The sequence below is a fragment of the Hippopotamus amphibius genome, chromosome 12 (genome assembly GCF_030028045.1).
Source record: "Hippopotamus amphibius kiboko isolate mHipAmp2 chromosome 12, mHipAmp2.hap2, whole genome shotgun sequence".
NCBI lineage: Eukaryota > Metazoa > Chordata > Mammalia > Artiodactyla > Hippopotamidae > Hippopotamus > Hippopotamus amphibius.
The window spans coordinates 62,715,381-62,859,559 of NC_080197.1; the positions used below are offsets into that span (position 1 = coordinate 62,715,381).

General features: G+C 37.6%; 3 protein-coding genes and 2 pseudogenes across 4 annotated transcripts; 1 reads left to right on the forward strand and 4 right to left on the reverse strand.

The window, feature by feature from the left end:
• Nucleotides 1-897: 897 nt before the first annotated feature.
• GOLT1B (golgi transport 1B) lies at nucleotides 898-12,370 on the reverse strand. Its single transcript, XM_057702652.1, has 5 exons — nucleotides 12,218-12,370; nucleotides 6,736-6,827; nucleotides 5,143-5,321; nucleotides 4,281-4,362; nucleotides 898-2,128 (listed from the first exon to the last, which is right to left on the reverse strand). Exons 1-5 carry the CDS (start codon nucleotides 12,240-12,242, stop codon nucleotides 2,090-2,092), a joined length of 417 nt encoding a protein of 138 aa, XP_057558635.1. The 5' UTR covers nucleotides 12,243-12,370; the 3' UTR covers nucleotides 898-2,089.
• Nucleotides 12,371-12,507: 137 nt separating this feature from the next.
• On the forward strand, nucleotides 12,508-48,949 carry RECQL (RecQ like helicase). Of its 2 annotated transcripts, none has more exons than XR_009048376.1 (15): nucleotides 12,508-12,590; nucleotides 17,309-17,356; nucleotides 24,676-24,873; nucleotides 26,113-26,292; nucleotides 29,621-29,727; nucleotides 32,984-33,182; nucleotides 39,756-39,922; nucleotides 40,671-40,752; nucleotides 41,805-41,953; nucleotides 42,038-42,155; nucleotides 42,673-42,811; nucleotides 45,482-45,573; nucleotides 46,653-46,872; nucleotides 47,254-47,333; nucleotides 47,956-48,092. XR_009048376.1 is itself a non-coding variant. In XM_057701692.1 (15 exons), exons 2-15 carry the CDS (start codon nucleotides 17,341-17,343, stop codon nucleotides 48,106-48,108), a joined length of 1,950 nt encoding a protein of 649 aa, XP_057557675.1. In that variant the 5' UTR covers nucleotides 12,508-12,590; nucleotides 17,309-17,340; the 3' UTR covers nucleotides 48,109-48,949. The 2 variants fall into 2 exon arrangements, 1 of the variants encoding a protein (XP_057557675.1); XM_057701692.1 differs by having other exon boundaries at nucleotides 47,204-47,333; nucleotides 47,956-48,949.
• Nucleotides 48,857-73,339, reverse strand: PYROXD1 (pyridine nucleotide-disulphide oxidoreductase domain 1). The gene is made up of 12 exons (XM_057701693.1): nucleotides 73,120-73,339; nucleotides 70,060-70,140; nucleotides 64,787-64,906; nucleotides 62,086-62,214; nucleotides 60,047-60,120; nucleotides 56,907-57,067; nucleotides 56,041-56,141; nucleotides 53,691-53,826; nucleotides 52,626-52,738; nucleotides 51,863-51,985; nucleotides 50,016-50,153; nucleotides 48,857-49,256 (listed from the first exon to the last, which is right to left on the reverse strand). Exons 1-12 carry the CDS (start codon nucleotides 73,201-73,203, stop codon nucleotides 49,008-49,010), a joined length of 1,509 nt encoding a protein of 502 aa, XP_057557676.1. The 5' UTR covers nucleotides 73,204-73,339; the 3' UTR covers nucleotides 48,857-49,007.
• A 53,497-nt stretch (nucleotides 73,340-126,836) lies between these two features.
• LOC130834005 (small nuclear ribonucleoprotein-associated protein N-like) lies at nucleotides 126,837-127,466 on the reverse strand (annotated as a pseudogene).
• Nucleotides 127,467-128,299: 833 nt separating this feature from the next.
• LOC130832900 (SNRPN upstream reading frame protein-like) lies at nucleotides 128,300-128,516 on the reverse strand (annotated as a pseudogene).
• Nucleotides 128,517-144,179: the final 15,663 nt, after the last annotated feature.

A 144,179-nucleotide genomic window follows, 5' to 3' on the forward strand; every position in this document is an offset into this window, starting at 1 on the left:
TCCCAAACTCACATTTGAGATAAACTGTGGACTCATTTAAAACTGAAAACTGCTCCAAGCCTCTCACTCTTACTAAGGACTGGGAGATTATCACATCTTTTTCACACTTCTGTCTAATAATGCTTTCTGAAATAAGATTGTTGAAAAAAGAGATCTCTGTTACAGTGCAAAGAACATTTTGATAGAAATTCATGTCTACAAAGGAGCTACATAATACGGAAGTTCCACACGTTAGCAGATACTGTTCTTGCTCTAAAAAGGTACGATTATCTAGCCACTGTAAATAAAACAGGTCAAAAATATGTATAACAGAGTCCTACAGGGCAACTTGTGTAAGTCAGTCCCCCAAATATGTATATATTTGACACTCTTCAAGTGAGGATATTACTTTTTTGAAGAACATTAGACACAACACTAGGTTTCTTATTATTCCATGAACTATTGAGGTAGGAGTCTCATTTTGTCAATATTATCCGTTTTCACAGATTATGTCGTAAGTCAAATGCCAGTACCGAAAAGACAGTAATCCACAAGGCTGAACCGCTAGACTATCTACCAAGTCTTTCCTTCTTTAGACGAGCAAGGTGGGGACTTCCCTGTGCGTCAAGAGATTTAACATATATTTAACAAATAACATAGACTGTAATATATTTTGTAGACACATTTGTAAATAAAAACCACAAATTTTAATGATGATTTTATGCATTAAAAAGCTTTGCAACTGTTAAAAAAAAAAGAGTACAATCATTAGTGGTAAAACAAATAGTATATGACTCTTGAAATGTCTTCCTACATCTACCAAAAGGGTGCCACCTTGGAAAACTACTAATGAAGAAACCACCAGTTTCCTACTGCCTGTCAAGCAGCAACAGTAGAGAAAAAAACACATCATTTTGTAGTGTCATGTTTTTCAGAACTATAGTTAGTTTGATTACAGTAAAATAACTTCAGCATGTGAACTCAGATATTCTCTCCATGAACTTAAGATGAAGAGCAATTGTATTTAACACACATTATGCATATTGATTTTTGTTATGAAAAAGCTGAAAATAAAGGGAAAACCTGGTTTATGTGAATAGCCCTTAAAAACAGCTGTAAGTTTAACCTTTTAACATGTTACACCTTAAAGTAAACATTACCAGTAGTTATTTTAATGTATGAAAAGCAAAGTAATAAACCACTGTTAAAATTTAAAAAAATAAAATAAAAACTGGATCATGACATGAAAAAATCCATGGGCTGCATCACTTAGTATCTTAAATAACGGGCTATTCAGTGAAACAAGCTATGTAACAGACTCCTTCACAGCCAAGGATACTCTCTGTTAACTGTTCATGTCATGAAAGATACAGATGCTCAGGTGAGAGTCCCAGGAAGTAGGATTCCAGAGTGTGCTGCTTGAAGGAAAAAGTGCTGAATGAGCTATAACTGAGATACTACAACCTAGTAAAGAATGACCTCTGCATATTCCAACAAAGAATATCTAGTTTAGATTTGCATCTGGCTTTAAAATATTAAGATTCAGAAGAACCACAAAAGTTTTACTTTAACCATGTTTACCAAAAAAAAAAATAAATAAAATAAAGGTGATTCATACATTGACACTGGGTTTTCCTGGTTTTAATACATTAAAATGACATAATCCAATCCAACTCATGCATCACTTTCGGAGACAGTACAACTGGAAATATTTTTGCCATCGCAGAGAACATTTCTAAAAAGCAAATGCCTATGGGTGCGTTTGCATCTTCAAAATAAAAATAAAAGAAACAGGCACTACAGTTCTCTAAAGATGGCTGTCTTTCACACACTGTGGAAAAACAATGAAAATCGCCTTCAAGAGTCTCAATATGCATTGTAACATAGATTTCATCTCCTTCAGTTTGCTTGCTGACTTCTTAGATGACTTGGTTAGAAGCCTGTTTTCATTGCTTCTTTGTTAACCGCTGTTGGTACTTTGTAGGCTATACGTTTTAACTTCTGTAAAGAACGTTACAAGCTATTTCATGTAATTTAATTTTGTGCTGAATATTCTTCAAAGGTTTTTATAAATAATACAATATTTTAAATGTCTTCAATTCACTTGTTGTTATACCATATTGTTGCTTTCTCCGACTTTATCTACAAACTGCAAGGAGAAGAAAAACAGATAATTAAAAGAAAGCCTAGAGCACTATAAAATGTTACATCAACACTTTAAATGTTGGTTAAAAAACTCAGCTTTATAAGATTTGTGGAAATTTAAGGTATGACTGACAATGATTAATCCAGTACTACTCACCACCATCTTCTGACACATAAATGTGTATAAAAAATTTTTTTTCTGTAAGTCGTTTCTGCATGACATGTTATACACATGACTTTAAGGGTGCAACACGAGAAATGCAACACAATGAATAAAAAAATCGGATAAAATGAAGTTAACGCTGCTAGCTCAACAAAAAAATAAAAAAAATAAAAAGCTGAAATGTCAGCCATTCATGCATTAATGAACCCAATAAGATATTTCAACTGACCATTACTGCGGATCTCTTCTGGGCCTATGTAGTCTTTGAACAAACAGATTTAGCTCCATTAAGTTCAATAATTAACAACAGCTATTTGACTAAAAATACTTTAAATGTGTATTCTGGACTTCAGACTGAAAGTGGCAATGACATTAAAAAGAGACTTAACGATGCAAGCATAAATCGATAATTACGGAACATAAGTTTTAACACACATTAATGTAAGTGGTTATTTACTTTGGTCACTCCACCCCAAATATAAAGCAATTGGGCTTTCTTCAGCATTCCAGATGGTGATGCAAACAGATGTTGAAACAAAGTAATTAGTGAAGATATTAAAAGTTACATAACCCAAGTGGCTATACTACTATCAAAATCTAGCACTCACCTAACCCTTTCTTTCCTTTCACTACTCACATTTTTACTTAAGCATTCATTATAAAGAAGTAATAATAATACGAAACATAATTTATAGTATTGGATATCCATTTATGCAAATACTGAAGAATCCTTAAATAAGGACATGATTAATGATTACAACTGTATAACTAGAAGTTTTAGTACATTCAAAAGACATTCTAAGTATAAACAACATTGACTACTATATGAGTTTGCAGATTAATGCAAATGAAATCAGGATATACCCCTATAAGCCTAGGCTCCAACATTTTATATTATCACAAATAGGTCACTGGCACACTGAAACTAAAAGTTGCTCTCAAAGCCCTCATGGATTCATTAGAATTTTGTGGTAAATTTAGGTGGAGAGAAAGCACAACATTGTCTCTTCAAGGTAATTACAAATATCTAGGTTACCTTGGCTATAAGGTTCTGATTTGAGGATGGAAATGAGATTAGGCTTATAGTGGCACCTATTCTTTCGTGGGTAAGCTGTCCTTTAGCTCTTTGAGAATTCAATAAATGCTATGGACTACCTCTCCAGAAGCATCTATAAAAATCTGCAAACAATTTTAAGAGGTTGATGGTTGGCCCAGATTGGACAGGACTGTTCTAACTGTGGACAGAGCTATGAACAGAAGTTTATCATCTGACTCCAGTATCACAGTGCTTTATTGAATTCTCCTGATATATTCCATTTGGTGATACAGTCTAAGGGAGAAAATATTTGTAAGAAATAATGGTGTCCTTTTATATTACTGCTTTTAAAATTAGAGATCACAAAAAAGTTAACTGAAAAGTGCCTTGAACTCTCAAAGAGAAAGGTAGCACAGCATATCAATCCAAGTTACACAAAAAAAGAGAGAACATTAAAAATGGACACAGTGAAACCAAATTTCAGGTTCTATAGGTTTAGCAATGATTATTTCCTCTGGTATTCACGATAATTGTGATCTAGGTGACGCAACCATTTATATCATAATAAAAAACTTATCAATGATGTATCAATTCCTCAAATTTCTAAAAAGAGCATCAGAGAACATTTATCTTTAAAAAATTTATTTTATTTTATTAAAAAAATTTAAATTATTGAAGTATAGTTGATTTACAATGTTGTATTAAATTCTGCTGTACAGCAAAGTGAGTCACATATTCATTAGAGAATGTGTATATATATATGTACATTCTTTTTTATATTCTTTTCCATTATGGTTTACCACAGGATATTGAATACAGTTCCCTGTGCTATACAGTCCATTCTATATATATAATAGTTTACATCTGCTAACCCCAAACTCCCAATCCATCCTTCCTCCCAGAGAGCATTTATTTTAATGGTTTAAAAAATATATTGCTAAATATATGATTACTTACTGATCTAATTCCAGGTAAATTCAAGAGTGATCCAAGGACTGGCACTCTTCTAATAAAGCCAACAACCACAGGAAAGAAGCCCCTAGGAGAGGGAAAAACAGTTCTCAGAACGAACACATTCTCTATTACCAAAATCAACTGTTAGCCATGTAGAAAGAAAGGATGCTTTTAAAATTCTGAATGCTTTAAGAGACATCAAAATTCAGTTAATATTTCTTACCTCTCCCCGGATTTGATCCCTGCTTCAGTTGTGCTCAAAACATTCTGCATAAATGTCTATAATGGCATTACTATTACATCCTACTGGTATCTATTTCCCATATTAGAAATGAGAGATTCTCTAAAGCAGATTTGGCACTTAATTTTCATGTTTCCTGTGGGTAATACAGTGCTTGGCAGATAGAAGACAAATGATATACTTTTCTTGAATAAATAATTAAACCAACTTACTTAAAAGTCTTTTCTCACATTGGACACTATTATTTACTTGGTTAAGTGCCATTTGTAAAATATTCATTGATCAAAACCTCCCATAATGTATTTGGTCCAAAATTTTCTAATATCTACATGCACTAAAGAAAGTGTCATCAAGTGGCAGTAACTGTGCAGTATCAGGTTCTACATATTAAAATGCTGGATCGATCAATCGATCACTATTTGGTTGATGAAAATAACAAACATAATGAGAGTGCCTTAAAATGCCAACAAAATAAATTTTGTTGCATCGAAAATAATACAAAATAATTTACACCCTGACATAAGCAATCATCTGCATCTGATAAACACATCTGCGTTTCTGGAACAATTATCTGACCTAATGGTTTACTGAAAGAGAAAGAATAAAATAAAATGGTTGCCTTACCTGAACAAGAGAAAGAATCCATATATTTCGAAGATCATGCCTATCAAAGGCCAACCAATCAGGACTACAAACACACCACCCAGGAAAAATCCCGTAGCTTTCATTTTATGTTTTTGGAAGAAGAATCTGAATGTTCTTTCTAAACCAATTACAAAAGCCAAGCCAGCCACAAATAAAACCTAGAAGAGGAGGAAAACGCAACACAGAAAAAGCAGTTAAACACACTGCATGCGTTTGAAAAGTAAGGTCAAAGCTAAATATGATAAAAAAGTTGGACGTGTGGCTTTTAATGTGGGCAACTGGCCAGAGAAGACTACAATGCACACGAAGAGCAGAACCACGTTAAAGCTGTAGCTGTGTCTCACTCTGTTCAGTCCTCTCTGTCTTGATTAGTTGAAGAAAAGGGAAACCAAGAAAGATTCAGTGTTACCCACGGGTATCTGCATCTGCAGTGGTTTCCCCAGGTTGAGCAGGATGGCCGTGGCTTAGTCAGCAGATGAGCGGCAAGAGAAAAGAGGGAAGATGCCCGTAAAAACGGCAACCAGAGGTACTCCTGGTTCGGAAAACTTTATCATGGGCGACAGGAGATCCTATGGGTGGGACAAAACCTGACACGGCCCAGCTGGTAGTAGAAGAAACCACTCAAAGCCAGCAAAAAGATCCCAGTTTTATTAATTCCAGAAATATAGGAGCAGCAGATATGAAGTACAGCCACGCGTTCTCAAATATACTTATATTTTGTATGTTTTCAGACAATGAACAAGAGATGGTGATCAACTAAAAGCTTGCATTTTCCCAGGTTTTATTCCCAAACACGTGCCGTTCTTCATTACTGTTCTTTAGTGAAAAATATTTCAAACAAATATTTATTAAGTCTAATGGTTAAGCTTCACATTGAGATACCAATGCTGTTTAAATTATTGTTTATTAAAACATTAATTTTGAACAATTGTTATCCTTTATATTTTCCAGTGTCCAATTAAAAGCCCAATGTTAACATATACCTCAAAAATATTTCATCGTTATTCAGTGAATTTATTGCCCTCTTAGAAGGGTTATTATTTATTTCTAGAACTCTTGCACAGCCTTCATACATGGACAACAGAGTACACATTCCAAATAAACAATATACACACCTTTCTAAGCAGGACAATTATAGCAGGTCAATTATTAACAAAGATATATTTTTTAAAGGTTTAAGTGCTTTTTAAAAATCTGTTCATTTTATGCTATTAAAGCAAATGTTAAATCTCAGATGTTTAAAGTCAAAACATATTAACAAATTTACCAAGACATGGGGCTTTCAAGTCATCTATTTTGAATTATTTGACGCAGTCTTGATTTAACCTATTGTAAATCACATACCAAACACTTAATAGAGCAGCTATGGAATTAGAAAACTTCATTAAGTGTTTACCTTTTATTTAAACAGAAAGCTGACAAGTTTCATCCCTGATGAAAAAAGAGAATGTAACAAGAGTCTTTACATGAGTAATAGTGAATTATTTTCCCCCAATTTCATAGCAGGCAAGAATTCATTCGTAGTTAAAATTTCCTAATGAATCTAATTAAAATATATATTGAAACACTCACATTTCCAATAGCCAGTAGTGCTTTGTCAAAAAAGAGAATCATTCCAAAGAACAGGAAAAACACTCCAAATCCTGTTAATCCCATTCCAATTTCTGCAATGTAAGTTATATGGTTAAGGGTAGAGCAAAAGTAACATTACATTAAGATTCTTGTAAACTAGGTAAGAAAAAATTTTCAGTTCTTCTTTTCACTGATATAAGCAAATAGGACCCCCAACACTGCAGGTTAACTTATAATGACATTCGTTAAGATGTATAACAAATTAAATTAACATCAGCAAATTACTCCCAAGTTTAAAATGTGAATGGGAATTTCTAATCCTTATATGAGAGCATTTCCAACAAACATACTCATAATAGAGAAAGATGAATCAGGATTCTAAACATTTGGTTATATTGTTTTTTCCCTTCCAAGAACCCTTCTGGCATCAGACATAAGTATGTAGGTTTACTTTTACTGTCTCCTTTTCTCCTTTCATTTTCCATGATTAGTATCTACATGCACAATATCTGCAGTTCCTTCTTTCCCTTCTTAAAATGAATTCCTTCCTTTAACCCACTAGAAATGCTATGGCAGAGCAGCACAGTGGCAACAGGAGAGATTTTGGGTCAAGTAGCTGTCTCTTTCAAAGTGATTTTTCAAAAGATGAAGCATCACTTTTAACTTCTTTATGGCTTATTATGGATTTGTCTTCCACAAGTTGCTCCCAGCTACACATCCATTCACATATTTAGTCTAAGAGTTCTAAAATCACCTCTCCAACATTTCAAAGAACACTGTTTTACCTAATATTAATATTATGGGTTTTTACTTTTTCATTCAAAAACAAAGCATTGTTGATCAACTCCTAGATGCCAGCAATTGTTCTAGGTACAGAATATAGAGTGATGGACAAAATATAAGCTTTTAAGTCTATAGTTACTCTTTATACAAAACTAATATTTTATTGCCTTTACACTCTCTAGACTTATCTTTAGGTCTGAAGAGTCTTAACTTTCTAAGGTTACAGTTGTACTATTCTGCTAATGTTACAAAGCACAATCCACGATATTAGTTCCTTGATCACTTTAGTTGTGTTTTCAGGAAACAGTCACCAATCCTTATATTACCTAGCAGCAATACCTGCATAAAATCTTGAAACTGCCATATTTTGGCAAATACAATTTTAAATACACAATAGTGATTTCCGATCTGTTACTTAACTTTTTTGTCTCAGCTCCAGAAAACTAAAATCAAAGTCAGAGCTACTCAAAAATTTAAGCCATGTAAAATGTTCTGATGAGTTGAAAATTTATATCATGTGCCTTTTTCAACATCCTTCATCTCCTCCATTCACAATTAACTTCCAGCTACCTTTTCCTCCAAAAGTTAGTCTAAAAGAATTCAGGCACCTGCCCATAAATACAGGTAAGTGTATTCCATAGACACAAACTCTCATGAAAATTGGAGGCTGATACTTTCATGCTTAAAATGCTTTAGGAGAATTTATCAAAATAACTGTTTAGGTGTCAGACATAATTTCCTAGAGGAAAATATGGACAAAAGAGCAAGTAAAATTCCATTAAGGAACTATTTAGTAGTTAGGATTTAATCACTGGCAGCCGAGTTATTTAAATACCACTCACTTCTATCTTTTCACAAATTGTCCTAATGATTACATAAACATTTCGAGATGTTTGTTCATCAGAAAGAAAAATTATATGGCAATATATCTACTACGTATTGAGAATTTACCATGAATTGCTTATTATGAGGTGCTTTACATATCTTACAAAACTTAATCCTCCCAATACTACTGCAAGGTGGGTATCATTACATCATTCTAGAGATGGAGGAAATTGAGGTTTAGAGAATTGATTTAATTTGCCTAAAGTCACACTTCTACTTAAGCATTTGAACTCAGTTTCTGTGCTTAACCATCATGCCATACTGCTTCCCAAAGGAGTCTACCCCCCCACTGTCCTGCTCCCCCCAAGTTAAATATGTTTAAGTAAATGAAACTCAGGGGCATTGGAGTATGCTGAACTTCTGGGAGAAGCATCTTTAGGTGACTCAAGTTTAATATAATTAGCTTGTTACTAACCTAAGTAGACATCAGTAGAACTACTGAATATTAAAAATTGACCACAGAGAAAAAGGACAATGTCTCTATGTGGTTTTATATTTAATGTTTATACAAATATGTCATAATTCCTTTGGCAAAACTGGGAGGTTAAAAAGCACCAGCCCATGTTTCATGTGGGCAACTGAAGACTCATTAATAATTCACCCTTGATAACAGAATCAGTAAATGTGTGTGTGGAGGGAGACAGGTGTAGGGAGGGAGGGAAGTGTGGTATGGAGTCCAGCTAGAATGCAAATCCAGTCTTCAGGTTCCACAGCTTACAACTTTAACATGGGAACCGAAACACTCCCACTACGTTACCCACTGTAGTCCAGAAAGAGAGGGCTGCCTGTAACATTTTTGCCAAAACTGACACTAGCATGTTATTGCCAAATAGTCCCTGATCTGAATGGGTCAAAAGTCTCAAACTGGCCTCGCTGTGTTCTTTCTTCCCCTCCAGAATTCCATTCTCGCCTATGCCTGTGTATTCACAGCCCTCTGGTTATCAAAGCCCCACTTGGGGCTGCTTTCTCACCACCAGAATCGCACCCACTAAAATAAACTCATCTTCCCCTTGTGCACTATCAAATCTTCACTCCCCTTAAAAGTGTGTGCATGTGCACACACATGCGTGATTTTAAAGCATAATCTGATGAAAGCAGTCTAATAGAACAAATTTGCCTAAAATCAAAAGCTTTTTGTAGAAATCTGATAAGGAGGGATATTCTTAATTCAATGACAATCACCGACAGCCTTTTGGTATCTTACTTAAGACATTTTAAGGCAGCAGTGTCTTTCTTACTATGCCCTTTTCTTTCAAAACTAGAAAATGTCATAATAAAGAATTCAACTGAACATCATGTGACATCATGTGACAGAATGAAGTAACGATTTAGAGGCAGCACAGGAACTGCCCCACTCCAGCCCCCTCACTAAATCTTGCGGGTTTTTTTTGGGGGGGGGGCTGAGGTGGGGGGTGCGATTATAGAATTCCTTAAAACAATCATGAAATTGCTATTTACTGTGATCAGTACTTGGTCACCCTCGCCCAGAATCAGGATTCCAGAATAATTTTGGCATGTCACTTGACTGGTGGCCGATTCCTACAGTTACATACATACACAAACACCATCTGAAATCTAAAGAGCTTTTGGTTCACTAATCATTTTGTGTTCTGATCCACTGTCCTACATAAAACATTTGGCAAATGAGCAGCAAAGAGTATAATTTCATCCTCCTCATCAATTAAATGAAGTGAGGAGAATGCTTCCTATTCTGCCCACATTCCAACCCAACTATCCTTGTTCTGGTTTTTGGAAGGATGTAAATCAGGCACTTGTCCCTATAAGACTTCTGTAGATGGGGGGGACTCGAGGGGGGGGGAGTCAAGGAAGGGAGGGAATACGGGGATATGTGTATAAAAACAGATGATTGAACCTGGTTTACCCCCCCCCCCCCAAAAAAAAAAAAAAAGACTTCTGTAGAAGAGAATCTCTGTGCACAGGATAAGTAATTCATATATTTATCTATGTAATAATCATAGACTAAGATAGGAAAGTAAGATAGGAAAACTACATAGAGATTAAGTACTTCCTCTGAGTAATTAACAGTATTAGAAATGAATCTTAGCAATTTATGTATACAATTCTGTTAAACTCTGCATTTCAATTGAGAGGAACAGAGCACGGGATCATAAAGAAAATAGGCTCTGAATATTCTACACAATCTCTCAAAAAAATCAATGCACAATTCTAAAGGATAAATATGTTTATTTTTGCTGTGGAAGAATTTCATCATTCTAAGATAGATTTCAAATAAACTTTATATCAAGTCTTCTTAGATGCTAGCAGGTTACAGTGAAGAGAGCAAAGGTTTCTGAGCCAGCAGACCTGGGATCAAGTCTTGTTTCTGTCACTTTCCTCATGATTATACACTGAATTTCTTTTGAGCCTCCTTTAATTTATAAGAGACATATTCCTCTTTGCCCTACAGGTCTCTTATAAGAATTAAGGATAACGATTTATATAAAAGCACACAGTAAAATGAAATAAGATGCTTTTATACAATTTTATACAATTGCTAGTTTTATTTTAACAGTAAACCAAAACATCCCACAAAAAAGCAAACAAAAAACCACACACAAAAAACTCCCAAACAAAAAAGGACTATACTTATTTTTCTCTGATCAGAACGGATAGACCAAAATGGGTACCCAAGGTGCAGACCCAGTCCAGTGTGAGGAAGGCAGGGAGCCTGACTGGGGTGGTAGTGTGCGCAGGAGTTATTAGCAGCTCAGTGAAGTTCAAGTTAGCCGTGACTTGAATCCAAACCTTACCACTCCACTTCAAAACAGGGCATTTTTAAAGGAAGTTCTATTTTTATTTCAACAGACTGTTTAATTCTTAAAATCCTTAAAATTCAAGTAAGTTATACAGAATAAGGAAAAGAAAGGTGTGGTAGATAAAACAAAGTGAGATAAAAAGACTATCACGAAAAAAAAAAGAAAGACTACCACGACCATCAAAGGATAGGAAGCACAGGGTTGGCAGGAATGTAAATACAAAATTATTAAGAATGACAAAAAAGGGTAGAAAAGTGGAAATTTTATATTCATAGAAAAAGAAAACAGATAACAATGTTAATCTTAGAGAAAAGACAGGCTTGGAGAACTCTGTGGCAGGCAGAAAGATGCTAAAATAATAAAACGTTCCACAAAGTACAATATACAACATTAACGAAAGAAATCGTTTAACTGACACAAAGTTTACTACTGGGGAGACAGTAGCCGGTAGAAAAGGGAAGTTGTTTCAATGGATTTTTAAAAGGTTGCTTCCAGTGGTGGCAAAAGGCAACTACTCAAAATATTTAAGCATAAACACATTTTCAAAAAGAGCCTATCATAGGTGACATTTAAAGGAGGACACTGAGGCCTCCCAAACAACCAGCAGTAACCTGTAGAGGACCTTAAGGAGGCCATGTGCACAAATGTCCTGGAGAGTGGGCCGCGGGCACAGCGCATCAAACTTTCTCTCGTGGCCGCCGGCGGAAACAAAGCGCCCAGCCCCCTGGGAGTGAGAGCGCGCGACCCCGGCGCGAGACGCACGCTGGGCGAAAGCTCCCCCTCCCCAGCCCGGGCGTCTCCCTGGACCCCGCGGACTCTCCGCTCCGGGCCAGGTCCGCCACCGCAGGTCCAGCCCCCGGCTCCTCCAGGCAGCCCTCCCGTCGCCCGCAGCCCTAGCTGGGTCTCGCAGGCCGCCGCCCCCACCTCGGAGCTTCATTCATTGACCCGGGCGGGCAGGCAGAGGGGAGGGCGGGCGAGACCCAGCCCGAAGAAGGGGTGAGTGGGGCTCGAGGCGGGGCCTCGGGGCAGATGCTTACTCTGGGTGTCCGTTAAGGAGATCATGGCTGCAGCGGTGAGGGCGGCGGCGACAGCACCTCGGAGCGCCCAGGGTGTGAAGCGAAGTCAAGAGAACGAAGCGGGGAAGCAACCCAGGCGACAGCCGCCACGTCTTCCGGAAACACGCAGCCACCCCCACCCCAGGTTCAAGGATGCTTCCCATTGGCTAAAGATCAATCAATAACCCTTGGTCTTGTTCAGTGACGCAAATGGTGGCCACACCCCTTGACCAATAAGGGAAGGGTATTCCTTGTAATTGGCTGAAGGGACCGACCCGGAAGGGTGGATGCTCCTGGCTGGAGAGAAAGGAAAGGCAGGTGGCGGGAAGTTTTTATTGGAGCGCGGCTGAAAGCGGTGCGTAGCGGAGCTGAGTCGGGGGCGTTTTGGGGTCGGAGATCCGGGAGGGGAGGGTGTTCCTTAATGCTTTAAGGAGAGGTTCTGGGGTAACTCCTGTTAGCGCTTGGAAAGAGCTGATACTCCTTTTCCTGGCTGATGGGAAGGCCGGCTCACTTCCTTCCACCAATGCATTGGCTAGGGAGAAACAGGCGTCCACACCCCTCTAACGGAACTCACATCCTCGCCCGGCTCTAATGGAACTCGGGCCTTTAGGAGCACGTTCCACTGCAGACCGGTCTCTCTTTATCACCAGGCTTTTCCATGCAGGAGGCTTGGGCACCAAAGCCTGCTTATTTGCAACCACTGTTTATTGGGCGACGCCTAAGCCTAAAGGAGGGTATTGTTAAATTGCTGTTGAGTCGAAACGCAGGTGGTGGGGAGAGGAGGATGTGAGAGAGAGAGAGAGGGAGAGAGAGATTTAGCCTCTGGTGCTTGGTGTCAAGTATGCATGACTGCCCGAGACCCTGTGAAATATTTCCTGAGGATGCTGCCAAAAGTTCAGATGTAGCAGAAGTAAAGCCACTGAATCATGGAAGTAGTGATTAGTAGTAGTTCATTGTGTACACCAAAAAGACAGTTTGCCAACCGGGAGCACTCAAATCGAAACATGAAATGAAGCTGAGGGCTACATTTTTGTAAAGCAGCTTGTTTCGTAAGAGAATAGCGATTATTTATTCTTCACACTGATTGGTTATGTTATTAACATTTTCTTAAACTATAGGGAATTGGTTAGTGGTTACCTCATAGCAACCTTGGGAAACATTTGAAGTTTTGTTTCTGATTTCCAAAGGCATAAACAAGAAATGCCCCAGGTCAAGTTAGTCTTTCAAAATAAGCGAAATTAAGCTTTGTTTGTATGGCTATACTGCTTTTGTCTCCCCAGGGAATTTTCAAGGCTGGTTTCCCTTTGTTTTGGATTTTAGCGGTGGCTAGGTATACTTCTGACAGACCTGCTATGCATAGCTTATTAATTTTTGAACTATTTTATGTTCAGATAGCTTTTGCTATTAAATCACATCATTTGGGGAAGGAGTTCATGAGCAGTTTTTTTTAACAGTGTAATCAAAGGAGTTGTTTAAAATAGTGTGGGAAAATGGTTATGGATTACATGCTTTCATAGAGGTAGAGAGAGCCTCTGCTTTCAATCTCAGCAGACCTGAGCCTGCACTATATGCAAGGGACTTTGCTAGGCTGTGTGGATACAGAGGTGAAGGGAGAACCCTACAGTCCAGAGAATTATACTTCCACAAAATGGTGAAGGCATGTTCATATAGATAAAGAATTAGAAGTCCTTGGTTTACTCCCTTACTTCAGTGTGTTTTAACGGTGTGACTATTTCAAACTTTTTAGCGAGGTGAAGAAGCCCCTACCTATTTTATTTAGCAGCCTAGTGGTGGCTTCAGAATTCTACATGAGGAAGGGCGTAAGGTCAGCAGTTTGAGTAAGGGTAAGGTGATGCTGAAGCTTTGGAAAACATTCTAAGTTAGTTTTGGAAAATATTGGTTTCCATATCAGAGTTAGGGGAGGTGTTCCTGGAGATCATGGACAGTCTAAGTGAAGTCCCTACCCTCCAGCCTCACCTCCTTCCACTTGCTCACGTGTATTCTTTTTTTTTAAAGAACTTTTATTGAGATACAGTTAACAGACAATAAACAGCATATATTTAGAGTGTACAATTTGGTATCCCAATCTCCCAATTCATTCCCCCCCAACCCTCCCTGCTTTACCCACTTGGTGTCCATGTGTTTGTTCTCTACACCTGTGTCTCTATTTCTGCCTTGCATTTCCTTTTTCATAGTTGTTAGCATTTGCCTTATGTATTGAGGTGCTCCTATATTGGGTGCATATATATTTATAATTGTTATCTCCTCTTCTTGGATTGGTTCCTTGATCTTTATGTAATGTTCTTTTTTGTCTCTTGTAACATTTTTTATTTTAAAGTCTATTTTATCTGATATGAGTATTGCTACTCCAGCTTTCTTTTGATTTTCATTTGCATGGAATATATTTTTCCATTCCCTCACTTTCAGTCTGTATGTGTCCCTAGGTCTGAAGTGGGTCTCTTGTAGACAGCATATATATGGGTCTTGTTTTTGTACCCGTTCAGCCAGTCTGTGTCTTTTGGTTGGGGCATTTAGTCCATTTACATTCAAGGTAATAATCGATATGTATGTTCCTATTACCATTTTCTTAATTGTTTTGTTTTTGTTTCTGTAGGTCCTTTTTTTCTCTTATGTTTCCCTCTTAGAGAAGTTCCTGTAGCATTTGTTGTAGGGCTGGTTTCATGGTGCTGAATTCTCTTAGCTGTTACTTGTCTGTAAAGCTTTTGATTTCTCTTTCAAATCTGAATGAGATCCTTGCTGGGTAGAGTATTCTTGGTTGTAGGTTCTTCCCTTTCATCACTTGAAATATATCATGCCACTCCCTTCTGGCTTGCAGAGTTTCTGCTGAGAAATCAGCTGTTAACCTTGTGGGAGTTCCCTTGTATGTTGCCATTTTTCCCTTGTTGCTTTTAATAACTTTGCTCTGTCTTTAATTTTTGTCAATTTGACTACTGTATGTCTTGGCATGTTTCTCCTTGGGTTTATCCTGCCTGGGACTCTCTGTGCTTCCTGGACTTGGGTAGCTATTTCCTTTCCCATGTTAGAGAAGTTTTCAACTATAATCTCTTCCAATATTTTCTCAGGTCCTTTCTCTCTCTCTTCTCCTTCTGGGACCCCTATAATGCGAATATTGGTGCGTTTAACATTGTCCCAGAGGTATCTTAGGCTGTCTTCAGTTCTTTTCATTCTTTTTTCATTATTCTTTCCCGCATCAGTGATTATCACCGTCCTGTCTTCCAGGTCACTTATTTGCCCTTCTGTGACAGTTACTCTGCTATTGGTTCCTTCTAGTGTATTTTTCATTTCAGTTATTGTGTTGTATATCTCTGTTTGCTCTTTACTTCTTCTAGGTCTTTGGTAAACTTTTCCATCTTTGCATCCAGTCTTTTCTCAAAGTCCTGGATCATCTTCACCATCATTGTTCTGAATTCTTTTTCTGGGAGGGTGCCTATCTCCTCTTCATTTAGTTGTTTTTCTGGGGTTTTATCTTGTCCCTTCATCTGGTACAAAGTCTTTTGCCTTTTCATTTTCTCTATCTTTCTGTGGCTGTGGTTTTCAGTTCCACAAGATGAAATACTGCTGATACTGCTTGATACTGCTGTCTGCCCTCTTGTGGAGGAAACTCTCTAGGAGGCTGGTGGGTGCTTCCTGATGGGAGGGACTGATGATGGGTAGGGCTGGGTGGGCAGAGCTCAGTAAGACTTTAATCTGCTTGTCTGCCAGTGGGTGGGGCTGTGTTCCCACCCTGTTGATCGTTTGGCCTGAGGCTACCTAGCACTGGAGCCCACAGGCTCTTTGGTGGGGCTAATGGCAGACTCTGGGAGGGCTCACGCCAATGAGCACTCCCCAGAACCCCTGCCACCAGTGCCCCTGTCTCCTTGGTAAGCCACAGCTGGCCCCCCACCTCTGCAGGCAACCCTCCAACACCAGCAGGTAGATCTGCTTCAGTCTCCTATGGGGTCACTGCTCCTTCCCCCTGGGTCCTGGTGAGCACACTTTTTTGTGTGCCCTCCAAGAGTGGAGTCTCCATTTCCCCCAGTCCTGTGGAGGTCCTGCAATCAAATCCCGCTGGCTTTCAAAGTCTGATTCTCTGGGGATTCCTCCCCCCATCGCTGGACTCCCAGGTTGGGAAGCCTGACGGGTGGCCCAGAACCTTCACTTTAGTGGGTGGACTTCTGCAGTATAACTGTTTTTCAGTTTGTGAGTCACCCACCCAGCATTTATGGGATTTGATTTTAATGTGATTGCGCCCCTCCTACCGTCTCATTGCGGCTTCTCCTTTGTCTCTGGATGTGGGGTGTCTTTTTTGGTGAGTTCCAGTGTCTTTCTGTTGATGATTGTTCAGCATTTAGTTGTAAATTCCGGTGCTCTTGTGAGAGGCAGTGAGCGCACATCCTCCTACTCCACCATCTTGATCCTATCTCACGTGTACTCTTAAGTTATAGTCATTCAGAAATATTTTGAGTTCCTCAATACAAGCCAGGTTTTTTCCCCACTTCTAACCGTTCCGTGTTCTCTCCCTCTGGAATCTCACCCCTCAGCGTGAATTGTAACCCTTTTATGCAAATATTCAGCAAAGTGTTAAATGATTAATTTGAGTATTATGTTGATGGGTTTTGCTTCATCTGGGATGTTTGAATCTATCCAACTTGTTATTTGTAAAGTAGGTTCCACCATTCCACTTTTACAGACAAGGAAAGGGGCTGAGAGGAACAGGTTGTTTAACTTTGCTAAAATCACTCAGTAATTTACTGGGAAAGCTGTTTAACCTCAAAGCTTTGCTTTTTTTTTTTTTTTTTTTGTGACATCAATTTGTATCTGGTAGATGTTTGTTAAATGTTCCTGACATCATTCTTGTTATTAAATGTTTATGTGACTTTGGACCCTTCTCTGAAATCTAGACAATTTTCCATAAAAAGTAGAATGGGAAGAACCATGTAGTCCTTATTGAAAGGTCACTGCAGTATATAATTTACTAATATTTTCGTGCTTAGTAGTGACAAATTATCATTGAGCATTATCAACAGTACTGTTTTAAAAAAATTGTTGCTCTGATTTTTCTTTTACTTTTAGAGAGAAATTTGGCTCTTCCATTCAACTCCAGAATGGCATCCATCTCAGGTTAGTGGAAATGATTACATTTTGTAGTTCATTCTGCTCTCTTTTGAATTGTATGTTTTTCTCTGTACCTTCCCCTCAATTTTGCTGTGAACCTTAAACTGCTCTAAAAAAGTCTTAGAAATAAATAAAAATAATTTTTAAAATACTTGTTTTAAAAATTATTATAGAAATGGTGTTTTTCCAGATTTTTTTTATTGTGGTAAAATGTACTTAATGAAATTTACCATTGTAACTACTTTTAAGCATACAGTTCAATGGCATTGCATGTATGACGTTACGTGCATTTGCAGTGTTGTGCAATCATCACCAATATCCACCTCCAGAACTTTTTCATCGCTCCAAACTGAAACTTGGTACCAGTTAAACAATAACTCCCATTATTCCCTTCCCTGCAGCCTCTGGTAACACTGTTCTGCTTTCTGTCTCTGTAAATTTGACCATTCTGGGTACCTCACATTAGTGGAATCATAAAATATTTGTCCTTTTTGTGTCTGGCTTATTTCACTTAAGCATGTCTTTGCGGTTCATCTGTTTTATAACATGTATCGTTTTAAGGCTGAATAATATTCCATTCTACGTATATATCACCTTCTCTTTGTTCACTTGTCTGTCAGTGGACATTAGATTATTTCACTTTTTGGCTTTGTGAATAATGCTACGAACATTGTGTACAAATATCCATTTGAGCCCCTGCTTCCAGTTTTTTGGGGGTATATGCCTACAAGTGGAATTGCTGGGTCACATGGTATTTCTGTGTTTAATTTTTGAGGAAGCTACCGTACTGTTTTCCACAGTGGCTACACCATTTTACATTCCCACCAAGCAATACATAAGGGTTCCAAGGAATGATATGTTTTTTGATAGCATTCTGGGAACCTAAGAAATTATAAAGTAGACAATATAAATCACTTATAATCTCACTAGTCAGATTAATACTGTAACATTTAGATGTATTATTTGTCAATAAAATTTTTAACATTTTGTGCATAATGCTTGGTAATGTGATTTTTAAAAACATAGAGTAGATATAGGATGTAAACATATTGTTAAGTAGATTCTGTGTTGTGAATATTCTGTTTTTAATACTGTTCTGTATTTTGTTGTTTTGCAATGACGTTAAATAATTGACACTTCTAGTGTTGGTGTTAAAGTTTTAGACTGTCTCCATGTTTTAAATGTAAAAATGGTTGCATTGAACATCTTTGAATCAAAAGCTTTGTGTGCTTCTCTGATTATTTCTTTAAGATAAGTTCCTATAAGTGGAGTTATTTGAAACATTTTTAAAGTGTAAAAGAAAAACATTCACTTTACCTTTTCCAGGCAGCTACTCTTGGTATTTTGGTATATTTCCATCCCTTGTTTGTTTTTATAAACTTGACCAGGTTCTATAGAGCTTATTAGCAAGGTCTTGCTGTCTATTCAGTTAAGAGGTGGGTGGCAAAGAGTGAGAAACTTATTTTCCTGTCCTTTGTAGGATATAGTGAATATGGCCTTTGCTACATACTAGCACAAACAGTGGGGTAACAAGTTTAGGTTCGTTTCAAACTTTAAAGAAATAGTTTTCCTAGGTATGGAATCCTTCTATCCACCCCCCAAAACTTTACAATTTATTTAAATATAAATATAAAAAAAATAATGACATAGATTTTGCCTTCATCTCATGACTCATTCTCACAGCCTAAGGGTTAATAATAAATGGTAACAATTTAAGTTATATTAAATGCTAACCCAAGTGTTCTTTACTAAGAGACGGAAGTGAGGGTTTCAGAGATGTTACCGAACCTTGTCTCAGTTCAGTATAGTTATTTTTGGGTTGCTCACTGAGTTATTCTACTTAATAAGACTTTCAGCTTTCTCAGTAGGATATGATTTTAAAGTAACTGAGTAGTAGCATAGATAAATTTTATTTAAGAAGAAATGCTTATTTGAATCACTGCCTTTACAATATTGTGCCCCTCTCAAATAACGCACTCTTCTATTGTTCTACCTACTTGTCGAACTATATTTGAAATGCCTCTGAAATTGCCTTCAGACAGTTTGTTGATTTGGATTTGATGGCTTCCCTGATGGCCAGTCACTTTCCTTTCATTGTTAAGTTCATTATGGGAGATTGCTAGAAACTGCTGTTTCTGAAGAGTGGTGCCTCCCTTGCATCAGCTGTAAGCTTAGGAGCTCTGGAGTACGATCCCTGCTCTATGCCGGGTGCTCTTAAGATACATTGATATTATAGTAATAAGTCCTCATCGTTATGGATTATTGAAATCATTCACTTTTCAATCTCATCTCCAATAATAAAAGTTATGTGTTGTCCATGCTGGCATTAGCGACGGATAATTTTTTTTAAGCTCTTTATTAGAATATAATTGCTTTACACTGTTGTGCCAGTTTTTGCTGTACAACAAAGTGAATCAGCTGTATTTATACATATATCCCCAGCGATGGCATAACTTTGAACAAGAACATTAAAAGACCCTGATTTATTACAACCAGCTCTACTTTCTTATATTCTTAGTCAGTCAGGACTTTATCAAAGGTACAGTGATAGTGACTTTGTAGCATAGGTTGACGTTAACATCTCTGTTACCTAGGATTTGATCAGAGAAGCAGAGGCACTATGAGTGATGTAAGGGATTGACCATAGGGATTCTGCTTGGTGTGATTATGGGAAGTGGTTAAGCTCTTTCTCTGTGTCTGTCACCTGCGTGTCTGGCACTGGGCCTGAAGTCCGCGGAACCAGCAGTCGGGAAGAGAAGATGCATATGCGGTGGGAAATGCCCAAACTGCTCCCCGCGAAGGTGAATCTTACCAGAACCTGGATCAGTCTCTTATTGTCTCTAAGCCTCCAGTGTAGGGGTTGCAGGACCTGTCAAAATGCTGGTGTCCTTCCCCGTGGAGTTGCACATCACCTGGCTGAGTGTTCAGAGAAGCTGAAGGAGGAGAACCAATAGGATCTGGAGGAGCTGTAGGCCCTGCTGTTTCCCCAAACGTATCCAGCAGGAGCTGGAATCGTGGACCCAGCTCTTGTCCCATGCCAGTGAGGTCACCAGGCCTGACCTTGAATTGACTTTCTTAAATATGGAAAATACGGCTACGGCTTCACTTCCACCTTCTAAATCTCCGGCTCCCCAAAATGATACAACTGTCCCTCGTCCAGCCAAATACACACTGATTCTCTCCCCTGAAGAGGACAGGAATTCTCTTTATTTATCTTTGGGTGATGCTCATTCTTCTTCTTGCTGAATCACATCCTCCTTGATAGTCTTGTAACTTAAATCATGAGATATGAGGTCAGTAACTATTAACACATCTTATTTTAGAATTTAGGGGAATGGGAGCAGGGACATCAATTAACCCATCTATCCATCAGTCAACCAACCAGCCAATCACCAAAAAGGAAAACCTAAACTTGGCTTATATAGGAATATCAAAATAAGGGAGAAATGCCTATATCTATTACAGCTCTTGGTTGTTACCTGATCTTGTGGTCATAGCTGCTATTTTATAACTGTCTTTTCAACTTCCCATTCCATATCCTTTTGTTCTTAGCAAGCACCTCATCTGGTCACAGGGTCTTGCCTGGTAGCAGTTTGCTTGTAATGGGTTTTTGTAGTTTTCTATTAACTCTAATCAGAGGACATGGGAATACCAAAAGGCACCCCAGAGGATCCCCTCCATTCCAAACACACTTCCCCTCACTTCTGCAGTGTCATAGCAATCCAGCTCCCTTTAATAGGATCACTCGCCCCCGCCAGTCCAGTAACCCCCTCTTTACCTGTTGATTTCCTGGCACGAGGAACCCAGACTGGGCAAGTGGTAGTGAGCTTCCAATTGAATGGAGCCATTGCATTTTCTCCTGGTAGAAGCAGTTCTTTTTTGCTATCACAGCAGAGTCCAGAGCTTCAGGGATGGGAAGCAAACATTTCACTAGCGGATTGCTAGAGGATAATAGTAAGAGGAGCCATATTTCTACGCCTGTTTCCCAGGCCCCGTGAATCCTGGCTGTGGGAGGAACAGCACTAGTCACTGTTTTGGTAGGTAAGCACACTTTCACTGCCTTCCACTTGGTCTTTCATGCAATAATAGTCCTTACTTACTCTTGGGTCAGGAGACCACTGTGTGAACTTGGCCAGCTGCTGAATGTATCTGTTCTAATTACACCTGCTGGAACTGGGGAAGCGACCACAGAGTAGATTAGAGGACCTCCTAGCCCACTGTATGATGCACCTGAGCAAAGCTGCATTGATCATCTGCTTTGCCTGAGTCCAGTCCGTACTCTGACTGGTGCCTCACTGTGGCATTTTAGTTCTCCAGGAATTATCAGTTTAGAGTTGATGTCCAGTAATTTCTGAGAAGTTACTTTCCTTTTCCCAGCACACAATTACCTTGATAAGTTTCTCTGGAGCAGGATAGTGGAAAGTCTTACTACATAAACTTTTAGCTGTGTAGGAGAGTCCTTTTTCAAAGGGTCCCAACATCTACTTTATACAAGGGGCTCTGGGTCTATAAATTGGCTCATTTCTGGGAACTGGTTGAAGGACTGTGACTGTTGTGGAGATTCAAATCAGACATGTGTTTACCAGAATCAGGTCTTTGTATTCTGCCTGTACAGATCAAATAATCTGTTTCCATTTCAGACATCGTGATCAGCTAGCTAGTCCCAAAGATCTCTGTGGGTCAGACTGTTCTAATTACTGCTTCTGCTCTATTGCTTGTTACGGCAATCACATCTACCTTTCCTTTGGTCATGAATTGAGCTAACACTTAGCCCCCATGTCTTAGAATCCATCATTCTCGTTGATTCAGGTAGTCTAGTGCAAAGGCAGTACTTCCCATGGTCGTTCGTAGCCACTCCAGACCTCTTCAGGGATGTTGGGGCTCCCCTCATGTAAGAATGCATTTCTTACAGGCTTGGTGACGGGAGGGTCCTCTGGATTCTCCTGGGAGATTCGACCGCAAGACTGCAGATGATCAACCCTCCTGTGAATCCACTCTAGCACTCCCGTCTCCCTAAGCCTCGGGGTCCCCTCCTTTAGAGTACAGCCAGGACGTTCTAGCCTTTCCACTTCATTGGCACCTACACCTGCACCTGTGTCATTCCTTGCCAACTTTCTGATATTCACCTTTGGGGCCAGCTAAGTAAATTATTAGAGCCACCCCTGGCCACTATAGTGCACTAAATCCAGAATTTCTTGAGTCCACACCAAGAAATTTGGTTTCATACAATATTGTGTGCTGTCCACCTTGATTTAGTAGCCTTAAGATCTATTCCCATGTATACGGTCTAGTTTCGGGTGATAGATATTGGCAAATGCAACTCTTTCGGTGTGTTTCATTTCTTCTCACGGGTCACATTTTTATACCTCATCCTCTGGGGCTTGCTGGGTGTTATAGTGCTGAGGGGCAGTGGGGGCAGATCCCTCCGCTGACGAGCCCTTTTGCAGGGCATCTACCTCAGGAAAGACCATTCCAGGCAGGAGGGGGCTGTTTCAGAAGGGGAGGAAGGGCGAAAGAGACTGGGCAGAACTTGGAGGTTCAAGGTCCCCTGCTTGGTTGGAATCTGTCTGGATGTTCCCATCCCAATTTCAGGGTCTCACTCCTTCCAAATCAGTGTCCTAACTTTAACAGAAAAATCCTTGTGAGGTTGGGAATTCAGTTTGTATCATAATTCAGCCACCTGCAGAATTTAGACTTGCTAGTATTCAGTAATCTCAGCCCTATAGCTGCAGGAGATAAGGGTTTCTTTTAGGACAGTCATAGAAACCTCGAGGTCCCTTTATGCAGCCCCTACATTTCTCTCATCAAATGCTCCAGCATACTCGGAAGCAAACAACCAACCCCATTATTCTTATGAAAATGTTCTATGACAGCAAACACTTGGTCACCCAGAGCATTGTCTTCTCTGGATACTTAATTACTGGTATCTATAGATGATAATTCAGCTTTGTCTGCTGCATGCTGTGGGATAGCATTGTTCCTTTACCACTGCTAAGAAGGGTCATTAATGCCCTTAAACCTAATCAGATCAGAGACTCAATTCCAGGTGGCCCAGAAGCAATTCAGAGAACCCATCTTTAAGTTTCTGTTATTCTGGAACAACATCTGGCATTGGTTAGGGTTCCATCAGAGAAGCTGAATCATTATGAGTCATATAAGGGGTTTATTACAGGGATTAGTCTCTACGTGATCTTGGGACCTGGTGAAGAAGTCTGCTGCTGGTCTGGAAGTCACAAGTGCCAGCAGTAGGGACAGGGAGATGGTGGTGTGTGGGAGGGTAAGGATGACCTGAAACCCATGAGGACAAAGTGGAACCCATCTGCCATTGGAACTCATGTCGATGTGTCGCCGCCCCCAAGGCTCTGACCTCCAGGATGCTGGTGCCCTGTGGAAGAGCTGGTACACCTGCCGCAGAAAGTTTCACATGAACCCGGCCAAGGATTCAAAGAAGCTGAAGAAGCTGTGGGTAAACCTGCCCCTCCAAAGAGATTTAGCTGGAGGTGGAGGAACTGGCTTATGCCCCCTATCAGCAAGGTGAGCCAGCAGATCCCACGGTGTTGCTGACCTTAGGCCAACCTCCTGACTGTAAACCTGGCTGCTGTTTCACTTCCACCTTCCAAATATCATGCAGACTTCACTGGTGGCCAGCCCTAAACCTGAATCATACAGGCAAGTGATACAATACAAAGCCACCAGAGGATCCTATTTTAAATTGTAACCGTAAGATTTTATCTCATGAAAACGAATTAACACTGGACACTTATTAATGCAGGCAGATGTTTTAGAAATCACCGACTCCTTACCATGCCACCATGTGAACCCAAAGATGAATGTTTTCATGACATAATAGCTAAGTAGCTAGGGGATTACTTTTAAATAACTTCCTCATGCTTCAAAGTCTGGTCACTTTACTGAAATGATTTAGGAGATGGTTTTATTTAAAATTTAATTTTAAATAAAGTTATTATTATTTATTAAATGCTTAACTGTGTCCCAGGTATTGTGTTAAGAACTTACAGTATGTTATCTCATTTAATATTTTTATAGCAATACTATGAAAGCTAGATATTATCCCCATTTTACAGATGGGGAAATTGAGGCTCAGTTAAGTACCTTAGCCTGAGGTCACCCTGGAGGGAAGAGGAAGACCTAAGATTTAGCTCAGGTCTTTGTGGCTCCAAAACACATGCTGTTAACCACTCTGCTATACTATTGTAAATTTGTCTGTAATTTCAACAGTGAGGAATGTCCAAAAATCAATAATAGGGAAACCTAAAGTTGTCTTAACTCTGTCTAGTCATTGTTTCTCTTTTCCTCCCTCACAGATCTAAATGAGGAACTGGATTCTATAACCAGTGAGCTACATGCAGTAGACATTCAAATTCAAGAACTTCTGGAAAGGCAACAGGAGCTTATTCAGAAAAAAAATGTCCTAACAAAGAGAATAAAGCAGTGTTTAGAGGATTCTGATGCTGGGGAAAGCAGTGAATATGATTCTTCACCTGCCTCTTGGAATAAAGAAGGTTTGCTCTCTCTTTTTTTTTTTTAATCTTTTGATTTCTGCTAGTTTTGTTTCTTCTCAGTTCTTTAAATTGGAGTTAAATCATTGTGCCTGGGTCAGCACTTTCTAGTAGCTTAAGAGTTGAAACTGGCCATTCCTTAAGTGGCAGGGGAACTTGGAGGCAGACCATTCTTTACCCATGTTCTTTTTAAATGAAGCCTTTATTGTTCAGACTTTGTTATATTGTCCAAATATGGTTCCAGCAACATTAATCAGTGCTTGGAAAAATAAGATATTTATTTAACTCAGTTTTCTAGGTTTTAACTAGAAAAAATCAAACAATTAAGAAAAAAATTCAAACTCCTTGTTAAAGTATAGTTCATTCTGCCCTAGTGAGCAAACCTTTTGTGATTTAGGATCTTGCAAAGCATCTTGATTATCTTTTCTTTTTTCAGTTTTTTATTTTTAAAAAAATTTTATTTATTTATTTTTGGTTGGCTCTTTATTGTTTCTTGCGGGCTTTCTCTAGTTGTGGAGAACAGGGGCTACTCTTCATTACTGTGCACGGGCTTCTCATTGCGGTGGCTTCTCTTGTTGTGGAGCACAGGCTCTAGGTGTGCGGGCTTCAGTAGTTGTGGCTTGCAGCCTCTAGAGCGCAGGATCAGTAGTTTTGGCGCATAGGCTTAGTTGCTCCACGGCATGTGGAATCTTCCCAGATCAGGGCTTGAACCTGTGTCCTCCTCATTGGCAGGTAGATTCTTAACCATTGCGCCACCAGGAAAGTCCTTATTTATCGTTGATTATGGAGTACTATAACTCTCAACAGAGTTGCAGTGCTTTGTGGACCTTTTTTTCCAGTGTTCATTTTTAAATAAGATATTTACACCAAAAATTCCAGGTCATTGTTAACTTTGTTCATGATATTTGAGTTTTCTTAGTACTATGAATTTCCTGATGGACATGCAGAATGTTTTTCAAATACCTGACCAAGCACCTTTCTCCTCTGTGTAGGTTATTTCTCACTGGCAAATATTGTCATTTGTTTCTGATGTTTTTTCTTATGCAAAATTGGATTTTGCTTAGCATCGTGAATTAAACTGATCTCAGAATTATTATTACAAAAATTAAATTGTCCACAATATTAAAAGTCTTATATATATTGATCTGATTCTTCTCTGTTATAAAAATAGCCATTCACATTTGTGCCTTGTTGATAATCCTAAGTAGTTCTACTCTATCTGGCTTGTTTTTCTCTTTCTAGATTTTCCATGGTCTGGTAAAGTTAAAGATGTTCTACAAAATGTCTTTAAGCTGCAGAAGTTCAGGCCACTTCAGCTCGAAACTATTAATGTAACAATGTCTGGAAAGGAGATATTTCTCGTTATGCCTACAGGAGGGGGAAAGAGCTTATGCTACCAGTTACCAGCATTATGTTCAGATGGTGGGTATTAATAAACACTGATTTTAAGGTGAAGAAACATTGTTTCTCTGAATATATTTTTAAGTCTTTAAAAAGGTTCTAGCCGTATATTTGCTAAAATCAAGTGCATTTTTGTTTGATTTATCTCTCCACTAAGAGACATTTAAAGGATTCACCTACAGAGGGAATGTTAAAGACTGTGAGAGTAATTCATTCTTTTATCTGGTTCCTGAAACATCATTAAAAAACATGTTGTAGGAGAAAAAGCACTAGAAAGGGAATGAATAGGCCTGGAATCGAGTCCCAGGTCTTTGTGGAGTGTCTGCTGTGGTGTTAGGCCCTGGAGATACTGGGGTCAGCAAATGTACACAGTCCTCGTTTTCAGAGCTCACAGTGTCCAGCGGTGCTTTCTCAGACTTTAATGTGCATAAGAATCAGCTGGTGATCTGATCAACGTGCAGATTCTGATTTAGTGTGAGACCCAAGAGCTTGCATTTCTAACAGGCTCCCTGGTGGCACTGATGCTGCTGTTTGGGAACTACCAAGGGTATGGAGCAGGGTCAGCAAACTTTTCCTTGAAGAGCCAGTCAATAAATGTGATAGGCTCTGCAATCCATGAGGTCTTTGCCAACTACTGAGCTACCATTGTAGCAGGAAAACAGCCATAGGTCAAGGAATGGCTGTGGCTGTGTTCCAGTAAAACCCTACTTACAAAAATAAGCAGCCAGCCCTTAGTTTGTTGACCCCTGGTCTAGAGAATACAGGTAATTGCAAGCAATTGCATTAAGGATTTTGTGATAAAGATTTTAATAGGGAATTAAGTCAGCTCAAAGATCTGGTCTAGGGGCTGTTAGGGAAGGCTGTCCTGAGGAGGTAGCTTTTTTTTTTTAATTTATTATTATTTTTTCATTGAAGTATAGTTGATTTACAATGTTGTGTTAGTTCCAGGTAAACAACAGAGTGATTCAGTTATACATATACACGAGGGTGAGTCAACAATTATCTGCACTCCGGCTGTAGAATTTACAGAAGTTTTAATATAACTGGAGTGCAGGTAATTGTTGACTCACCCTCATATGTTTATATTCTTTTCCAGATTCTTTTCCCTTATAGGTTATTACAAAATATTGAGTATAGTTCCCTGTGCTATACAGTAGGTCCTTGTTGGTTATCAATTTTATGTATAATAAAGTGTATATGTTAATCCCAAACTCCTAATTTATCCCTCCCCTCCCCTTTCCCCTTTGGGGAAAACTATAAATTTGCTTTCTATGTCTGTGGGCCTATTTCTGTTTTGTAAATAAGTTCATTTGTGTCTTTTTTTTTTAAGTTTCCACATAGACGTGATATCATATGATATTTGTCTTTGTCTGACTTACTTCACTTAGTTTGATAGTCTCTAGGTCCATCCATGTGGCTGCAGATGGTGTTACTGCATTGTTTTTTATGGCTGAGTAATATTCCAGTGTGTGGAACGTATAATATATATATATTATATGTATATATATGGAAGTAGCATTTGAGCTGAGAGCTAAAGGATAAGTAGGCAGAAAAAGCACGGGGGAGGAAGGAAGAATGTTCACGGAGGGAAGCAGAGTTTGTGAGTGCCCAAAAGGAAGAGAGAACACGCACAGTGTGGTATATTCAGTAACCTGGAAGCTTTTTAGTGCGGCAGGCAGTGAAGGGCAAGACATGCGGAAAGAGTCTTTAAAGATATTTTTAAAACTTCATCTCTTAGATTGGTGGAAAGCTATTGAAGGGTCTTAAACAGGTAAGAGACTTGCCAGATTTGTGCTGTAGAGGGATAATTCCAGCAGATGGAGGAATTCCAGAAATATTTAGGAGGTAGGTTCAGCAGGACTTGGTATTCACTGGATATAGGGCTAGGAGAAGGGATAGTTTAGCTGTCCAGATTTCAGGCTGCGCAGACGGTGAAGTTGTTCACCGAAATAGGGTACATTGGGGAAAGAACTTACTTGGGAATGCAGAGCGAGGGAAGGCGATGGATTTAATTTGGGGCCTGTTGAATTTATGATGCCTGCCAGACATCCAAGTAGAATTGTCTTACGAGTAGGAGGATGTTTGAGTGGAAAGCTGGGGTCTGAGAGATCTGATGTTGCTGAGTTGGAGGCTGTTGGTGTGGAGATGGCCATTGAAGCGAATTGTATCATGAGAGCAGTGTGAGAAGAGAAGAGGGCCCACAACACCAAGAGCTTAGGGCCTTGCAGAGAAGGCTGACAGAGTAGCAGAGTGTCAGAGGATAGTGAGGAGAGTATGGTGTTACTAGAAGCCCAGAGAAGGGAGTATTTTAGGGAGGGAGTGGTTAAATAGTGATGACTGTTGGCAAAAAATCAAATAAAATAAGGACATGGACGTTCCAGTGGATTTAGTGACAAGGGACTCATCTGTGACCTTGGCTAAAGCAACTTCAGCAAAGTGCTTGGGTGGAAACCAAATAGCAATTGTTCGGGAGTGAGAAGGAGTGAGGAGGTGGAATCAGTGAAAGGGACATTTTTGGGAAAGAATTGCTATGAAAGGAAAATGATAGGGAGCCCTGAATTGTGTCCAGGGTTTCCTCAAGTTTGAGGAAGACTTGACCATGTTTAACTGTAATGAAAAGGTGCCAGTAATGAGGGAGGAAGTGAAAATAGAGGAGAGAGGACTAATTGAGAAAGTGAAAAACTTGATAAAATCTTAATCTGAGTGTATTTTTTAAACTGGTCTGCTTTCTGCCCCAGGTTCTTTTAAGGAACAAACTGCACAAACTTAAGGTTGTGTGATTTTAACAATGTAGAAGAGCTCTTTGTAGCTGTGAAAAATTTCAGTTCTCAGAGAAAGGGGTTATATTACCAGAATTTGAGTCAGTCAATAAACCGTTCACTGATTTCTGCTCAGACTGAATTAATCTGGTGCAGTTAAGTGGATCAGTACTCATGTAACTGTCTTTCTCGGTTACATAAACTGCTGTGTTTTCTTGGAAAACTTTGGAATAACTTTTTCTTGTTGTAACTGTATACTGTTTGACTTGATTTATATCATTTTACTGATATTGAGATTACCAATATTGATTGTTAAAAATGATAGTTAATTCAAAATGATATCTATATTTTTACAGGACTGGGTAAGGTGAGAGATTTCTGTTTAATCTTAAATCTGCTTATTTGCTTATCACTGTTTATTTGTATCTACCTCCTTTTAATGAGGGTAAGAAAGGTGGTATATTGCTAAGGCTGCACTGAAAATCAGTCTGAATTGATGGGTGGGGCCACAGTTACAGTAAAGAAGGTAAATGGTTGAAACTCATTCTGGTGGTGGTGTGAAACTTAAAGCAGCTTTCTTTTTCTTTTAGGTTTTACACTCGTGATTTGCCCATTGATCTCCCTTATGGAAGACCAATTAATGGTTTTGAAACAATTGGGAATTTCAGCTACCATGTTAAATGCTTCTAGTTCTAAGGTATGCTTCTGTGGCTTTTACTGTATTTTATTTTTAATTTACACTCTTCACCGAAATAGGAACTTTAGCGACAATTGAGTTGCTTATAAAATTAAAGATAAGTGTTTGTTGGAGTCAAAAACTCCTGCTCATAGGTCAGTTCTAGCCCACTGCCTAGTTTTGTATGTTTCCGTGAGCTGAATGTAACCATTTTATATTTTTAAATGGTTAAAAAACATCAAAAGAAGAATAATATTTTGTGAAGTGTGAAAATTATATGAAATTCAAATTTCAGTGTCCATAAAGAAAGTTTTATTGGAACAGAACCAGGCTGGTTCTTTTATGTGTGGTCTGTGACTGTTTTCATGCTGTGACGGCAGGGTTGAGTAGTTGTGAGGTGGACCACAACACCTAATATTTACTGTCTAGCACTTTACAGGAAACATTTGCTGACTTGTTTTATAGTATCCATTCTAAAATAATGAGCAAGAATTTCTGATTATGCAATATAATTAAATACAAAAAATGAATTAGTAACAAGATACCCAACCCCCATGGAATTTCTTCTGTTTGGGAATGGACTCTCTTACTTTTATCTATAGAATATAGCATTTACAAGGTGTTCTTTTTTTAGAAGCATGTTATTGAAAATTTTAAAAATATACAAAAGTAGAGAGAATAGTATATAAACTGACATGTATCCGTTAAGTACCTTTAACAGTTATTAACATGACCACTTTTTTTCATCTGTATGCCCCCAGTTTCGCTCCCTACCTGCCCTTGGTTTATTTGAGACAAGTCCCAGTTATCATATCATTTCAGTTGTAATTTCTTCTTCAGTGTGTATCTCTAACATTTTAAAAAAGAAAACTACAATGCCATTATTACATCTAAAAAATTTAGTATTAGTTTCTTAAAACCATCAAATAAAAATATTCAGATTTCTGCCTCACCAAACTTTTTTTTTTTAAATCATGGTCCAGATAAGATTGATGCATTATGTTGTATTGGTTGATATATCCATAGGTTCCCCATTATTTCTTGTTTATTTCCAATGCAAATTATTATTTAGGGTTTTTTTTTTTTCTTTTGTCCTATAGTCTCCTGTATTCTGTCTCTTCCTGATTGCATCCTTGTGTTGTTGTTTCACTTGTTCCTTTTAGTTAGCTCTAATAGCATGACTGTATTTGGGCTTTTTTTCTATCCCTTTTCCTTTCTTTTCTTTCTTTTCTTTTTTCTTTTCTTTTTTTTTTTCTTTCTTCTTTTTGGCAACAATATACTTTCCCCTGGTTTCACTCGGGAGGTATAGTATACCCAGTTATTTTTTCGTAATGTTAGCTTGATCAGTGAGTTCAGCTTATGTCTGCCTGCTCTATAATTATCGAGTCCTCTGTCAGCTTTTCATCTGATGGCTTTTAGGAGCCACCAATGATTATTGCCCCCCTTAGAGTGTTATTTAATTAGGGGGTTACAAAATGATGCTTTCTAATTCTCACTTCTTATATTAGCGAGACTTTTTCTATAAAAAAGAACATTTTCCTTATTAACTCTTTGCAGTTTGAAAGTTCTTTCTCTTTCTTTACCAGTTTTCAGAAAGAGTTGGTTTTCCAGCATTATCCAAAGGTGGTCAATAAGTTCTTTTTTTTTTTTAAGTCTCATTATGAACTTATGGATTTTTAACATGTTTGATGCTTTTTGATCCATAGTTATTATTCTTTTTTTTTTTTTTTTTATGCTGAAACAGCCCCATCTTTGGGTAGTGAGAGTCTATTTAAGTTGGCTCCTGAATCTAACTCATTTGCTTTCTTTTGTAGGATATTCCATGCTCATTTTGTGTATTTCCTCCTAGACCTGAAATCAGCGATGTCTTCAAGAAGCCCTGGTTCTCTTAGTTTTTCCCATATATGTTTGTTTTGTTATAACTGCTTTCTCATTCACCAAAATGAATCTATGGAGAACTTTGCCTTCTCATATTACACTTCTTGAAAACTGAAAAAAAGAGTAATAATAATGGAAAGTACAATTGACCCTTGAACAGCGTGAGGGTTGGGGGCCCTAACCGTCCCTGCAGTCAAAAATCTGCGCATGACTTATAGTCGGCCCTCCGCATTCAGGGATTCGGCCAACTGCAGACTGTGTAGTACAGTAGTATTTACTATTGAAAAAAATCTACATGTAAATGGACGTGTGCAGTTCAGATTTGAGTTGTTCCAGGGTCGACTGTAGTTGGAAAGGTGCAGATAGTTATAAGTTCTTGCCATATCTCTACTGCTTGAAAAGTTGGAGAAAGAGAAAGGATAAGTCCAATTTTCTGGTTGCTTTTACTGATAGTTCATAGGATGTGAATACAACCTTTTCCCCCTTGCTTCTCCACTTACTCTGCCAGAAGTTCTAGTATTTTTTGGCAACTGCCCCTTTCTGAGGAAATAGCCTTATGTTTGCTTCTCTAAGATTTCTGGGACATTCAGGACCAGTTGAAATATTTAATACCCTTTGGCCATTTCTTAACAAAACTAGGAATAGCTTGAGGAGTTAGTAAACTGCTTTACTAGGACGATGAAAGTATTTTGACTTTCTGTTTCTATCACATTCACCACTTCTTTTGGTCTTAATTAGGTTAGAAGGAAAAATACAGCATCCAATGTTTCTAAATATTACAGAAAATAACAACAGCATGAAGAACCTAATAGCTCCTACCTCTTAAGATTTATTCTTATTATAGATATAATATATAAATATATGTATTTCATGTTATAAAATTTTAATTTAATGAATAAGATACTTCATGAAACCTAAATAGATTATGAGTAGATTTGATAACATCATTAAAGTAGCTAACCAAGAATAAATTTTGTTCACATATCCATGAAATGATTTCAAATATAATGTTAAAATTAATAAAACTCACCTTTATCACCATACCTATTGCAGTTAGCTTACATTTTGGCATTTATTGTGAAAAATTTAGAATTATGCCTTCATGGAGTAAATGCTTATTGGAGTGTGTTCACATTCATGTTTTTGTTCTGTTTTTTTGTCACGTGAGATTATTCTTTTATCAACAGTCTGGATGTAAGTAAGTAACTAAAATGCTATTTGCATAGCTGCCATGAAATTTAGTACTGGGACATCGTTTTAATTTTAATGAAGTGAACATCTGCTGCTAAAACAGCCCGAGGCTGCTGCTTCTGAGTAATGAATGTCTTCATTTACCATTGAGTATTGCAGTCTGCTAGCTTAGCTCTCCTATCATTGTGTCTGTGTTTCCTTTCAATAGGAGCATGTGAAATGGGTTCATGCTGAAATGGTAAATAAAAGCTCCACACTAAAGCTAATTTATGTGACTCCAGAGAAAATTGCAAAAAGCAAAATGTTTATGTCAAGACTAGAAAAAGCATATGAAGCAAGGAGATTTACCCGAATTGCTGTAGACGAAGTTCATTGCTGTAGTCAATGGGGACATGATTTCAGACCTGGTATGTATGCTGTATCTAGAAAACCCCTTGATGCTAGGGACTGTTTTCTTACTCAACTTTACATGATGGAAATCCCTGCTTCCATTAAAATTATCTTCTTAGGTAGTTATTACTCATTTTTTCTTGCCTTAATATAAGGGGAGTCAAGAGGCAGAATCTTACATCTCTTTCCCCCTCACCCCCATGGTAGTGTTTATTAGTCCAATTGCCTTTATCTTTTGAAATATGTGTTTATTAGCAAATATTATACCTTCCCATCTTTAACCATAAAGGTCTACTGACCTCCAGATTCTCCCGCACATCTGTTACGGAATTTGCATCTGCTTCAAAGGTGTCTCTTTTAGTTGTAATTCTGGGTGTCTTCAGCACCCGTTTCAGGATGTACACCCAGCTGACTCCTCAGTGTTATAGTTTTATGGTATATTTTAGTAAACTTATTCTTTGCCCCTCTAACATAATCCTACAGTCATAGCCTGAATCAGATTACTCAGACCTGTTCTGTGCAAAAAAATCTGAAAATTAATCAAATTATAATTTTTTTTTTTGCTATTGAGTTGTATGAGCTCTTTATATATTTTGTATATTAACTAACCTCTTACCAGATATATGATTTGCAGATATTTTCTCCCATTCCATAGATTGTCTTTGATTATGTTAATGGTTTCCTTTGCTATACAGAAGCTTTTTAATTTGAGGCAACCCCACTTGTTTTTGTTTTTTTTTGTGGGGCTTTGTTTTGTTTTGTTTTGTTTTGTTTTGCTTTTGTTGCTATTGCTTTTGGACTCAGATTCAAAAAAATCATTACCGAGACTGATGTCAAACAGCTTATCTCATATGTTTTCATCTAGAAGTTCTGTGGTTCCAGATATTACGTTCGAGTCTTTAATTCATCTTGAGTTGGCTTTTGAGTGTGGTGTAAGATAAGGGTCTAGTTTTATTCTTTTGCACGTGGCTGTCCAGTGTTCCCAACACCATTTACTGAAGCAACTATCGTTTCCCCATTACATGTTCTTGGCTCCTTTGTAATAAATTTATTGACTGTATATGGGTGGTTTATTTCTGGGCTCTCTATTCTATTCTGTTATTTCAGCTGTAGCATTTATTTGTATGTTCTTATATTTTTATTACTGTAACTTTGTAATATAAATTGAAATCAGGAAGCATAATACCTCCAGCTTTGTTCTTTCTCAGGATTGCTTTGGCTATTTGGGGTCTTTGTGGTCCATTTAACTTTTAGGGTGTTTTTTTTTTTCATTTCTGTGAAAAATGCCATTGGAATTTTAATAGGAATCGCATTGAATCTGTAGATTGATTTGGGTAGTATGGACATTTTAACAATATTAATTTTTCCAGTCTATGAACACAGAATATCTTTCCATTTGTTTGAGTCTTCTTCAATTTCATTCATCAATGTCTTATAGTTTTCTGTATATAGGCATTTCACCTTCGTTAAATTTATTCCTAGGTATTTTATTCTTTTTGATCTAGTCGTAAATGGGATTATTTTCTTAATTTCTCTTTCTGATAGTTGTTATTAGTGTATAGAAACACAACTGATTTTTGTATTTTGATTTTGTGTCCTGCAACTTCACTGAATTTGTTTATAAGTTCTACAGGTTTTTGGTGGGTTTTCTATCATAATATTATGTCATCAGCAAGTAGTGAGTTTTACTTCTTTCTTTCTGATTTGGATGGCTTTTATTTCATTTTCTTACCTAGTTGTTCGAAGACTTCCAGTACTATGTTGAATAAAAGTGATGAGAGGGGCATCCTTGTCTTCTTCCTGAACTTAGACGAATAGCTTTCAGCTTTTCACCATTGAGTATGATGTTAGCTGTAGGCTTGTCACATATGGCCTTTATTGGGAGATTCATTCCCTCTAAACCTACTTTGTTGAGAGTTTTTATCCTGAATGCATGTTGAATTTTGCTAAATGCTGTTTCTGCATCTATTGAGATAATTATGTGATTTTTAGCTTTCATTATGTTAATGGAATAACAGTGTATCATTTGTTAATGATATAAACATTTGTTTATATCATGATGATTGATTTGCAGATGTTGAACCATCCTTGCAATCCTGGAATAAATCTCACTTCATCATGGTGTATGATCCTTTTAATGTATTGCTGAATTTAGTTTGTTAATATTTTGTTGAGGACTTTTGTATCTGTTTGTCATGGATATTGGCCCATAACTTCTTTTCTTGTAGTATTTTTTCCTGGATTTGGCATCAGGATAATGCTAGCCTCATAGAGTGAGTTTGGAAGTATTCTCTTCTCTTCTATGTTTTGTAAGAGTTTGAGAAAGACTAGTGTTAATTGTTCTTTAAATTTTTGGTAGAACTCACCAGTGTAGCCATCTGGTCCTGGACTTTTGTTTGTTGGGAGGTTTTTAATTACTGATTCAATCTCCTTACTAGTGGTTTGTTCAGATTTTCTATTTCTTTATGATTTAGTTTTGATAGGTTTTATGTTTCTAGGAATGTATCTGTTTCTTCTGAGTTGTCCAGTTTATTGGTGTACAATTGTTTACAATAGTATCTCCTAATTGTTTGTATTTTCATAATATCAGTTGTTATGTCTCCTTTTTCATTTCTGACTTTATGTGAGTCTTCTCTCTTTTTTTCTTGTTGAGTATGGCTAACAGTTGGTCTATTTGGTTTACCTTTTTGAAAAACCAGCTCTTAATTTCATTGATCTTTTCTATTCTCTTTTTAGTCTCTCTTTTCTTTTTATAAATTTATTTTATTTTATTTATTTTATTGGCTGTGTTAGGTCTTTTTTGCTATGTGCGGCCTTTCTTTTAGTTGTGATGAGTGGGGGCTACTCTTTGTTGTGGCGCGCGGGCTCCTCATTGCCGTGGCTTCTCTTGTTGCGGAGCACAGGCTCTAGGCGCGTGGGCTTCAGTAGTTGCAGCACATGGGCTCAATAGTTGTGGCTCACGGGCTCTAAAGCACAGGCTCAATAGTTGTGGCACACAGGCTTAGTTGCTCTGCGGCATGTGGGATCTTCCTGGAGTAGGGATCGAACCCATGTCCCCTGCATTGGCAGGCAGATTCTTAACCACTGTGCCACCTAGGAAGCCCAAGTCTCTATTTCTTTTATTTCTGCTCTGGTCTTTGTTATTTCCTTTCTTCTGCTAACTTTGGTCCTAGTTTGTTCATCCTTTTATAGTTCCTTGAGGTATAAAGCTAGATTGTTTATTTGAGATCTTTCTTGTTTCTTAATGTAGATGATCTTTGCTATGAACTTCCCTCTTAGAACTGCTTTTGCTGCTTCCTGTAAGTGTTGGTATGTTGTATTTCCATTTTCATTTGTCTCAAGACATTATGAAATTTCTCTTTCTTCATGTGTATCTAAATTAGCATAAATACAACTAAATGCCTCTCAAAAGAACTGCTCTTTTTCCTTCTGTCTTGTAACTGGGAATCACTATCTGCCCTATTACTCTACTAGAGATTTTGATCAAGAACTTTTGATTTGCTTCCCCTCTTCATATCTTTCCCTCATCCTCCTCCTTCTCCCAAGCAATTTCCCCTTCAGTCTTCCCTATCTTAGAAAATCATTTAACCACTCACACATTTGCTCAAGCCAAAGTCCTAGCAGTTATCTGTTTCCATCAGGGTCTAGTCAGGAGACAGAAGCCATACCAGTTCATGTAGAGAATTGTTAACTAAAAGTGATTATAAGCAGCTAACTGAAAAAAGAAAACTCTATCATGGAGGTAAAAGCTGGAAGAAGCAACTACCATCCCTATGGCTGGGGGAACAGGAAAAGAAAGGTTGGAATTAATGAGATTTGGAAACCTAGAGGCAGGGTCTTGTGGAGCTGATGCTCAGACCTATGGGAGACCCAGCTGCCTGGTGCTGGTGTCTGTTTGTGGAGGCAGAGGTGGGTTGGACCTGTGATGAAGCTGGTTCTCCAAAGCCTGGAAAACTGCCAACTGTATTTAGCTGCTACTAAGGGGTGCATAAGCCTTGCTGAGGTGACATTCTCGAGAACACGAGCAAGCACACAGGAAGCAAACAGGAAGAAGCAGCACCCTTCTGCCTCCCCTGGCCTTGTAGTCCATCCTTTTAGGGCCAGCTGGCAAAGCAGAGATGTAGCATACAGATTCTCCACTCCAGTACTGAAGGGGTGGGGTTGGGATGAGAACAAATAACTTAGTGGTGGCACATCATCCCTAATTTATCCTACCTCTGCAGATCCAGTCCACCACCCAGTCCTGTCAGCTCCACCTCTAAGGTGAATCTCCAGTTTGTCCACCTCTCTTGGTCTGTACTGCTATTTCCTAAGTCCAACTGGGCTCCTTTCCACCAGTCTACTACAGTAGCTCCCTAACTGGTCTGTATTCCAGTCTTACCCTTTTATAGTTCATTCTCCACCCAGCAACCAAATCAAATCATGTTACTTGCCTCCCTAAACTACCTAGCAGATCCTCTGTACTTAGAATAAAATCCATATTCTTAACTGTGGTCCCTAAAATCATATGTGATCTGTCCCCTGTTGGTCTCTGCCGAATTTCCTCTTCTTCCTTCCTCACTCATTATACTCCAGCTACAATTTATCACTATGACTACTTACCACACTCTGATAATAAGATACATATTGGTTCACTCATTGCACTGTTTGGTGTCTTTGCTTGAATTATACCATTTGCATAGCATCTTTGTCTTGTTCTCCACTTTATCGCCAGTGCCTAGAGATGTGCTTGGCGCATAATAAAAAGTGTTCAATGTATGCCTGTTGATGAATGGATGAATCTTGGATTTTTTCCCTCCCCTACTGCCTCCCCTATATCCCAATAGTCACAAGGACCTATGGGGTTCTAGTTCATGTATTTCTATTCAGTCTTTTCTTTCTGGTTTATACTCAGTGTCCTGCCTTATTTCATATTCTTTGTTATTTTTTTCCAGTCTGTCGCTGCCACCTTTTAACTGGTCTCCCTTCAGTCTTTTTCCTACTCCAGCCCATCCTTCACACGGCCACCAAAAGATGATTTCTGAAACATAAATAGACTGTGTCCCTTCTCTGCTTGAAAAATCACATGCCTCCTCATTTCTTATAGGACAGAGTTCTAGCTCCTTAGAATCAACAGACTGTTCAGTTCATAGTCTTACTTAAACTGACCCTTCTATACCCTTCGGTAACAGTATCAGTTGGGCTTCAGGCGGGGAAGCCAGGCTATTACAAATGTTAAGGAATAAGGGATTTATTTTAGGAAGCTGACCTTGCACAGTTGTGGGAGGAAGGGAAGGTCTGGAGGGGGAGTTGGAGGATCAGAGAAAAGTGACTGACTAGTCCTAGAGCACTGGTATGGGAAGACCAACTGGAGCTTGTAGGGAAATCTGCAACCAGCATGGCCCACTGCCAAAGGGGCTGCACTGGGGGAGCTTGGGCAAGGTCTCTTGTTAGTTTCCTCTGAGTAGCTGTTACCTCCGTGGGTCTGCTGCCAGGCATATGGGGCGGGGGGTGAGGGGAGGTGGCAGTGTTGATCAGCAAAGCCTACAGTTGGGCAGAAGAGCTGAAGGAGGAGTGGGTAAGAACTGGGACAGGCTAGCACTGGCTGGGCCTCTGTCCACCACCCTGTCTGCCTGGAAGGCCCTTCAGAGAGTGTGGCAGCTGTTTCCCCGCTGCCTAACAGGCCTTACACGAGTTCCGCTTCTGGTCTCGCTCTAACTTGAAACTATCCAGGGAATAGAGTTCCCAGCCGGTGGGAGTTGACAGTAGGTGCGTCCAGCGCAGCACCGTGTCATCTAGCCCCTCTGAACTGCTTGCTGATACCAGAACCTGCCGAGTGATTTCATGCCCGTGTATTTGCCGCACGTGTGTATTGCCGTCTCCTCTGCCTGATGTTTTCTTCTGCTTCCTGAACTTCTGCTCGATTCTTCAAGACCCAACTCAGATATTCTCTCTCTTGAAACTTTCACAACTTCCCAAGCAGTTACTTTCTCCTCCCTGTTTTCATAGGCATCTTCTACCTTAGCATTGAGCCATTTCTCCCACATTTCTTTTTCGCTTTTCTCCAAATAGCTTAAGTACTTAAGGGTGTACTCAAGGACAACTCATCTAGTGATTAGGTGTATATGATAAATATGAGCCCAGGATGGTTTCCCTGAAGTGGGTTACATATATACCAGTGCCCTCACCAAGCGTTTTCTGGTCTGTGTTTGCCACTCTTGGATGATACCTGTGGTAGAAGGGTTTTGACTGAAGCCCTTTTTATTTCTTGCCAGTTGCTATAGATCCAAACACTATGGCTCCTCCCACTGCCTCTTGAATCCACTGTTTAGCGGGTGTAGACCAGTGCTCAGCTTATTGGAAATGGTTTGGTATTCCCTGTTGAAGATACCTATGGCCAAGAGCAGTGTTTCTGAAGAACCAGTTAACAGAGTAAAGCCTGTCTATCACCAAGGGTAGGCAGCAACTGCAGATTAGATATAGGTGGCTGTGGAAGTAAAACGGTAGTCATTTTGATGATCTGCAGAATTTAAAAGATGTAATTTACTCCTTAAAGAATAGGAAGAGAGCTACTCTGTATTTTTTGGTTTTTTTTTTTTTTTTTTTTTCAGATTATAAGGCTCTTGGTATCTTGAAGCGGCAGTTCCCTAACGCATCACTAATTGGGCTGACCGCAACTGCGACCAGTCATGTTTTGAAGGATGCTCAGAAAATATTATGTGTTGAAAAGTGTTTTACTTTTACAGCTTCTTTTAATCGGCCAAATCTCTATTATGAGGTATGTAACTTTTATGTCAGTTTATTTCGTGAAGGATTTTGGTAGAGAGTTTACTTTTTCATTCTGTCTGTTTACATAAATCACAGTTAATTATGTTTAAAAGGTTCAAAAAAAATCAAGTATGAGCAGATTTATTAATGAATGCTTTCTTCATGTATCTCTTGTGCTATTTAATCCTTTGCTCGGTTAAGTAAAAAACACTGCCTCATTAAATTTGTGTACATGCTTTCTTGTGCAAGGATGGAAAGAAAACACTCACTGATACTAAGGACCCTAATGACATCTCTAGAGAAATTAATTATGAAATAATGCAAAATTAATACACCATTAAAGATTTGCTAATACTCCCTATTTAGATCTTATTTGATATATAATCTTGAAAGTTAAATAACCTCACAGCTGTTTTTACTTTCCAATCCTTTCAAGGATAGACTTAATATTTTTCTGAACTCTTACTATTTATGCCATGGTTTATATTTTTACAAAAGTAGCATCAGAAAATTTAAAAAGTCTCTGTCTTTACAAGTAATTCACTGCTTCTGTGCCTCTTCATCTCTGGTAAATTCCAAAAATAAGGATCAAGAAGAGTCTGAGAGGTGACAGGGTCAGATGAGGTGAGTGAAAGAGTAATAGAAAAAAACACTATGCCCAAGAAAGAATGGCGCCTTGCAGGTTGTAAGTAAATGACCGCATGGGTGCTACTCATTAATTTACTTTTTACACTAAGTTAGCTGTTTTTTTTTTTTAGGTTCGGCAGAAGCCCTCAAACACTGAAGATTTTATCGAGGATATTGTGAAACTCATTAATGGACGATACAAGGGGCAATCAGGTAATACAGAAACAAACCAACTTTGAAGACTGAGAGAGAACTTCCAAAAGTCATGAATATTATTTACACTAATACACTGAAAAAAAGATTAGCACTGAAAAATTATGAATGTATGGCAGAAGACACTTGAAAATATCACGATAAAATTACTTTGCTTGGTGATCTTAGAAATCGGATGTGGCATTTGCTAATGACATGGATTATGGGTCATAAAACTGATTTATTTTTGTTTATTTACACGTAATTGCATTAGAGTGGACCTAATGCCATAATGTTAGTTATCAACAGCACATATTTAGTAAGTATCCACTGTGTATAAGATTGAAAGTTTAGCAGTGATGTTCTAAAGGGATATAAAATATAGTTCCTTACAGTAAAGGACACATTAAAGAAATAGTACATACTGAATGAGTTAAAGGTGGATGGAGTTGAGAGTGTGTATAACGTGTTCCAGGGTTCATGCACAGACAGGTGTTACTGAAGCAGAGTTGGTGTAAAAGTAACATTTCAAAACTATTCTATAGATTTTCAGGAGATATTAATGGGTGCCCTGGGTAAAAGGAGTTCTGGGGTCAAATAAGTTGGAGAATGGCTACAGCTATTTATTCCTCCTAGAGAGTCACAGGGTGTATCAGCACCTTAGAAGTTCTGACCAGCCCTGCAAATAGAGACACACGTTTGTTTAACTTTGTTCAGTGCAGTGTTTCCCAAACTCATTTGCACACAAAACTCTTATTTCACAGCACATTTGTTAACATCTTGTGGAGCTGTGGGGCATCAGTTTGAGAAATACTATGTAGTGGGAGATAAAGTTGAAGAACTGAAACAATGGGAACCCAAACTGGTGGCTCCAGGCTCATTTCTCTTCTAGAGCAAGTTGGTGATCAAATCTTGACTTACACTGAAAAGTCAGTGTGTGTTCAGGGACTTGGAATTTTTCATAATTTTTTCCCCTCTATGTCTTGTTATCAGTATCTTGAGTGTGTGAGTTAAAAATTATCTTCCAGGAATGTTACTATATGTATCTAACCATTAGACATCTTTTACTACAGGAATCATATATTGCTTTTCTCAGAAAGACTCAGAGCAAGTTACAGTTAGTTTACAGAAACTGGGGATTCCTGCAGGGGCATACCATGCCAATTTGGAGCCAGAAGATAAGACCAGCGTTCATAGAAGATGGTCAGCCAATGAAATTCAGGTTAATAGATCTTGAATAGAAGTCTAATTCACCTTTAAATGTGTTTTAACTTGACTTAATATATAATGTGTTAACACATTTTAGGTAGTAGTGGCAACGGTTGCATTTGGTATGGGAATTGATAAGCCAGATGTGAGGTTTGTTATTCATCATTCAATGAGTAAATCTATGGAAAATTATTACCAAGAGAGTGGACGTGCAGGTATGTGTAACTCACATCCAGAAATAATTTTTAAAGAGCTTTAAAAACACTATAAATGATGTTTAATAATACTGTATTTTTAATCTTTATTGGCTACAATTTTTATAACAAATAATGAAGTCTTTTTCACAGTTTTGTATTTGCTGATGGAGAAATTTTACTTATGTTCTTTTGGAGTGTCATGAATTATTTCTTCTTATATTTGCTAAGTAAGATAAGCTGATGTCCATCATTGCCTCCTGAGTTTTTCATTAGTGGTTTCAAGTCTATAATTTAAATAACTGATTACTTATGGACACATTTTTAAGCTAATAAAGCTGATTGTTTATAGATCTCTTTAGTCATTTTTTAAAAAATTTGAGGGCAGCTGTTAGATATTAACTTTCCCAGCTGTCTGAAATTTCTAGATATGATATATTTAGACTATGAAATATTGCCAGCAAATTTTATGTATATTATTTTTGCGTGTTTGACTTTTTAAAGTAATTATGCAATCTCAGGATTCTTCCCACTGCAGGTCGAGATGACATGAAAGCAGACTGTATTTTGTATTATGGCTTTGGAGATATATTCAGGATAAGTTCAATGGTGGTGATGGAAAATGTGGGACAACAGAAGCTTTATGAGATGGTGTCATACTGCCAAAACATAAGCAAGTAAGCCACATGCCTTTTTATCACTTTTGTCAATTAAAGACAAGCACAATATGAAAGCATATGACCTTGAGTCCTTACTCAAGTGAGTAAGTACATTGGTGAAACATCAAGTGCAAACCAGTAGAAGCAGATGTCTGAAGGGTGGAAACCAGTACACAAACCTGAAGGAAGCCTGAATCTAAGAAAATCTACTCTCAGATATAGGGAACAAACTAGTGGTTACCAGCAGGGAGAGCGGGGGGAGGAGCAATATTGGGGTGGGGGTGTGGGAGGTACAAACTGTCGGGTATAAGATAGGGTCAAGGATGTATTGTATAACAGGGGGGATATAGCTAATATTTTGTAATAACTATAAACGGAGAGTAACCTTTAAAAATTGTATAAAAATTAAAAAACAGTATTTTAAGGCTAGAAAAAAGAAAAGTTATTCTCTCTCTGACAACAGCTGTTAACTTTTTTCTAAATGTTTGGCAGAATTCATCTGTGAAGCCATCTAGTCCTGGACTTTTGTTTCTTGGGAGTTCTTAAATTACTGATTCAGTTTCATTACTGGTAATTGGTCTGTTCATATTTTTAATTTCTTCCTCATTCAGTATTGGGAGATTGCACATTTCTAGGAATTTGTCCATTTCATCTAGGTTGTCCATTTTATTGGCAAATAGTTGTTCACAGTAGTCTCTTTTACATTTCTGTGGTGTTGGCTGGAACTTGTTTTTCATTTCTGATTTTATTGACATGGGCTTCCTTTTTTTCTTAATGAGTCTGGCTAAAGGTTATCAATTCTGTTTATCTTTGAAACAACCAGTTCTTAGTTTCATTGATCTTTTCCATTGTTTTTTTAGTCTCTATTTCATTCATTTCTGCTCTGATCGTCATGATTTCTTTTCTTCTGCTAACTTTGGGGGTTTTTTTGTTTGTTCTTCTTTTTCTGGTTCCTTTAAGTGTAAGGTTAGGTTATTTGATATTTTTATTTCCTGAGGTAAGCTTGTATTGCTATAAATTTCCCTTTTAGAATGCTTTTGCTGTATTCCATAGATTATGAATCGTGTTTTCATTTTTATTTCTCTCCAGGTATTTTTGCATTTCTTTGATTTCTAATGTTATTCATTGGTTGTTTAGTAGTATATTGTTTAGCCTCTGCATTTTTTTTTTTGCAGTTTTTTTCTTGTAGTTCATTTCTCGTTTTATAGTGTTGTGGTTGGCAAAGATGCTTGAAATTATTTCCTTTTCTTAAATTTACCAAGACTTGTTTTATGGCTTAGCATGTGATCTCTCCTGGAGAATATTCCATGTGCACTGGAAAAAGAATGCGTATTCTGCTGCCTTTGGATAGAATTGTTTTATATATATCTCTTGAGTCCGTCTGGTCTAATGTGTTTCTCTCTATATATATGATTGTTTTTTAAGTTGCTGCTCTCTTAATTTCAAATGCATTTTAACAATCCTGCATTTGTACTTTTCTCCCCTCACAATTACTGTTTTTAGTCTCAGTCATCTTTGTAGTCTTATTGCCCATGGACTCAAAATTTTTGAAATAAGCAGTAATTAGTGATAGAAAAATGGTATTTCTTTCCTGTGCATGCTACAATAATCTAGTTTAAAAGATGAGAAAATGAAAATTTCCTTGGATATCCAATAAGCCCCCATGAAGCATATTTTGGGGTTTAGATTCAAATTGATACTGTAAAATACAAGAAACTGCTTTGTTATCAGGAAGATTCTCTTAATACAAGTGTACCTTGGAGATATTGCAGTTTCAGTTTGAGACCACTGCAGTCAAGTGAATATTGCAATAAAGCAAGTCACATGAATCTTTTGGTTTCTCAGTGCAGATAAGTTATTTTTACACATAATCTGTTAAATGTGCAGTAGGGTTGTGTCACAAAAAACAAGGTACATAGCTTAATTTAAAAATTCTTTATTACTAATAAATGCCAACCATTATCTGACCTTCAGTGAGTTGTAATAACAAACCTTCAATTTTAAAAAACACAGTATCTGCAGAGCACGGTAAAGCAAACTGCAGTGAAATGAGATATTCCCGTAGTTGTGAAATAGTGAATCTCAGATAACTTTTTAAAACCAATGTTTATAAACAACATGTGGAAAAAATTATTATGTGGTAGGCAGAATAATGGTCACCTACAGATGTCCACATCCAAATCCCTGGAACTGTGAGTATGCTACTTTACCTGGCAAAAGGGAATGAAGGTTACAGTCAGCTGATCTTAAAACGGAGATAATCCTGAATTATTTGGGTGGCCCCACCATAGTCACAAGGGTTCTTAAATGTGGAAGGAGGCATAACATGTCAGTTATGTGAAGACTTAGCTCGTTGTTGGCTTTGAAGATAGAGGAAAGGGGGCCATGAGCCAAGGAATGCAGGCCATCTTTAGAGTCTGGAAAGGGCAGGGAAACAGATTCTCCTCAAGAGCCTCCAGGAGAAATCCAGACCTGCCCACACTTCATCTTAACCCAGTGAGACCCATGTCAGCCTTCTAACCTACAAAAATGTTAAGATGAATCTGTGTTGTTTTAAGCCACCAAGTTTGTGGTAATGTCATGGCAGCAATAGGACACTTATACAGTATATAACCCTGTATTTTAAAATAGGGATTCTTAAAACTCTATTAGATCATTTGATAATTTGTATCTCTAATGTGTTTGCAGATGTCGTCGTGTATTGATAGCTCAACATTTTGATGAAGTATGGAGCCCAGCAGCATGTAACAAAATGTGTGATAATTGCTGTAAAGAGATTTGTGAGTTGTTTTTTAAATCTTTATAGACTAATATTTATAGCTAGGACTACATGAGGGCAGTATTAGACATCCAAAATGGATTTAAAAGAATAAGCAAGGTGTAAATAGAATTTCCCAGATTCAACAGTAACAACACGAACTTTTGTAACAAAGGCAAATAAAATAAAATTAAAAGCCATATGTGTATGCATATAGTTTATATTGCTATACTGAGGATGTTAAATTTTTAAGAAATGAAGGCAAAAGTTTGATTTTAAACTCTGAATAGAAATAATATTTATAAAAGAGAATGCTAACCTCTTGTGATAATCCCTGATGCTTTATAACCACTGATTAGAAAGAGCAATTTAGTACAAGATTGAGATTACAGTATTTCATTTTTGATCCAGATAATGGCTAATCACTCCTAAGACACTAATTTAGCAGTGTGTTGGTGCTGTATTTTCACTTTTTAAAATCCTGTGTGTATGTGTAATATTCAAAGAGCTGGACTAACCCTTTCCACAGTGAGTTCTGATGCTTTGGTGGGTGAGGGTCACAACAATTTTAACTTTTGCAGCTAGAGAAAATTATTTGTGTTTATTAAACTATTTTCTACTGACCAAATTAACAAGTCAGAGTGCTAGTACCAGCAACTGGGAATAACTGTCCAGGGTATTCTTGTCATGAAATTAGAGTCCCTAGGAAGCCACAATGGTTGTCAGCATATTGCTTCATGAGCACATACCAGGTAAATATGAAGACTAGACTTGACTCTTCTATATCTCTAAGTATTTGTCACAGTCATGTTTGGCTGACACTCTCTGGTTCCTAGAGCATATCCGAAGATCTTTTGATAACCAGATTATTTTCTTTACAACACTTAAATCCCACAGTGTCTTACAGAGACTATAGCTTAATTCAGTGATAAGAGACTTGACCAGTAGTCTTAGTTCAGAACATAGTGACAAATCAATGTTTAGGGTGGCTCACTTTGGGTGACAACTAATTTTTTAAACCAGTCTAACCACTTAGGACAGCCTATCTTTGTCCTAATTCTGCAATCCCACACACTTGTAACCACGTCTCTTTCATTATAGCATTTGAAAGAAAGAATATAACAGAGTACTGCAGGGATCTAGTCAAGATCCTGAAGCAGGCAGAGGAACTGAATGAAAAGCTCACTCCACTGAAGCTGATCGACTCTTGGATGGGAAAGGGTGCAGCAAAACTGAGAGTAGCAGGCCTTGCTCCTCCCACACTTCCTCGTGAAGACCTGGAGAAAATTATTGCGCACTTTCTTATACAGCAGTATCTCAAGTATACACAGACCCCTTTCTTGCCCTTTCATGTTGTCTTTATGTTTCTCATTTTTAAAATTGCAACAGAACAAATGGTTTTGCAGTTGTTTCATAAGAACTTTTAAACGCTATACAAAATTTACCTAGTAAACAAATTCAAACTTTGATTACTGTGTCAAAAAAGCACAAAACTAAAATACTTTCTATAAAGATAATTTGCATTTTCATACTGAAAATTTTATTTCATATCAATGTTACTTAAAATTATTGCACTTTGTTATTTTTTAATAAATTTCAGTTTGTTGTCTGCAACTTCTCAAAACCTGATTGTTGACCTTTATCTTCTGTAGGGAAGACTACAGTTTTACAGCTTATGCTACCATTTCATATTTGAAAATAGGACCCAAAGCTAATCTTCTGAACAATGAGGCACACATTATTACCATGCAAGTAAAGAAGCCCATGCAGAACTGTTCCAGGGTAATTATTAATTTTTATATATTTGAAAAAGACATTAAAGCCTACGGGATGCTTTTCTTTAACTAGTACTCTCCTGGGTGCAGTGGAGCATAAGAAGAGATTCAGTCAATTTTCTTCTTGGAATCTGGGTATAGAAGAGAGAACACCTACTTCTGTGTTCTGTAGAGGTATTAAGTATAAGAATTTAGACTAGCTTTTTAATAGACTGGGGGTTTCCAACCTTTTGGAATGTGAAAACTCCATCTTAATGTCTGATGTGATATACCCTGCCCTCACGATCTTACTTGTGGTCTCTACTGGCTGAGAGGTTGGCCTGTGCAGCAGAGGCTGAAAACCACTGCCACAAAGTAACTGCTCTCACGCCTGCAGGAGCACGCCAGGCCGCAGTGTCTAAGGACACATCAGGTGTTCTTTACGGTCCTGACAGCACAGTCCCTTCTATTCAAGATGGGGCTCATACTGGAAGAAATTTGAGGATAAAAAACAAAAAAATTTGAAGATAAAAAACAAACTGGACACTTAATTAAAGAGCTTATATAGACAGACCATTGAGATTATTAATCTCCTGAGAAAATGGAATAGTTGAATTTTTACCAGTGTTTGTCTTGCTATTGTTTTGTAGACTGAATCACCTCAAAGTTGTCATTCTGAAGGAGCTGATAAAAAGAGGGAAGAAAAATCTCCAAGTAACTTCCAGAAGAAGTCTGTGAACATGCTTCAACAATCTGATTGTAAGATTACAGGGGCTAAGAAAAGAAAAATAGATAATGCATGAGATGAGTGTTTCTGAATTTTCCAAGAAACTAGTTTATACACTTATACACCATTAGTTTTGTAGCTAATCAACAGTTTAGTTTTAAGACAGTTTCATTAAGAGTTTATACATATGGGGCTCTATTTTCAGAATTTATCTCTAAAGTATTAAAGACTTAAGAATCTGACACCTTGAAATTTTGAGATCACAAATTGTATAAATTTACAGTATGAAACAAGGGAAAAGTAATTTTATTGTAAAACCCTTTAAATGTAAAATACTTAAGAGAATAAGTTCATATAACTATCTTAAGCTCTTTATGCCTTGCCATAACTAGTTCTATTTTTTTTGTTTTGTCACAACTGTCTTTTGATAAGTGTTATTATTATACTGGATATTTTACATAAGCTTATCACAGAAAATGAGTGATTTCATGTTATAACAGCTGTAGAATCCAAATAAAAAAGGCATAAGGTATCAATACAAATAATATTAAGATATTGCTACACCTCTAGTTAAGTAAAATAAAACTGTACGCTTCTTGAAACCACAGCCCTACTTTGACATTTCAGTCAAAAGAATGTCTGGTATATTAACCAGACCACACTGTCAACTAAGTAGATAACACCTAGTTAAATTTGCTCCAAAGCTAAATCACAAGTGAATGTGTCTAAGTTTAAAACACAGAAATGAATACTTAAGACTTATCTTTACATAATAAGTGGTCAATTTTGTGTTAAGAAAAAAATATATAAATTATTTGGACTGATTTCATCTTTGGAATTGTATTTATTTTTTAAATCATCATATTTCTGTATTTTTAACTTCAGATGCTTGTCATTAAAATCAGTGCAGTCATTTACTGACGTGTGACTCTTTTGTCTCATTTGGAACTTGATGTAGCTCTTGAGATGCCCTTTTTAGTCAAAATAATCTTCAATATCAATATTTGGATCTAGTAGATCTTCTCCATATGCTGAAAGATTCATCTGGTTTAAAATTAAGTTTTCAAATGTTTCTTCTAAATCAGTTTCACCAATTAAGACAGCTCCCATCATTCGCCCATCCTGCAGGACGGCTTTGATGTACTCTTGTCCTTTGGTACACCTCAGTATTAATTCATGATCTGAACCTAAGCCTTGTGCATTGTATTTTCCCAGCAATACAACCTATATAGAGAAAGATAAAAAATTTATTTTAGTGAGTACAAAAAAGGGAAGCAATATGCAATTATTTTGTGTTTTGATAGAATGGTGAAATTTTTATAGCTAAAAGTGCCATTCGGAGGGACCCAAAGAAAACATTTGTATGGAATGCATTTACTCTACAGATGACACTACCATACAGTCTATACGAACATTAAGGATACCTAGTGAGTATACAAATATGTGGGATGTGGACTCCATCAGCCTTGAGTCACGATTTAAAGATTTAATAAGAAACTAATTCGATCTTTCACGGGCAAATTGTTTAATCTCTGTGAACATTATGTATATATTTGTATGTGTGTTTCTCCTTATTAGTAAATTAGGAGGAAAAAACCTGCCTCAGAGTGCTGTAAAGAGAATTAAATAAGTTAATATGTAGGGGAAAGTACCTGCTTATTCTTGAGTGTGAACAGCTGTTAGTTACCTTCATAAAGAAGTGAATCTCAAATAAAACTCAGAAATGCACCACTAGGGAGCAAATCTGGAAGAGATCCCCCCCACCCCGAACTACAAAATAATATAGTGAGAAGGTAAGGAATGCTTATCAGATGACTGGGGTTTAAGCCCAGCAATAATACCAGATATGAATTTACAAAAAATGAGGAAGTTGGTCATTTTTTGTAAAGTGATTAAACCTATAAGTTCTTATTCATGTGAGAAAATTAGATGATCATAATTAGTTATAAGACTAACAAGCAGAAACGGCACTAATTTGCTTACCTTATAGTTAAAAAATTTTGTTACATGAGCGAAAAGTTCAAAGCTGAAATCCATGTCAATGGACTCCTCCACACTAGCCGCAGCCATGCACTTCGCCGCATACCATCCCATCTGTCTCGCCTGGGTCCACAGCCTCATCTGAAATAAAAAAGATGTGATTTAATTTTTTATTATCATTATTAGAAAAATCTTATCACCTTAACCTAATAAAATTCCTTAAAGGGGTTCAGTGCTTGACAGTCCCTGAGAAAGTTAGATCTAGCTAGTTAGGTAACTGACTGGACCATCTCTGTCATAGAAGCAACCACCAATCCACACTAACAAACTGATTCTGGTATTTGATAATGCTTATACTTCATGTGTGGTAACTAATGTCTTTTTGTGTGCAAAAAATAATAACCATAATCATGGATATAAGCTTTAAGCATTTATGGTAGAGTGATTTTTTTTTAAAAATTCAGTTTTCTCTCTAAACAAGGCAGGTTGGATGAAGTAAGAGGCAGCCTACGGTATGGGAGCAGAGCAAACTGAGCACAGGAACAACTAGAGAATGGCCAATAGATGTGGCCTGAGATATTACAATGCTGCACCATTACCTAATGTATTCTAGCCTCAAAGTCCCTTTGGTGTGTGTCTTGGACTACATAAAACAAATTAATTAGTGTACTTACTGCTTCTGCAGATTAAGAGATAAGTTTATCAGATTCACTCAAGCCAAGAAACACCTGTTTATTTTTGGACATTTCTTTCCTATATGAGACTATGAGGCACATGAAGGATATAATTTACATATTCCCTAGATTCAACCTGTAGAGGGTTGAAATGTTAAAAAAAAATTCCACAGTTGGGGTAGATATGCCATAAAAACGACATAGGATGTCACTGTAGAGAAAACTGAAAACAAGCTAGTTTGAAGCATTTTAGAAATATGACTGAAAGCACTCTCTTATTGATGCTATCTCTGATATACGTAAAAACATACAAAATAATAAAGCTGCTTCTTAAAATACATCTAGTTCTTCCACTACCTCACACTCCACAGTTCATGTGAATGAATAATATCCCTACCTGTGGAGCTGGTCTTTAACCAAGATAGGTGTTGACTGGTTCTTTTATCTGTAACATCTACCTCTGTCTCTACTCCTCCTAAAACAACCCCACCTCTGGTTGCTGTCTGAGTGTCTTCCTCTAGTACTTCGCTCCACCACTACAAGGCAGGCAACACTGTGAGGGCAGGAGGACGTCTAAATCCAGTTGGAAGGGGTTGTTAGGCTGAGGAAGGCTGTTTACTGTGGGAACATGCTTTCAGTAATAATTCCCATAGGGAATAGGATCGTCAGAAACAGAATGTATAGTTTATAATCTCAGTTTGCTATTTTTTAACCTAAAGTGTGCTGTCCCAAATTGTAGCCACATAGGTATTTAAATTAATTAAAAGTAAAAGTAAAATTCAGTTCCTCAGTTACATTAGCCACATTTCAAGAGCTTAGTAGACGCATGGCTAGTGGCTACCTGACTGGACACTGCAGAAGTACAGAGCACTTCTGTCATGAGAGAAAGTTCCACTGGACACCACTGATGAGCATCTGAGCATGAAAAACAAAGTAACAGTCACAATTCTTTTTAAATTAAACAGCATCCCAGTTTATCACATCACTATATAATAACTTAGCAAAAGGGAAAAATCCTAGTGTTCTTTTTGTTTGTTTTTGTGACAAAAAAACTATGATAGCTTCCCAGTTAAAGTAGAAACATTTGAAAACCAGAAGGCTGGATTTGCTGGTAGCAGCTCCTTTATTTCCAGATGGAACCTCTGATAAAACCTGTGATCACGTATGCTGGCTTACCTGCTGCCAGACTGGGCTAGGCTGCCAGGAGGCCGTGCAGATGTCACCTGCAGCGTAGATGTCAGGAAGGGAGGTGTGCATGTGATCATCCACCTTCAGGCCACCATCTTCTCCTATATCAAACTAAACAATGTTCCTCATAAGCATATGAGGTAAGAAAAAGGAAACATGACTTTTTCATTCTAAAGTAAAAGAACAAATCAGATTTCTATATGTTGATATGCTGATCTTTAATGAGAGAAATGAAAAAGAGCTGCAAAGTTTAGACAACTAAGCTGAATTTCCAGGCACTCAAATTCCTACTACAACGAACCCAAGAAATTCTTAGAACTTCAAATTCTTAAAATTCTTAGAACATCAAAAATTGCCAATAACCATGACTACCCTACCCCACTCATAGTTACAAAAATATTCCTTAGTTTTTATAAACTTCAGTTAAAAAGCAAAAATACATGCTGGTTTCTCTAAAAGAATCACTTTTAAGAATTCATAGGAGGTATCAGTCTCTTACAAACATTTAGGTAAATTGTGCATTATATCCCCTTAATAATGACACATCCTGGGATGTTAACTGCTTAAGGACCTGAAGCAGTAAAAAATACTGCAAATCAAGACATGAATATAAACTAAACTGTTTTCAGCCATCTTAAATTACAATTCTGTGCCAAAACAATGAACATATTCATGGTTGAGAATTAGAGATCTTCATAAATAATACTTTACTTTAAAAATGTTTATAGTGGGACAAGAATTTTCACCTTACATTGTTGCCACAGAGAAAAGGTTCTGTATTTGGTGTTACTCCTGTAGCACTGACAATGAAATCGCAGCCATATATCCTTTCATTGGTCAATTCCACATATACAGGCCATATCTCTTAAAATAAAAAAAAATTTATCCTCAAGTGTAATCACCAACTGTCTACAGCATTATGTGAGTATAATGACTACAACAAAGAAAGAGAAAGGCAGGAGATGGCTTTAATACAACCTCTTAATATTTAGAAGGTACATTTGCTGAAACAATTTTTAATGTAATCAATGCCATCTTCTTATTTTGGGTATAATCGCAAAAACATGGCAGGGATTCCAAACATTCTTCCTCCAAATTTAGACATAGAAATTCTAACAAAGTAAATTTAAATTCACAATCACTCTATAAATTATTTCTTTAAAAACATTTATTAATAGATTATATTCCATTGAGAGTTTTAGTCCAACTAGGTTACCCACTTTTCAATAGTAAGTGAAATAATAATATTTCACTTATTATTCACATTCAAACTCTAAGACTTCCTTTTCCTATGAAAAAATTCAAAGAATTCAGAGCAGTGGGATACCTCATACAGGAGGTTTGGGTGAGTGTATTTCTGAGTAGTTCTCACAAGAGTGTAGAATAGGAATTTTAGGAGATCTGTGCCTTAGTTTCAATCTGTTTGATTTTGAGGGTGTCACTTCACTTCTGAGAGCATCAGATTTTTTTTAGTTTTTATGTTTTGTATTGATCTGCAAGATATTCTGATTCACTCACCAGGTTATGATGGTCAAAATATACTGAGCAAAAAAAAAAAAAAAAAAAAAAAATATATATATATATATATATAATGAGCCCTACATAAAATATTAAGCTTTCTACAATTTATTAGAGAATATAAAGAGTAAGTAGTGAAAACGAAACGATTTATGTTATTAAATTATGGTTTTATTTTTTACTTTTCAAGTTTAAATTTTATATGGAAATATGAAGTTGTTTTCTTAATATAAAAGTAATGCGAGATTAAGTTGTCTTCTTTTAAAATAAGTGGTTATTTTTTAATTTCATCACTTACCTTTGTCAGCTGTAACTGACTGATTATGATGGTCTCTTGGAAAAGTCAAGGACTTTTTCTTAGAAATTCTAAATTCTTCCTGAAGATAGATTTTCTTTACTTCACACATTGTTTCGATGTGAATCTTATGAGAAAACTAAAATAAAGAAGTATTGGTCACCATAATACTTCCAGAAAGAATGATCTGGGCTACTGATGATGACGAAGAAATGTATAATACATTTATCAAAACATACAAAAACAATCCTTATAGTATAAGAGAAAACACACTGCATGTCCCCATACACACCTGTCATTTCTGAGTTTGAAACGAGTGAGCAGAAACTCAGTCAGTACTTAAAAGATATCTAGTAGTTGAATTGACAGGTAGCACCAAGGGCATACTTTTTAGTATAAGCCTCACTGATCATTGCATGTATATTTTTTAAAAAATTACAACTGTTATAGACTAAAACAATAAGTTGATATATCCCAGACTGTTATATTCCAGAATCTTAGAAAGTGCCAGTTAGGTAGGAGATATTCAATAAACGTTCACTGAACTAAACTGAAGTTCTCAGGTTAAAAATACTATTAATCTTAGGACCTGAAGGTGCAGGAATAAATGATTTTGTGTAATTTCCATCACAAAAATTAGATATACTGTAAAGTCAGCCTCCCTCCAACCTACTGAGGCTGAAAGATATCATTCACAGTAATAAGGACTGCATATGTTTCTTACAATACTTAAATATCACAGCCTTTTAACAACTGTTAAAAAACTAAAGTATCTAGTAAATAAAACGAGTAAAAGCAAGTCATCTGCTTATGTAATTAGGATATTAAATGTGTACTTTATTTTGAATCTATCTAATAACCTTTAAAATATTATACTACATGTAAAGTGGCCTTTGAGAAAAGATTAATTTAAAATAGGACAGGTGTATTCACTGAAGTCTCTGTATGGAGATCTCTATCTCTGGAGAGTTCAGCTGGGCCAAGCGGCACTGAAGTCCATTCCCAGCACCATGGATTTTTTTTTTTTTTTTTTTTTATTATTATTTTATTTTATTTTTTTGGGGGGTACACCAGGTTCAATCAACTGTTTTTATACACATATCCCCATATTCCCTCCCTTCCTTGACGCCCCCCCCCTCGATTCCCCCCCACCCTCCCTGCCCCAGTCCTCTAAGGCATCTTCCATCCTCGAGTTGGACTCCCTTTGTTATACAACAACTTCCCACTGACTATTTTACAGTTGGTAGTATATATATGTCTGTACTACTCTCCCGCTTCTTCTCAGTTTCCCCTTCACCCCCCGCCCCCTCCCATACCTCGAGTTCTCCAGTCCATTCCCTGTATCTGCTTCCCTGTTCTTGTCACTGAGTTCATCAGTACCATTTTTAGATTCCGTATATGTGAGTTAGCATACAATATTTGTCTTTCTCTTTCTGACTTACTTCACTCTGTATGACAGATTGTAGTTCTATCCACCTCATTACATATAGCTCCATCTCATCCCTTTTTATAGCTGAGTAATATTCCATTGTATATATATGCCACATCTTCTGTATCCATTCATTTGTTGATGGGCATTTAGGTTGCTTCCATGTCCTGGCTATTGTAAAGAGTGCTGCAATAAACATGATGGTACAAGTTTCTTTTGGGATTATGGTTTTCTTTGGGTATATGCCCAGGAGTGGGATGACTGGATCATATGGTAGTTCTATTTGTAGTTTTTTAAGGAACCTCCAAATTGTTTTCCATAGTGGCTGTACCACCAACAGTGCAGGAGAGTTCCCTTTTCTCCACACCCTCTCCAACATTTGTTGTTTCCAGACTTTGTGATGATGGCCATTCTGATTGGTGTGAGGTGATACCTCATTGTGGCTTTGACTTGCATTTCTCTGATGATGAGTGATGTTGAGCATCTTTCCATGTGTTTGTTGGCCATCTGTATGTCTTCTTTGGAGAAATGTCTATTGAGGTCTTCTGCCCATTTGTGGATTGGGTTATTTGCTTTTTTGGTATGAAGCTGCACGAGCTGCTTGTATATTTTGGAGGTTAATCCTTTGTCCGTTGTTTCATAGGCAATTATTTTTTCCCATTCTGAGGGTTGCCTTTTAGTCTTGTTTATGGTTTCTTTTGCTGTGCAAAAGCTTTTAAGTTTCATGAGGTCCCATTCGTTTATTCTTGATTTTATTTCCATGATTCTAGGAGGTGGGTCAAAAAGGATGTTGCTTTGCAGCACCATGGATTTTTAAGTAAAGTGACCTAGCAACTCTTCAACTATAAACTTATAACCAGTCTTTAACAGTTCAAAAATTTTAAACTGCATTTAGATATGTTTAAACAGTATATGAAAACCTACCTCTTTTGTTCCTTTAAGATCCAACCCTTCATGCCAATCAGGTCCCAAGGCACTGCCTATATTACCAGCATTAGCTTTGGTTTGTGCTTCCTTTTTCCTTCCTGAAGAGATAAACTCAATTCAAAATCCAAATGATATAAAAACTGCCAGGCAGACAATTATGTTTGTGTTCAGAAGTTTTTAGGCAATGTAATAATTTTCACACATATGTTCATACCAGAACTAAACTTATCTATATTATGCATTTTAATCATTATTTTAATATTCTGTGATGTACAGCTATAATATGGGTAATCTTTGAATCAAGCATTGTGTATAAACACATTCAAACTGTTTTATGGATGTTATATACACTGGTTAATATAAAAGGTAAGAAAATTAGACATCAAATTTTGAAAATTTTGTCAATTTTTAGTATTCCCAAAACTTACAAAATTCTTGCTCAATGTTATAAGCCAAAGTTTAAAAAAATAAAAAAGCTCTTTTAAATTAAAAAACTGTATTTGTTTTTTAAACTCATTACATTTTTTATAAAATTACCTTAGGTACTGTCCAACTGTAGGATCTGTCTGCAAAAATGCAGATGGGCTGGTTTATTTAATTCCCTTTAAATTTCCAGTTTTAGTCATACATATTTTTCATAAAAAATACATCATATATATACACATATATAAAAATATATTTATCTTATAAAATTTTATACATATATAAAATCTTAAACATCACATAGGAAGCAGAAATAAATATTACTGATATTCCTACCCCCAAATAAAATGTTTTTGCTAAATTTTCTTATACACTTTTTCTATATGGTTAAAAAAACAAAGTTTCATCTGTGAATGAATTGGATTAGATGTTATATTTACCTTCAGTTGTATATCTGGCTCTTTTTTGTGCGATTTTAGCTTCTGGTTTTTCAGCAATGAGCTTTGAAGTCAAGAATTCAGCTGCTCCTGCATCGAAGAAAGTATTCCCAATAGCTTTATCTTTAATGGCCCAAATTACTTCACAGCCTTCAATTTCATACCTAAAAGGAATATGAAAGTTACCTGGAAGAAAAAAATCTCTGTATCTACAAATAACAATTATTTCTTAAGGAAAATGTAAAGAAAATATTTTAATGCAAACTGAGAATGATTATAAAGAGGAAAGTAACTTTTTCAGAATAAGTGCTAAGTAGAATAAATATTACAAGAAATTAAACCAGTTTACTGAAAAAACATGTGTGACAAATACATGTACTGAATAGCAAGTAAAATTTCATTACAAAGAACATCACTTGAAAGTGTTCAATTTCTACAGGATAGAATGTCCCCCAGGGTTCGCAGGAGTGAGCAGTGCCTCGTTTGTCTAGTTACAGTGTAATCAGTAGTGAATAGATAGATATTATAGATTTTATGTACCTACAATATTGAGAACAATTGACTTTGCTAACAAATATTTTATGTATTCAAAGCACATTATGGAAGGTCACAGAAAAAGGAGCAAATGAGAGATACAAACTAAAATCTTAACTTTGTTATAAAAGAACAATTACCCTGCAATGAATTCCCTTCATCTCAGAAATTTCCAAGCCATCTAGCCAAAGAAAGATCCAGTTCACAGAAGAATGAAGGACTGTAGAGGAAGAAAGGAATGGCCAAGGAAGCCACCTTCCTTTACCGTTCATGAGGCAGCCAGAGCTACTGGGCACCTGCAGTTTGATCTCTAGGTTTGGACATGGAGAGTGTAGTTTTCATAAATATTCATTCCACAAAGTCCCTGAAGTTCATTATAAGTTATCTGCTATTAATACTTGTTTTGGTACAAGTGAATTGGGACAAATTCTGGATACATGGTCATTCTAACTGCACTAGGATTTTATTTGAAATTGCAACAGTAATAAAAGATTGTGTGTTAATGTTATTAATTTTAACATTTACTTATGGTAAAAAGTACTGCCATCTTTATTTCTCAGACTGATAGGTTTTTTGGCTTTTCGAGGCTAATTGATAAGCAGATGATAGAAGAAAGAAGGTTTAGTACATCTGACTCCATGTCACCTGATGTTCATGCTTTCTGGCACATGGTAAAGGAGTCCCTTGCTTTCTCCAACGGGCCTTTATTTTCCCTCCTCTCCTATGTCAGTAAAGAGTATTTATAGTTACTAAATGTCAGATTATCTGGAGAACATTTTATCTTACACTGCTCAGGTCATACAGCATTGCTGATGAGCAGAAGGCAGAATACACATACATTTGGTAATAAATTTTATATGTCGATTTACATAAAGGCACGCAGTTACCATGAAATGCTTTCCTTAATTTTTATAAATTGAAAATTTCTCTCTTTTTTTTTTGTATTTCAAAGTAATACAGCAACATAACACGTATCAGAATAGCTTAAAATGCTGATGCTAGACTAGCAGGCCATAGTTACTATAAGGAGTCACCACAAGTAACTTGTGGATATGCTGTACCTCATACGACACCCTCTAATCCTCTTACCCTGTGAACTTGTCCTCAGAAAGATGCATAAGCATGAAGATATCATCACACATGGGGAAATACTGCTTTCATTTCTAAAACCACTCTTAAAAAACAGACAACAGTGTGTTGAATTTTGTGAAATTATGAAAAACTATGTCCGTTTGAAAAAGAAAGGATTAACTTACACTTGGAAAGAAGAGATAATAACTGAAATAAAATTATACTGAAGAAAAGCGGTATTAGCCTTGGTGGGAGACAGGGGCTATTAAAAAGCAGGAAGGGTTTGGATATGCCATTTTCATCAAGAGAAGACAAAGGCCGAATCATTCAGTAAACCTAAACCGAGAGATCAGCACTATATGGCAGCTTTCTTAAAAACTACCAGCGTTTGCTGAATATAAAATTATGTGCTTTATATCCAAGTATATGGTCTTCAATCTCCAAGCGAAATAAAGTGAAGAATAGGATTAAATATTGTGAGCCTTTGAACATTTCTGAATGCGAGAAAGTTTTTCAATGTAAATAATGATAATAGTATTAAGTTATGCTTTTGGTGATAACTGATGGAGAAAATCTGTCATGTGTACATAAGGATTTGAAGCCCCTCTTAAAATAAATCTATGCCTCCCTCCTCTTGGCCCAGTTTGGTCTTGACTCTCTAGTTTTTTCTCTGCACTTTTCCATACAATGCCACAAACTTCATAATTAAGACAATGACTGCCACTCCTAGAGTTCAGGCAATCCAAGAACTCTTAGAGCTTCCACTGGGACTCACCACCCTCTAAAAAGGAGGGGCAAAAATCTAGTCTCAGAGTTCGAATGAATGAAAGTGAGAAAACACAGGTCTTTGGCAGACTCCTTATTTTGATATAGATTTGTCCTCTTTGTAGTTGGACCCAACTTTCTGGCCTGAAAAATATCTAGACTAGTCCATGTCAGGCATCTGCTGAAAGGTAAAATCACCAAGAAAGTGCATCAACACTCTGTAGGCCACAGCAGGTCCTCGATGTTCTCCAAACTTGAAATATCATCTCAAGAGATAATATTTCATATTAAGGTGTTCACAATCCCCAACTTCCAAAAACCAAGAGCTAGGAGTACCACATATCCTGAAACAGAACTCACACACACTGTGGGTTTCCTGGGCCAGACAGGTAACATAAGTGAAGCAGGAGGGCTATAAGCGATAGAAAGTAGTGGGACTATGACTAGGAATCTCTGCAGGCGCACACGTTTAAACTGGTTTTCAATATAGCACATGCTCATAAGAACACATGTATGGGTCAAATCTAGCCACTCATCAGTGTCTGACCCTTTGAGACCTAAAGGATTCCTGAAACTCCTGTTTTAGAAGGTCAATTCTGCAACTATGAACTCCATGAAAGCTAAGAAAATCAAGTGGACGTTTCCCCTCAAAAATATATGAAAAACAATCATATTTGTCTTTGATTTCAGAATAATAAGATGTTTTCTAGTCTGTCAATAATCACATGAATCACAGAGCAATTCTTAGATAATATTCAAGAATATGTACTTACACTAATTCAAGTGCAATACCACCATTCCCTATGATCATTATTCTCTTAGCTTTAGTAAGCTGTTTCTGAAATTCCTGTATCAAAAAGAAAATGACAAGTGTTTTGTATTAGTGGGCAATGCCTGAAGCAAGAAGCTTCATAATAATAAATCTCACTGATAATAAATCTCACTTTCCCACTCTGCCGGGATGCACCCTCCCAATTAATACAATAAATGTTCCCTCTGTGTTTCACCCTAAAACGCCTTTACCGCAATGCTTCTTCCTGACTTTCCTTCTCTTTCATGTCATTACATTCAGAATTGCAGCAAGAGGCTCTGTCTTTAGTTTACCACATTCCCAACTATTCGACCAAATCAATGACCAACATCACATTGATCTAGACCCTGGAAACAGGATTCTTCCTTTCCTTCTAGTCTCTCAGTTGACTCCTTGCAGTTACTCAGCGCTCACAACTTGCAGGAAGGAGAAGCACAGCCGCACAGACTCTAGAATCCCTGGCTCTAGCAGTTGCTAACTGGGTGACCTCGGGCAAGCTGCTTAACCTCTCTGCACCTCAGGTTCTCCAACTATAAATGGAAATAAGAAGTGACTATATCCCAAGGTTTCTGTATGTATTAAGTAAGATGACAGAGATAAAGCTGTTGGGAGCAGCAGGAACATAATGTCTAATCTTTATTTTGAAATGTTATTACCGTTACAAGACGGCTAATTGATGCCTCCACCTCCCATCCCTCCCTCCCCCCAAAAAAAGATCACCATGAGCTTGGAGAGAAAAAAAGACGAGTGGTCATTCTTACGGTACTTTCTAAAGTAGCAAATAGTCCCACTGCTTCAGGATGACACCTGAATAGCTACATTCCACCTCCTACTATGTCAGGTCACCATTTCTATTAAATCGACCCCCAAACTTATTGTAATATACAATAAATAACCACTGAAAATTTTCTTTAAAATTCTACAAGAAATATAACCTGAAGTTAATTTTAGTTTGTCCTTCATTGAAGACAGTAGATCATTTAAGAAAGACCTGTAAAAAGCACTAGACATGGAGATGAATGTCAAGAGTTTAGATTATACTTCTGATAAACTCAATAACTACTTCAGTACAGCTAAATTTCTTTCTCTTCATCTGTTTCCTCTTTGTAGAGTGGGAGTAATGACTGTTACACAGGATTATCACAAGGATTCACTGAGTTCATGTATGTAGAGGACCTTGCTGTAACATAGTTAACAACTCAATCTTTGATAATCTGAATCTAAAATGTTTACAAGAACATAATCCAGTTCTTCTAGTAGTCTCTAAATTCCTAATTATTTAAGAATAAGCTGAAAAAAATACTATGAATTTTCAAGACTATAACATCTTACTATGTAAATGTAAAATTACCACCTCATGGGACAGAACAACGAGCTTGAGATGAGACAAGAGTATTGTGAGTGGAAACCAAGAAGAGGTTCTCAGCAATCAGGGTCAATGAACCCTGAAATAAATTACCAAAAGAAATTGTATAAGGTTCTGAAGACAGAATTTCACCTTGTTGGGATAGTTTATCATTGTTCTTGAGCAAAACAATAAACCAAGTGTCTTTTCAGTTTTAGGATTCTGTCATGATTCTATATCACAAAGATCTTCTGAATATTACTTTCCTTGCTGAGAAGTAAGTTTTGGACATGCTTTATCTTTTGAGAAAACGATTATTACATCATTTAGGTTGCAAAAAAACATATTCCTCATCAGAGTAGAATAATGAATGTGTGTACAATATAAGTTGTAAATCTTCAGCATAGACATTATACCTGGGATGTCACACAAGGGAAAGAACATGAATTAAAAAACAAGATAAATTACTGACTAAAATTAAACTCAAACTGGCAATAATAAAACATTATAACTACTTTCTGGTTTATGAGTCATGAAACCTTTCTTCTGCTGCTACAGTTTAGGAGTTAACACTATAAGTGGAACCCTTCGATTCAAATGTAAAAGTCTAAGAAATCTTCCTATTTCTTTCCCATGACCCAATGTGAAAATGTTACCTGAGCACTGTCTGTATCACGGATTCCTAGCACATAAGGATTTCCTTCACATATCAACTTTGGTTTAGCTCCAGCACACAAACAGAGCTTCTTATAAATATGCTGATTCCCATCTTCAGTTAAAATGCACTGTAAAACCATAGAGCAAGGAAGAGGAGAGGGGATACATTTATACACAGGTACAAGGGAAACATTCAATAAGACAAAAGCAAAAAATATATTAAGGCTGCCTCTTGGGGGCACTCGATACTCTGTTACAGCAATGTATCAAAGCTAACTAAGCATGAGAATACATTCTCCAGACCACTGATTCCCAAACACATTAGAACCAGGAGCCATTTAAAAAATCTCATGAAAACTAGTCCTTCTCCCATGGAAAAAAAGGTACATTCCCACAAAATTTTGGATAAAACTTAGGGAACCTCATGTTTGGAAAGGTATGCCGGCCTTAGATTAAAAGCTAAACACTTAGAAATGTGTGACTTGAGCTTTCTGATGAACATTTCCTTGGTGAACATTCTCATTTCAGTGACAGTTACTATAAGGAGATCTAGGGATTCAGACCTTAATGTCTGTTATGGGTACAGGCAGGGGGTAGTGGATGGTAGAAGAGGTGACAATACATCTTAATCTAAAAAATCAGAAGTGATTAAAAAACAGTATTTATATTCTTAAGTACAAATAATAATCACTTTACCAGCAAACTCCATGCTCTTTGGGGATTACATTTTCATATGAGTGAAAAACATGTTAACCTTAAATCCTAGCATGTACTGGCTTTAAAGTTAATTTATATTAATTTTTAATTAATGAATTGAGATGAGTCTAAAAATACATATCAGAGATTCACTGTTTTTGTTCCTTAGTAATGCATGAGTATATACACATAAGTAGTAGCATTTAGAAAGCAGATACACACAAGCATGGGCTACTATGAGAGACGTCAGACTTTGCTGGAATGTTTTCGGGGTTAATGTTTGTGCCATGTGTTTGATTTATAAAACTTGGCAAACAGCACTTACATTCCCACTGAAATATTTGTTACCCACTTTAACTCTTCAGCTACATAACAAATACTTAAAACCAATAAACCAACACAGTATCATCATACGAAATGTTATACAAGTCTTCCTTTAGATAATCTGGTTAGAATTTTAACTAACAGTTGTTAGTTACAGGCACTGACCAAATTTAAAAAATTATTCGCATTTAGCTACTATATTATAAAAGTAAACACAAAAACTCTTCACTGGCTACTGTTAAATTTTTCGAAGTAGACATGAACATAAAACACATCATTTCTAATTCACTAAGGAATATGAAGGATGGATAACAGAATGCAGACATGTATATTACGCAAGACATTTTGCAAATGAAACCTGTGGCACTCTGATTCATTCAAAGGCCCTAATATACAGGTTCCCTCACTATTAGTGAGGGAATTAGTTCACAATTAGTTCATTGTGAACTAAAATTCATTAGTATGCTTTCGAGCCTACCTCAATGTGCAGATTCACTGACATGGTGACATGGGTGTTTTATGGAACAAGTACTACCATTACAAGTATTAGGAACCAAATGTGGTGTCTGGATTCAGATTTGTACTATTTTTCTCATAAAACTCAGTACTTTCTCTCTCTTTTTTATTTTCCTGTCAAGTTATTTGTTTCAAATGTGACATGTATGCTTTCTCCCTAAGGGAGAAGTCAAATGTGAGCTGCTTTAGAGAAACAACCACAAACCCTACTTCCCATCTTGCCTATAATTCATCTGAAGAAACTGTTAATCATGTGACACTGAGACTTCCTGACATGTGAGACTGAGCCTGTCTTAGTTTGGGCCTTTTATCTTTTTGGACTATTACAACCACCTTCTAATTTGGTTGTTGGCTACTAGCCACTTGCTCTACCCCAGTTCATCCTTGACACTGCTGTCAGATACATCCTCCTAAAGGAATATTTTATCTCTGCCGCCACTTAAGACTCTCTTTACTATTTCTCCACTGATTATAAAATAAACTCAATTTCTTAGCATGACATAAAGAGCTCTTCACAATTATTATTTTCTGCCTAGTTTATTATTATTATTCTCTGGCCTAGCCGGCCAATCTCCTTTACTTATCCACACCCTAACCCCTTTGACAGCCTCACTGTTTCACATGCCCTCTTTCCTTTCTTCGGGTCTCTAAACATACAATCTCTTCTTCCTGGAATGTCCTTTTCTACATGCACAACTCAATTCAACTATCATAGCTCAAATATTACTCAATCTGGGAGGTCCTCCTAAATACCTACCATCAGAGCTTTGATAATATTGCAACAACTGTTTTTTTCCCCACGTGCATACATTAAACATATGCATGTCTGTACTCCCAATGGCACTGAGAGCTGGGAGCAAGTTCCTGCTATTACTGCTACTGTATCCCAGTGCGTAATGCAGTGCCCAGAACACAGTGAACACCACATAAATGTTAATGCTAATTTAAAATGTAAAACCTAAAATGCCAAGCTAAACTAATTATGTAACCCCAATAAACGCACAAAAAGTATAAGTTTTTCTAATACTAATGGAAATCAATGTCACTGAAATTTACATGCTAGGGACTTGGGTGGTGGTGGAACAGGTGGGGTCAAAGGAAGGCAGGCGAAACCTCACCAAGATGTAACAGTGGCAAACATCATTAAGAAAAAAACTCTCTTACATGTTCTTCACTCTTCAGTTGCTTTACTCCAGATTCTATAACCTTAATGTTAGGAAAGCGACTTTCTAACATGGTATTCGGTTGTTCTTCAACATCAAATTCTTCCAACACTTTAGAAACCTGTATTAGATAAAAGAAATAAAAATGTACACTTAAAATTTTTTTCTTTCAAGAACTTTAAATAATAAAAACCCTTTCATTTCTTTTTATACGCCATTTATTTCATATTCATAAAACAAGAAAGTCTGCCAACGGTACTATATACAGTGGAAAGAGGGCTAGACTCCACATTTAAATTCAAATACTAGCCCTTCCACTCTTGGGCACGTCAGAAAGTCACCAAGTCTCAGTCTCCTGGGCTATAAAATTAGGGCTAACACTACTTACTTCTGTATAGCTTAATCAAACAGCTTACCTATGTCTTTATCTCTGTAGCTTTTTCTTTCCATTTACTAGCTAACCTTATTGTGATCTAGTCTTTGGACTCTTCTTTCCTGTTCTCCAAAATCATCAGTATCCTCTTGGACTCTCCTTAGTCCTATCCCACTAAGACTCCATCATGGATCATTTCATCTTTTTCCCAAATCCTTTACTTCCTTGTTCTCTTATCCTAAACCATTAATTACCCTGAAAACCACAGACCAAATTGCTTGCTTTTTCTAGTCCTATACCCAGTCTGCTATAGAAGAACCACACACCCTGCAGACTGGTATCTGACCTTAAACACTGCATGGAAATCCTACTGCATGGCTATAGCAGCTCTCAAACCCTTTAATCTCAAGATTCCTTTACATTCTTACCAATGATTGAGGACCCCAATGAGCTTTTGTTTTTTTGAGTTACACCTAGCAATATTTGCTGCATTAGAAACTGAAACAGAAAACAATTAAGTATTTCTTATTCACTTAAAAGTAACAATAATGAATCCAATATATGTTACACTGATATAACATATGTTTAATGAGAAATATTTTTTCCAAAACAAAACAAATTAAGTAAGAAAAGCCCTGTTTTACGTTTTTGCAAATTTCCTTACTGTGGCTTAACAGAAGATAGCTGCATATCTGCTTCTGCATTCAAACTTCTTCTACCTTTAAATCACTGCAACGTTGTTTTGGTTGAATTAATACATGAAGAGAGTTCAGCCTCACACAGATAGGCAGCCCTGTTGGATAACTGCACATTCCTCTCGATGTTACAGTAAAACTCAACAAGTGATGGTTTCTTAGAGATTAGATGAAATGTAGAATTTGAAACCATATCAAGAACTTTTCATGCTGCGACTATGAAATCCATTAGTCTATCCTGCACTTTGAATGGATCTTGTGACATCACACATCAGTCGTCTGGACAATACTGGTTCACTAAGTTACAGAGATCTTCCAGATACTGACACACTTCATATCAATAAACATAAAAATTCATATTCATCATCACCAATTTCATGAGAAAAGTTTAAGTACTAGAAGTCTCACAGTGAAGAATAAGTTTTCCAAAAACCTAATTTTTGCTTGAAAGCTCTAATTTTTTCATATTGGCAACAAGTACCATCTGTTGTTTTCTTGAAGTGACAGGCTCACTTCATTCACTTTCCAAACATGAAGAGTCAGCCTATAAAGTAAAAAAAAAGAAAAAAAACAAAACAAAACAGAGCCACAGTCTGTCAGTTGTCCTTTCAAGTAAAATTGATGTTCCATGAAAATAGCAGCTAGTTTATCTTGCAACTCAACTGCACAACTGCTTTTCCTTACAACAATGTGGTACTTGTCATACACAGAAGAGCTTTACGCATCCATCGCATTGCATCACATAGAATATTAAAAAGATGTGCACTCAAGAGTCAAGATTTAATAAAACTAACATTTTTTTTTTACTGGCTTTTATTTTTTTCACTAACTGTGTGGCAGTGAAGAACACAATAGCTACCAGTGTAAGCAGCCACCATTACTTTTATCCCATCAGTGCAAATGTCAATACAGTGAGAAGAGCAATAACGTCTTAGTAACATACTCCACTCCATCAGTGACTTTTTTCAAACTTCCAGCATTGTAATGTTCCCCGAACTTATTCCATCCTCTTTATTCTCAGTAAATCACCTAACTTCCAGGCATAAAGAGACTACTAAGAACTGATTACTCCTTTCCCACCATCCAGACGTCTCTCTGCTCACATCCACCTTCCCTGACCCACTCCCACCTTTCCAAAGTCAACCCACTGCTCTGTGCTCCAGATCTGATCGCCTCTCACCTCCTCAGGACTCCTTCCTTATCATGTGTTCCTTGCTTTCCTTCATCTTCAGGCTTCCCCACTGGTTTCTTAATCTCAACAGGTGAACATGCTCAAGTGTTTCCCACCTTAAAAGAATAAAACTCAACTTAATGCTAGACCTCATGTCCTCTTTTTGCTGCCATTCTATCTTTTCTACCGTTTCAGCCAAATTTTTCAAGAGAGAAAAGTTTACGTTAACAGTCATTTTAGAATTTCCTCCCATTAATTTCTCAAAATACTATAAACTGTCTCAGTCACCAATGATTTATACTAGAAATAGCTACTTTTGAGCCATCATCTTACCCGACCATTCCATAGCATCTGACGTGACTGACCACTCCTCTTAATTGAAACTTTTGCCTTCCTTGGCTTCGGGAATACTGCTCTTTCACAGTTTTCCTCTTAGATCTAAGACTAAGAAGAAGGATGGCCATTTTTAAGTTCTCCTTTCTCTCTGACCTCCCCTTAGTGTTCCAAGGACACCACCACTGGGCCCGTCTTCTGCTCACTGCATGTGTCCTTCCTGGGAAAGTGTAAGCCATGCCCGTAGCTTCAGCTGACACTGAGACAATGGTGAATACCAACTAAATTACCATCACCAGCTCAGTCTTCTCACTTGCTCTAAATGCTCCAGCAGTTTGGCATCATCTAGATTTAGATAAAATGCAATTCTACATCATGGGATACAAGCCCGGCATGATCTGGGCCCTGCCTACTGGCTCAGCCTCACACTTTACACTCCAGTGAACTGGTGGTCCCTGTTGGGGCATATTACATAGTCACACACTTTCACGCACCTTGGCACGTGCCTACCTCCACTCAATCTCTTACAGACACGGTAAAACCTTCTTATTCTTTAAGTCTCAGTTTCAATGCAACTTCCTGTTGCAGGCGGGAGCTACTTCCTGCCAAAGGCAGGCTTTAGCACTCCTTCACAATGTTTTATATGTATAAAAATAGATATGCATATATTGGAATATGATCTCAATTTTTTTACCTCTATCAGGATAATGATCATATTGTATGATAACTACTTCTTGCGTATCTGTTGCTCCAAAAGAAAATAATCATCCTGAGAAACTGACCATGAGGGCTCTACAGCCCAATTGCCTGGATTCAAAACCTGACTATATGTACCTTGGAAATCTACCTAACCTCACTGTGACTCATTTACCTCACCTGTAACATGGGGATAATATTTAACAACCTGCTTCACAGGCTTAAGAATTAAATACATTAATAAATTTAAAACATTTAGAAATATAGCATAAGTATTCCATAAATGTCAATTATTATTAATCCTTTTTCTCTTTTACAAATTACACAAGTCACGAACATGTGCTCTAACACTAAACAATACATAATAAAAAATTAAAGTCCCTCTTTACCACTCTTTAAATCTCATTTTCCCCATCTCACCCCAGCAATAATCGCTAGTGACTTTTTTTTTCTTTTTTTTTATTTCAACACCTTCATTTTATTTTTATTTTTTTTATTTTTTATTTTTTTTATTTTTTGGGGGGTACACCAGGTTCAATCATCTGTTTTTATACACATATCCCCGTATTCCCTCCCTTCCTTGACTTCCCCCCCTCGAGTGCTAGTGACTTTCTGATGTGTATTCTATACTTTTAATCTCTATAGCCTGGGTGCCTAGCACATTGGTTGGTAAATAATCTAGATGCTCAATAAATGATAAATAAAGAATGCAATTTCCAACTTCTAAACACTAAGAATAACTGATATTTGCAATGATATTTATTTCAATTCACTTTCACATGGATTACTATGTCTCAAGCTCATAACCTTAATAAGCAAGGAAGATATCCTAATGAGGCAACTCCGGTGCAGAGATCTGCCAAGGCTACACAGCCAGCAAGTAACAGGGCTGGAACCCAAGTCTTTTTCTTCTACTGTATGGCACTTAAAAAAAAAATTGGCAAAAACTAAATAAACTCAAGTCTTATAACTCTGGGAACATTACACCAAAGTGTCTTCTATAAAGACACTTAGAAGACTCAGCTATACATATCTCTCTTATGTATGTACTCTTAGCCGCAATTGAATATATAATTTTTTCTTTTAGAAATTAATAGCCATAATTTGTTCTCTAGTTCTCCCAATCCCATAGTTAACTTTTGACTGTACATAGGTTCTAAGATTGGGTAGGGAGAAGGTTGCTTTTCCTCCTTAATATCAAGTCTTTAAACTTTATATGAATAAATAATAAATCTTAGACAAAATGCCAAAAGAAAAAAAAGATACATTCTATTATCAGAGTATTATAAGGGAAAACTATTGAATCAAAGACTATGTTAGTAATCTTCATTGCAGTGTGGGAAGAAATGATTTATGTTTTTCATCTTTTTATTCATTTATATTTTGCATAGGCATAGTAGTCATACTTGTAGCACTGAAGTATATGTATGTAATTTATAAATATAATATTAAGATATGAGCTCAAAAGTTTTTAACAGGTGAGCTACAGGATCAAAAATATTTGGAGACCACTTTTCTATAATACTATGATCCAAATGCTCTTAGACTCCCATTATAATGTTATAACGTAAAATAAACTCACGGAACTACAAAGTGTTCTGAAATGCTTATTACACATCTGAAACATTATTTATCTGCAAGTGTAAACTTGGCTCAGAAGCACTTTTCTTCTGACTTCTAAACACACATAGACACACACATTTATAATAAAGATACACGTGTATATGCACGTAACATCTTTCCTCAAAAGATAAATTTTGCTGAAAAGTAATTTTGAGTGGGGAGGAAAAGATGGGAGAGAAAAAGAGGAAACTAGAAATTCAATACCATTCTGGGCGCTTTTGGTGTTCAATCTGAACAATTCTAAACTTTGAGCTATGATTTTAAAATGAGAATCAAAAGAACATTTGTTATTTTAAACAATTAAAATACTACAATTACACTGCTATTTGAGTTATTACAGTTTTTAAAAAGTAATACTGAGAAAGTTATATAAAGGTTCTTACCTGCTTGAAATTTGTAACTGCTTTAATAACAGGAGAAGCTGTTATCAGGAGAATATCTTCTGATGGAAAGTGGATCGCCAACTTATTAAAAAAAGAGTAGGAAAACATGATAAATAAGTATTAGTACATATGGCATGGGGGGGTGAGAGAGGGATAATGCAATTTTAATAATGTTATTAACCTAGGGAATTAAAAACAGTGTTCTTCCTCTAAAAGTCTCCATTATCCTGGGTCTTGGTCATATTTATGGGGTAGTGGTGAGTAATGTTCAACTCTGATATTGATTAAAATGAAAAATACATTTACACGAAACTCTAACAATCATTATGCAGATGATGAGAAGAAACTATCTTCCTAATTAACAGTTAAACCAACTTCTATTTACTGTAAAATAATAATTTCATTTGTCTTTAGTAGAATGAAATTACAGCAAACCTTCAATAAAATACTTAAAACCTTAGCACCTTTCCCAAGTACTCTGGAACTCCTGCTCTTCCAAATGCCCAACCAGTATAGATTCTGAGAAGACAAAGCCATTTTAATATTAGCCTTATCAAAAGTCAGAGATTTAACTTGCTAATGTTTCATCATTTTCCTCTAGCTACAACCTCTCTCTTCCTCACTTTAAATTTCTTGAAAGCATTTTCTTAACACCCTACAGCTCCTTAACTCCACCAATCTCTATTTCTATCTCCACTACACCATTAAAACTGAGCATGTTCAGAGAATGGACTGGAGAACTCGAGGTTTGGGAGGGGGCAGGGGGTGAAGGGGAAGCTGAGGCAAAGCGAGAGAGTAGCACAGACATATATATACTACCAACTGTAAAATAGATAGTCAGTGGGAAGTTGTATAACAAAGGGAGTCCAACTCGAGGATGGAAGATGCCCTAGAGGACTGGGGGGTGGAGGGTGGGGGGGACTCGAGGGGGGGGAGTCAAGGAAGGCAGGGAATATGGGGATATGTGTATAAAAACAGATGATTGAACTTGGTGTACCCCCCCAAAAATAATAAATAAATAAATAAAATTTAAAAAAAAATTTAAAAAAACAAAAAACAAAAAAAACTGAGCATGTTCAATTCACCTATACATCCTTTAAAGCCATCAGATTCTTTTTAGTACCACCTTATTTACACTTGCTATAATATTTGACAATATTATCACTCTCTCCATCTTCTTTTCCTTTGTACATTCTGTAATTTATTTCCCCACTTTGTTCCATTATTATACAACTAAAATCACCTTTTAGTCGGCCTCCAGTCTCATATCAATCAGCTTCCCCTGTCCCAAACACATTGTAACTAACCATCTTTCAAAATTTTTCATTTGACCATATTACTCCACTGTCCAAAATCATTTGACTACTTATATGTTTTGGTTAAATTCTTAGCATGACTTATAAAATCCTTTATGATCAGGTGTCTGCCAGCCTTCCTGGCTTCATCTCTGGTCATCTTCCCCAAGCACCATATTCTTTAAGCTTTGCCGCTTCCAGATGGTACCACTCTTTTCCACCTGAGATTACACTATTGCCTCCCTTTGGAATCTCTGCCTTTTCTTGTACAGCTGGTACACTTTTACTCATTCCTCTACACAGGCATAACTCAGAGATATTGTGGGTTCGGTTCCAGTACACTACAATAAAGTGAGTAACACAATAAAGTGAGTAACACAATAAAGCGAGTCACATGAAATGTCTGGTTTCCAAGTGCATATATATAAAAGTTCTATTCACACTACACTGCTGTCAATATTAAATGTGCAAAAAGTGTTCTTAAAAACATGTACATGCCTTAATTAAAAAATACTTTATTGCTAAAAATGCTAACCATCATCTGAGCCTGCAGCAAGTAGTAACCTTTTTGCAAAAGTGACATCAAAGATCACTGATCACAGGTCACCATGACAAATGGAATAATTTAAAAGTTTGAAATATTGCAAGAATTATCAAAATAGGACACAGAGACACTAACTGAGCAAACGCTGTTGGAAAAATGGCACCAATAAGGCTTGCTTGAAAGGGTTGCCGCAAACCTTCAATCTGTAAACAATGCAATATATTCAAACTACAATAAATCCAAGGGCAACAAAATGAGGTATGCCTATTAAGACAACAGGATACCTCCTTTGAGAAAGGATATTTCTTCCCTAATTCACTCCTTACAAACTCCACAAGTACCCCTAAGGTAGTTAACACACTGATGAGATGATTTACTTACATTTATTTATTTATTTACATGACTCACTAGGCTGTGAGTCTCTAAAAAGGAGGTACCATGCTCTGTTTGTATTAGTCTGATCAGCCCTTAGTACAGAGCCTGGATTACGGGTGTTTACTTGGTGAATAAATGAAAACTATACATCCAAAGATTAAAAATTAAGGAAAAGAAAACTTCAATTTCTTATGACATAAGTGATTGCTTACGTTTACTTTTTACCAACAGAATAATCCAGTCCTTTTTATAATACATGCATATGTATATATGTGATCTGATTACTCACTATAAATCAGAAAAGCATACCCTCGCTGTATTTAATCCCTTGCTGGTTGTTTTACAAAACATTACTAGAGAGGACATCTCTTCTATCTTGGGAGTCCAAAGTACAGGAGACTTACGTAAGGGTGTATCATTCAGTAACGAAGCTCTCTAGACTTGGGCACCTATGCGGAAGCGGGATTCGATCAGCTAATTAACAAAAGGGGCTGAATTTTCTAACCAAGTACTTCCTAGTCGTAAACCCGCTTTCTTCGCCATCTGCTTTGGCATTACCAGCACCAGAGCCGGCTCAGTCCGCTTTGGATTTCCCGTAACAATTTGCTCGCCATCCCTCCTCCCTGGGCCGCAGACGAAGCCTGCGAGGCACTAGGGACATCATCTGCGGGCCACGACAGTCTCTAACATCTGGGGGCAAGAAAGAGCGGGGGGGGGGGGGGGGCAGTTAAGGAAGCTGCTTAAGAGCGACCTGGAAAAAGACTCGGAAAGGGGGCGGGAGGGAGCCTCGAGCGCCACTGCCTCCGCGGTGGAGGAGAGGCGGAGCCGCCTGTACGCCCTCCTTACCTGCTCCGCACAGGTGACACCCGCGATGCCACCGCCGACCACCACGAACTTCCCCGCCGTCGGGGGCGAGCACGCCACCTCCATGCTGTCGGACTTCCAGCGGTTTTAGGATTACAGTGGGGACACCGGAAAAGTTAGCATTCCGGGAGAGAGAGCGGCGGACGCAGCCACTTCCGGCGCAGCCACTTCCGGCGCCTGCTCCTGAGAATCCGAGCTACGGATGCCCGGGAGCTCATACTTAGTCTCTTCGCGTTCCTGAGAATCCGAGCTACGGGTGCCCGGGAACTCACATTTAGTTTCTTCTCATGTAGGCCGGGGCTGTTTCCCAAAGCGCCGAGGCGGCTTGTCAGTTCCAGGGCTTTGCGTTACTATCGCCACAGCTGAATGTAGTGTTTCCACGAAGATTTGGTAAAGATAAGACAAAAACCAAAGTAAAGTAGATGGGTTGTCCAAAGAGGCTTGGCAGGTTGTCTAAAGACAGACCCGTGTTCTCACGGGGCGGAGCGTTCTTAGAATCAGTGAAGTTCTCTCTCTGCGTTCCGGCGGGAAGTTAAACAGCCTCAGCTCTTAAACTCTTACGGGTAGAAGGAACATCTCCTTCCCTACCCTTCACCTAGCAAGCTAAGATTTTATGTTTTGGAAGCACATTCTTGATAGACACATGAATCAAGACAAAAGTGATACTACTGAGTTGTTCTCTAAGAAGTTGTCATTTCCATTTACAATTTTGACCTCAGCGAAAATTTCCCATAGTATCAGTATTGCCATTTTGTCAAAATATAAAAGAACATTCTATCCAGGTTTTCAGTAAATGGCAGCATGTGTAAAGCCTGAGTTAAATATTCCCAGTCTAATTTTTAAGAACTGTTTTTACTGTATTCACGTTATTACAGTATCCACTATTTAATTGTTCTGTTTACTATTACTTTGCTGTCTCATAGAATACTTCCCCTGGGGGTTGTGTTAAAGTATTAAGAGGTACTGTTTCTGTAAAAACTGGCAATTATCAATCCCCCTTTAATTCTTTACAACTCTGGAAATAACCAGCCTATATAAATGGGAAAACCTAACACATCTAATTACAGGTATTTACTGATAGCTCTAATAATTATTGTGCTTTAATAAGTTAAATAGTAGGCAGTTTAATAAGTGATTCTAAGACCAATTACCAGCTTAGGTAACCAAACAAAGCATTTCTAGGAGGAGGAGGAGATTGTACTTCAAACCCATATAGATTTAGTCTTGTTTACTCTCTTGCTGCTTTATTTTCACACCATCACTCTTCTCACTGTGTTCTAGCTAGACTGAATCACACTTGCAGCTTCCGGGATATGGCATGTTCTTCCTTTCCTGAGCATTTGCGTGTAACTCTTTCCGTAAGGCTCTTTCCCAGTAATTTTCCCTAGCTAAATCCTCGCTGACCTTTGGTTTAACCAACCATCACCTCCCCTAAGAAGCTTTATCTAATGTGCTCAAGACTGAGCTGGGTACCTCTAGGCTTAAAACACTTTATTTTACCTATTACGTGTCTGAATCCCCCTCCCCACACCCCAGTCATAAACTCCTTCATCTCAGGGATTACTTGTCTCTCTTTGAATCTTCAATTTTCAGTTATTCACGAGTGTCCATGTAGATATGCTGAAAGAGTTAGTAAGTGGGTAGAGCACGAGACTGCCCTGAAGTCCCTTAAAAACTTAGTAGATCCTTGGGTGTATTATGACAGCTGTTTCCTTTTTGTGGAGGGCAAAGAGAAGAACAGACTGGAGCTCAAGCTCCCTAAGCCCAGGTGTAGGTGGGAGGGAAGGTGGCCCTGGGAGAGGAAGTAAAGCAGTGGGGCGGCTCCTCTCACAAGATGGAGTGGTGACTCTACATTTCTGCTTTTGAAAGCTGGCCTGTGTCAGGGAAGGAGAGTGAGAAGACCTAGCTGCCTCCTTCACTGGCCTGAATATTTAACTTTTAGAGATTCCTAATGGTTAAGGAAGAGCACTAACAAAGGGCTAGCAATGCATCCCACCTTATAGTGTTTTAGGTAAAAATGCACTCTGGGTATGGAATGGGTTAAACGTAAGGTAACTTTGAAACAGGGATTCCTCAGGGAGGGCAAGAACAGGTAGGGGTTGGAGAAGAGGTGACTGCAGAGAAAACTGGTCTAGAAATGAGGGAAGCTTAATGCCGTGGGGTAGGAGAGAAGCAGAGAAGCCAGAATGTCAGCTCCATTTTAACTCTTTTTGGGAAGCTTAGGAGTGAGTGGCACACCAACTTGATGGCTGTTTTGGAGGAGTGAAAGAAAGATCAGTTTGTTGCTAAATATTATAGTGTATGCTTAGAGGTAGAAAAGATTAGTGGGCCCTGGAGTAGCCAAGGACAGCTTCATAGAGGAGGTAGGGTTTATACTGAACCTCAAAGGCCCAGAGGCATTTGGATGGGTTGAAAGGAACTATCTGGCAACCCAAGTAGGAAATATCTCAAGTACCAAATATTTCATGGCAGAATTGATCATAGGAGATATAGGAGATGGTAAAAAGAAAGGGGAAAAAAAGGAGATAAAACACTCATTATCTTACAATTTCTACTCCCTTAACATTTCTTAAAGGTCATCTCTAACTTTTAAAGTATTAAGTGAAAACCTAGCTTCCCATTCTTCACCATGCTGATTCTAAAAGAAAAATATATAAAATAAGAGGGTTTGGATTAATTTATTGAGTGGCTGATTGAAAATTGGGAAAGAACAATGCAGTTTCATGTAATGATTAGTTAATGATTAATGGCTTTTGAATCAGATAGCCTGGGATCAAATATGACTCTAGCATTTTCTTAATCATGGAGTCTTTAGTGAGTTACTTCCCCACCTAAACCTTAGTTTCCTTGTTGGCAAAGTGGGTATAAGTTCTACTTTGGAGAGTTGTTTTTCTCTCCCTTCCTTCCATCCTTCCTTCCTTCCTTCCTTCCTTCCTTCCTTCCTTCCTTCCTTCCTTCCTTCCTTCCTTTTCTTTCTTTCTGTATATTCTAGCCCTTTACTGGAATGTAATTGCTTTACACTGTTGTGCCAGTTTTTGCTGTACAACAAAGTGAATCAGCTGCATCTACACATATATCCCCATATCCCCTCCCTCCCATGACTCCCTCCCACCCACCCTATCCCAGCCCTCTAAGTCATCACCCATCATTGAGTTGATCTCCCTGTGTTATGCAGCAACTTCCCACTAGCTATTTTACATTTGGTAGTGTATGTATGTCAATACTACTCTCTCACTTCATCCCAGCTTCCCCTTTGCGCCCCCCACCACCCGCCCTGTGTCCTCAAGTCCGTTCTCTACATCTTCATCTTTATTCTTGTCCTGTCGCTGGGTTCATCGGTACCAATTTTTTAGATTCCATATATATGAGTTAGCATACGGTATTTGTTTTTTTCTTTCTGGCTTACTTCCCTCTGTGTGACACACTCTAGGTCCATCCACCTTACTACAAATAACTCAATTTCATTCCTTTTTATGGCTGAGTAATAATATTCCATTGTATATATATCATTTCTTCTTTTTCCATTCATCTGTTGTTGGGCATTTAGGTGGCTTCTATGTCCTGGCTATTGTAAATAGTGCTGCAGTGAACATTGTGGTACTTGTTTCTTTTTGGATTATGGTTTTCTCAGGGTATATGCCCAGGAGTGGGATTGCTGGGTCATATGGTAGTTCTATTTTTAGTTTTTTAAGGAATCTCCATGCTGTTTTCCATAGTGGCTGTACCAATTTACATTCCCATCAACAGTGCAGGGGCGTTCCCTTTTCTCTGCACCCTCTCCAACATTTATTGTTTCTAGATTTTTTGATGATGGCCATTCTGAAGAGTGTGAGGTGATACCTCATTGTGGCTTTGACTTGCATTTCTCTAATGATTAGTGATGTTGAGCATCTTTTCATGTGTCTCTTAGTCATCTGTATGTCTTCTTTGGAGAAATGTCTATTTAGATCTTCCGCCCATTTGTGGATTGGGTTATTTGCTTTTTTGGTATTAAGCTGCATGAGCTGCTTGTATATTTTGGAGAATAATTCTTTGTCCATTGCTTCATTGGCGAATATTTTCTCCCATTCTGAGGGTTGTCTTCTAGTCTTGTTTATGGTTTCTTTTGCTGTGCAAAACCTTTTAAATTCCATTAGGTCCCATTTGTTTATTTTTTATTTTATTTCCATGATTCTAGGAGGTGGGTCAAAAAGGATCTTGCTTTGATGTATGTCCTAGAGTGTTCTGCCTATGTTTTCCTCTAAGAGTTTTATAGTGTCTGGACTTATGTTTAGGTCTTTAAACCATTTTGAGTTTATTTTTGTGTACAGTGTTAGGAAATGTTCTAAATTCATTCTTTTACATGTAGCTGTCCAATTTTCCCAGCACCATTGAAGAGGCTGTCTTTTCTCCATTGTATATTCTTGCTTCCTTTGTCAAAGATAAGATGCCCATATGTCCATGGGTTTATCTCTGGACACTCTATTCTGTTCCACTGATCTATATTTCTGTTTTTGTGCCAGTACCACACTGTCTTGATCACTGTGGCCTTGTAGTGTAGTTTGAAGTCAGGGAGCCTGATTCCACCACCTCTGTCTTTCCTTCTCAAGATTGCTTTGGCATTTGGCATCTTTTGCGTTTCCATACGAAGCATAAAATTTCTTGTTCTAGTTCTGTGAAAAATGCCATTGGTAATTTGATAGGGATTGCATTGAATCTGTAAATTGCTTTGGGTAGGATAGTCATTTGCACAATGTTGATTCTTCCAATCCAAGAACATGGTATGTCCCTCCATCTGTTTGTATTGTCTTTGATTTCTTTCATCAGTGTCTTATAGTTTTCTGCATACAGGTCTTTTACCTCCCTAGGCAGGTTTATTCCTAGGTATTGTATTCTTTTTGTTGCAATGGTAAATGGGAGTGTTTCCTTAATTTCTCTTTCTGCACTTTCATTGTTAGTGTATAGGAATGCTAGAGATTTCTGTGCATTAATTTTGTATCCTGCTATTTTACTAAATTCATTGATTACAGCTAGCAGTTTTCTGGTAGCATCTTTAAGATTTTCTATTTATAATATGTCACCTGTAAAGAGTGACAGTTTTACTTCTTCTTTTCCAATTTGGATTCCTTTTATTTCTTTTTCTTCTCTGATTGCTGTGGCTAACACTTCCAAAACTATGTTGAATAATAATGGTGAGAGTGGACACCCTTGTCTTGTTCCTGTTCTTAGAGGGAATTCTTTCAGTTTTTCTCCATTTAGAATGATGTTGGCTGTTGGTTTGTCATATATGGCTTTTATCATGTTGAGGTACTTTCCTTCTATGCCCATTTTCTGGAGAGCTTTTATCATAAATGGATGTTGAATTTTGTCAAAAGCTTTTTCTGCTTCTGTTGAGATGATCATATGGTTTTTATCCTTCAATTTGTTAATATGGTGTATCACGTTGATTGATTTGTGTATATTGAAGGATCCTTGCATTCCAGGGATAAACCCCACTTGATTATGGTGTATGATTTTTTTAATGTGCTGTTGAATTCTGTTAGCTAGTGTTTTGTTGAGAATTTTTGCATCTATATTCATCAGTGATTTTGACCTGTAGTGTTCTTTTTTTGTGACATCTTTGCCTGGTTTTGGTATGAGGGTGATGGTGGCCTCATAGAATGAGTTTGGGAGTGTTCCTCCTTCTGCTATATTTTGGAAGAGTTTGAGAAGGATAGGTGTTAGCTCTTCTCTAAATGTTTGATAGAATTCACCTGTGAAGCCATCTGGCCCTGGGCTTTTGTGTGTTAGGAGATTTTTAATCACAGTCTCAATTTCATTACTTGTGATTGGTCTGTTCACATTTTCTACTGTTCCTGGTTCAGTCTTGGGAGATTGTACTTTTCTAAGAATTTATCCATTTCTTCCTGGTTATCCAATCTATTGGCATATAGTTGCTTGTAGTAGTCTCTCATGATCTTTTGTATTTCTGCGGTGTCGATTGTTACTTCTCCTTTTTCATTTCTAATTCTGTTGATTTGCGTCTTCTCCCTTTTTTTCCTGATGAGTCTGGCTAATGGTTTATCAATTTTGTTTATCTTCTCAAAGAACCAGCTTTTAGTTTCATTGATCTTTTCTATTGCTTCCTTCCTTTCTTTTTCATTTATTTCTGATCTGATCTTTATGATTTCTTTCCTTCTGCTCACTTTGGGGTTTTTTTTTTGCTCTTCTTTCTCTAATTGTTTTAGGTGTGAGGTTAAGTTGTTTATTTGAGATTTTTCTTGTTTCTTGAGATAAGATTGTATTGCTGTAAACATCCTTCTTAGAACTCCTTTTGCTGCATCCCATAGGTTTTGGGTCATTGTGTTTTCATTGTATTTGTTTCTAGGTATTTTTTGATTTCCTCTTTGATATTCAGTCATTTCTTGGTTGTTTAATAGCACATTGTTTAGGCTCCATGTGTTTGTATTTTTTACAGTTTTTTTTTCCTGTAATTGATATCTAGTCTCATGGCGTTGTGGTTGGAGAAGATGCTTGATACAATTTCAATTTTCTTGAATTTACTGAGGCTTGATTTGTGACCCAAGATGCGATCTGTCCTGGAGAATGTTCCATGTGCACTTGAGAAGAAAGTGTATTCTGTAGTTTTGGGATGGAATGTCATATAAATATGAATTAAGTCCAGATGGTCTCATGTGTCATTTAAGGCTTGTGTTTTCTTATTTATTTTCTGTTTGGATGATCTGTCCATTGTTGTAAGTGGGGTGTTAAAGTCTCCTACTATTAGTGTGTTACCGTCGATTTCCCCTTTTATGGCTGTTAGCATTTGCCTTATGTATTGAGGTGCTCCTATGTTGGGTACATAGATTTTTACAATTGTTATATCTTTTTCTTGGATTGATCCCTTGATTATTATGTAGTGTCCTTCCTTGTCTCTTGTAATAGTCTTTAAAGTCTAATTTGTCAGATACGAGTATTGCTACTTCAGCTTTCTTTTGACATCCTTTTGCATGGAATATTTTTTTTCATCCCCTTACTTTCAGTCTGTATGTGTTGCCAGGTCTGAAGTGGGTTTCTTGTAGACAGCATATTTATAAGGGTCTTGTTTTTGTATCCATTCAGCCAGTCTGTGTTTTTTGGTTGGAGCATTTAATCCATTTACATTTAAGATAATTATTGCCATGTATGTTCTTATTACCATTTTCTTAATTGTTTTGGATTTGTTTTTGTAAGTCTTTCCCTTCTCTTGTGTTTCTTCCCTAGAGAAGTTCCTTTAGCAATTGTTGCAAGTCCGGTTTGGTGGTGCTGAATTCTCTTAACTTTTGTTTGTCTGTAAAGCTTTGGATTTCTCCATTGAATCTGAATGAGATTTTTGCTGGGTAGAATATTCTTAGCTGTAGGTTTTTCTCTTTCAAAACTTTAAGTATATCCTGCCACTCCCTTCTGGCCTGCAGAGTTTCTGCAGAAAGATCAGCTGTTATCCTTATGAGTTTTCCCTTATATATTATTTGTTGATTTTCTCTTGCTGCTTTTAATACTTTTTCTTGATCTTGTGTTTAATTTTCATTAGTTTGATTAACGTGTGCCTTGGTGTGTTTCTCCTTGGGTTTATTCTGTATGGGATTCTCTGCGCTTCTTGAACTGGATTAACTATTTCCTTTCCCATATTGGTTAAATTTTCCACTATAACCTCTTCAAATATTTTCTCAGACCCTTTCTTTTTTTCTTCTTCTTCTGGGACACCTATAATTTGAATGTTGGTGCACTTAATGTCACTGTGGTCTCTGAGACTGTCTTTCATTCTTTTTATTCTTTTTTCTTTTTCTTGCTCCGTGGCAGTTATTTCCCTCATTCTATCTTCCAACTCACTTACTCGTCCTTCTGACTCAGTTATTCTGCTGTCTATACCATCTAGAGTATTTTTAATTTTGGTTATTGTGTGGTTCATTACTGTTTGTTTGCTCTTGAGTTCTTCTAGGTCCTTATTAAATGTTTCTTATATTTTCTCTATTTTGTTTTCGAGATTTTGGATCCTCTTTACTATCATTACTCTGAATTCTTGTTCAGGCAATATTCCTATTCCCTCTTTATTTATTTGGTCTCATGGGTTTTTATCTTGCTCCTTTGCCTGCAAGGTGTTTCTTTATTTTCTCCTTTTCTCTAATTTATAGTATTTGCTGTTTCCTTTCCCTATGCTGCCTGGTAGTAATGTTCTTTAATGTTGTTTCTGTTCTCTGCCCCCTGTGGTGGGATTGGTCCAGTGTCTTGAGTAGGCTTCCTGGTGGGAGGGTCTGGTTCCTGTTTTCTGGTGTGTGGTTCTGAGTCTTTTCTGTCTAATGAGCAGGGCCGTGTCAGTTGGTGTGTTTTAGGATATCTGTCAGCTTAATATGGCTTTAGGTAGTCTGTGTGTGATGATAAGTGGGTTTGTGTTTCTGTCTTCTTTGTAGTTTGGTGTGAGGTACCCAGCACTGGCAGTTGCAGGCAGCTGAGCAAAGCCGGGTCTTAGACTCTGTTAGAGGCCTCTGTGAGAATTCTCTATGGTTAATCTTCCCTGTGGCTGAGGACTCTCTAGTAGTCTAACATCCTGGACTCAGTGCTTCTTCCCCAGAGCCTCCAACTTGACTTCTGGTCGAAGAATCCAGACTCCAGAGGTTGCTTGTCCTGGCAATGAAGGGGATTAAAAAAGACTACCCAAGCCCCAGACTAATGGTAAAAGGCTAAGTTGAACAAATAAACACTGAGTCAAGCAAACACGTACACCCAGAAGAAACACAAAAACAGAACCCAATAGAACATAAAGCACTAGAACAACCTGAAAGAAGAACCCCAGAATGCAATCAGAGAATTAAAGAGAAAACCAACATAAATTCATAACAAAACAAACAACCAAAAAACAAACAAACAAAAAAAACAGGGAAATTGTGTAAACGAGGGCCAAATATAATAGGGACCAAACAGAAACAGGGAGCAAATATAATAAAGAGCAAGAGAACAACCAGATAGACTGAAGATCCCCAAAACAAAATCAGACAATTATAATTAGAACTAAGATAAAGGCAAAACCTATTAAGAAAACCAAAACAGTGTGTCATCTGAAGAATAAAGCAAGGAAACTGAGCAGACTAATAATTTTGTTTAAAAGTATAATAAAATAATATAAAATAAAATAAGGGATAGAACATAGAGCAACAGAAGTGTGTAGTATGACTGGAAATATAAAAGGAGAAGAAAAAAGTAAAATAAAAGAAATTAAAATAGAAATGTATTAAAGATAAAGAAGAAAAGATGATAAGGGAGATAAACTCAGCACTACAAAAAAGCTAGCTAGAAATAGAAATATATAAAAAGGCTAAAAGTAAAAATAAAAGTAAAAAATAGAATAAAAAATGTTATAAAATGTAAAGATCCTTTAAGACTAAGATCATAAATTTAAAAAAATTGAAAAAAAAAAAAGCTAACTGACCACAGAATGGATCAGATCAATAGAAATAATAATAATAATTCTGTTTCCTTGGGGTCTCAGCTCTAAATGTCCTTGTACACCCCTTGAGCCTCAGGCCCCCTTCACCTCCCCAGGAGGCCCTCTTCTGCCTCTGAGTTGGACTCTGTACCGGCTGTGTGTCCTATGGGGTCCACTTAGGCTCTGATCTGGCCCAATTCCTGTGTGTGCTTGCTCCCGCAGTCCACAGCTGCCAGAGCTAGACCTTTTTCATTTGTGGGAACATTCATTGTCTACTCATTCCAAGGACGTAGGGTCTACCTAGCTGATCATGGGGATTTAGTCTGCAGCGTATATAACTGATGGAAAGATTTTAGAACCTCTTCCTTAGTCCCCCTGTCCCTGGTGTTCAGCTTTGGTTTTGGCCCTGCTTCTGCATGTGGTCTGACCACCAGAGTCTGGTCCTGAGGCTGCCTTGGAGCTCTTTGCATCTGCCTCAGTGAGGGTTTCCTTCATTGTTCATCTGCAGATGCAGGTGTGTGGGAAGAGAGAGGCATTGGGAGTGGCTCCTCTCCCTGTGTGTGACTCAACAGTAGTGGCCTGTTTGGATCGTGGGAACTGGTTGACACCGAATGCGCAGGGATGCCAGTGGCTGCTGGTATAGGAAATCTGGCCTTAGTGTGGTTCTTTACTGGTGCCTGGTGCAAGGTACCCAATGGGCTGCCCTCAGGGGCTTTTTGTAATACTCTGCGACCAGCAGAGCTTCCTTTATTGTTCGTCTGTAGGTGCCTGTGTGTGTGGAGAGATAGGATGCAATAGTGGCTCCTTCCCCTGCGTGTGAATCAGCAGTAGTCCCCTGCTTGGCTCACGGGAGCTCTGGTGGCGGCAGTGCCAATTGCAGAGGGATGCCAGCGGTCTCAGGTATAAGTGAAATGTCTCCAGAGATGTCCTTCTCTGCAGACTTCTGGCTCTCAGCAGCAGGCACACCAGGCCAGCCCTATTAGGGGGCTTGTTCTATCCCTTGTCAATTGCGACAGCCAGGCCCAGACGGGGCCTCCCTTTGTTCCTTGCAGGTGCCGAAAGAGAGGCTACAACAGTGGCTCCTCCCCCCTGCTTGTGAGTCAGCAGTAGCAAGTCGCCACCATGGCTGCCCAGCTTTCCCCAGTAGGCAATCCCCTCTGCGGATTCTTCCCTTCTGTCCCCTCAGTCCGTCTCCCCATGGCCAGCAATGTTTCTCACCCTGAACCAGTTCTCTGGTTCCCACATTCCAGCACCCAGACCCCCTGTTCAGCTGTGAACCCAGGTCTCTCTCTGGGACACACAGAGCCGTGGCACGGACCCTCTGTGTGTCTCCCTCTTTCCCGTCTGCCGCAGATCAGCTGCTTCACCCTCTTTGGACCGTCCCACATGCCTCCCTTCTGACCCAGGGAAATTCCCCGTTGGAGTGGGGGTTTCCAAACGCCCCTTTCAGATAAGGGGCATTTCCCCTAATTCGGCACTCTCTCCTCTGCTTCATCTCCCCCCACCCCTGGGTGTAGGACCTGTCCCTTTCCTTTCTTCTCCTCCTTTCTCTCTTTTTTTCCCCTCTGTCCTACCCAGTTATGTTGGGATCTTTGCAGTACTCTCCCGTGTCCAAGGTCTTCAGCTAGTGTTCAGGTGGTTTTCTGTGGGAATTATTGCATCTTTTGATGTATTCCTGATGCATCTGTGGAGAGAGATGCACTCCATGTCCTTCTACTTCACTGCCATCTTTTCCCCCCAAGTTGTTTTGAGGTATAGATGAGATAACATATTTAAACTTTGTAGTGCAGTAGGATCAATGGTTAAGTTGCCTGCCTTTGGGAGGTTGAACAGTCTATATCTCTGATCAAAAGATTTTATTAACATTCTTTAGTTCAATGAGCTTAAAATGCTTTTAACTCTCAAATATCTGTCTCTCATATCATTAGTCTGAATATTCAAACTTGAAATTTCTAAAGTCTCCTGGAAAACTTCTCAAGGTTACCCCAGTGTCCTCAAGTCCAGCATGAGTCTAAACCGAATTCATCTTCCTCTCAGAATCTCTTCTTTGTTTTTGTTTTATTGAACAAGCTGAACTTTCTAGGGGACAAGCACAGGAAAAGTCTGCTTTCTCACCACTTTTCCTGTGAATGTATTTTTCTCATCCTCTAACGTAAATCCTTGTTTGGCCTCAGAGTTTTTCTGATCATCGTTGGGTAATAAAAAGTCCAGTGCTGCTTATTATCAAAACTCTAGACTTATCCGGTTAGAGCTTCCCCTAACTGCAGGCAGTCAAGTTTGGTTTCTTTTTGCTTTCTTGTCCCAGCTCTTCTCCCACCTAGTGGCTAATGTTTTAAGCTGCTTTAAAATTAGAAGGTGGGCAAAGATTAAGGGGAGGAAAGATCTTACTTCACTGTACATCTAGTGGTGTGCTAGAGCCACTGTCCTATGAGAGCTGATTGTTAAAATTTCAGGGGTTGTATTCAATACAAACAGATTGTTAACACAACCATTGTTAAATATTAAATTATATAAATATACAGTTAAATAAACTATATTAAAGCAAAGGTAACAGATGCTCAAAACTCATCATTTCCTAATTATTTTACCATTATCTACTCTTGAGGTTATTCACATCTATTTTATCCATATGATGAAAATATCATATGATGCGGTACTACTGCACATTTCTTCCCAATGCTTCATTCAGTTATGTTAGGTTGATCACTTGCAATTGGCCACAATGCGAGCATTTACATCATGGAAAATGGCAAATGATGAAAATCAGGGATTCTTTTATTGTATTCCTAGACTTAAGAAAGTGATAGACAAAGTATTAATAATGCAATTAAATGAAAATCGTGTTATGTCTGTTGTGATTGATCATGGCACATCGTGAATAGCACAAGAAAAATCAAGGAAATATTATTTCAGCATTCAAAAACTACTGTCCAATTTAGGAAAGACATTACTGATGTCACAGATAATCAAGTGAAGTTTGACCTACATCTTTGTTGTTGATTTTCATCTTACCAGTTATCGTAAATGGAAATATCAACTAACATTCAGATTACACTCATTAGTCAATTGGTATTATAATTTGACTTGGGAATAAGAATTCTGCAAAAGTCAATGACAGTGTCCTGAGAGAATCAGTTGGCAGTATGGAATTTATGATAGTATTGCTTATTTATTATTATCATTAAAATTTAAAATGTGTTATACATCTTTATATAAGTAAAATTTACTTTATATATATGTACTTTTTCAGATATGCATTTGTGTGTGTGTGTGTGTGTGTGTGTGTGTGTGTTTTAAGAGAACCAGTTGTTAAACATTTACCAGCACACCACTGGTTATAATCTAGCATTGGTGCCTTGCTGGTGTGACTGATTATAAATGCTGATTCTTGGACTTAGAGAACAGACTGGTGTTTGCCAAGGGGGAGGGGGTTGGGGAAGGTGTGGATTGGGAGTTTGGGGTTAGTAGATGCAAACTAGTATGTATAGAATGGATAAACAACAAGGTCCTACTTATAGCACGGGGAACATATTCAATATTCTATGATAAAGCATAATGAAAAATTGTATTTTAAAATATGTATATATATGTGTAACTGAATCACTTTGCTGTACTTCAGTAATTAACACAACATTGTAAATCAACTATACGTCAATAAAAAACAAACAAAACAAAAGTCACCTCCATGCCTTCAGCTGAATGAAACGCCAATTCCTGTGTCCTCCAGATTCCAGGAGATACCTGTAAAACTCTACAAATAGCTCTCTTGAAGTCTTCCTCACTTATGCTAGGGACAGGGACTGGAGAGTGTGATGAAACTCCTTCCCTTCCCCTTGCCTGTGTGCACTGTGAGTGTGTTGGGGCTGGTGGGGGTGGGGAGTTGTTTCCCACTGCATATCTACAACTCTCCTCAAAAGAATTCTTATTACAGCCTTCTTCTAGTCATCAAAGAATTCTTTACATTCTCTTGCATAGCCTTAAGGGATAGGATGGACTAATGCTGGCAAAACCACTTTTTCTTTTATAATCCTTAGCATGGTCTAGTGCCTTAAAGGCATTGGGATAGTTGGTACCTATTATATTGTCCTTAGCTTTGGGAGCTGAATTAACCACCCCCCCCCATCACATTTAATTCCATGATACACTGTTTTTGTTTTATAAATATCAGACTCATGCCATTTAGAAAACTGAGGGCATTTCTTACACTCTGTCCCCTGAGCCCCCAAATTCAAAATACCAAGTCCCACCAATACAGAAGTGTTTCTGCTTCCTCATTTCAGCTTTGATTGTGACTGTTCTGTCTAAGCCCTTATTCTCCCCCCTCTTAGGGTCTTTCTTGCTCTAGTCTCTGCTTCTAATTTATCTTCCATGCTGCCACAAGAGTTATCTTACTAAAAGGGAAATGTGGTTGCTCTCCCTCCCCACCACTTTTTCTTCTGGAACTTTTCCAGTCCCCTGAATGCATCAAGATTTTCTTGTTTCATCTATTCCAGGCTGCCTTGTCCCACCTGTAGAATCTGTGAATCTATGAATGGAAGGCTCAAATGCCACCTTCTCCACCATTCTCAGGCAGAAATAATGTCTATAGTAGTTTACTGCATTTAACAGTGTTTATTGTGTTAGAGTTGAATGTGCCCCTACTGGGCTCCTCTTTGAGGATAGTGTTTCTTTTTCTTTTTTTTCTTTTTCTTTTTGGCCGCACAGCACGTGGGATCTTAGTTCCCCAGCTGGGGATTAAACCCGTGCCTCCTGCAATAGAAGCTTAGAGTCCTAACCACCGGGCCATCAGGGAAGTCCCCAAAGTCTGTGATTTTCTTGTCTGTGCCTCTAGTCCCGGCACTTAGTGTAGTGACTTAGGTAGCATATACTCAGTTACTGTTTCTGGAGGTGTCAGAATTAGCATTGTAGGCTTGGTCTTATAAAGACCAAGTCCTCATAAAATGGTTAGATCCACCGCTGTGAGGTATGAATTTGCCTTATGAAATATTCCTGTTCTTTCTTAAACAGTTTGCTGTGATACTTCTAGATCAAGTGTTCTGAGTAGTTAGGTGCTATGGTCACCCCACCGTATCAGGATGGACCCTCCACTTAAATTTGGTTTGGATGTCAAGATCTGATGGTCACACATGCACATTTATATACAAACCATGAGTAAATGGAAAGGTTTATTACTCACATGATGAGGTTTCCTAAACTTTCTGGAGAGAGCAGGGCAGGCTCTCAAGCTGGTCTTTCCTTGAGAGGCAAGGAAGGAGACCAACTCTGCTTTTATTATGATTAGGGGATTGAGCCAATGTGAAGGTTTGGCACAAGCAGACCAGGTTTTGTTGTGGTTTAGATTTCTTACCAGTGCCAAAGGTGGGCACACCCAACTCTATCAGCTTACCCCTCTGTGAGGCCGAAGGGGAAAGGGTGAGGTTTGAGAGCTCTCAGCAGTCAGACACTGACAGTGGAGTCAGGCTCTTTATTACAATAGGTAGGTAGCCTTCCTCTTTCAGTTTCCAGCTCTATGTGATAGGTTTATGAAATTTCCAAGCTCTTCTTAAGCTGTGCAATGGAGCTTCATGGTTCAATTTCAGTTTCAATCCTTATCACCAGAAGACACTCATGAAATTGTAAGCACACAAGGCAATTTCAGAATCAAATATAAATTCTTTTTTATCATCCACATCTTTTTTCTATTATAGAAAATTGGGAATTCTCTTTAGCCTTTCAAACTTTTGGAGTCACGATTAAATCTTCTAAACAATGTCCTTCAGAGAGTGAAATGCTATTATAAGATCATTTGCATATCCTCTTCCATATACTCTAAATTAATACTAGGTTTCAGCTTTATAGCTTTCATGCTATTTTTGAATAAAATGTTCCTACTTGAGTTCCATAGCAGTTATTTATTAGTTTTTATGCCTTCCACTTAAAAAATTACTGTGACAGCACTTGAAGGAATTATTATTTAATTATTTTTGTGCTTAATTCTTTTCCATTTTAGTATGTAAGGCAACATTTTAACATCAGCTACATTGAAGATAAGAGAAATTCTGATTGTTTTCTCAAAAATAAATAAAATACTTTCCACCGCCAATTATCATACTAATGGAATAGAAACAACACTTTGTATTTACACTTGTTTATTGAAATCACTAGTATTTCCTATAAAACAAATGGTATAAAATAAAATAAAGAAGGTAAAGCATATTTCTCCCTCCAAAGGAGAAAAAAATGTTAAATTATGTTATCAAATGAATGTGGCTGATTTGCTTCAGTTGATATCAAATACTGAAATTAGAAATCTGATTGTGTTTTATCTGTTTTGAAAAGAAAAAAACAAAAAACAAAAAAACTCTGTTGTTTAAATAATACTGCAAATACTGCATTATCCATTCATTATGTTAACCCAAGACAGATTGATATGAAGTTTAAGTAAATTTCTCCAGTCTTGACCTTATTTTCAGGTTTATATGAAACTTTAGAATTTTAGCTGTCAAAATGATCTTTAGTACAATTCATATATGGTAACAGTGATGATTCACATTGAACGTGCTTGCCCAAACACATCAAGCTAAAAATGAAAATAAATTCTCATCATTAGACTTGGGAGATACAAGTTAACCAATGCTTGATTTGGTTCAGGCCAGGTCATTTATTGTATGAATGACATTGTGAAGAACAGTTGTATATAAAAAAAAATGTGTATAATACCAAAAAATGTTGTTCTCATTGTGGCTGTGAAAGGTACTCATGGAGGGAAAAAGTTTTTCTTCAGGAAGATGAGGCCTTTGTTTAAAAAGACGCATCAGCTGGCTGTGCTATGATTCATTTCTGTCATCTTTAAAGTAATCTAAGTTTTATCAGTTGTAGAACAGTTACAGCATCTGGTGTTTGTAGAGAATTGGACACCCATTTATTCCCTCATTTCTTTGACTAGCCGTCTGCCCCAGGACCCTACACGATCTTTCTCTGTGTTTATCAATGCTCCCATTGGAAAGGAATTTTAATGTCAATATCAGATGGCCATGACTCATGGAATCATAATGTAACTACCTTCCCCACGTTCAAAGTTACTTTAGAAGTGTGTCAAAATGTTTTACAAACTTAACTGTCTTGCAGAACACCAATAACTCTTTTTGACAATATTGCTGTTTTCCCTTTGTATCTCTGGGTCCTTTTTCTCTCTTTCCTATGATGATCCATTTTCTTTCACCTGCTCCTAAATGCACTGTTTTTAAAAGCACCATCCTCTGTGAAGTTCTCTTCCTTTTCTACATTGCCTCTATCGGCACATCTGTTCCTGGTTGCCTTTGGAATATACATTCTTCTCTTCTTCCTTACTAGTACAATCCCAATTTTGTTTGAATTGCCAATATGCTACCTAAAAATATTTGTCTTTCCAGACTTTCTGCAGCTGCAGCGGCCACGTGACACAGTTCTGGACCATGAGTAAGTGGGAGTCAGCCAAGGATTTGGGGAAAGCCTTTGATATAGGTAATACTAGTTCCTCCTTTTCCCTTCCTCCTTCTTCCTGTCTGGAATGTGGATGTGACATCAGGGGTAGAGCAGCCATCTTGTAATCATGAGATCAAAAGTATGAAGATGAAGATATATTTGCTAACGATATGGAAGAGATGGAAATATCCTTCTCTAAAGGATTTATTGAGCCCCTTTTAAACTCTGGCTTGCCTACCTCCAAGCTTCTTGTTGCTTGAGACAAATAAATCTCTATATGTTTAAGCCACTATTGGTTTTCTGTGCTTATTGCTGAATATAGTCCTCATCTAGCCCCCTTTTATTTAATTACCTTGGGACAGAACATTTGATTCTCCCTGATTACTTCCTATTTTTAGAGCCGTATTTATTCCTATTGCCCATCTCTAATTTCCCTTCAATGTGCTATGTGAAAATATACAAAAAGGAAGGCACCCTTCTGTATCATCAATTGCAAAGCCAAATAAATGGGTTTGAGTTCAAAGGAGTTCACTGATTTATTGTGACATTTCTCACTGTGATTTATCTCCAACATCTTGCTGTTGGCATGATGTGATTTATAATCTGGGACCTTGCTGACAGTTTGATTTCCATACGCCATTCCTGACCACAGTGGTGTCAATTTGTGTGAATCACTCCTGCAAATCCAGTCTAAATTAATCTTTTTATAAAGTTACTTTGTGAGAGGGCATGAAATATTTTATCAGACATAGACTTCGATTTGCTACCCTTTCTATGCCGAGACTGATTAGCAGTGAACAGGAAGTAGGCCACTGAGCAGACTAACTTATAATTAATACCTGTGTATCTACCTTTAGGTATATATCTGCATGTCTCTATTTATGCCTAGATCTGATTGAGATATCAAATAGCTATATAAATATAACTGCTTCCAAGGCAGTGGCTTTATTTTTTTCCCAATTATCATGGATTCAATTTAATGATTTAACATGGTCACTTCCTAAATCTGAATATATTTCTTCAGTTTCGTAAGTTTGTATTAATCAAAATTAGCCAAATATGCTCAATAAGCATGTTTTACTTTTATAATGAAAAATATAATAAAATGAATTAAGGTTATGCAAATGCAAGTCAGTATGACCATGCTAGTGTCATTCGAAAGCTTTTTAAATTGTTACATTTATTCATTCAGCAAATATTTACTGAGCACCTGCTACATGTCAGACATTATTCCAGGCACTTGGGATATATCAGTGAATAAGAAAGACAAAAATTTCTGCCCTGCCAGGAAAAGACAGATAATAAAAATTTTTAAAAATGAATAAATAAATAGGGATGTATGTTAAAAAGCACTAATTGTATGGAAAACAATTAGAACAAGAGAAGTGAGATCCATAATATGTGCTGTTCACAATGTTAATTAAGGTCCATAGGTAGGTTTCCTAGAAAAGATGCTATGTGAGGTAAGACACGAAGGAGGTGAAGAGTCATGTGGATGTCTGGGAGAAGAGCATCTAGACAATGAGGCGGGGACACCATGGCAGGCAATAAGTGCAAAGGCCCTAAAATAAGAACATATAGGGTACAACCTAGTTCTTTCCTTCTGTGTTTCTCTCCTGTGTGTCCCCTTTACTTTCACACTATTGCCACACTCACACAGAGTACCTCACTTCTGACACTTCTGGTCACCAAGTATGTGGGTTTTTTCTTCCACACCCAGCAATTGTCTGTGACGTCAGCTGGATGTCCTACAATTTTACTCAATTCTAACACTATTTGCCTGGAGAGAGCATCAGATCTCACAGGCCCGGGGCTCAGTCCCACAAGACTCCATCCCTACTTCAGCTGCCAATCACAGATAGTAGGTCCCCAGGTCACCCACAACTTCTGTCCATTTGGCTACAAACTGGAGGTTCCCACGACCTCTCCTGAGGACTGAGTGATTTTCTAGAATGACTCATCGAACTCAGGGACTTACTATCCCTAGTATATTAAAGGATATGATAAAAGACCCAGATGGACAGCCCAAGGAAGAGATGCATAGCGTAAGGTCTGGGGGTTGCAAGTATGAGGGCTTCTGTCCCCGTGGAGTTGGGGGCATGTCACTCTTCTGGTGTGGTGTTTTCCCCAGCCTAGAAACTCTCGGGATACCTGCTGTTGGGATTTTATGGAGCGTTCCTCAGCTGGGCATGATCAATTATTAAGTCCATTTCCAGCCCCTCCCCACTCTGCAGAATGAAGGGTAGGGCTGAAAATTCTGAGCTTCTCATCATGGCTTGGTATTTCCAGTGGTTAGTCCCCATGCAGGAGCCATCCAGGAGCCCTCCCAGAGTCGCCTCAATAGAACAAAAGAGGCTCCTGGTGTTCTTATCACTTAGGAATTTATAAGGGTTTCAGGAGCTCTATGCCATGAACTGCGGGTAGGACCAATGTATGTTTCTTATTAGCTCACAAGCCCACATGTTCATCAAAGGGAAAGTAGATGACTTGACTGTGGTACGTTCCCCCAGTGAAGTTTCATATAGCAATAAAAAGAAATTAACTTCGATGATATAGTATGCAGCAAAATGGATGAATCATAGCCATAAGTGAAAACATTTCATCCTCTCAAATTACATACAGCCTGAAGCTCTCTTTAAAAAATTTAAAACAATTTGATACCTACACACGTGCATGCACACACACACACACTCTCTTTAGAGTTATACATAAATGCAAAACTGTATAAAAAGGGAAGCAAAGGAACAATGAGCAAAAGATGCACAATGAACGCAAGACTCAGGTGAATGGTTACCTTGGACTGGGTGAGACAGGAGCTGTGTTGGTGGGGGAAACCACATGGTTAGATGTAGTTTATTTCAAGGTTCTAGGTTTTACAGATAAGAGCATACCATGCATGGACAATGATGAGAATAAGTTGTGAAAAGCGAAGTAGGATTAATCTATTTCTGTGTTTCTGAGGTCCACAAAATAAAATTTTTTTCCAAATGAAGGATTTCCTGAAAGGGTTGTTTTCCACATTTTAAAAACAGAGCACAGAAAACAATTATGAGGGACCATGCCTGACTTATCAGTGCTCATGGCAAGGAAAGAACTTGTGCAATGGCCTGAAAAGAACACACACAATGTGTTTGATGTTCAGAGAGACATAAGCTGAATGTACAGATTTTCTTTTTCTTTCTTTCTTTCTTTCTTTCTTTCTTTCTTTCTTTCTTTCTTTCTTTCTTTCTTTCTTTCTTTTATTGGCTGTGTTGGGTCTTCATTGCTATGCATGGGCTTTCTCTAATTGTGGTGAGTAGGGGCTACTCTTTGCTGCGGTGCACGGGCTTCTCATGGTGGTGGCTTCTTTTGTGGAGCACAGGCTCTAGGGGCCTGGATTTCAGTAGTTGCAGCACATGGTCTCATTAGTTGTGGCTCGTGGGCCCCTGAGAGCAGGCTCAGTAACTGTGGCCCACGGACTTAGCTGCTCCGCAGCATGTGGGATCTTCCCGGACCAGGTATCGAACCGGTGTACCCTGCATTGGCAGGTGGATTCTTAACTGCTATGCTACCAAGGAAGCCCCTAAATGTACAGATTTTGAGGGGAGTTTCTGTACCATACAACTCAGAGACATAACTGTGATCTCAAAGGTTGTTTTCAAAGTCAAGGATGGTCAGCAGCCACACATAAATCCATTCCAATACTTCACACTGCTATCTGTTTAACTGCCGGTCCCAATTTTTACCAGAACTTCTGCTGACACTACCCCAAACTGGCATTTCTGCTACCAGAAGCATTGTCCTATACCAGGGGTCAGCAAACTTTCTTCTGCAAAGGGCTAAATAGTAAACATTTTAGGCTCTGCTGGCTATAAGTTTGCTGTCACAACTCTGCAAGCTTGCCACTGTAGTTATGAAAGCAGCCATAGATAAAATCGAAGTGATTGAGTATGGCTGTGTTCCAATAAAATGAATTACAAAAACAGGTGGCAGGCCAGATTTGGCCTGCATGCGTAGTCTGTTGAACCCCGGTTCTAGACTATCCATCCAATGATGGGTCTCTTTATCTTATAGTAGAGGGATGTCCATACAACACGCTTGCCAGCATGGTGAGATGGTATTTAGGCCAGACCTTAGGTTTTAATGAGTTATCTCCCAACAGTTGCCATATCTTCTGATGTGAGAAGAAACAGAACTCTGTGGTCCACGCTACAGAAATCTTTATAGTGGACTTATTATCAAATAATACTATCTCCATTGTTGCAAATTTGAAATGAGGATTTGAGGGAAAGCAAGCTCTACTTTTCAGAGTTTAAAGGAGGCTTCTCAGTTTTCTTTGGGGAGGGGGACTTATCAATGCTATCAGGTGCCTTTCTGGGAGTGATCTACAAACTCTGTCTACACCTTCATTGCCTATGTATTTATACATTTAAAGCTGTGTGAAAACAAAAGTAAGCTGTCTTCTACCAGCCATTCAGGCACTTTTTAGGACAGTGAATCTCTGAGGGCTCTTTGGGCATATTTTTTTCCATCCTATGTTTTAGAGTGGATAACAAGCTCACTTTTTGCGTCTGTAAAAAAGAAAACAAATCCCACAATAACGGCGTAGCCAAAACATCTTCTTTGCCTACTTTTCTGATTCATCTGCCTGCCTAGAGATTTCACTTGGCAACTTACAGGACCAGTGTCTTCAGCATGATGCGGACCACAATGGACTTCCATCCGCAGAGAAAGGACTGTGCAACTTGCTTTGTGGAACAATCTAGTGAATTGTTCTAGTGTTCTTCTCTAGTGGACTCCCCAGCAAAGTGCAGAGGCGGCCATGCACCCCCAGGAAGTGTGGGTACAACATGTCATGTGGAAAGATTGTACTGCAAATTAAGAAATCACATTCATTATTGGGAGCCAAGCCAGGGTGACAGCAACAGCGTTAAGAACTCTATGTTTCACCGCTGCTGAGGGAGGAATAATGACCTTGGGTATATACTTATTCAAAAAAGAGATACTGTTTCTTAATTTAAAAAAAAATCTGGCTGATAGAGACAAGCAAAAGAAGACTGTGTTTACGACCAAGGGGTAATTATTAGTGTTTTGAAAACCCTTTCTCTGTGGTTATTAAGTCCATTTGTTGTACCATCACAGTTATTTTTGAGTATGTTGGGCAAGACCATCTAAGTTAGGGGAAAATTACTTTATTTAAAAACTTAACAGAATAGTTAAGGTCTTGGAGAAAATAATCCCCATAAATAAATAAGGTCTTAGATACTGGGAGTCCTTGACGGGGAGTTGTCACAGAATTTCCTAAACATTTCTGTTAGAGAAAGCTTCCTAGGACACCTCCATCAGCGAATCCTTCAGGTTGTCTCCCCATCATTCTGAATGTGTGTAGATCCCTCCATGGCCACGGCCACCACCCTTATCCAAGACATTGCAGGTCTTGGGCCTGGACTGTTGTAATAGCCATCTGGGTCCACTCTGGCTTCCTGTGCTCAGGTTTTTCTCTACACCGCGGCCAAATTGATCTCTTAGAGACAAAACCCCTCCAGTGGTTTCCCATTTCCAACAGGAGACAGCCCCATCTCCTGGCGGCACAGACAGCGCTGGGTGGGGTCGGCCTCTGCTCAGGGCCCCAGCCTCCTCCAGCCCACTTGTCTCCTCAGGGGCCAGAGCTCACCCTGCTTCCAATACATGACTCTCCTTGTCAGTCTTCAAATATACCCTGCTAGTTGTCTTCCACACTAGAGCTTTTGTACTTCCTGTTCCTGTGTGCCTGGGGGGCTCTGTCTCTACATCTTTACACAGTTGCTCATCTTAACCTCTGAATTTAAGCTCAAACATTATCTTGGCAAAGGCTTTTCCAGACAATTCCCCCAAATATAGACCCCCCTGGGCACTCTCCATCCCTTCACGCTACTTGTTTCTCTTCTTGACTTTTATGCCTTCTAGAAATTATCTTGTTAAGTTCTTTCATAAAACCTTTGGATGATCCTGCCAGAAGATGGAGAAATAGGAGGTGGGCTGGGAAGGGGGTGAGGGGGAGGTTCAGGCAGGGGAGAGGGGTGTCTTGGGACATTGGCAATGGGATTATTTTTTTTTTTGAGAAAAGTTAAGATATATAAACTGATATTCTTTTCTGACATATGGTTCCCCAAGGCTTTGAACGCTCTAAGAGTTTACACATATTGCAATAAAAGAAGGAAGAAGAACATGCGATTGTCCACGAAATTATTTTAATGCTCTTTCCTACCTGTTTGTTACCTTAATGTCAGCTCTTGAGAGGCAGTGCACAGTGCTGGATTCTGAAGCCTAGCTGCTGGGTTTCAATCCCTCCTCTTCTCTTTCTCAGCCATCTGATCTTGAGGACATTACAGCCTGCCTGTGCCCCCGTGACCTGATGAATTTGTTGAGAGAAATAAATGAGTTAATACACTTCCAAGAATGGCCAGTAGCACAAAAAGAACAGTCAGTAAGTGCCCACTATCATTATTACCAGACAATAGAAAACAACCCTGCCTCTTGGGGCTTCTTAAGAGAAACGAAAGGTTGGAATTTCCATTTCCACTCTGGATGAGGTGACAGGAGGGATCAGAGCACTTCCTGCCCCACCCGCTCCCACTTTTAAAGCAGTTCCCAGATTTTGTCCACAGAGATGCAGGATGGGCAGATGTTTTTGTGTCCATCCTTCTTCAAACTGCTTAAACAGTTGAAAACAATGACAGAAATCTCACCTTCAGAGGCTGAAGAGCAGTACAAGTAATATCTGAGAATTACCTAATATTATTTGGGTAGGAAAAAATGTTCTAACTGATTTGGTCACACACACACAACTTACACTTTTTCAAATATACTTATTAAATAGGCTTAGTGAAGGGAAAAGAATCCCTCTTAATCTTCTTATGTTGACCTGTTTATTTTCTTCCTTCCTTTAATCAGAACTAACAAAGTAGAAGTTTAGACTACTTTGCTTATTTTTATATCCTTAGTACCTAGAAGAGTATTTGTCATAGAATAGGCCCTCAGCAAATGTTTGTTGGAAGAAAGAACTCTAATCTCAGCAATTCTTTGTGGTCAGTGCTATAATTACCCCATCGCACAGATGAAAAGACTGAGGCTAATGAACTTGTCCAAGATCACAACTCATCCAGCTGGTGCTTTTAAGTATCCCAAAGCATTTGTATCATGTCTCCCCCCTTTAACATATCAGTCCAAACTATGTCCTGCCCTTCATCCCAAATTCCAGCTGAATATGACCAGCTCAGAACCTGACACAGTCCCTGGTATTTCACTCATCCAATCCAGCTAGCAAGTTACTGATACAATAACTGGTAAATGTCGGTTTTCTCAAATCAGTCTACAGCTCAGAAATGTTTGTGGCACCCTGTAGAAATGAATGGTCCTGTCCACTGCAATTCTGTGCTTCCAAGTTGATTGCTGTTTTGGTATCATCCTTTCTTATGTTTTCCAGCCACACAGGAAATTGAACGCATGCTCAATATATTAGCATCTCACTTTACTGAATGAATAAGTCAGTAAGTAACTTTGATTTACAAAAGACTTAAGGCACAAAAGTGAAAGCTGAGAAAACTGAGGTTCAGCAAGTTATGTAACAAACTCATTAGCTGAGTTTTCCTGTAGTCTCTGAACAAGGTGTCTTAGAGCCCTGGCCACATAAGGGTTAACTGTTAAGACGAAACAAAACAAAACAGTAAGGAGGAGGCTCTGGTTCCAAGTGACTAACCTGTTTTATGCAACCCTCAGAGCCAAAGAAACTTTATGGAAGTATTAAAACTTATGTAAACAGATATCCTTTTATTTCCAACTCTGATTCTCTGGAGAGCAAGAAGCTCCAGCTCACCCGTGTGCAGAGCTTTATTTCTACTGGTTACTCACCACATAATTTTTACAAATCTGATGATCTTACAGTATAGAGGCAGCAATGAATGAAGATGACAGTGAATGCTAAGGTAAAAGGATTTCATTTATGTGGGTTGTTGTGGGTTGCAATTCGGTCACTTTTGCTTGGAGAAACTATAAGGTAGACTTAATATGGAGAAATACAAGACTCTTTGGGTTTTCTAATTACCTTGTTTATATTTTCCTGATAGTAACAATTCTATTTAATTCAGGATTGTGTAACAGTAACACTAATGCTTGTTCACAGATAAAGGAGGAAATATCCTTTGATTTTTTTCAAATATGTAGTTACCAGTGGTTTGGAATATTTGAAGTGAGTCTAAATGATCCAGATAATGTTTCCTTCCTGCTTTTTCCATGGTCTGAAAAGCCCCCCTTTGTTTACTCAGTTCCTCCAAGTCCATCCTTCAAGTTTTTGGATCAAGCCCCACATTCTCCACATATCTCTCTCCCTCCCCTGAAATCCTAGAGTGTTAACTGTCTATACCACACACACACACACACACACACACTTCATTGGCATTTTCTTTCAAAATTTAAAAATGAGAAAGTTATTTTTTTAAGCCAAACAACACAAAAGTATAAAAAGACAAAGTCAACTTGGTGCCTATCTTGTTACATTTCTTTCTATGCTCATGTGAAAAATATATAAAATGTATATAATTGTATGTGTTTACATACATATGCTCCCTGCTACTTTTAGTCACACAAAGAAGATCATCATTATATACCCGACTTGACTTGTTTCTGTAGTCATTTAAACTGTGTACTCTGGACAGTCCTCTAGGTCAGCACATGTATCTCAATCATTCTTGGCCTATTTTTTCTTAGAAATACATCTATTTCTATAGAATACATTTCCAAAAGTGAAATTACAGAAACAATATGTACTGCAATTCACAACCCTACCATTTCTCTACCCCATTCCATTGAATGCTATACATCTTTAAAATTTGTTAATTTATTATATGAAAAATGAGGGTATTGTGTTGTTTTGAATTGCATTTCCTTGTCTGCTAGTGAGACAACATCTTTTATAAAAAATCTTTTATAAATTTTTTTGTGTATTTGCATTTCTTCCTTTATGAACCTCAGTTCATACCTATGTTTGTTTTTTCCTTGTCAATCTGTAGAAGTTCTTTTTTTTACATTAGAGATATAACCCCCTGCTTCTTACATATGTTTCAAACATTTCCTCCATTTCTCTCTTTTTTAAACCTTAATTATGGTATATTTTTGCCTTTATGTAATTTGAAGTCAACTTTGCAAATTCTTTCCATTACAGTTTCTTAGGTTTTTTGTTTGTTTTTGTCTTTTTGAATACTTTTTTCCCAATCCTAACATTTTTCCAAAAATTTTTTTACATTAAAATCTTTTTTTTAATAAATTTATTTATTTAATTTATTTATTGGCTGTGTTGGGCCTTCGTTGCTGCACACGGGCTTTCTCTAGTTGCTGTGAGCGGAGGCTACTTCATTGTGGTGCACGGGCTCCTCGTAGTGGCTTCTCTTGTTGTGGAGCATGGGCTCTAGGTGTGTGGGCTTCAATAGTTGCAGCACACGGGTTCAATAGCTGTGGTTCACGGGCTCTAGAGCACAAACTCAATAGTTGTGGCACACCAGCTTCATTGCTCATGGCCTATGGAATCTTCCCAGAGCAGGGCTTGAACCCATGTCCCCTGCATTGGCAGGTGGATTCTTAACCACTGCACCACCTAGGAAGTCCAACATTAAAATCTTTATTGCTCTTTTTACTTTAAACATGATATTTGGACAGGGCTAGCACTCTATTTCCTTTTCAGATAGAGATTAAATTATGATATTAATATCATTTGTTAAACAAGTTCTATTTTTCTTGAAAAACTATTATTAAAGTATTTATTGTATATTATTTTTTTTCATTTTTACTGGATCTAGTAACAGACTCAGTTTTGTACCAGTGACCCGTTTGCCTGTTTTTCATTGTTGTTGTTGTTGTTTTTTGACTCATGACGTGTTGCTTTAATCAGACTAGTGTTCCAGAAAGTTTTAGCATCTCCTGTAGCAGGTACCTACCTTCCTTTTCAATTTAAGGGCAGGGTGGGGGTGGTCTTTCTCTCAACCTCAAACCTAGAGAGCATGACTTCAGAAGTTTGCTCCTAGTGCTTTAGATTTGTCCTCTGCAATTTGGAGGACACAGGGGACTGGTGTCTGACTCCTGCTTAAGAAGTTTAAAAGGCAAAAGGCTGTGAGTGGATCCGCCTGCCAGGAGGTGTAAAGACGAAAAGGCTACGTTTAAAAAGGAGCTGCGTCCCAGTCAATTTTGGGTCAACCAGGGCTAGTTTGGGGCTGTCTTAGATCTGGACTGATTGGATTATGTGGAGTGGTGATAAGACCTCCGTAGAAGGAGGCTAAACGTGTATACGCACATCAAAATTTGAAGGAGAAATTGTGCCTGACCAATCAGAGGAGGTGCATTTGCCCTGCTAAGGACACTGCAGGTAAGAGATGGTGAATGAAGGGTGCGATCGCCAAGATCCACGAAGGTGGCCATGGAGAGAGAGTCAGTTTTCAATATCCGTCCCCGCCAAAGAAGGCAAAGATGACATTTCCTGCCTCATTAACTCCTCCCCTGCACGCTTCAACTCTACAGGAGACAGAAGCAGCCTTGTTCTACTGCGGGGGACAAGATGGGTGTGTGGGGGTGGGGAGAGGCCAGCAGAAGCTGATAGAAGCAACCTGGACCCTTTTTCCCAATTGTAGGATTTGAACAGGTTGTAGTGGGAGGAAGGAAGCTTGAATTTAAATGAAGTTCAAAGTGAACAAGATATTAATCCAGAACTGAGCCTTTTTGTAGGACTGAACAGGACCAGAGGGCTTTAAATTTTTTCTTTTGAAAGTTAATACAAAGTAGCATGACCTGTTTTCGATTTCACTTACTGTTAGGAAAAGAACTGGCCCAGTGAGATGAAATTTGATAGACAGTGGAGGGGAGAAGACTAAGGCTATTTTCTGCCATCACCATGTAAATCCCATTTGTTCAAGGCTTTTGCAGTTGCAGTCTTTTTCTAGTATAAATATTGTTTGGGACCACAACAGTGGATTATTTCAATCTTAAAGTCTTTTTTCAATAACACATCCTTTTCAGGAAACAAGGGCCTTCTCAGAAAGACACCAGGATAGTGTTGCTAGTTTTTCTACTTAAATATTTTCTACAGGTATATAGTATTTTGCCTTTTAACTTCATAGGTTTAGATTTAGAGGCGTGTCTTCAATTCCATAGGATGAAAATTGGTAAAGACAGTCAAAGCACGAAAGTCAAATTTGGGTCACTCTATAAAGGGAGAGTTTTTGAGTAGAATTTATTGTTGACACTAATGATGATAATAATTTCAGAAATGTGTGTAGCATTTTAAATCTTCAAAATAGCCATTTTTTTGTGTGTAAGTCAGGAAATAGATAGGATTACACGCCCTGTAATTGAAATGAGGATAGAAAGTAGAAAATGTCTTAGGAATTACTTAATACAGATACTTAGCAGTAGGATGAGGACAAGATGAAACTCAAACTTGACAACTGCTCTTTTCAGTGACTTCGTAAGGAATAGAGGTAGCAGGAGCTACCCATTATTGAAACTTACATCAGGCTCTCAGACTGGCACGTTCCATCAATTATCTCATTTTTTATTATATGCCAGGTGGAAGTCTAATCTTTTTTAGGATCCAGCAAGAGATTTGTGAGTCTTCTATTTAGTCGATTCTAGGAAGCCTAATGAGATTTACCTAGACGGTTCCTTGGCAGTTTCTGAAACTGCAGAGGTATTTAGGTCACTTGGATTGCAATGTTAGAATTAATTCAGATGCGGCAGTAGCGATTTGGGTGTTCCAAAATGTCATCCAAATATACAATGCAAATGACAATGCAGGAAAAGTGTGGGAGAATGTGGACTGGATTCTACGTTGGCTTGGTTCACCAACACTTTTGTCTTACAAATTAGAAATTTTTTGATAGTAATAATCTGTGCGTTCATCTACTTATGAGAATATAATGATTGAGTGAGATAGTGTACCTTTTATTTGCATTCTAAAATGGAAGAACAGCATACGAAATAGGACTATGAAAAGCCCACAGGAGGCACTTCGTTTTGAAAAAAGTCCTAGTTTCTTTTCCTATCCACTTTCTTCCTTTTATCTCTGCATGGGTGAGATTTTTTTTTCTTCATTTACTAGTGATGTTTATGTCATCTGTGGTTTATAAGCTTCTGTTCTTTATGATATAAATCTTGCTGTTAAAACCCATGCTAGATGAGGGTAGTTGGTAGAACTACCAATATGAATTCAGATATTCATTCAGAATAGACAAATTCAGAAATGTCAGAAATATACCCTTGGGTAGTGAACATATCTTTGAATCTGCTATTCTATCTTTTGTCATATTTACATGGCAGAATAAGTTGTTTGTATACGCAGGGAAGAGGGCACAGGGTAAACGCTATTTGACGTGTCTGTTTTCCAGTTGGGACACTGATCACTTGCTAAATTTGATCTTAGCCTGGTAATGTCTCACTGTATCTGGAAATTATGGTCACATTTGTGGATGTTTCTAAGGTTAAATTAAGTTTTAAATACATATGCCTAGAAAAGGCTAGAAAGAAAAGTGCGTAGGTGGCAATAATACCTAAGCTTTTCTGGGTCAAATTTCCAGATAAAAACATATAGCAAAATGTAACTAATGATTATAACTATTTTTTATACAGCAAACATTATATTTTAATGCCTTCCTGTATTATAGATGGGAAAACAATTTACCTCAGATTACTGGTCACAGAGACCAAGCTCATTTTTTTTAAAACTTATTTATTTATTTGGCTGCATTGGGTCTTTGTTGCTGCATATAGGCTTGGTAGGCTTTCTCTAGTTGCAGCGAGCGGGGGCTACTCTTTGTTGCAGTGCACAGGCTTCTCATTGTGGTGGCTTCTCTTGTTGCGGAGCATGGGCTCCAGGTGCACAGGCTTCAGTAGTTGCAGCATGCGGGCTCAGTAGTTGTGGCTCATGGGCTCTAGAGCACAGGCTCAGTAGTTGAGGTGCATGGGCTTAGTTGCTCCGAGGCATGTGGGATCTTCCTGGACCAGGGGTCGAACCCGTGTGCCCTGCATTGGCAGGCGGATTCTTAACCACTTTGCCACCAGGGAAGTCCCATTTTTACTTTAATATCATGACATTTGAACACATTTAGACCATCTCTCCTGGTACAGACAGATACAAATCCTAAACTCAAATAAAGCTCCAGAAACTGAGTTTGAATTTCTTGGAACTCAAAGGGTTTGATTCTGTTTCATAGCCTCTTGTATTCTCCAGGAGGGATTGTGGAACAAGAACAAGGGAGTTCCTGTGGATCCAATACTGTCTGAGGAAGCCTGAGGAAGTTTCAGAGAAACAAATGATTTCCATTGTCCTGTTCTTTTCTCTGATTTGTCCTGCTAGCCTCTCTACCTTGACAACCCAGGTTAATATTTAGGATTTTTATAACCAAAGTAGAATTGGTGCTTTAAATCCTGTTTGCAGGCAAAGGGTTGCAAATGTACCTAGGACCCAAAGCCCAAAGACAGAAACTGTCAGCTAATCAAGACTCCTTTATGCCTTTTCCCACCCTGCTCCTTCTCCTTTTTCTTCTCCTTACAGCTCTTGCCTCTTCCCTCATCCTTTTTCATGTCTGCAGGTGCCTATCCCATTCTCCTAGGCCTTTGTTCTCAGCTAGCTGTTAGGTCACCTCTTCTAGGGTGTTAGTGATAGGGATAAGGATTTCCCTGTCAGGAGGGATTTATTTGTCTATTAATGAGGGACCCTTAAACTAAAAAGTTTTTTAAATGCAAAAGAATGAATTTCAAATTAGTTTGGGAGGTAAATTCAGGACAGGAGTTCTGCTCCACACCTGTTGCTTGTTCAAGTAATTCATATTTTGAAAGGAAGTGGTAACATTACTTCATTTCTGTCCTTTTAGAAATTTTAGAATTTGCTCTCACTCTTCTAATCTACTTATAACACAGGTAAATTCTACCAGTTGTGCTGTTTCTATATTGTCTGCTATTTCCTTTTTAGGATTTGTGTGCCGCTTCTTCCTGATCATAACTGTTGTTCTAAATAACAAGCAATGTTCTCGCAGGGAAGAAAGAGGATGGATTTGCAGAACCTGCATCTGTGTAGTTCTGTCAAAATTGTTGTAATTGTAGATGCGATTGTGCAGGAGAAGTGCCTTTGTGTCATTGGTTATTGGAGCAGGAAAGGTATCCAGTGATACAAATCCTGTTTAGGATTTGGGTAGATTATTGTCATTATTCTATTTCTCTTTTTGTTTCTTTGAACTTTTCCCCACATTGTTTTTTGCCCACTTTTCTTACCCACCTTTATCTCCCCCCTCCCACTTTTAAATCCTTCTGGTTTGCTATTAATAACAAAAGTACCCGCTGTAAGACCATATCGTTCTTTTGCTTGTGTTCAGTTACCATGGCTGTAATAGTCCACTGACTGAACACCAAAGATGTGCCACGTACTTTAAGTATTTCATTCCTAGTCTTTAATAAACCCTACAATTTTTATCCTTGCTTTACAAAGGGTGTAAAAGATGTCATGTTCTATCAACTTCATCACTGTGGGATATCAGAACTTTATATTGAAGTTCACTCACTCATTTGCTTGTTCATTACTCATGGAATACATTTATTCAGCCAATATTTGTTGAATGTCTGCTATGCTCAAGGACTAGATTTGAATATTGTGGGGATTACAGAAGTAACTGACATATCCTTGTCCTAGATTACAGGTGAGATGAGGAAATAATATCTGTGCATACATAACCAAAAATAGGAGGTAGATCAGTAAACTTCTTCAAGGTTTGCTTTAAACCCCAGCCACTAAAATAGTATCAAATACCAGCATGAGCTCAACAGACATTTGTTGAGTGACTGAGTGAATGTTTCAGTAAACTGATGTCAGAAGAGTAATACAGGTAAAAGTCTATGTAAATTCCAAGGAGACGTTCCTTGGGTCTTGTGGCATTTGAGTAGAACCTGCGTGTGTGGACTCCCAGAGGGTAAGGGGACAATATCGCAAGGCGAGTAAATTGTACAAGCAAGGGTGTGGAGGTGGGCGAGAGTGAGGTGTGAAATGTAGTCTGAAGTTCCATGGGAAGGACCTTCACGGACTGGCTACTGGAGGTGGGCTTATTCACTTGGCAGAATTTTCATTTAACCATAAAAGAAAATTTTCTTAGTTTTATACAGAACAAAGAAGTAGAGTCTCATTAGAAAAGTCAATATGTTAAGAAGTTAATTAACAGATACACACTACCATATACAAAATAGATAACCAACAAGGGCTTACTGTATAGCACAGGGAACTCTACTCAATATTTTACAGTAACCTGTAAGGGAGAAAAATCTGAAAAAGAATATATATATATATATTTTATATATATATATAATTGAATCACTGTACTGTACACCTGAAACTAACATGACATTGCAAGTCAACTATACTTCAATTAAAAAAAAGGTCAATATGGAAATCTCAGTTGGAATTGGGAGGGGGCATAAAGATAAGCTATAAGTAATCTTTCGGTGTTGGAAATTTTAATAAGCATATTAGATCTTTCAACTTTCAGTTGAAACCTCAAAAAAACAAACAAAGCAAGACAAAGCTATCTGATACTGGGTAAAGATTGTTATCTCAACAGCAAACAAGTTCTTTATATTCTGAACACATGTTTTTTGCCCCATTATTCTTTTGCCTAACCTGTTTGTCCAGTTCTAAGGTAAACTTCTTTGGCAGGGTCCTATGCAAAATAAGCCACAGTGGAAATAGGAAAAAAAAGGTTTTTTTTGGATGTGAGGTAGAGAAATTGCCTGGGCTTTGTAGTCTGATCAACCTCCGTTCCAGTCTCAGAATGACCCTTATTAGCTGCGTGATCTTGGACAAGTCAGCTCATTTTGTTTTACGGATACTGTCCTTTATTTTTGACAGACGTGCTTGTTATGAGAAGGTAAAGAAATCCCTGTCATTCTTTTTTTAAAATATTTATTTATAATATTTATTTATTTATTTGGCTGCATGGAGTCTTAGTTGCAGCATGCAGGATCTTTGTTGCCGCATGCTAACTCTTAGTTGTGGCATGTGGGATCTAGTTCCCTGACCAGGGATTGAACCTAGGGCCCCTGCATGGGGAATGTGGAGTCTTAGCCACTGGACCACCAAGGAAGTCCCTGTCATTCTTATCTGTTCTTACAGAATGAAATTTTAATATCAGCCCATTTTTTATTCCTTAGTTTCTATCAGTAAATGGTATAACAATGCCTGCATGATGGAGTTTTGTGGCAATTAACAAAATATATATAAAGTGCATGTAGATGGTACTTAGAAAATAATGGCATTCCCCCTCAATTCTGTCCTGATTTCTTGTTTTTCTCAAAGTGTTGTGAAAAGAAAACAAGAGATTTTACAAATCCCTTAGATTGAGGGAAGTGGTACAACATAGTGGCTAAGATACAGTTTTGGTACCCACCATCACCTCAAAATTAGAAAGTAAATTCCATGAGGATGGGGGATTTTGTCTGTCTGATTTACTGAGGCATCCCCAGCACTTTAAAGAGTGTCGGCTGTATAGTAGGTGCTAAGCAAACATATGGAATAATGAGTAATTGGGTTAATATCTTGGCTCCACCATGGGACTTGGTTTGTATTTGGTACAAACTTGAGGCAGAAGAAGGTGAAGTGATTTCCCAAGGTCAAACAGCCTCAGTTTCTTTTTTTTTTCTCTTTAAGATCTTTTATTGAGATACAATCGACATACAATAAACTGCATATATTTAAAGTGTACAATTTGATTTTTTTTTCTTATTCGTAATGTATGTATGGGCAATCCCAATTTCCCAATTCATCCCCGCCCCCCGCAACAGCCTCAGTTTCTTCATCTGTAAGTTTGGGATAATTATAGTGTTTTTATTGAGCTGCAGATGGCCTATAACATTAAATTGGTTTCAGCTTTCACAACATAGTGATTCGATACTTGTATACATTGAGAAAGATAACTGCCATAAGTCTAGTTGACATCCATCACCACACATGGTTACAAATTATTTTCTTGTTCCGAGACCTTTTAGGGTCTACTCTCATCAATTTTCAAATATAGAATACATTATTATTAACTGTAGTCGTGTTGTTCATTACATCCCCACGACTTTTTTATAATTGAAAATAACAGTATTTATTTCACAGGGTCTTATGAGGAGTAAATACATGTAAATGAGTTTAAAATAGCATCTGATACATAGTGAGCCTGCCATAAATGATGCACTAAATGGGAGGCAATGTGGCTTAGCAATTAATGGGTACCAATTAGATTGTACTGAGTACAAGCTGAGATAGATAAACAGGTAGGAATATTTAGAGGTACGGTACAGTCTCTGTTATTAAAAAAACATATTAGCTGCTCCCTCAAGCACCTTTCTGAGCTCTGCCGTGGGCAGGCACCACCCTCTTACAAAGTGTGGTCCAAAGCCATGCTGCTGTGGCAAGGTGGCCCTTGTGGGAAATACATCATAGGGAGAAAGAAGAAGCTTCCTCTGCAAGGAAGGAGGAAGGAACCAACATTTATTGCAGGGCAGATTTGCAGCCGAAGTCTTAAGCTGTTTTCGTCACTGACACGATCTCATTTCATCCTCATTGCCAATCTCTGAGTTATTTATTATTTTTTTAATATCACACATGAGGAAACAGAGGTTCAGAGTAGTCACCCAAGTCTATGAGACTCCAGGCTACACAACCTTCCTATCACACGGCACTAATGAGGATTCACCTTCTTTAGGTGTCCCTTTCTTCCCCCGAGGGGCTTTGCTGTGGAACAGACACAAATCTCCCATCTTCAGCTGCATGGTGACCAGCAGCAAAATGGTGGTTCCCTCCTCTGAGAAAGAGAAGGGTTTTCTACCCCTGTCCCAAGAGAAATGTATGTATCTTATCTTTCCTGAAACATAGAAAAGACTTTGGATCAGTAATAATACATCAAAACTCAAATCTCTGGTCCATACTGTTGTTTATTTTCTTTTTCACTCCGTAAGCATTTCTACACTGTCATCATGAAGAAATAGCAGGTTTGAAATGATCAGAAATGCTATTGACATCTCCTGTACAATGAAGAGGAGGTGAAGAATTTGGTTGCAATTTTTAAAGAAGCTGCTATTGTTTACTTCAACCAAGCATAGGTGTACTTCATGTCATTAGTAGATGCCCAGAAGTAGAACGGGCCTTGGAAGCACAATGAAATTTTCCACCAGACCTTGTAACTCAGTGATTTCTTTAGCAGCAAAAAACCAAACCGAAACAAAACAAAACAAAAAAAACAACAGACAAAAAAGACATTGTATTATAGAGGATTCCTCCCTAGGTATAACAAGAAAAACATTAGCTGCTGTATGCTATATGATTAGCTGTCAAGCATAATTTAATTTTCTAAGAAAGTATTGAGAGTTGCTCTAATTCCGGACAATATAAAGTGTGACAATTTTTGTAACCTTAAGGATATTAATTGCAAGCCAAATGATACAGCTATTTTAACTCATTCACAGGTTGCCTCACAGAAAAACATCTGGCTGTTAACATGTAAACTCTGAGATCTTCTAAATGGATAAATCTACTCAGCATGAATACTTAATCCAGTTTTCTCCTGGTTGACCAGAACTCTCAAGTCTGACTGTCATGTTTGAGCATCATAGATAAATTTCTAATGTGCTGGTGTGTCTTAATTTCTTCTGTTGGAAATTCCACAGAACTATGACTCACTGTGTTCTTTGATATCTCATTGTGCACTCTTAATAAACATTTCAAAGCAGAGACTTTTCAGTCAATGGAAATATTGTCCAAATAATGTAGGTTAAAGAGCAGCATGGAGATGAATGACCAATGCATATTACTATGTTTTCACAAAAATGATCAAAAATTAAATGATTTCCAAAGTTTTAGCAATAGGCAGAGATTTGAATTTTGTTGATGAAATTTGTTCATGAATTAAATGTATGTTAGAAATCAATAATAAAGGGGAAGGGACATATGTTAGCATATGTTATTTTTCAAATGAAAGAGCACTTTTCTTTCAATAAATTGAGAAACATGACCATCGGCTCCTGTCCCACTCCACCAGAAAACCCATTTTTAATGGAATTTACTTAATCCTACTTCTTATGAAACTTTAGAATTTTTATTTTAATAATTATTTTATGGAATTTAATATTTAATTGTGTAATACTATGTTTAGTTTATTTGAAGATGGAATTCACTTCCCAAAGGGTTTAGTAACTCAAATCAAGAAAACCTATAATTAATATATTCTGGTATAATGAAGATACATTCATAGAAATTTATCAATTATTTTTAGCTGCATGGTAAAACACCCCTGGGATAAAATGATAGTATTTGCTTCTTCTATAATCTTTATGATATCTTGAGAAAGCACAATTGCTTAATCCATTGTCAACCAAATGCTGCTGGTGGTAAATATCAAGTTGTTTTCAGAAGATAAGAGCTGTAGCTCTATACTAGCACAGTATCAAAGAAAGGAGGTAGAAAGTGCTCACGTAGTCTTTCTCCAGAATGTGTAGATAGGCTTCAGCTTCTTGATTGTGAAGTAGGAAATTTGTGAAATGGAGAATGACTAAGTTTCAGTCTCTGCCCTTAGTTAGGAATCTAGCAGTGCTGAAGAGAAATGTGTCAGTCATGCAAATAATACAGCAATAATATGACACTATAATATAGTATTTTAATACAAATAAAATAGCAATAACATGATGCTTTAATATCAAATTTCTTTTGAATCTAAAATATTTTCAAAGTGTGATTAGAGCTCAGTGGATGGAGAAATCATATTTAGTAGGGCAATGATGAAAGAATCTTGACTTTGTTATTGAATGATTTCAAAAGGCTGCACCGGGGAACAGTCGTTCAATTTGGAGGGAATGGAGGGAAGAGTTAGATCCTGGAAAATGAGACAATGTGATGATATCAGTCAAACAAAAACAACTAAAACAACCAAAGAGTTTGGCAGAGTGTATGTATATGAAATGAAATGATGTGGGGTAAAGCTGAAAAGAGGATAGGAATTACTTTATAAAGGGATTTGAATGTCAGGGTAAAAAATTGATGTGTTTTTGTAGATAATAACAAGCCTTTGAAAATTTTTGCATAGAAGAATTGATGTAGTAAGAAATGTGCATTTGGAAACTTATTCTGGTATCAACGGCAGTAAATATTGGAGGTTGGAAAGCTATTTCAGCAGCCTGTTTCAGGGATCTTAGCTTCACAAAGAGGGCTGGAGCTATGCTACTGGCAACGGGAGAAGAAAGAAGAGACATATGTTAGTAGCAACGATGTAGTGTACATATGTCCTAGTAACTAATTTGAATGTGGGGAGTCAGGAATTTGAGCAATTGGTGGTAATTTCAACATTTCAAGGCTGAATTATAGTGGAAGAATGGTTATGCTACTATTAGATACAGTGGAGCCAGGAGGACAAGTAGGTTCGTTAGGTAGGATGAAAGTTTGACTTTGGTTATTGTATTTGCTAGGCTGTAGATAAAAGTCACAGAAGGTTATTTCTTGGTCACAGTCCATGTCCAAGACAGATCAGGAGGAGAGTTCTTCTCCATAAAGTCACTCATAGCCCCCGTCAGAGGGAAGCCTCATCAGCAGTGGCTGCAGCAGAGTAAAGAGAAAGATTGAAAATTTTCACATAGGTTTTTTTAACCTATTGTGTCCACCTGGCTGTGACACACATCATTTCTGCTAATATTTCATTGGCCAGGATGAGTCACATGGCAGCACCTGAACGCGAGGGGGCTGAGAACTCTACTTCCTTGTATGCCCGAAGGAAGGAGAGGATGATGGTTAGCACTAATAATGTCTACTACAGACGCAATGAGTGTAAGGAGGATGGCTTTTCCCATAGCTTTGGGTAGTATGAATGTGAAAGGGAGGATGATGGGTAGAAAAAAAATACTTTCTCCTACTTTATGTGAAAAGCTCTCCCTGCACTCAGCCAAAGGAGCTTTAGACTCATGGGCTTTTCTGCTCTTAAAAAGATATTCTTTCATCTCAACATAATATTACCAGGTAATAATACTCAGGCTTCAGAGAAGTAAGAGGCTTATTGCAGAATGTCCTCTCACAATGCTTAAAGGGAATTCCTAGAAGTTCAAAATATGGTATTAATAAATAAATTCTTTGTTCTGACTCTGCCTTGCAACAGGGAAGATAGAAGAATCATTTGTGTTTCCAAATCTTTAATAAAATGTAATTTGTAGCATGGAAATAAGTGTTTGGGAGGTTACTCAAGAGTATCTATGATATCATGCACCATAGGCACAATGAAAAGAGTTGGGATAAACTTAGTCACCAAAACTTGCTGTTAATATCTCTAGTTACATCAATAAAGAAAAACTCATCATTATTTTCACAAGGTATTGAATTATGAGAACCCCAGGGAAGTATTTGTTACATTCTATGGAAGTAAGGCAATCCTAACCTTTATATGTTTAGATTCCTACTGGCCTACGAATACTAACTAAGGAAATAGTGCTGAATTTGTTCAAATTTGAGCAAACTTTAGAATAACATCTCCTTTTAATATCTGTTGTATCAATGTAATAACCTCTTTCCTTCTCAAAAGTCTCCTGGTTAGAATAAGTGGCATAGTTACACTAACTCTATCCTACTCTTTAGCATTAGAGCTTGTTAGGTTACTATGCATTAATTCTTGTTTTAAAATTGGGAATTGTGTACTGCTGTATACAATGTCCTTGAGTAGCATATGTGCTCATTAAGATTTCATTAACTCTTGAAAGACAGATTGGGGAGTTGCTACAGATGTGAGATGCAATAAAGTGTAACTTAATGTAGACTATCGTAGGAAATTTTTAAACAATAAGTTTAAGAGATTGTAATTTAGTTGTACCTCACTCACTTTAAGATGTTGTGCTCATATGAAAGGAGGCTAACAGCTGAACATCACAAATAGGAATTGATGCATCATTTATTTCAATATGCAATTCATGACATAAAATCATAAATAACATTTTCTGTCTCTATACACTCCAAAAAACCCCAACCACAAACAACAACAAACAAGCAACCAAACAAACAAAACACCAACAACAAATTCTATAATTTGGTAATCTAAGGCATACTTCATAAGGGGAAATTTTAATGTAGCAATCAAGTCAATGAGTCGGATTCTCACTAAGATTAAGATGTTTCTTTTTTCTGTTTTTTTTTTTTAATAAAAGCTGAGTGCCTTTAGAAATGCATTATGTAGCATGATAGGAATTTATATAAGTTAATGCTACTTCCAAAGGTATGAAACTCACAGTCAGGGAAAAGCAGATACCACGTAAGAGTCTGACAAAGCAAAATATTTCATCTGATGTTCAGTACTTCAACTTCCTTCAAGAAAAGGGCATCACACACGGAATCTCTGCCAGAAATGTCAGTTAATTAAACAATGAAAATAAGTTGCCATACAGTACATAATTTCCAGAACTCTATGGTCTTTTAAATGAAGACATAATTAATAGGAACACGGATTGCTTTTTCAGTACCCTATGTAAGAATATGACTACGGTTTGCTGAAAGCCGCTTAGAATAAAGAGCATCTATACTTAATAAAAGCTCACTGATCATAATACACAATGAAACCCTCAGGGACATTGTTTTTATATTTTTAAGTAACCTCTTAGTACCAGCAAGTACAACAAAAAACAGAATTAAACAAAAATATGTTGACTGAGTTGGGAGCAGGCTTTAATTTATTTTGTAAGTAAACTCTTAGTACCAGCAAGTACAACAAAAAACAGAATTTTAAAAAGTATTTTGACTAAATCAGGAGCAGGCTTTAATTTATTTTTTTAAACACAATTTTATCTCATTTGAGAAATCTAATGCAAAAAGGGACTCCTTAACAAGGGTACTTACAATTGCTGATTTTCTGATGTTTGTATTCATAGCTTTACTATTAGCTGTTTACAATTTACCAAGTTTCCAACAACCATTTTCTCCTTTGTTCTCAAACTTAGGTCATAAAGATACAGGTAAAAGAAATGACTTTTTAAAATGTTTTAAAAGTAAAAACCTACAGCAAGAATATTTCATTTTTAAAGACTGCCTTTTTATTGTGGAATCTCAATTAGTATTACATTTAAAACAGTTCTTAATATGGCAATTTGTATGTACTGACAACAAACATGGGACACTTTGTTTCCATGTTTGGAAGATTCATATGTTCACTCCTGGAATGAAAAAACACTGTTAAATTATACAGCAAATCACTAGAGTATACAATAAGAACTGTGAGGTGCACTGACCTCTGAAGGAGTAAGTAATTCAGTGGTCTTAGCTTTAAGATCTCAACTGTATTCCTCTTCCATATATATTGGCTCCCACCTTGGTAGGTGAGAAAATGGCTCCAAGGTTGTTGCTGGACTGAACTAAAAAATTTGCCAGGCGTTGAGTCGCGCAAGTGATGGTGTTGCATTTCCACTTTTCCATTTGATGACTGGTGACATTGAACAAATATGAAAGGTTAGAGACTAAGAGTCAGGATTGGATACAACTATCTATGTGACACCAAATATCTCATATTGATGAAACCTAAAGGAAACATCTTCACATCAGTCATTCAATGTTTTGATTTAATATCTGGATGATTGACAGAGTTTTTGGACACCTGGAAGATGCAGCTTGGAAATCGTATAGCAAACCATGCATTATAGTCAATATTGAATTTCCTGGTGTGATCCTTTCTTTGGAAATTCAGGATATATTCAAGATAACAATAATAATGTCTTTGTGTTGTATTCTTTTAAATCTATTTCCCAATTTTAAAAAAGGACTTAGAATGTAAAATATATATGTAATCTGGAACGTGTAGAATTAAAAATATATATATTCACTTCCTGCATCTTTCCAACAAGAATTAAGTAGTGTTAGTTAATTTTTGTTAAGCTTCCTGAGATTATTGAATTGGGAGTATTAAGAGAAATGTCAGATATTATTGTCTCAAGGGAATCAAATTTATCACCTGTTCAGACACTCTGACTATTGTGGTGTGGGAAATCTATTACCATGTTCCTGCCACCTGCTCGGTTCCTATCCTTTCAATAGTTTTAATGATAGGGTTGGGTTAAATATTAAAACCAAAGGGCTTTTTATGTCAGTGGTATTGATATTCACCATATTTCTTCAGCCACCTGGAACAATTGCATAATAATATTATGGATAAGTCAGATATGATAACTAAATAATTCGTTTGAATTTTAACTTCTCTTTCTAGTTGCAGAATTTATTTACATCAACTGTGTATTTTTGTACCATCTTTTGTTTCAATGTGCTTAATAGTACTGGAAATAGACACAATTTTAACATTGCTTTTTGCTGATTATTAGAAGTGCTAGGGAAGTATTTCAGTTTTCAGCTCCATAGAAACCAAAATATTGGTTAAACTTAGGTTAGGTATAGGGTGGGAGAGAGATACAGGTATGAGGCTAAAAAAAAGTCCAGAAGCCAGTGGATACACATAATTTGAGGCAAAATGCAGTGGTTTTTATCTCAATGTGTTTATTTTGTGTGGGGAGTATTGATACCTTGTTATCAGTTTGTATAGAGGTAGCCTAAGAGTAAATATTTTAAAAACTCATGTGAAACTTTACGGTTTTTACTCTCAGATCTTCAACACAGAAAAATTTTCTTACAGCATTAAATGAACTGGTATCTGTTGCATGTGAGTGTATGTTGACAAACAAATTATTCAGGCAAAGTAAACCCACTTTGGGGCTGAATTACCTAGTTTGTATATTAGTTTTATCCATATTATCTATTTAATTATTTCTTTTTGCATGTGTAGTAAGCATGGCCAATGTGTATTTCCAAAGAGTGATTTAATGCTTTTAAGGATTGAACCAGTAATTCATACACTGAACTTTCAATTCCAAAAGAAGATAAACTTTTCCTCAAAAAACAGCAATAATTGGAATTTGACCCAAACACTTCAAACTAATAAACTTAAAGTAATAAAGGAAATGTGGATCAAATTGAGAAGGTTCAAAGGGATTTATAAACCAGGATATGTTTGGCAAATGTCTGGAGCAGAGTGTGAAATACTCTATGTGCTAAATGTCTGATTAATTGATAATTGATAAATGTTTGATAATTGGTCTCAAAGTCTGTAATAGGATTTAAAATTATTCTAACTAAAATATTACTCAAATAGTTAGCTAGGAGAGCCATCATTCCACTGTAAAAAAAAAAAAAAACCTCAAAAAACTAAAAGAGCTTTTATGTTTGTTGGTTTCATAATTGTGAAACTGTTTTCTCAAACAGGATTTTTCATGTAAATACAGTAGTTAGGATATACAAGATTCTACCCAAAACTATCATTAAGATGGAAAACTTGTCTGAAATAGTTAGTGAAAAGCACCACACACCTGTTTTCATGTGTTTTTTCCTCATTGACTATTGGGCAGACAGGGCTTGCCAAGCTACCCACCAGCTAGTAACAAACACTTGTTTAAAGCTACTGACCACTTACATATGTGCACACACACACACATGGAAATTCTTGGCTTTAAGAGAGTTTATTATAGGATATGGAATATGGTTCCCTGTGCTATACACCGGGACCATGTTGTTTATCTATTTTATATATAGTAGTTTGCATCTGCTAATCCCAAACTAATTTATCCCTCCCTCACCCCCTCTTTCCCCCTTGGTAAATGTAAATTTGTTTTCTATGTCTGTGAGTCTATTTCTGTTTCATAAATAAGTTTAATATCCTGTAATAAACAGTAATGGAAAAGAAAATAATTTATATAGAATACATATGTATATATATAACTGAATAACTTTGCAATACACCAGAAACTAACACAAGGTAAATTAACTATGTTCAATAAAAAAAGAGAGTTTAAACAGTGATAATTATAGATCAAATTGTAACTCAAATTGTCTCTCTTTAAAGTTTCAGGGGTTCTTAAAACAGTTTTTAAATGGGTTCCTTATCCCAGCTCTTAATAGTTATCTGTGGAGGTGTGTGAGTTCCTATAAAAGGGAGTTTCCAGTAATTCCAGCTTGACACCCATGTAATCACACTTTTGGCTGCTTTCTGATTATCTGCCAGGTAGATGGTTACTATCGAGTCTTAAAAAGTTAGTGGGCAAATGTGGCATCCTTTTCCCTCACTCATGAGTGTAAAACAACATAACTGTGTTTTGGCATGGTTTGTAAAGTCTGTTACCTCTTAATCCCATCCTATACATGTATAAAATTTGAAAAAAGTCTCAGATGAGATGATTGAATTTCGTGACAAAATGACACTGAACAATAAATCTTCATTAGCTTTATTTTAAGTGTTTAAAATTTGAGATATTTTCTACATAGGCTTTCTCAGCTTTTTATGAGCTTTGTAGAATATTACATGGTTAAACAGCTCAGGATATTAAATTCTTCCTACCCCTTAAAAAAATGACGAAACATACGGATTCCAAGAAATTCAATTTAAGAGATTGTGAGGCTAGCATGAAAATATAACTTGTTAATAATGTTACGTACTATTCTATTTCTGAGTGAAGTTTACGTCATAATAAATGAATATCCTTAAAAGCATACTGGGTAAATATACTTAGCAAGTGAGTATATGGAATGAAAGGAAAGATCAAGATATAGACAGAAATACTAGGTAATATTGCTGATTTTCCTGTCATCATTCAATTGTTCTGCTAGTTTACCAGAAACTTTGTGGCAGTTTTAAAGTTATTTTTATCCAGGAGAAAACCAATTGAAAATTACAGTCAATTTCTGAGAAGAACATCCTGTAAACCAGATAAGCCCTGAAATGAAAAGAAAAAAAAATCTTTTGATGATTCTTACTATTTATTATATGTAGGTGCTTTAGAAATCTTTATATATCACCAAAGACGTCTATCTCAACAAAAAACACCTGGAAGGAAAATAGACGAGATGCCGATAATTCTATGAGAAGAGTTCTACTATGACTTAAAGCAAAGTCTTTTCAAAAGTAAACTTATTCTCCTCGGTCTTTAAGAGAGTATAAATTCAGTTCTACAAAACTGCATGGAGTCAAAACCAATTTAGGCACAAACAAATCCTCATATTATTTATGACATATGCATGAATTTGGACTTAAGAATCTTTTAAATAAATGGAGAATTACAGTTTTAAAGGCTTTCCACTTAAAAGTTGTAAATACTGCTAATACTTCCACCCTACATTGTTTAGACTTCCTTAAAATTACCATTCAAATGAAATGACACCTTTCAAAATAGCTTTTTAAAAGAAAAATCCTGATACATATGCTACCTATTGAAAACATATTCAAGAAGTATTAATTCACATTTAGAGATGCTTGGAAGTAATCTCATGAAGAATATTTTTTTATTATAATTCTGCAGATGAGTTAACAATATAGAAAGAATCCCCCTAAGAACAAATGGCTTTTTAACTAGAGCTTCTAAATTTAACTTCTTAGCAAATTTAATTTGCCCCCTGATTATTTCTATATATTTCAGTTTCCAGAAGGAGGTGTAAAAGTTTGGGTATTGCCAGAGCTGTCTGAGAAAAAAAAATCTTAAAAAATATACAGTAAAATTCCGCCTCATATAAAGTATATGCTTTAATAAAGTTTCTCCAGTTTGTTTGAGAATCAGGTTAGTATAGTACAAATGACTACCTCTTGGGTTTTCTTGCTTCGTGTTCTGGCTTTGTTTCTCTAAGTTCCAATAGCAGATTTCTTGACAAAACTGGACCTACACATTCCTGTCTGTGAGAAGTTTCATCAGAGATTTATCAGACTGACATTATTATTTAAAGAACACAGAATATAAGGAATAGTTGAACAGCTTAATGTACTATTCTTAAATATGATTTAGTCAGAAATCGAATGGCACAAGTGCTGTTAGTTACATAGCTGTATTTAATTCTATTAATTTTCTCATACTTGGCAAAGAAACCAGGATTTTAAAGTTACTAACCTTTCAATGGTTGTAGCTCGCAGATGGTTTAATACAACAAAGAGCACAATGAAAACTACTGGCAGCTTCAAGATGCCCGTTGCTTCTCAAATTTTCTGAAAAGAATAATTCAGCACTGAAATCAAGAAATTTATTATCGCTCTGATTAATGGACTACTAAACTAGAGCCTACTTTAAAAAATCTTTTTAAGACAATTTCAAGCTTCAAAATTTTATTGATATGACTCCTATTCAAACTAATTTTCACATAATTTTCAAATATTTAACACTATTCAAACAATGTTCAAATACTTTCAAAATTTTCCCTTACCCAGTTTCCTTCTGAAACAATCTGGAAAACTGATATTATTCTACATTATCTCTTTAGCCTTTCTTTGAAATAAGCCATATATTTAATCCCAAATTTGTTCTAATGCTAAGTAAATAATACTATCCTGGAAACAGAAAATTCCTTACCTTTTAATGTCTCAGTGTCAGCAACATCAGAAATGCCTTTGTTAGCAAGGAAGCTTCATGAGAAACAACAAGCTTGCATCCACTGCAGCCTTTACCCCTGACTTGCTAACCAGTAATCCAGCTCTTACATACCCTTCACACATTTCCCAGCTCTGACAGGCAGTTCAGAGAGACTCTGTCATTAATTATTTCCTTCCCTATAGACAGCAGAAACAGATGGGTCATTATTATATTAACATATCAGTAGATGTTAACATAGCAGATACAGAGTATCTTGGTGGAGCTAATGGTATGTCACACAGAGCAGAATCTTGAATTTGCCACCTTTGTAAGATACCAGAGTGGATTTTCAAGGATTAAAGTTGCTAGTAAAGAATTGGTAAAAAGAAGTGATTAAGAATATCAACAAATATATTTATATACAAATAAAGAAGCCAGGGACATTGAAGCATCAACCTGAATTCAGATAACCCCAGGGGCTTAATTCCATGAACATTGAGTAGTAGATTGAGATATAAGGGCATATTGACACAAGAGTATATTGTGATAGAGAGAGACGGAGACAGAACAGAAATGAAAGCCATTTACAATGAAGTGGAGAGGGGAGGGTTAAAGGCATAAACACAATAATTTTCAACCCATAAGATTATTTTTCAGCACTTAAATAGAGACACAAAGCTTCACAACTGCAGTCAAGCAAATTTTTCACTGACTTTTCCCATTATTACATAGAAACATCACAATTATTTTGAAGGGACAGATTTAATTTATTTTTTATTTTCTCCAAATTGTTCTTTTTTCCTGTATTTCTAAGTTATATTTGTTAATATTCTAAGTTATGACAACTTAAGATCATATATAGCAACTGAAACAAATTATAATTGTCATTGAAAATGTCCATGTCTGTATAATCTAGAAAAGATGGAAGTTCTCCAAGTAAAAATTTAAGTTCTCTGATTTCACATATTTCTTTAAAGATCAGTAATATATCAATAGCTTGGGGATATTTAGTAGAGATATTTTTTTTCCATTTTATTTATTTACTTATTTATTTTTGAGGTACACCAGGTTCAATCATCTGTAATAATACACATATCCCCATATTCCCTCCCTCCCTCGACTCCCCCCAGTCCTCCCCGTGCCAGTCCTCTAAGGCATCATCCATCCTCGAGTTGAACTCCCTTTGTTATACAGCAGCTTCCCGCTAGCTATCTATTTTACAGCTGGTAGTATATATATGTCTATGTTAATCTCTCACTTCGTCTCAGCTTCCCCTTCACGCCCCACCCCCCCAAACCTGGAGTTCTCCAGTCCATTCTCTGCATCTGCATCCTTATTCTTGTCTTGTCACTGAGTTCATCAGTACCATTTTTAGATTCCGTATATGTGAGTTAGCATACAATATTTTTTTCTTTCTGACTTACTTCACTCTGTATGACACACTCTAGGTCTATCCACCTCATTACATATAGCTCCATCTCATTCCTTTTTATAGCTGAGTAATATTCCATTGTATATATATGCCACATCTTCTTTATCTATTCATTTGTTGATGGGCATTTAGGTTGCTTCCATGTCCTGGCTATTGTAAATAGTGCTGCAACAAACATTATGGTACATGTTTATTTTGGGATTATGGTTTTCTCTGGGTATATGCCCAGTAGTGGGATTACTGGATCATATGGTAGTTCTATTTTTAGTTTTTTAAGGAACCTCCAAACTATTTTCCATAGTGGCTGTACCAAATTACATTCCCACCAACAGTGCAGGAGAGTTCTCTTTTCTCCACACCCTCTCCAATATTTGTTGTTTCCAGATTCTGTGATGATGGCCATTCTGATCGGTGTGAGGTGATACCTCATTGTGGCTTTGACTTGCATTTCTCTGATGATTAGTGATGTTGAGCATCTTTTCATGTGTTTGTTGGCCATCTGTATGTCTTCTTTGGAGAAATGTCTATTTAGGTCTTCTGCCCATTTGTGGATTGGGTTATTTGCTTTTTTGGTATTAAGCTTCATGAGCTGCTTGTATATTTTGGAGGTTAATCCTTTGTCCGTTGTTTCATAGGCAACTATTTTTTCCCATTCTGAGGGTTGCCTTCTAGTCTTGTTTATGGTTTCTTTCACTGTGCAAAAGCTTTTTAGTTTCATGAGGTCCCATTTGTTTATTCTTGATTTTATTTCCATGATTCTAGGAGGTGGGTCCAAAAGGATCTTGCTTTGATGGATGTCATAGCATGTTCTGCGTATGTTTTCCTCTAGGAGTTTTATAGTGTCTGGCCTTACATGTAGGTCTTTAATCCATTTGGAGTTTATTTTTGTGTATGGTGTTAGGAAGTGTTCTAATTTCATTCTTTTACATGTTGCTGTCCAATTTTCCCAGCACCACTTATTGAAGAGGCTGTCTTTTTTCCATTGTATATTCGTGCCTCCTTTGTCAAAGATAAGGTGCCCATATGTGTTTGGGCTTACCTCTGAATTCTCTATTCTATTCCATTGACCTTCCTTTCTATTTTTGTGCCAGTACCATACTGTCTTGATCACTGTGGCCTTGTAGTATAGTTTGAAGTCAGGAAGCCTGATTCCACCAACTCCATTTTTCCTTCTCAAGATTGCTTTGGCTATTTGGGGTCTTTTGCGTTTCCATACAGATCGTAAGATTTCTTGCTCTAGTTCTGTGGAAAATGCCATTGGTAATTTGATAGGGATTGCATTGAATCTGTATTTACAATTTTGCTTTGAGTAGTACAGTCATTTTCACGATGTTGATTCTTCCAATCCAAGAACATTGTATGTCCCTCCATCTGTTTGTGTCGTCTTTGATTTCTTTCATGAGTGTCTTAAAGTTTTCTGCATACAGATCTTTTGCCTCCTTAGGCAGGTTTATTCCTAGGTATTTTATTCTTTTTGTTGCAGTGGTGAATGGGAGAGTTTCCTTAATTTCTCTTTCTGCTCTTCCATTGTTAGTGTATAGGAATGCTAGAGATTTCTGTGCATTAATTTTGTATCCTGCTACTTTACTAAATTCATCAGTGCTAGCACTTTTCTGGTAGAGTCTAGGGTTTTCTATTTATAATATGTCATCTGCAAAGAGTGACAATTTTACCTCTTCTTTTCCAATTTGGATTCCTTTGATTTCTTTTTCTTCTCTGATTGCTGTGGCTAATACTTCCAAAACTATGTTGAATAATAGTGGTGAGAGTGGACACCCTTGTCTTGTTCCTATTCTTAGAGGGAATTCTTTCAGTTTTTCCCCATTTAGAATGATGTTGGCTTTTGGTTTCTCATATATGGCTTTTATCATGTTGAGGTAATTTCCTTCTATGCCCATTTTCTAGAGACATTTTATCATAAATGGATGTTGAATTTTGTCAAAAGCTTTTTCTGCATCTATTGAGATGATCATATGGTTTTTATCCTTCAATTTGTTGATATGATGTATCACGTTGATTGATTTGTGTATATTGAAGAATCCTTGCATTCCAGGGATAAACCCCACTTGATCATGGTGTATGATTTTTTTAATGTGCTGTTGGAGTCTGTTAGCTAGTATTTTGTTGATGATTTTTGCATCTATATTCATCAGTGTTATTGGTCTGTAATTTTCTTTTTTTGTGACATCTTTGCCTGGTTTTGGTATCAGGGTGATGGTGGCCTCGTAGAATGAGTTTGGGAGTGTTGCTCCTTCTGCAATATTTTGGAAGAGTTTGAGAAGGATAGGTGTTAGCTCTTCTCTAAGTGTTTGATAGAATTCACCCATGAATCCATCTGGCCCTGGGCTTTTGTTTGTTGGGAGATTTTTAATCACTGCCTCAATTTTCGTACTTGTGATTAGTCTGTTCATAGTTTCTATTTCTTCCTGGTTCAGTCTTGGCAGATTGTATTTTTCTAAGAATTTATCCATTTCTTCCAGGTTATCCAATTTATTGGCATCTAGTTGCTTGTAGTAGTCTCTCATGATTTTTTGTATTTCTGTGGTGTCCATTGTTACTTCTCTTTTTTCATTTCTAATTCTGTTGATTTGCATCTTCTCCCTTTTTTTCTTGATGAGTCTGGCTAATGGGTTATCAATTTTGTTAATCTTCTCAAAGAACCAGCTTTTAGTTTTATTTATTTTTCTTATGGTTTCTTTCCTTTCTTTTTCATTTATTTCTGCTCTGATCTTTATGATTTCTTTCCTTCTGCTCACTTTGGGGTTTCTTTGTTCTTCTTTCTCTAGTTGTTTGAGGTGTAAGGTTAGGTTGTTTATTCGATCATTTTCTTGTTTCTTAAGGTAGGACTGTATTGCTATAAACTTCCCTCTTAGAACTGCTTTTGCTGCATCCCATAGGTTTTGGGTGGTTGTGTTTTCGTTGTCATTTCTTTCTAGATATTTCTTGATTTCCTCTTTGATTTCTTTAGTGATTCCTTGGTTGTTTAAGAGTGAATTGTTTAGCCTCCATGTGTTTGTATTTTTTGCAGTTTTTTTCCTGTAATTGATATCTAGTCTCATGGCATTGTGGTCTGAGAAGATGCTTGATATGATTTCAATTTTCTTGAATTTGCTGAGGTTTGTTTTGTGACCCAAGATGTGATCTATTCAAGAAAATGTTCCATGTGCACTTGAGAAGAAAGTGTATTCTGTCATTTTTGGATGGAATGTCCTATAAATATCAATTAAGTCGAGATGGTCTAATGTGTCATTTAAAGCTTGTGTGTCTTTATTTATTTTCTGTTTGGATGATCTGTCCATTGATGTAAGTGGGGTGTTCAAGTCTCCCACTATTATTGTGTTACTGTCGATGTCCCCTTTTATGGCTGTTAGCATTTGCCTTATGTATTGAGGTGCTCCTATGTTGGGGACATAGATATTTACCATTGTGATATGTTCTTCTTGAATGGATCCCTTGATCATTATGTAGTGTCCTTCCTTGTCTCTTTTAATAGTCTTTACTTTCAAGTCTAATTTGTCTGATATGAGTATTGCTACTCCAGCTTTCTTTTGACTTCCATTTGCATGGAATATCTTTTTCCATCCCTTTACTTTCAGTCTGTATGTATCCCTTGGTCTGAAGTGGGTTTCTTGTAGGCAGCATATAGAAGGGTCTTGTTTTTGTATCCAGTCTGTGTCTTTTGGTTGGAGCATTTAATCCATTTACATTTAAGGTGATTATTGACATGTGTGTTCTGATTACCATTTTCTTAATTGTTTTGGGGTTTGTTTTTGTAGGTGTTTTCCTTTTCTTGTATTTCCTACTTAGAGAAGTTCCTTAGCAATTGTTGTAAGACTGGTTTGGTGGTGCTGAATTCTCTTAACTTTTGCTTGTCTGGAAAGCTTTTGATTTCTCCCGCAAATCTGAATGAGATTCTTGCTGGGTAGAGTATGCTTGGCTGTAGGTTTCTCTCTTTCAGGACTTTCAGTATATCCTGCCATTCCCTTCTGGCCTGCAGAGTTTCTGTAGAAAGGTCAGCTGCTATCCTTATGGGTTTTCCCTTATATGTTATTGGTCGCTTTTCTCTTGCTGCTTTTAATGTTTTTTCTTTGTGTTTAATTGTCATTAGTTTGATTAATATGTGCCTTGGTGTATTTCTCCTTGGGTTTATTCTGTGTGGGACTCTCTGTGCTTCTTGGACTTGGTTAATTATTTCCTTTCCCATGTTGGGGAAGGTTTCCACTATAACCTCTTCAAATATTTTCTCAGACCCTTTCTTTTTTTCTTCTTCTTCTTCTGGGATGCCTATAATTTGAATGTTGGTATGCTTGATGTTATCACTGAGGACTCTGAGACTGTCTTCTATTCTTTTTATTCTTTTTTCTTTTTCATGCTCTGTGGCAGTTATTTCCCCCATTCTATCTTCCAACTCACTTATTCATTCTTCTGCCTCAGTCATTCTGCTGGTTATAGCATCTAGAGTATTTTTAATTTCAGTTATTTTGTTATCCATTGCTGTTTGTTTTTCTGAGTTCTTATGAGCTGTTTCTTGTACTTTATTTTGTTATCAAGATTTTGTATCATTTTTACTATCATTACTCTGAATTCTTTTTCAGGCATTTTTCCTATTTCCTCCTCATTTATTTGGTCTTGTGGGTTTTTTTCTTGCTCCTTTGCCTGCATGGTGTTTCTTTGTTTCTTCATGGTTGTCCAAACTTTTGGGGTTGCTTGTCCTGGCGATAGAGGTGTTTATAGAAGACTGTCCAAGCCCCAGACTAATGTACAAGTGTTGGGTTAAAAAAATACTGTCTGCTTCTTCCTTGTTTTGCCCCAAGGTGTTTCACAGAGAAAAATGGCCTTGAAAATAGTCACAGCTCTGAGATGGCTTTTATTCCCTTTGTGCTTAGTTGGGTTTCACTTGCTCATAGGGGGCCACATAGAGCGGCCTCACCCTGGGCTCTTCAGACTGGCGTTCCTGGTGCAGAATGGCTGCCGCAGGCACCTCAGCTCTGGTGGTCATAGTAGTAGAGATTTTAGGAGGAAAGAAACAAACTGTTTTCTAATCATGGTTTTGATTAACAATGATTCTGAAATTTTAGTATTTCTGTGAAAATTACTGATGCTCCAGAAGGAAATATAAAGTCACATGATTTGGAAGAATAATGATTTCCTGTTAGAAGATAATTAATGTATTTAACAAAGTGTATATAATGATACAGAAATAATACAGAGATGTTAAATAATAAGTCGTATGTCACACGTTTAGTTTGTGTTGAATCGTGGACCAGAATTTAGTTTTTCTGATTCATGGTCTAGTATTCATTTACACCAAAATTCTTACTTTTAACGTACATAGTTACTTATTTTCCCAACCTTTTTACCTCCAAGATGTTAAAGGTGCCAAAACTACATTCAAAAATTGATTCTCTCACTCCCTGGGAAATTAATGTTATGAGCAAAATGTTCTACCTAAGAAAGAAGAGGAGGACCTGATATTTTTAAGGACTACCATATGCCAGGCACAGTTATTTAACTGATATGTGATACTCACTTCATCTGCATACCTCTAAGGTGGGTATCATTTGCCCCAACTGATAAATGATGAAACTGAGATTCAGAGAATATAAATTACTTGTTTAAGGATGCACAGCTACTCAAGGGCACAGTGAAATTCAAATTCTCATCTGTCTGCCCCACGACAATTATTGCTCTGTTAAAAAGGATCTCTATTCCCATAGACGGAACTACCAATTGCTTCTTGTAAATTTTGTATTTTATTATAATTCTTTGAATGACTTTGTTATAGCTAGACATGGCCTTATGTAGGTCTGGTATAATGCTTGGGTAAGGTCAACATCAACCCCAATTTCAAATAGTTTTAGGTTTCTCATGCTTCCAATAGCAGTGAAAGTCGTGGTGGTCATGGTGATTTAGATCACCTTTATGAGGCAACTTCATTACCAGATCATAAGCTCCTCGCCACAGGGCAAACATCACCATCACTCATTTTTATATTCCTTCTATGCTTGCTAGTCAAAAGTGTGAATAAGGCGTTGGCAGCTTTGACATTACCTGGGAGCTTGTCAGAAACATCGAATCTCAGGCCTCATCCCACATCTTCTGAATCAGAACATGCATTTAAAAACAGATCTCCTTGGTGGTTATATGAACACTTTTGAGAAAAACTGTCCTATTGTATGTTCCATTCATTCATGGATTCTGTCAGGATTGATTATGCACCTACTCTGTGACAGGGGATGTTCTAGGTACTAGAGATACAACAGTGAGCAAAGCAAAATTCCCAGTCTCATGCAGCTTAGAGCCTATGGAGGAAACAAAGACAAACAAGTGAATAAGTAAATACACAATTACGAATGCTAAGTATTGTGGAGAGAAGTGACGTGGTGGTGAGAGAAAGAAAAAAGAGCAGCACTTAACTTGAATCCTAAAACATGAGAGGGAACCAAGGAAAGCGTGCTGGGGATATGTTCAAGGCCAGAGAAGCAGCATGTGCGAATGCAAGTGAAGGAAGTAGAAAGTGGTGGAAAGGTGATGCTAGAGACAGAAGCAGGAGCCCAAAGACACAGGGCTCAGAGGCTGAGTTAAGGACTTTGGATTTATTCAGAGGGCACTCTGAAGCTATTGAAGGGGTCCAAGCAGGGGTGTGACTTGTTTTGCTCTGCTTCTTTAAAACATAAGCCTGACTGCTGTGTACAGAATGGAGTGAAAAAAGAACATCTGTTGGGAGATTTGAAAGTATCCAGATAAGAGACGCTGAAGCCTTAGACTTCAGAGGGGTTAGAGATGTAAACAAGTTCAAATCATATTTGAGGTCATGACATGATATGGGGAATAAATGAGAGAGAACGGAGGACAAAAGTGAGTACCAGCTGAGGGTATATTACATAATGTGAATGAATGGGCTCCGTATAAATTTTTTAAAAACTAAAAGATATTTTAAATGTCTTTAAAAAATAATTCCTAGTTTGACCGAATTTGTGTGTTCACCATTTAAAACACTCAAACGGTATTACAATAAAAACAGCAATCCTCTGCCTTCCTTCTCCTTACTTCTGAGTTTTGAGCAGGGGAAAGCCCAACTGGTGGGCCCATGGGTGGTCTCATACCAGGTGGAGTAGCCCTAATTCCTGGAGGTGGGGTTGCTGGGCCAACAGGTGTGGGTGGAGTCCCCTGCCCTGGGGGGTCTTGAGTTGGGATTCCAGCAATGCTGGCAGTAGCAGCCACTGCAGCAGTGGCTACCATGCCTCTTCCCTGGAGTCATTACCTGTTGGGATGGCCTCCCAACCTCTCGGACAGGGCGTGCTAACCCAGCAGGAGCCTGGGGAATTGGAACACCAGCTGGTACACCTTAGCCAGATGCCTCGGGGACCCCAGGGCCTCTTGTAGTTCCAGCAAGCGGTACCTAAGCAATGTTAGTATGTTTGGGGGCGTGGTCATAGAAACCAAGTTCTCCCTGCATGGCAACCCCAGACCCCAAACCTGCTCTTCATGCTCTAGCTGCTTTGGTTTCTTTAGCCTGATCTCCTTGAACTCATCACAGTCACAGAGCATCAAGTTCATATGCTTGTCAAAAGTGTTAAAGATGCCGATGAAGATTTGGCCATCTTGCAAGATACAAGGGTCAGTCAAAATTTATCCACACTCTGGCTGTAGAATTTATTTTCATTAACTTTTAGAAAGACAAATACATCATTTTTTCGGCATAATCTCTTTGCTTTTCAATACACTTTGTCCATCTGTCAACAAGCTTTTGTATTCCCTCATTAAAAAATGTTTTAGGCTGAGCTGTGAGCCACAAATGCACCACTGTCCTCACTTCCTCATCAGAAATGAATCTTCATCCTCATAGGGCTGCTTTCAGGGGACGAAACAGGTGAAAGTCCAAGATCAGGACTATAGGGAGGATGCTTTAACACCTCCAAATGAAGTTTTTGCAGAGTGTCAACAGTGTGGGCAGAAGTGTGCAGACGCACACCCTCAGACCACAAAAAACGAATCCCTGCACACTGCTCTTCTTTCATGCAAATCACAAGTGGGGCATCCATTTTTGCTTGCATCACAATTACAAATGAACTGATGTAACACGTTCACACCTGTACAGCAGTGACTGGGGAGACAGTAGCCTTGAATGGAAAGCGCTGATAAGACCGTGAGGCCACAGAAGTTTTTAATGTAACCAGAGTGCGGATAATTTTTGACTCACCCTTGTACATCTCTTCCTATAGTCCATGCACTACAGTGTCTTGCTGCTCTTTCCCCAGTCATGATTGCTGTTCCACCAAATCCAATGTCCAGAGGAAGGTTTCAGGATCCTTAACCTAAGGGAAGGCTACAGGTATGACGCAGGGTCTCTTACAAGCAAGGCTTGGGGCAGAAGCTTCAAATAGTAGATAGAGCTTGCTTTTGTTTTTGTTTTTGTTTTTTTCCCTTGGAATTGGCTACCTGGTTATTCCAATACTGCTTTAACCCCCTCTTGGTGTCTCAGCTAAGGATGTCTGTGTCAATTTTGCCTGGAAATCTGCCACAGGTACTTCCTGCTGCTAAGATCTTCGTGGGTACAACTAACACTCTTGGTTGCTCAGTGAGGTTGTCCTTCTATGTGTGATTTGAACTTCCATTTCTGGTACGTGCCTGTTCTGTGGTCCGTTTCAGGTGTGAGCAGTCTCTGACCTATTCCATCGTGCTGCTGGCTGTTCTTCAAAACAGAGGATTAGGCATCTCTGGCTGCTGCACTCTGTTCCTCCAAAAGTCTTTTGAGGATTAGATTTATTAGTTTAATCTTATGTATTTTTTCCTCACTGGTTTTCCATATCTCTAATTTTTTAAACATCATAGAGATATCCTATGTATTTGATATACAAACTTTTCCATTAAAAAATTAACTTTGACAATCATGTATTTTTAATTTTCAAGATCTCTTGCTTTCTGAATAGCACCTTGGTTTTGTTTCATTGATGCAAAATCCATTCATATCTATGAGGATATTATTTACCACTTTCTCTATCTCTCTTTCCTTTTTTTTTTAATTTTTGCACCTTTGTGGTCCCTATTTCCTTCAGTTCCTTTTTGTTTACCTTGAATGTTTGCTTTGGTCTCTGTATTTCTTATTGGAGCTTTCTTTAAGTATCTGATGATCTTTAGTTATCCACTTATTTATTCTTATATTGTTGTTTTACATCTTTGTTTAGGTACTATAGAAATAAAATAAACTGCAGATATGTAAAGCGGACAATTTGAATGGTTTTCACAAATGTATATACCCCTGAAACCGTGACCACAAGCCATCACTGCCACCACACATACAGAGGTTTCCATCTTCCAAAAAGTTTTCTTGCGCCCTTTTGCCATCTATTACTTGTTCTATTCCTCCATCCTCCTCTATTCTTGGGCAACCACTGATGTGATTTTTGTTCCTATAGACTTGTTTGCATTGTCTAGAATTTTATGTAAACGGGAATAGTACAGAATGTAGTCATTGCCTGGCTTTTTTTTTTTTTCATTCTGTATAATGATTTTGAGATTTATCTGCATTCCATAACAATAATTTTCCTTTTTATTGCTGAGGAGGGCTGCTTCTTGTTAACATTGCTCTCTTAGCATTGTGGAGACTGAAACATAAGTCATTATCTCTCCTCTGTCTTTCTTTTTTCCCTCTTGCATAGATGTGTGGCTCTCTTCAGCCTGTAACTGTTTTCTCTCTCATTCTCTTTGTCTTTGTGGATGCACATTCTCTTTATTTCTTTGCTGCCATTTTAAGGTTGGCATGGGTAAATGAAATCTAACATTACATGTTGACTCCTTCAAGAAGCACTCGTGGCTTGGGGAGGTATTTAGATTTCTTTCCTAACAAGTTTTACTTTTTTATTGTTTAACATTTAAAAAAATATTCTTCATTTCTTGTTTATAGGCTTCAAACTTAAAAATTAATTTTTGATTATAAAAATTTAGAAAGGAATAAAAAATTGAAAGACATGACCTAGTGATAAATAAAACAAAAGATACAAAATTGTGCATATATACAATATTTGCATATGAAAGTAGAACACAGTAACAGTGTTTGTGTTAGAGTTCCAGGATATGACTGATTTTTCTTTAAGCATTTTTTATGTTGCTACATAGTTTTAACACTGTCTTGTTAATGATTGTCACATATACTGTGAAGATGGTGTCATTGTTCAAAACATTCTCAGAAATATGTTTTAAAATCCATGCTACGTGGTATCAGATAATGCTTCTATTGTTCCACTCTACCATGAAGACACAAGTAAGACTGTTTGCTATGCAAAAAGCTATAAATTAGCAAGCTGTGTGATTTTCTGACACACACATACACACAAACTCTCACCTCTTTGTATCACAGAATCACTTTGCTGGAGGGGCATCTAGAATTGCCATTGTTTTCACACCGAATGTAGTCATTTTTTCCTGCCATCCTTTAAAATGCAGCACAGGAATTTTCAAGTCCTTAAAGTGAAAAATGCCTTTTCCAACATTCTCTTCACATCTCCTACCAGATTCAAAATGCCTGAGTAGTAAATCTGTTCGTTTGTTTAATTTATTTAATTTTAAATTTTAATTTTTATCAAAGTATAGTTGACTTACAACTAATGTTATATTAGTTTCAGGCTTACAACATAAAGATTTGATATTTTTATTGACTATATTAGAGTTATGTTCCACCTGTACTTGAAAAGAATGTAAATTCTGCTGTTTTTGTATGAAAAGTTCTATGAATATCTATTAAATCCATCTGGCCTAATGTGTCATTTAAGGGCACTGTCTCCTTATTGATTTTCTGTCTGGATGATCTACCCACTGATGTAAGCAGGGTATTAAAGTCCCTTACTATTATTGCTTTACTGTCAATTTCTTTGTTAATGTGAACTTTACATATTTAGGTGCTCCTATATTATGTGCATATATGTTTACGACTATTACATCCTCTTCTGGATTGACCCCTTTATCATTATATAATGTCCTTCTCTGCTTATTTTTATAGACTTTTTTTAAAGTCTACATTGTCTGATATGAGTATTGCTACCCCAGCTTTCTTTTGATTTCCATTTGCATGTAATATACCTTTCCATCCCCTCACTTTCTGTTTGTGTGTTTGAAGTGAGTCTCTTATAGGCAGAGTATAGATGGGTCTAGTTTTCTTAATCCAATCAGCCACCCTGTGTCTTTTGACTGGAGCATTTAATCCATTGATATTTAAAGTGATTTCTGATAGGTTTGTACTCATTGCCATTTTGTAAATTTTCTGCTTGTTTTTGTAGTTCTTTTCTTTCTATTTTTTTTAGTCTCTTCCCTTGTGGTTTGATTATTTTTTCTTAAGTGTTACTTTTGAATTCCTTTCCCTATACTTTTTGTATTTCTATTGTAGGTTTTTGATTTGCAGTTACTATGAAGTTCATTTATGTCAACCTTTGTATCTACTTGCTTTAAGTTGATAGTCATTTAAAAATTCAAACACATTCTATGAAATGGAGCTATATATATTGAGGTGGATAGACCTAGAGTCTGTCATACAGAGTGAAGTAAGCCAGAAAGAGAAAAACAAATATTGTATGCTAACTCATATATATGGAATCTAAAAAAAAAAAAAAATAGTACTGTTAAACCCAGTGACAAGACAAGAATAAGGACGCAGATGCAGAGAATGGACTGGAGGACACGAGGTTGGGGGGCGGGGGCTGAAGGGGAAGCTGGAATGAAGTGAGAGAGTAGCATAGACATATTTACACTACTAACTGTAACATAGATAGCTAGTGGAAAGTTGCTGTATAACAAAGGGAGATCAACTCGTTGATGGGTGATGCCTTAGAGGGCCGGGATGGGGAGAGTAGAGGGGAGTCGCAGGAGGGAGCTAATATGGGGATATGTGTATAAATACAGCTGATTGACTTTGGTGTACCTCAAAAACTGGTACAATAGTGTAAAGCAATTATATTCCAATAAAGAGCTTAAAAAAATTCAAACACATTCTAAAAGATCTATATTTTTTGCTCCCTCTTCCCTCACATTTTGTGCTTTTGATGTCATATTTTACATTTTCTATGTCTATTTCTTAACTGTTTATTGTAGTGATAGTTGATTTTACAATTTTTGTCTTTTAAACTTTGTTCTAGCTCATTTAAGTGGTTGATCCACTGCCCTTACTATATATTTGCTTTTACCAGTGAGATTTTTCTCTTCCTATATTTCCTTATTTCTTCTTATAACCTTTTTTTTTCAGTTAAAGAAAACCCTTTAACACTTTTTTTTTTTTTGCCATGCAGCATGGCTTGAGGGAATCTTAGTTCCCTAACCAGGGATCAAACCGTAGCCGTGGCAGTGAAAGCGCTGAGTCCTAAGCACTGGACCACCGGGGAATTCCCCCTTTAACATTTCTACGTCCATTCAGTGGTCATAAACTCTTTCAGCAAAAACCTTGTCTGGAAAACTCTCTCTCCCTTAATTCTGAATGATAACCTTGCTCGGTAGAGTATCTTAGGTTGTAGATTTTCTTTTCAGCACTTTAAATATATCATGCCACTCGCCTCTGGCCTACAAAATTTCTGCTGAAAAATCAGCTGATAGCCTTAAGGAGTTTCCCTTGTATGCAACTTTTTGTTTTTTTCTTTCTGCCTTTAAAATTCTCTTTATCTTTGACTTTTTCCATTTTAATTACGATATATCTTTGTGTGGGTCTCTTTGGGTTCATCTTGTTTGAGACTCTCTGCTTCCTGGACCTGGATATCTGTTTTCTTCTTCAGGTTCAAGAAGTTTTCAGCCACAGTTTCATCAAACCCATTTTCTGCCCTCTTTTTTCTCTTTTCTACTTCTAGGACCCCTCTAGTGCAAATGTTAATATGCTTGATGTTCCAGAGGTCCCTTGAACTATTCTCATTTTTTAAAAATTTGTTTTTCTTTTTTCTATTCTGATTGGTGATTTCCAATATTCTATCTTCCAGGTCACTTGTGCATTCTTCTGTATCACCTAGTCTGCTGTTAATTTCCTCTAGTGTAATTTTCACCTTGGTATTTTTGTATTCTTCAACTCTAACTTGTTCTTTTTTATATCTTCTAGTTCTTTATTGAAATTCTCATTGTGTTCTTCTATTCTTTTCCCAGGTTCAGCTGGCATTATTATTGTTTTGAAGTCTTTATCAGCTAAATTATTTATCTCCATTTCATTAGGGTTTTTTTTTCTTCAGTTTTTTCCTTGTTCATTCATTTGAAACATATTCTTCTGTCTTATATTTCTCTGTCTCTATGAAATTAGGTGAAACAGTTACTTATCGTGGTCTTGAAGGTTTGTGCTTGTGGAGGAGAGTCCCTATGCAGTCTCTCTGTGCCCCGTTGCTTTGGTGGGAGAGCTGGATCTGAAGTGAGCACAAGCTGTGACTTCTCCTGGGTAGTGCTGGCAACCGCCACACTGGTGGGATGTAGGGTTAAAGTCGGAGGGGCTAGAGCTGGAGGCACGTGCAAGTCAGGGCTTCTCCTAGGTTCAGTGGTGGTCACTGCCCTTTTGTGGGTGGGACCAGGGCTCTGAGGGGATGAAGCTCCACTTCTTAGCTGGCTCTGGGTCTCTGCCTTGGCCAGAGGCATGGTCAGGGCCCAAGGAATTTGAGCCACACTTCTGCCCTGGCTATAGGCAGGGCTGGCCCTGAGCTGGCTCTGCTAGCGGGTGTGTGCACACACATTCACAATGGTGATTTCTGCCTTAGAGGGGAGAAGTGCCAGAGCAGGAGGAGCTGGTGCAGGAGTTCAGTGCAGGTTGGGGCTCACAGTGGGGCAGTTCTGGCAGGCTGGCCAGAGCCCCCGGCAGTTTTTAATCTGCTGTCTCTGTGTTGGGACAGAGAGCAAGCAAGTTTGTGTATGTACTCTTCAAGAGTGCAGTTTCAGTTCCCTCAAGCCCTCCAGTATGCGCCACTGGTTTTCAAACCAGTGAAGAGAGTTCGTCTTCCTAGTGTGGTCTCCAGGACTGAGGTGCCTAACTCAAACCCCTTGCCCCCCGGGGAGGATCCCTGAGCCTGTGATATCTCTTCCTCTTCTGTGTCTCCACTAGGGGTGCACGTCCTGACTAAATCTCTTCTCTTCCCCTCCTACTGAACTCCCTGTGTTTTCTTCTTTACAGCGTTGCTTATAGAAGAACAGTTCTTCAGGGGGTTCTCAGTGAGAGTTGCTCTGTATGTATCAATAGTTGTAGATTTGATATGTTCATGGTGGCATGTGAGCTCGGTGTCTTCCTACTCTGCCGTCTTGATCCTGATCACACATGAGTAGTATTTTGAAAAGAGACAGGAGCCAACCCCATTCCTGCTGAAATTTAGGGGTGTATGAGCAATGGCTTCTCACTCAGAGCTTCATTTTATTTTTATGCTTTTATGGACAGTTCAGTGTTTAATTGTTTGCAACTTTATATTTTAAACGTTTTCAGGAAAGTATCTTAATGAATGCTTGGATCAAAGTATGGTAACAATAAGCAGTATAGAATAAATGTTGTTATTAATATGACAGAACGAATCCAAAACATATGTATTATATTAAGAAATACATGGGCTTACCTTACGTAGTAAAGGAAGATTTTTTCAGGTAACCCAAAAAGAAATCCCAACTGTATGACGTGTATAAAAGACATATTTTTAGACTGTTTTAAAATTTTGAAAAATGATGCACTTTTAAAGACAAGATGCTGCTAATTCAGACATATAGATTAGAAGCTTTTGAAAGGCCTGATGTCGCCCCCCCATCAAAACAAAAGCACACAAACAAATGAACAACAATCTCTGAGTTAGAAGAGTCTGTAGGGAGAATTTAATTTATTCTCCTTTAATCCTTGAATTATTCATTCAGTAGTATTTGGAGCATCTATTGGATACTAAACTTTTAAGTATAGTCTAGTTGGGAATTTGGACAACTAAATAACTTTTTTTTTTTTTTTTTTGGTTGTGTGGGGTCCTCACTGCTGCATGCAGGCTTTCTCTAGTTGTGGCGAGTGGGGGCTACTCTTCATTGCGGTGCATGAGCTTTTCAGTGTGCATGGGCTTCTCTTTGTTGCAGAGCACAGGCTCTAGATGTGCAGGCTTCAGTAGTTGCAGCACGTGGGCTCAGTAGTTGTGGCACATGAGCTTTAGGGCACATGGGCTTCAGTAGGTGTGGCATGCAGTCTCAGTAGTTGTGGCCCATGGGCTTTGTTGCTCCACGGCATGTGGGATCTTCCCGGACCTGGAAGTGGATTCTTAACCGCTGTGCCACCAAGGAAGTTCTAAATAACTATTAATAGCAATGATATTTTCAACCTGCTGGAAAAACATACCACAAACTGACTTAAACAACAGAAATTTATTGTCTCATTGTTCTGGAGGCTGGAAGCCTGAGGTCAAGATGTCAGTAGGATTGGTTCCCTCTGAGGGCTGTGCTATACATGTCCCCAGCTTCTGGTAGTTTGCTGGCAAATCTTTGGTGTTCCTTGGCTTGTAGAAGCATCACTCTTATCACAGTTTTCATTTCCATGTGGAATTCTCTGTGTGTACCTGTCTTTGTGTCCAAATTTCCTTTTTTTTATTAATGCACCAGTTGTATTGGTTTAGGGCCCGATCTACTCCAGTATGACTTTATCTTAACTAATTACATCTCCAATGACCCCATTTCCAAATATGGTTATATTCTGAGGTGTTGTTAGAACTTCAGTGTGTAAATTTGGAGGGAGAGAAAACAATTCAACCCGTTAACAGTTGTTTTCTGGAAATTCTGTGAAAAGTTTTGTTCGTTTGTTTTAAATTCTCTCCTTTAACCCAATTTTTTTTTAAAGTCTTTCTCAGTGAAGGAGTTTCTTTTATTGTTTTGTGGCCAAGCAATGTTTTCTGTGATATTTATATTTTAGACTTTGTTAATTTTTTTTTGTGATCTAATACATGACTAGTTTTGGTAGAGTTTCCATAAACACTTGGAAAAACTCTTATTTTCTAATTCAGGTACAAAACAATGTATATCCATATCACCTCCTTTATTGCAAACATTATTTAAGTCTTCTAAATCCTTTCCTTATGCTTTACATCTTACTATGCCTTGGACCGAGGGGAGAAATAAATCCCTATTACCTGAATGTTTCTGCCTACTTATCTTTGTATCTCCTGCATTTTCTGCTTTATGAAATTGCCTTACTCCCACTTTGTGCATAGAAATGCATAACACTTGTATTTTCACTGTGAATTGTTCTCTTTAGTACCTGTAAAGTACCTTTCTATGTCTTGTTTAATGCTTTTTGCCCTGAATCTTACCTTGTCAGATATTATGATCGTGACTTCTGCTTTCTCTTTTCTTTTTTGGATATCATTGCCCTTTGATTTTAGTCTTTCTGAAAAACTCTGCATTTAGTGTGTCTTTTTTAAAAATTTTATTTTTTATTATTTATTTTTGGCTGCGTTGGGTCTTCGTTGCTGCGTGCAGGCTTTTTCTAGTTGCGGCGAGTGGGGTCTACTCTTTGTTGTGGTGCACAGGCTTCTCATTGCCGTGGCTTCTCTTGTTGTTGAGCATGGGCTCTAGGTGTGCGGGCTTCAGTAGTTGCAGCATGTGGTCTCAGTAGTTGTGGCGCATGGGCTTAGTTGCTCTGTGGCATGTGGGATCTTCCCAGACCAAGGATCAAACCTGTGTCCCCTGCATTGGCAGGAGGATTCTTAACCACTGCACCACCAGGGAAGTCCCTACTGTGTCTTTTATACACAGCGTAAAGCGGGGATTTGTTTTGTGAATTATCTGAAAAAAATCTTTCTTTTAATAAGGAAGTTAAGCCCATGTATTTCTTGATATAATATGTTTGGGCTTAGTTCTATCATATTAATAATGATATTTATTCTATAGTGCTTAATATTATCAGACTTTGATCCAATGATTTTATTAATATGTATGTTATCCTATTTAATCCTTACACAAATCCCCATTTTTAAATATATGGTGAAACTGAGGTACAGGGAGGATAATAACATACCCAAGGCTGTAGAGGTAGTTAGTGGTAGAGCTGGGATTCAATTTTAGTCTGAATCTTGACTCTTATTGACTGCATTATACCTTCTCTTTAATTTGTACTTTCTATGCTGATATCTCTTTCATCTGTATTGGATATGCTTTTACCCATTCAGTAAGTTTTTCATAACAAAGGGTAAGTTGTTTTAGTTTTACGTACTTCTTGGTCATTTTTAATAGTGTTTTTAGGTTGATTTAAAAACAATCAATTTGTTTTGTTTTTAATCTTTTCACAGATGGTCAGTCAATATTATTTATCTGATAATCTCAACATATTTTCCTTGGAAATTTAGTCTGTATTTTGTTTCTGATGACTCTCAGTTGCAGTGGCTTGGTTTGTGTTTATAAGATCATATGTTCTGAAACTCAACCTGCGGGAATCCTAAGAGCCCATATTGGGGATGTTCCCTTAGAGAACATGATTTATTTGCCACTGTGCAGAATTTGCTGACATCTGACATCACTTTAGTTCCAAGGAGGGTTCAGTGTAATACAGGAGACTCACATTAGCTCCCAACCTTGAGACAGACCCAAACTTAGGACTTTAAGAGCTCAGGACTCCTATCATTACTTGTTCCCAGAGCACCTTTCTTTCACTTACTGTTTACTCGTGACTCTCTGCTCAGATTTCATTTCATTGCCTTCCCCCTCACACTCAGATTTCCTTTCCTTCTTGTGAGTTTAGCCATGCCTTTAAAATGTTTGTCTTAATTTGTGCTGAGACTAGCTCGGGGACTCAGGGAGAGTGACAGGTGCCGCAAGCTTAAAGAAACACAGACACAGATTTAAGAGAAAGATGGGACTGGGAGACTCAAGACCTCTAGGATCAAGAGCATTGCTGATTGATCCCACATTGCTTTTATTGAGCTCTTGGCGTAGCCTAAGGGTCTAACACTCCCAGTTTCATCCCACAATCAAGGTTATCTTTGAAGTAAACAAACAAAGGCCTCACATGACTGGGGGCAGTGATCTTTGTTTGTCTCCTGGGTCCCGATTTGAGCTGGGCGTGGAAAGCAAAGCAGCCCTGGGGGCAGGAGACCTCTCTCAGAAGGATTCAGTGTCTGTGCCCCACCCCTGTTGGCCCCTCTGCAACTGTGCCTGTCTTAGATTGTTCCTCCCCTGAGGAATCTTACCTGTCTCTGGCTAACCAGCCATCCTCCGGGGCCAAACAGGGTGATATGAGGTGTGCAAGTGAGAAAGGGGCTGAGCCCCCCAGAGAGGGTCAATGTTCTGTTTCCATGGTAGCCTATGCCCCCATGGTCTCCACGCCCAGCACCCTTAGTTCCTCTGCTGCTCAAGCAGGACATCCTGCATCCGGTTGCTCGGCCCACATACTTTAATTACTTTTAGTAACATTTTCACAGTTTCAGAAAGACTTCTGAATGTTTTCCTACAAATTTGTCCAGGTTCTAGTTGTCTCTTAGTGGGAGGGCCCTTCAGTATAACTTCATACTACAAAAGCAGAAGTGTGTATGCACATTTTAAGGACTTCCAAGCTATATAGTCAATTCTCCTCTAGAAAGGTCATAATAATCTACACTCCATTAGCACTGTACTAGCATACACTTTATTCTTAACTTTGCTAACACAGGATATTGTTTAGGGAAAAAAAACCCATAAATCATATGAAAAAGGAAAGTACTATCTTTATATTAACTTTTAAAAAATTTTATTTTACATTGGATTATAGTTGATTTACAATGTTGTATTAGTTTCAGGTGTACAGCAAAGTGGTTTACTTATATATATATCCATTCTTTTTCAGATTATATTAACTTGATTTTTTAAAAATTATTTGTGAAGTTTAAAAAATTTTAAGTGTTTTTTTTGGGTCACCCATGCAGTTTATTTTCTAATCACTTAGAAATATGGATTTGGATATCAGGATAGGTGTGATCTAGATGCGGAAAGTCTTAGACATGGTTTATACAATCCAAGAAGAGTATGTACAATAATAATAAATTAAGACAAAGTATATCTCAGGAAATATCAAAATTTATGAGTCATTGTGAGGATTAGGGGCCAGAGGGAAAAATGAGAGTGCTCAAATATGACTTATTGGGAGATAAAAGTTATGTCAGAGGAACTTCCCTGGTGGTGCAGTGGTTAAGAATCCACCTACCAATGCAAAGGACAGGGGTTCGAGCCCTGGTCTGGGAAGATCCCACATGCTGAGGAGCAACTAAGCCTGCGAGCCACAACTACTGAGCTCATGTGCCAGAACTACTGAAGCCTGTGTACCTAGAGCCCATGATCCACAACAAGAGAAGCCACTGAAATGAGAAACCTGCGCACCACAATGAAGAGTAGCCCCCACTCACCACAACTAGAGAGAGCCCACATGCAGCAACAAAGACCCAACGCAGCCAATAAATAAATAAATAAATCTGTATATATATAAAAAAAGTGATGTCAGAAATCAGTGAAAGTCCAAGAAGGAAAATCCTGGTATGAAAGTCACATCATGCAGGTAAATAACATAGGATGAAGACTGGAAAACAGAAATTTGAGGCTGGCCAGTAAAAGTTTAACGCTGACTATAGCTGGGGTGCATTCAGTGCTTGGTATGGACAGACACAGTATAATGGGATAGTGTGACAGTCCTGAAATGTTACTGATATAGATCATTGGATCTCCATATATGGAGAATCAAGTGTCTTTTTTAAGACTCTGATGGGGTGAAAGAGCTCTGATTTTCTGGAAAATATGGATTTGAACATGCAATCTAAATTTTGAGCACGATATCTAGAAATTCATATTTCCTCTGACAACCCCCTTTATATGGGTTCCCCTACTGTAGCCTCATGACAGAGTTTTGATCATAAAGGGAAGAAGAAAGACTGACCAATAGCTTCAGGAGAGGTTAGGGTTCGGTTAAGATAACACGCAAAAATGCCCGGCACTTACTAACTACATATTCAATGCATGTTTATTGACTTTTCAGCAGAAAAGAAGAGTTTGGTGAGACAGGAGAGGGAAAAGACAACTGTTGGTATAATGTCCCCAGAGAACTGGGAGGCAATGTGATCCTGAGTGTAGTGGAGAGGTCAGTCTCATGGGGAAGAGGGAAGCAGACATTAGACATGTATGTTTTTCAGAATCTGCTTTGCGTCAGGCATTGTGTTAGAACATTTTTGTGTAATACCTCACCTAATCTTCAAACAACCCTTTGAAGTAGGGAATGTTAGCTTTCGCAGATGAGCATTTGAATGTTTAGTGAGATTACATAACTTTTTCAAATTCGTGTTAGAAAATGGCAAGGAGAAGAGTCTAACCTCCACATGTCACACAGCACAGCTGCCATATCTGGGACAGTTATACAGAAGTTAAGGAATTAATTACTGTAGCTAACATTGGACTTTCAGGGGAGGGAAATTTGGGAAATTTGAGTCTCTGTTGTCACTGTCAGATTGTTACTGAACTCATGTTCAGCTGCTTTCAGCTCAAAAGCCAATACTTGAGAGACAAGTGTCAGTCGGAAGAGGAAAGGTTGCTTTATTCAGGAGGCTGGCAGCCTGGGGAGAAGGCAGACTTGTGTCCCAGCACCAACTTCAAAGATTCTGCTTGGCCATGAAAGTTTTTAAAGGGGAAAAACAGGAAATAATCTCAGTTAATCATTGAAGTAAGGGGTCAGATTCTTCACCATCTTCCATAGCGTGCACGCTTGTTGACTTTTTTTGATTTTTCTTCCGATGCTATCTTGTTCATGCAGTCCACTTGCAGGGTTACTGAAGGGGAAGCTGGAAAAAAGATCTAATCATCTGTTAATTACTTATGCTTCATTCCTACTTCTTCAATCTAAGAAAAAAAATCAACAGGTTAGACAAGGCATTGTGTGATCAAAAGATTTGAGAGGTGTGCTTGGGTGCCAGATTGGTGAAGCGTGGAGGCACTTGGTGTAAAGGTTAAGTTAAAATATAGCTTTGCTAAAGTGACAAGACAAAGGGCCCCCTGCGAAGAGCTGCTTACAAATGGGAGAGTGATCCACTGAGAATGACCATTAGCCTGGCCTGCTTCTCTCTACTGACTTTTCAGCGCTGCCCCTCAGATGCCTGGAGGTATGTCGCGCAGTCCTGTAGCCCCGGGTCCTGCACCCTGCCCTCCTCCAGGCCTGACAGCATTGGAAGCTGGGATCGATGCCAACCTCTGGGAAAGAGCCAAGTTGTTCATAGGAAACTTTCAAATATGAGCTAAATGAAAAGGGAGAACAAAAAGAACATAATAGATCCATCAGAGCAATCATATATTATTTCCTACGAAAGCCACCCAGCTTTGATTTTACTTTTGTTTGTTTTTTCCTAAGCACCACCCAGCGAGTACAGAAAGAGGCTGTGGAAACGTCCATGTTGTAGAAGACTTAGGACTAACTTTTTTCCCTCTATTTTCTGTCTATCTTAGTTCAGAAGATTGTTAGCTCTTTGAAACCTTATTCACATTTTTTTGTTTTGTTTTATATTTAGGAGCACTTCACAAATAATATTGTTTTATGTTGTTTGCATTTGAGTTTTATTTCAATTTGATCTAATGCTAAGTAACTTCCAAGCTAAGTAGATATGTGATAGAAATTAACTGGTTCCAAACAGTCATTTTTTTGTTGTTGTTGTGAATGCTGTGGTTGGGTACAATTATAAAGATGAGGTTTAAATGACAATGTGTAAAGTCGAAAGAACTCTGATTTAGATTTGATTATTTAAGCAGATCTTATAATAATTTAAGAGGTGATTAAGTTGTAGCACTGCTCAGAAAAATGGCATATGATTAAGGTTGAAATCTAGCTATTTTATACTCACTGTTAAGAGTTTAATAACGTATGTCAAAAATTCCTTTAAAGATTAGTGGTTTCCCTTTAAGTGTAAATTGATTGGTTGACAAAACTTCCAAGCTCACTGAGATATTTTCCCCTACATCCACTCATACTCCTCCCATCCCCACTACCATGGAAACAGTCAGACAACAAATGAACCAACCAAACATGTAGAGGAACAGGGAAAGAATATTTTTATTTTAATATGTTTCAGCATAAATGGATTGAAGGTATTTATTGCGCTATGCTTTTGGCTGTGGGTGGAAGAGCCAACATCTGTGTATTCTGAAAATATACGTTGAGTTTCAGTGGGCCACCATAACAAAGTGTTATCTGTAAACAGCAGAGGACAGACAAAAGGGGGTGTTTACCTGTGGGCAGCCATGAAGGACTCATTGACAGTGAGTGATGTTTTGGACATCACACAGCCATAACAGCACCCTTAATAGGAAAACTCAAAATGTTCAGTGCAGAGATTCCCTGTCAGATAATAAACTAACTGACCTAATTGCAGTCAGATGAAGGGAGAGGTATAGGGTAATGATTTCCCAGTTACTGGGAAAATAGAATAGGGTTAGTCGGGGATTTTCCTGACACTATGGAAATCGAGCCACCAGATTAAAGCCCCTTAGGGTTGGTGTAACCCCCCCCCCAAAAAAAAAGCCCCTTAGGGCTTAGAATTTTATCTAAGTGCTACCATCCACCCCCTCCTAATCTTTCCTCTCTTTGCATTTCCAGAGATAAATTCGGTTTTGGGGATGTAGGTCTGGACTAAAGTGCTTAGTGAAGTACAATTCTAAACTGTCAATCTTTGCAGTAAAACAGCAAACCTTCCTTTTAAAGACTATCCTGAAATGCAAAGGGAGGAAAGACCAAGAGAGATGGATGGCACCAATTAGACAATATTCTAAGAAGTTTGAGCCATTAGAGCCCTAAGGAGCTTTAGTCTGGTAGCTCCACGTGCAATGGAGTACATTATGCTAGATGAAATCAGACCGTCATAGAAGGACAAATACTGCATGATTCCACTTATATGAGATACCTGAAATAGTTGAATGCCTAGAAACAGAGCAGAATGGTGGTTTCCTAGGGCTGGGAGCAGGGGGAAATAGAGAGCTACTGTTCAAGGTGTATAAAGTTCCAGTTATACAAGATGAATAAGTTCTAGAGATCTGCTGTACAACATTGTGCTCATATTAACAATACTGCATTGTGTCCTTAGACATTTAAGAGGGTAGATCTTGTGCTAAGTGTTCTTACCACAGTAAAAACAAAACAAAGCAAAACGGAAGTAAAATAAAACAAAAATAAAACGTGGACTGCTAAAACCACGACAAAACCCAACCAAATAAAAAACCCCAGCAAGTGACTAAGAGGCTGATGGCAGCTGGAGGCCTGACATTTTCCATAACAATTGAGGGATCTGAGGGCATCCTGAATCCCTCTCAATCTGTCCTACAGATTTTGTTCCAACATTTTGTTTGTCACAAATTGTCAAACCTTCTTTGAGATCCAGGAGAAAATCTCCTAACACCAATTTTACATCAGTACAAACTAAGACCCAGAGACCCAGGGGATATTGGTAGGCTTCCGTGGTGTTTTTCTGATTTCAGGTATTTGGGGACATAAGAAAACCTGGTGTTGGTACATTTCATATATTCCCATGATCCATGGTTTCTTTTGACACTCTTAACATTTTTCTAGTAATGTTTGTAAATATTGTAAGGCATTTTAAAAAGTGCAAGACACCAAATGTGCGTTGCTTGTGGAGATACTTTGAACTCTCCTGAGCTGGGTGAGAGTTTTCTTTAGCAGGTCTGGGACCCAGGATTATGTTGTAGGTAGATTAGAGACCACATGTTGAGAAACTGCACTAATAAAACAAGACAACTTGCTTTTCATTCCCAACGCACCCTGAACTCTGTGACCTCCAGGCTTGTACCTCTCATGTTACGGATGAACACAGCTTGCTGTGTCATATAATTGTCTACATGTCTTATCTATTGGCGTCTAAGGTGCTTGAAAGTGAGGGCGACTAATTGCTAAATTCTCATTACCCAGTGCCTCTTAGCAGAGTGCCTTGGACACATTTAGGAACCTTGTTATTTTAGTGTGATGTCGTATATGTTTCAGTCCCAGATTCTTATTTGCTATTTTTTTTTTTTTTTTTTTATTGGCGTAGCTTCCTAGACTTCTTTTTTTTTTTTTTTTTTTTTAATTTTTTTTTATTTTATTTTATTTTATTTTTTTGGGGGTACATCAGGTTCAATCAACTGTTTCTATACACATATCCCCATTCTTATTTGCTATTAATAACCTTTATTTTTTTCTTTGTGGCTGTTGCTCTAAATTTTCATTTTTTAAATGTAGGTATTTTGCCTCCTATTTTATGTTTAGAAATAACTTTTTCTCCATTGTAGCCTATAAACAGTCCCAAAAATTGTCTGCTAGAGGTTTTTTTGTGCATTTCATTTGGGATATGGAATGAAGGGAGAATTTAATTTTTTTCGTATAGTGATCAACTGTCTCAA

Coding starts and splice junctions, on each gene's coding strand:
- GOLT1B (XM_057702652.1), bottom strand. CDS start 12,242: ATGATCTCCTTAACGGACACCCAGA. Junction 6,828..12,217: donor CTCCTTAACGGACACCCAGA/GTAAGCATCTGC, acceptor CTTACATTGCAG/AAATTGGAATGGGATTAACA. Junction 2,129..4,280: donor ATTTACCTGGAATTAGATCA/GTAAGTAATCAT, acceptor TTCTCCTTGCAG/TTTGTAGATAAAGTCGGAGA.
- RECQL (XM_057701692.1), top strand. Junction 39,923..40,670: donor GGCCAAATCTCTATTATGAG/GTATGTAACTTT, acceptor TTTTTTTTTTAG/GTTCGGCAGAAGCCCTCAAA. Junction 40,753..41,804: donor ACGATACAAGGGGCAATCAG/GTAATACAGAAA, acceptor CTTTTACTACAG/GAATCATATATTGCTTTTCT.
- PYROXD1 (XM_057701693.1), bottom strand. CDS start 73,203: ATGGAGGTGGCGTGCTCGCCCCCGACGGCGGGGAAGTTCGTGGTGGTC. Junction 52,739..53,690: donor GTCAGTTACAGCTGACAAAG/GTAAGTGATGAA, acceptor TTTTATTTTAAG/AGATATGGCCTGTATATGTG. Junction 49,257..50,015: donor CAAAATTTTTTAACTATAAG/GTAAGCAAATTA, acceptor TTCTCTATATAG/GTTGTATTGCTGGGAAAATA.